This window comes from Myxocyprinus asiaticus, chromosome 1 (assembly GCF_019703515.2).
Source record: "Myxocyprinus asiaticus isolate MX2 ecotype Aquarium Trade chromosome 1, UBuf_Myxa_2, whole genome shotgun sequence".
In the NCBI taxonomy this organism is placed as follows: Eukaryota; Metazoa; Chordata; class Actinopteri; order Cypriniformes; family Catostomidae; genus Myxocyprinus; species Myxocyprinus asiaticus.
The window spans coordinates 30,616,136-30,760,314 of NC_059344.1; the positions used below are offsets into that span (position 1 = coordinate 30,616,136).

Consider the following 144,179-nt stretch of genomic DNA (forward strand, 5'->3'; position numbering starts at 1 on the left):
ATTGAACACTACATGTCTCCCCATTTACGTTCATCTTGCACAGAGTCTTTAAGACTTTTACATTTTCTCTCAATATCAAGTGCCATGCTAAGCATGCTGGGAATTATAAATCACCTGCCTACTTTCAGTTAATATTCAGTCAAATATTTATGTCCCAACACAAATAGCTTAGGTAAAGCTTGAAAGCATTGAAACAACTCTGTAAATTTAAGTTCACTTGGTTACATGAATTTGTTGAGTAATATGAACAAGAGAGGATTCAGTGGTGACACTGGTGAAAGTTATTTATTTATTTATTTTTGTGCAGTCAATGATTTATTTAATGACTTTCTAACCTAACAAAATGGTCTCTCTTCTGTATACTGCTGAAAAGTGACTTAATTATGTAAGATCAAAATTTCCAATTACATCTATACAGTCTAAAATAAATTTAGAAATGTTAATGTCAATATTACCTTGTCAATTTAGAAACAAAAACAGATTTACCTTGCTCAGTATAGTTTTGCTCAGTGCTTTAAGTGGAAAAAAAAGTGCAGGTACTTTAAAACCTTAGACAAAATAAACTTTTGCTGGTGGCTAAAGTGATTTCAGTAATTTTTTTTCCTCTTGGAAATGTTGTGGTAATTACTTTGATTGGAAGAGAGACTCTGAAATGTGGCCAAAATATCAATGACATCCAAATAATTGAAGGATCTCAAAACAAGTGAAAGACTGAACGACAATATCCCCTCAATAAAAAAAAAAGCGGAGGATGGAGTTTATCTACACACACAGGATTGTAATGTTAACAGACTGGTAGTCCTTCCAGGCTACCTTTCTTCCCTACTGGATTGCTGCTGTTTGCTACTGTTTGGCTTTGGATTATCTTGTGGATACTCCTGGGGTGAATATTGCTTCTTTTTCCCAAGATCCTGGTCACAAGCTGACGCTAGTTTTGTGCTAACATTTCTCAACTGGACCATGCGCCGCTGTACTTCACTTCAGATCTTTACAACTTCAATAATCACCCGCGTCCGGATGGCATGGATATTCTCAAAGATGTTGAAATACTCCGCAGAGGCCCTCCTCTACACAGAGGCTGTGAACGCACGTTTACATATAACGTCATGTCCCCAAACTCCATTCCATCTCTATGGTCCTGCCACACCCTACTTCCTTATTACGTCATCACAGCAAACAACACGTGAATCTGTCTAATCTCCGTCTCCTTCATCGGTCCTCACAACCAACTATAAAGCAACGCCACCTGAAACTGCCCTTGCTCAATATTCATTCACTCAACAAGAAAAGCCTTATTCTGAATTAATTTATAACTGACAGTAATTTAGATTTCCTTTGCCTCACTGAAATCTGGAATAAACCCCTGGACTATTTTTCACTAAACCAGACCACACCCACAGGATTTACATACATCGAAAAACCTCGTCTTGAGGGGCGGGGAGGTGGTGTTGCTGCTGTGTATTTAAGACATTAAAGATTTTCTGACCCAGTTATGTGCCATCTCAATTTCTGTTCTTCTCCTGGGTGACTTTAATATTCACATTGATGACACAGACTGTAAACTTGCTACAATGCTTCAACTTTGCACAACATATTAATTTCCCCACTCATAGTCGTGGTCATATCTTGGATTTGGTTTGCTGTACTAGTCTTACAATACAGCAGCTCTCCAGCCTCAACCTCAATATCTCTGATCACTTGATAATTACTATGGACATCGACATCCTTAATCCCCATTCCAAAAGATAAACATAAATGTCCTTCAGAAATCTTAAATCTATCTCTCCCTCAGCTCTTTTGGCCTCTCTTGCCAGTAAAATGTCTGCCTGCCCACCCCTGCTGTCTGTAAATCCCTCTGACTTCGTCAGCTATTATAATGACACACTCTCCTCCTGTTTTAATCAGCTGGCTCCCATCAAAACCAAAATAGTCTAATTTACACACTCGGCTCCCTGGTATACACCAGAACTTCACCAAATGAAATCCTGTAAGCGTCAGCTTGAAATACGTTGCAAGAAAACTGGTCACAGTGCATCTTCTAGTCTACTCAAATTACATTCAACAATAATAAAGACGCTCTCAACAAAGCCCGGACCACCTATTATTCTGATCTCATACATTCTGGTTCTACCAACCCCAAGGCTTTCTTCTATACAATAAACAAACTTTTCAGACCCAGTGACAACACCTCCAAATCCTTCACAGTTAACAAGTGCAACTCTTTCCTTAAATTTTTTCAAACAGAAATTGAGACCATCTACAGCAACTAGACCACCTCCGTTGCCCTTACTACCTCCCCACCTATCTCGCTCCACTTTACTACAGCGGAGCTGCGCAATATTATGGTAGGAATGAGAAACTCCACTTGTGTTATGGATCCCATCCCATCTAATCTTGTCTCCTCTCTTCAGATTCTGGTCACCTCAGCATCCTCATCCTCCTCGACCTCACTGCAGCTTGTGACACCATCAACCACAGCTTCCTTCTCTCTCGTCTTGAATCTTCTCTCAACATCACTGGTACTGTCCTCTCCTGGCTAAGGTCATACCTTGCAAACAAACAACAGTTTGTCCATCTCAACAATTGCACTTCCTCTACTGAAACTTTGTCCCAAGGTGTGTCACAGGGTTCGGTGCTTGGCCCCTTTCTATTCATTCTTTACATGCTCCACTTCCACTGTTACGCTGATGACATCCAGCTCTACATCTCTACTAAATTCATCAGCACTGCAACTCATTCCATTCTGACTGATATTAAATTATGGATGCAAGCCAACTTCCTCAAATTAAACTGTGATAAAACATACATGATCATCATCGTTCCTAAATCCCTCACCAAAACCATTCAGAACTTCTGCCTCACCATCGATAACTCCACTCTGGTTCCCTCTTCACACATTCGCAACCACGCCTGCTTACTCATTCCTGTTCCTGTGACAACATCACCCCTGTCCTCCAGAAGCTTTATTGGCTTCTTGTCCCACAATGGATTCATTTCAAAGTCCTGCACTTCACTCACAAATCCCTTCATTACAAGCAGCCCCCCCCACAACATGTATGATTTATGCTGTGTGTTATAGGTTTTACTCTATTGTTTTTTATGACAATTTTTTTAAATCATGTAAAGCCTCTGAGTACCTTGAAAAGCGCTCTATAAATAAAATGTATTATTATTATTATTATTATTATTATTACTACTCTTAGATGAAGTACTCTTTAGTTCTGCTAAAGTTTGTATATATTTGACAATATTAACCCACATTAGAAAACAATGGCAATCTAATGTAGAACTGTCTTTTTTTTTTTTAGATAAAATTATGAAAAATGCAATGCCTGTTCTTCCTTTTTCTTTATTATCCTCCCATTCAGGAGGGGGAAATGAGCCTTTCTTGTCCTGCACATATGAATTTGTGCAGGAGACAGATATTTGTGCAGATAATCATTGGTGAACGGAGAACAAACTGATTTGATGATATTCGGGATTGAAAACTCTGACACACATCTGATTATAGAACCAAACACAATCAGGATATATGCGTGTATGCAGGTTTAATGACGTTATCACTTTTAATGTGAACAGATGAGACACCCATTTAACACTTGAAGAATGGAGAATAAAAGCAAACATTTGTCTATTTTCTTTAAAGGTTCAGTTTTCATCATCGATTTATCTTTTGTTGAAAAAGGTGCATATGATCTGACATCACTTCTGTAACAGGTGTGAAGTATTTTGTAATTTCTAGTATTTAAGTCTGTAGTTTTGACTGCACCTGCTAGCTAAGCAATTTGCATTCATTTTTATTGAATAACACACGATAAAATGTGCTCACCTAAAAGTTGCTGGATCATGTGTTAAAGAGCAGTGTGACTGAACTAAGCCCAGACAAGCTTAAACATGTGCGCTCCGGTCCGGAACTGGACCACGGATTGCTTTTGATGAATGATTTTTTATAGATGAAACTATACTGTTGCACATGCCGCTGAATGTTGTTAAACTCGCCATATGTAAGTTTTGTGTATGTGCAGAAATAAATGACATATGTAGTCATTTAATCACACGTTTACTGTAATTCCAAAAGCTTTCTGTGATATTTGCAATGAAAACAATCATTTCTAACTTCTACATTAATAAATGGCCAAAATACAGAAGTAGCAGGCATTTAGAAAAAGTTTAGGACAAAATCTATTGATATTTCTCACTTCGCGCTGATAGTTTTGCATGAATACGTCACTTCCGGTCGGGTGATGGCATACTGTCTAGTCGCACGAGCTGAAATATTTTAACGCAGCCAAAACTCAAATCGGATCTGAAAATGTTGTATCCGGAGACGGTCGGAACCTCACACAGACCCCGTGTGACTCTCCATTGGAAATTTACAAGAGTGAACATTATGACCTGTTTGCATACTTCTGATCTACTCCTATTTATCCACTAACCGCTTTACAGTTTCAGGATAGCATGCATCACAACCATATGATACATTTTATTTCTCTAGTCTTTCTAGATGCGCACTACCACAGTTACATTTATAGCCATTCTCCAGACTGCTTAATATATGTACACAATGGGTGATGTATATTGAGTGAGAGTGTCTGTCCTGCATTGAAACAGGTGTTTTGTATTGAATTAGAGTTAATGGACTCCAATAACATAGCAGCTCTGATGTGTATCATCAGAACCTTCAGGCATATACAGTACCTGCTCAGGAAGAAAATGCACACATTCACTTAATCACGAAGGGACAATGTTTCCAGCTCAGGCTGCACCTTGTCCTGCAAAATGACCTCATATTATTTGGTTGTTACTCGCTCATGTAGAGGAGTCATTATAACTAATGACTCCCATGAGATGGCTGCCCTCACCATTATGGATCTCCCATGATGTTTAACAGTTTGCAACTAAGACTTGTGTGGCAACCTTTAACTTTTCATGAGCTTTAAAGGGATAGTTCATCCTAAAAATGAAAATTCTGTCATTTATTTACACCCTAATGTTATTCCAACCCCTTATGACTTTTTCTTTTTCATTGAACACTAAAAAAGATGTTAGGCAGAATGCCTCACTCACCATTCACTTTCATTGTATGGAAAAAGATGCAATCTAAATGAATGGTGACTGAGACTGACACTGCAACATCTCCTTTGTGTTCCACAGAAAGAAAGAAAAAAAAGTAATATGGGTTTGGAACATCATGAGGGTCTTTAACTTTCCACTATTGTTCCTCTGCTGATGCTGTTTATGTTTGGATGACAACAATTTGGCCTCTATGTTTTTCAGTATATATCATACTAACAAACATTGTGTATAACTTGCTGCTCCAGCTCCTACTATGCATGTTCAAGGGACCCTCTCTGTAGTTCTGTAACAGATGCGTGCCAAGATTCGTGCCACAGGCATTTTTTAAAAGCACAGTCTGTGTCTGAAATGTCATATGGGAATAAGGGGGTGGTATTGATTTTGTGTTTACACTTGTCCTATTTCAACACAGTCTGTTTGGCAAGGGACCGTTGCAATAACAACTACCCTGCGGGTTGTCTTCCTTTGTCATCTGCCCTGACGCAGCCCACTGTGTGTGGGGAAATCTCCTGGAACTTTAGACAATGATATGCCACACTTTTACTAGAATGCCTTTGTGCAGTCTCTCAAAACCACTTCTGATGTGCATCTTAAAGTATTGCTTCTTGTACTAACATGATTTATTCATCTGTATGCTGAACTAAACCTCCTACACTTCTGAAACCCCTCTCAGTGCTTCTCTCCCTCTCTGTGGGCCACCTCCATGGATGGCAGGTGGCAAGTTAGTGCTGCTACAGTACACACAAGTATATTAATAAAAGAGCTGAGTGCACTTGATCAGAGACAAGCAATTCTGAAAGCAATAATTGAAAAAGAGAGAGAAAGATATGTGGTGGGATAAGTGTGATATAAAACAACAGTGAAACTTCAAGACTGGGAGAGAGTATGTAGTAGTATTGAAGAGAGGTCTAAAAAAGAGAGATACAAAGTTTGAAATAGTAAAACAAGTATCTGATGTACTATAGGGCAAATCTCAACCAAATATTTCTGTCTAAATTATTGTTGTATCGTAGCCCAGTAATACAAGTAGTTTTTCCACATAATATGGTCTAATTGTCTGCTGTATTTATTACTTCTGGGAATGATTCAAAAGCTAAATCTACTGTAGATGGGCTGGCACACAGTGCTGTGTTCTTGAGGCTGTTACCTGAGATTTTCCCTTGAGCACTTTTCTGTACAATCCTGTTTACTTTCTGAAAATGCAAATATGCCACTTATATTGAAATATATATTAATATTGCAAATATGCAAACCCAAAGAAAATGTAGGAGTGGTTTTCTGTTGTCTGTTTGGTATTGTTCAACATGATGGATAGGCTATAATGAACATGCAACGGTAACACTTTCAATAAGGTTATATTTGTTGACATTAGTTTACTACATTAGTTAACATGAACTATGAATAATACTTTTACAGCACTTGGTTAATGTTTCAACATACATTTTTAACCCTAGATATGTTTTTGTATCCTAGAGGACACAACCATCTAAGAGGGGAGAGGAGCAATGAGTCAGCTGGAAAACATTTTTTTTTTTTTTCATTTATATGTATGTATGTGTGTGTATGTGTAAATATATATATATATATATATATATTAGAAAAAAGGAGGTCCCTACAAATATTAAGGACTTGTGATTTTGTATATAAACTTTATATTCCGTACATAAACAATGTACCACCTTACTTTTAAAAGTAACATGGCATATATACAGTATATATATATATATATATACAGCACTGTGCAAAAGTTTTAGGCACTTGTGAAAAATGTTGCATAGTGAGGATGTCTTCAAAAATAATGAAATAAATAGTTTTCATTTATCACTTAATGTCATACAAAGTCCAGTAAACATAAAAAAGCTAAATCAATATTTGGTGTGACTACCTTTGTCTTTAAAACGGCACCAATTCTCCTAGGTACACCTGGACACAGTTTTTCTTGGTTGTTGGCAGATAGGATGTTCAAGCTTCTTGGAGAATTCACCACAGTTCTTCTATTTGTTTAGGCTGTCTCAATTGCTTCTGTCTCTATATGTAATCTCAGACAGACACGATGTTCAGTGGAGGGCTTTGTGGGGGCCATGACATCTGTTGCAGGGCTCCCTGTTCTCCTATTCTAATATTTTCTATTTGCAAAAGTAAGTTTGGGAGTCTAAAATTTATATTTCCTATTGACACACTAAAGCTGAAGATATAAATAACCACCTTAAGACAAATGTTTTTGTGAAACATCTTAAGTGCCTAAAACTTTTGCACAGTACTGTACATACATATATACACAGGTGCATCTCAATAAATTAGAATGTCATGGAAAAGTTCATTTATTTCAGTAATTCAACTCAAATTGTGAAACTCGTGTATTAAATAAATTCAATGCACACAGACTGAAGTAGTTTAAGTCTTTGGTTCTTTTAATTGTGATGATTTTGGCTCACATTTAACAAAAACCCACCAATTCACTATCTCAAAAAATTAGAATACATCATAAGACCAATAAAAAACATTTTTAGTGAATTGTTGGCCTTCTGGAAAGTATGTTCATTTACTGCATATGTACTCAATACTTGGTAGGGGCTCCTTTTGCTTTAATTACTGCCTCAGTTCGGCGTGGCATGGAGGTGATCAGTTTGTGGCACTGCTGAGGTGGTATGGAAGCCCAGGTTTCTTTGACAGTGGCCTTCAGCTCATCTGCATTTTTTGGTCTCTTGTTTCTCATTTTCCTCTTGACAATACCCCATAGATTCTCTATGGGGTTCAGGTCTGGTGAGTTTGCTGGCCAGTCAAGCACACCAACACCATGGTCATTTAACCAACTTTTGGTGCTTTTGGCAGTGTGGGCAGGTGCCAAATCCTGCTGGAAAATGAAATCAGCATCTTTAAAAAGCTGGTCAGCAGAAGGAAGCATGAAGTGCTCCAAAATTTCTTGGTAAACGGGTGCAGTGACTTTGGTTTTCAAAAAACACAATGGACCAACACCAGCAGATGACATTGCACCCCAAATCATCACAGACTGTGGAAACTTAACACTAGACTTCAAGTAACTTGGGCTATGAGCTTCTCCACCCTTCCTCCAGACTCTAGGACCTTGGTTTCCAAATGAAATACAAAACTTGCTCTCATCTGAAAAGAGGACTTTGGAACACTGGGCAACAGTCCAGTTCTTCTTCTTAGCCCAGGTAAGACGCCTCTGACGTTGTCTGTGGTTCAGGAGTGGCTTAACAAGAGGAATAAGACAACTGTAGCCAAATTCCTTGACACGTCTGTGTGTGGTGGCTCTTGATGCCTTGACCCTAGCCTCAGTCCATTCCTTGTGAAGTTCACCCAAATTCTTGAATCGATTTTGCTTGACAATCCTCATAAGGCTGCGGTTCTCTCGGTTGGTTGTGCATCTTTTTCTTCAACACTTTTTCCTTCCACTCAACTTTCTGTTAACATGCTTGGATACAGCACTCTGTGAACAGCCAGCTTCTTTGGCAATGAATGTTTGTGGCTTACCCTGCTTGTGAAGGGTGTCAATGATTGTCTTCTGGACAACTATCAGATCAGCAGTCTTCCCCATGATTGTGTAGCCTAGTGAACCAAACTGAGAGACCATTTTGAAGGCTCAGGAAACCTTTGCAGGTGTTTTGAGTTGATTAGCTGATTGGCATGTCCCCATATTCTAATTTAAATGTGAGCCAAAATCATCACAATTAAAAGAACCAAAGACTTAAACTACTTCAGTCTGTGTGCACTGAATTTATTTAATACACGAGTTTCACAATTTGAGTTGAATTACTGAAATAAATGAACTTTTCCACGACATTCTAATTTATTGAGATGCACCTGTATATATATATATACACACACACACACACCCACACACCCTGGTGGCCAAAAGTTTGGAATAATGTACAGATTTTGCTGTTTCAGAAGGAAATAGGTACTTTAATTCAGCAAAGTGGCATTCAACTGTTCACAAATTATAGTCAGGATATTACTGATGTAAAAAAAACAAACGAACAAAAAAACAGCACCATCATTATTTTATTTTATTTTAATAAAATCTAGACAGGCCCAATTTCTAGCAGCCATCATTCCAACACCTTATCCTTGAGTATTCATGCTTAATTGCCAATTTGATACTAGAAAATCACTTGCCCCATTATATCAAACACAGTTGAAAACAATTTGGCTCATTAAATGAAGCTTAACATTGTCTTTGTGTTTGTTTTTGAATTGCCACAGTATGCAATAGATTGGCATGTCTTTAGATCAATATTAGGTCAAAAATGGCAAAAAAGAAACAGATTTCTCTAGAAACTCGTCAGTCAATCATTGTTTTGAGGACTGAAGATTTCATACAAAGGTGTACACTACAGTCTTCAAAGACAAAGGAAAACTGGCTCTAACAAGGACAGAAAGAGATGTGGAAGGCCAGATGTACAACTAAACAAGAGGATAAGTACATCAGAGACTCTAGTTTGAGAAATAGACGCCTCACATGTCCTCAGCTGACAGCTTCATTGAATTCTACCCGCTCAACGCCAGTTTCATGTACAACAGTAAAGAGAAGACTCAGGGGTGCAGGCCTTATGGGAAGAATTGCAAAGAAAAAGCCACTTTTGAAACAGAAAAACAACAAGAAAAGGTTGGAGTGGGCAAAGAAACACAGACATTGGACAACAGATAATTGGAAAAGAGTGTTATGGATCTTAACCCCATTGAGCTTTTGTGGGATCAGCTAGACTGTAAGGTGCGTGAGAAGTGCCCGATGAGACAGCCACATCTATGGCAAGAGCTACAGGAAGCGTAGGATGAAATGTCACCTGAGTATCTGGACAATCTGACAGCAAGAATGCCAATGATCTGCAAAGCTGTCATTGCTGCACATGGAGGATTTTTTGATGAGAACTCTTTGAAGTAGTTTAAGAAGTTCTGAACATTTTTTTCAAATTATAATAGTAATTTTTCACGTTATTAATGTCCTGACTATACATTGTGATCAGTTGAATGCCACTTTGGTGAATAAAAGTACCAATTTTTGTGTTATGTGGGCCTTAATATGTTGGAAAAAAGCAATTAATTTATCTTCAGAGGTACCTTTATATTCTTCCCCGTTTTAGAGTTAGTAAAATTAAACATTGTAGGGTACAACAGGGCTAAAGGCGCACCTTAAGGAAAAATTGCTTTTATTTTTCTTTTTTTTTTTTGCTCACAAAGTGTATCAAGATAGAAAAAATATTTTTTTAGAATATTGATGGAGTAACACAATGTGTGTAAAAGAAATAGTAACTTAAGGTTTGTTTTGATTAAAATTCTTTATATAAAAAACAATATATATATAAAAAAAAGTGGCATGGGTAAAAGGCCCCCAGGGGGATTATAGTGATATTGTGTAAATACAGTATATGGACAATAGCTAAATACTATCCTTTCATTTACTGGACCGTTATTAAAAAACATTTGATTTAATCACCTTGAATAAAAATGAAAATGACAAATAAATATTCTGTCTCAAAATAAATGTGATAATTTCAGGGATTCTCGTTAGCTATACATACATTTGCAACATTTTTAAAATGATAGATAAAATTACCTCAAAATCAACCTTTGGACATTACACGCTGTGATCTCTGGATCAGATTTTACTGTGTATGGTGACAAACAGGTGTTTAGGAAAGTGCTCTGGTAGTTTTTGTTGCTATTTAGTGTTTTGGGTGAAAATAAAATCAAATGTGAATTTTAGTCCCTTTATGATAACATTACTTAATGCATTTTAAACTAACAATGAACAATTGAATCATCATAAATCAACATGAACCAAGATTCATAAATGCTGTAAAAAATATTGTTCATTTTTAGTTCATGAGACCTACTTATGCATAGACCCTTATTGTATAGTGTTAACAGTATAACACTTAAACATTGATCTTGTTTTATAAATATAAAGGAAAGGAACATTGAAAGATAGATTGAATTAATTGATAACAAATATTTACACATGTTATCTGCTGGTTGCATTGGTGTTGCACATCTGTGATGTTGTGCTGCAGTTTGTAATCAATAAATTAGCCTATAATGATGTTTATCATCGCTATTTCTCCTGCTTCTGAGGCAGCTGATTGGTCTCTTCTCAGTTCACTGAGGCCCAAGAGGAAAGAGAGAGCATTACATTCTCACCAACCTCCACTTGTTCAATGCTGGTCCTCGCATCGTCCTTCCTCCTCCTCATCTCTCCCCCTCACCTTAACTCGAAACCAAAACAGATGGTGGAGAACCAGCAGCACATCTATCAGAGCGCTGAACCTCAATAGAAAGCATCGAGCCGGAGTCGAGCATGGTCACGTCAACCTCCGAGAGCAGCTAGAGAGATCTGGCGTGTTTTCTTGTTTCGCCTTTCACAACGGCTGCCGAGGGAGGATCTGGGCTCTCCAACGAGAGGAGAAGATGGCCGCCATTAAGATTTTAACCAGCGCGGGACTTTTCTTGGCGTTTTGTGCACTACTCTTGTTGGTCATAGCCATCTGCACCGACTACTGGTACGAGACGGATGCTCGGCGGCACCGCGAGCGCTGTAAGAACTACGCAAACAAGCGTAACGATCCAGGATACATTTACATCTCAAATCACAACTTGCCTCTCCAGATGCCTCCTCCAAAGGGCTACGAGAGGAAAGACATGGGGCCGGTTGGGGAACCGTCGCCTCGCGTCAAGCGGCACGCTATGGCTTCCGCGACGGCCATGGAGTCTCACTGCAGCCGCCAGTTTAACTCCACGATCTCCGGTCTGTGGAGAAAGTGTCTCCGCGAGGGCTTTGACCTGGAGACCGAGGATCTCATTTACAAAGGTGAGGCGATTCCCTGTTTAGGGGGCTCAACCTCACTGCGAAATCAACATTTCTCGGTGACTGGCGGGTCGTTTTGTTTAGAAGCGAATGGAACTGCATGTTCATCCAGCGGTGTGTGTGACAATATGTTTAGCTTATTTTGATGATTAATTAAACAATGGATCAGAGCACGACATGGGTTGTAGATTGGTTATTGACTTACAGCAGGGTTGCAGAAAGGTACCTGAAAACAGAGGTTAGGAGAACGTTGGGGAAACATATTCCAAACCTGGAAGGAACGTTCTAATTCCGTAAACTTTAGAACGTTAGAATGTCTGTCCTGAGAACGTTCTGAGAACCAAAAACAACGTTCCCAGAACGTTCCTGGAACCAAAAATTGTTAGCTAGGAATATCTCATGATTATTTCCCTCAGTGTTAGGCCTATCAGTGCATCTGACTTGGTCATTCCACATGGTTTCAAAGGTGCTTCCTGTTGTCCCTGTACAGTAATGTGTCATTGACCACAGTGTAGGTACACGTTTCATCATTAAGTTCCGTTGAAGATGTCTACAGAGTAAAGTGGAAAACAGCGCGAGTCAGATCACTGTTGCTATCCAAGGTGCTGAATTCAGCGTACCTGCATCATCTGTATAACAGAGTCAAGGGTCGATGCCAGAAGGGGCATAAAAGCTTGTGATGAGTGCATGTTGCATATTACCAGTAGCCATGATGGGTATATAGATACATGTTTCAAGGGAAGATAAAGAAGGAACAAAAAGTGAATTATTGCTAAACACAGTGTTAAAGCAATATTTCACCCAAAAATGAAAATTCTGTCATCATTCACATGCCGTCCCAGATGTGTATGATTTTCTTTCTCTCCAGTGGTTAAACCTTGGAGTCGTATGGATTACTGTTATTATGCCTTTATGTGCTTTTTGGAGCTTCAAAGTTCTGGCCACCATTCAATTGCATTGTGAGGACCTACAGAGCTGAAATATTCTTCTAAAAATCTTTTTTGTGTTCTACAGAAGACAGAAAGTCATATACATCAGGGATGGCATGAGGGTGAGTAAATAATGAGAGAATTTTCAAATTTGTCTGAACTATCCCTTTAATCACTGATTATTGTTTAACCTGTGGTAAGCACAGGTTAGGGCATGAATACATTCTATATTCTACAATAAACAAAATAAATAAATTATTAAATGTTAAATTTACAAGAGGAGTTCAGGTGTGAATTTATTTTTTTTTTTTCAAAGTATCAAAGTAAGACCTACCATAGTTTGGCAGATAATTAGCTCCAAAGGAGGGTTATTTACAAATGTATAAAACATATGCTTAATTTCCCCCTAAATAAGAGGCTTATAGTACCCCTCTCCGCCATTTTGGCATTTTCTGATAAAGATCCCATTTCACATTGTGTTCAGGCCTTAATTATTAAGTGTACACTTTCACAGCAGCCATTTTTCCTGAAGGGTTGCAAAGAAGAAGCACGTTGCTCACTTGACTGTATCTTCATCAATAATTTGTTTATTGATTTTCCCAGGTCACCCTAAGTGGCTGTGTAGATGTCATGAATTATGAAGTAGTGATGGTCTGCAACCACTCCAGTTAGACTGTGAGCCAACACCCTGGACAGCGTTTCTCCCAGATTTATAGCCCAGTATATTCACCTACCCTTCAACACAGTAATTTATGTGTTTAGAAAAAGCAGGTAGAACATTGTTCCTGATTGTCAGTGATGCTCTCAAAGGGCCTGAACCAAATTAGCAACTCATTAACTGTGTGCTCCTAAAATTACAGGAAACACTTCAAAACACGTTTACTTATCCTAATGGTTACAACAATAAAAATAATAACAACAAAAAGAACACTAAATCTAACCAAACATACTTGGAGTGATGCTTGGAGAAAATCTGATAAATGCAATATATGTCATGAGCCAGCTTATCAAAAGTTAAAATGCTTGAAACATGTTTGAAATGCTTCAAAAATTTGAATGAGATTAATCATCACATGCTATTGCGGTACAGAGTTACGACAACATGCAGAGTAGCATCGCTTTCTTTAAATCAACCAAGTTCTGTACTTTTAATTTCACTACAGAGTTGTACAGCAACAAACCAACACAAGATGTTGTACAATGACAACATTGTCTATTTCAGCCTCTTTCACTGAATGTGATCGATTCAAACATTGAATGATAAAAATGCCCTACTCTAAAAGCAAGCTAAGTGGAAAAAGGATCTGTTTTAATTATTTTGTTATGTAATAATTTTTCTAGGTTGACCACACTGTACCCAGCTTAACATATACAGTAAAAAAATATATATGTTTTTTAATAAGACAATACACATTTTTGATAAAAAGTATGATTTTACCCTATCATTTACGGTAAAAAATTATATTTTAACACTATTGTTAAAATTGCAGTGAAAAAAAATGTTCGAGTGTTCTCAGAAATTCCTGCGTGACCCATCAAATTGCATTATATTTTATTTAAATAGTGATATTTCTCTGTTTATTGCATAATTTTAGTGTCACATATGTTACGCTGATAGTGTTTTGTGTTTGTGTGAGTAACATGTCTATTGTTCATTGCTCCTTTAAGGGGAACTCTTGTTGAACTTTAGGTCATCATGTGGCCTTCTGTTGTTACTATGGTGTTTTGCAATGGACCTTTTTCACAGAATGTTATGACATGTTTCAGCCTTATTTAGCAGCAAAAATCTAGCATAATCTTTATATTTGCAATTTTTTTATTATTTAGTGTAAATTTATAACGTTATACTTTGTATTTTATTACCCTGGAATACGTTTTTTTAAATAGCACATGCGATAAGGTTTCTTATCCAGCTGCTGAGGGAATGACAGAAAATTTGGCCTCTTCATCTCTTGTGACTGCTCCATCTCCATCGCTCTCTTCTTTTTTTTTTTTTTCTTTTTTTTTTTCATTTGCTGTTGGAGCAATCTGGTAAGCAAAAATTGTATTTGCTGTGGTCTCCCATTCACTTCTATATAAGTTTAACCTGCTATCATTTACTTCCAAGTTCCAAACATGGATATGTGAAAAGGGCCATACATTTTAAAGTGAAAAAATAGATTTTGTAGTTCCATAAGGTTGGTATATTAAGTTATATAATTTACAGTTTTTCTTGATAAAGTTTACACGTCTCCAAACTCAGGTCACTGCTCTCAAAACAATGAACATCCATCTGAACACTTTGTAATTGTCTTAAACAGACTGGACATCCTGCTTGATTTACACCATTTTCTTTGAAACATTACACTCAAATTTCTCTGATCCAAGACCCATGCTTTAATTTTGAAAACAGTTAACACAGACAACTAAATTAGTCATATTCTCAAATGCACATGCCAGGTTGTCAATTCCATTCATATTGATATCTGCTGTGTTAGTAATGCATACAGCAAAGAAAATGCAATTTACTAAATTTTTCACTCAACATTTAATGACTTTGCTATCTATGAAAGGGGTCAAATATAAAAATTCAGAGCAAACAAACAATGAGGAAGAAGAAGGGGAAGAACAAGAAAAAGAAGAGATGCAAACTGAGAAGAGGTAGTGTTGGTAAAGGAAGAGAAATTAGAAAGAAGTGATGAGAAAAGGACAAGGAAGTTTTCTCAACTCTTTCAGGGGTGAGCATTGAAAGAGTTGAGAAAAGACCAAATGGAGATGGTGTAATGAGCAGAAAGAAAGTGGACAGCAGGGTGGAAGAGTAGAGAAAAGAAAACAGAAGAAGCACAAATAATCTGAGAGTCCCTTTAATTGATCATGTGATGAATCACAGTCTCACTGAGACACACACAGAGTTCAGCCTAATTGCAACAAAAAATGAGATGGAGGAACGGCATTGGTCTGCATGCCACAATCAATGTCCACATTTACACACTATACTGCGCTGTCTTAGGTTCATACAATATAACTGGACTGCTATATCACTGTATGCATATTTATTTTTACACATTTTTTTTTTACTGTAAACTTCCTCATCCTCTTTCAAGATGAAGAGCAAGAACAACTAGAAATTTAGAGAACTTTTACAAAAACACATGGAAAAGGGTCTTTATTGTGGATTTCTATGATAAAAGTGTCATTTTAATAATAGAGTTTTGTGTCTATAGCTGAATATGTTTTGAATTCAATAGAGAACACATCTATGGTTTTTATGTTAGTATTTAGTTTTTATAAATGCATTATTAGAAAAGAATACAGTGCTTCATTATGCAGTGAAATTGAATTGTTCTGCTAAATTAAGTGTTTCATTGGCTATGTGAATTGTTTTGAGAGCATTGACTAAAGTTTAGAGAAAAGTGTAAAAAAATTTAGGAAAAACTGTAATAAAAGAAATGGTGGTGAGCAGTTAAATATACAGTCAAGAAAATGACATCCCGTATTGACATGGGCACTGGGTCACTGTATTTCTTTACGGTGAATTACCAAAGCTGACAGATTTCAGTGTGCACCAAGCTCTGTTCACGTTCATGGATAATATGTGAACATCCAGAGATTTATTATGACAGATAGCAACCTCACATTCCCTGCTCTAAGGAAACATTTCTCAATACTCTTCAGGTAACCTAAACATGCACATGTAGTCAGATGTGTATAGTAACGAAGTACAAATACTTCGTTACTGTACTTAAGTACAGTTTTTTCATATTTGTATTTAACATGAGTATAAATATTTCTTTGGACTTTTACTTTCACTTTACTACATTTTGAAGAGATAATTGATACTTTTACTCCGATAAATGACTCCAGACCCTTTCGTTACTTTTGCGATATGGTAACACCAAAAAAATAACAGCTGTACGTGCAAAAATGCGTGCAGATCAGCAATAGTGATGTGTGATCAGTCTCCCACCTTTCGAAGAGACCTGATCGTATAAAAGTCAATCACATGCATTTACGTTTTACATTTAAACAAGGTGCGATGTGTATAAATAATTACTGTACCAGCGCTCATGAAAATGTTCAACAATATTTATTTTTATATTTTATGAAGATGGATGAATGGTCTTTGCCTAAGCAAAAGTAGTTTTCTGGTGGTTGCTAAAGTGTTATATTTGCTTTGTAGCACATTTATGCTACAGTAGGTGCTTACTAGGGTTTTCTGGATGGTTGCTAGGGCATGGCTATGCAGTTGTCAAGGTGATCTGCTGTGTGTTTTAGCGCATTGCTACAGTATGTGGTTGCCAGGTTGATACTATGCTGTTGCTAAGTTGTTTTCTGTGTTTTTAGCACATTGCTTTGCACTTGACAGGGTGTTTTAGGTGGTTGTCAGGTTGTTGCTGTTCTGTTGTTAAGTTGTTTTAACTGTGTTTCAGCACATTGCATGCAGTAGCCAGGGTGTTCTGAGTGGTTGCTTATTGGCCCAAATGAAAAGAGTCCACCCCCACAAGTCTCTGTTCTGGTCACTAATATGACTCAACTCTCTCCTTCAGTGTTCCCTTTTTTATGGACTGTGGCATTCATTTACACTCATCCCATAAATGTGATCATTCTGATGTGACTGAATGTGCCATTGAAGGGATAGTTAGTAAAATTCTCTCAGAATTGTCTCACCCTCATTCGATCCAAGATGTGTACGACTTTAATTTGTTTCTGCAGAACACAAACAAAAAAAGATTTTCAGAAGAATATTGCTGTTATGTAGGTCAATTCAATGTAAGTGAATGGTGGCCAGACCTTTAAAGCTCCAGAAAGCACATAAATGCTGCATAAGAGTAATCCATAAGACTCCAGTGGTTTCACCAATGTATTCTGAACGGATCCAATTGGTTTTGGGTGAGAATAGACCAAAATATAGCTCCTTTTTCGACTATAAATCTTGACATTAGCAGTTTCCTTGGGGATCAGGATTTCAAGTTCGATTACACTTCCTATAGTGCCACCTAGGGCTCTGCTCATGCGTCAAGCACTAGAAAGTGAAATCAAGGTTGAAATCATGATCGTGATTAGAGATTGCAATGGCATGATATGCAGTGAAAATGAGTTACAGTTTGGTTTGTTTTCACCCAAAACCAACTGAATCGCTTCAGAGGACATGGATTTAACCACTGTATTTGTATGGATAACTTTATGCTCCCTTAATGTGCTTTTTGTAGCTTGAAATGTTTGGCCACCATTCACTTGCACTGAATTGACCTATAGAGCTGAACGTTCTTCTAAAAATGTGTGTTTGTGTTCTGCAGATGAAAGAAAGTCATACACATCTGGGATGGTATGAGGGTGAGTGAATGATGAGCACCACAAATCAGATAAGTTGCCATGGGTTTAATGAACTGTTCCATAATTTATGCAATTTACTTGTACTTTTGATACTTAAGTCAATTTAAAATCAGTTACTTTAATACTTTTACTTAAGTCGTATTCTCATGAGCTACTTTAACTTTTACTTGAGTCAATTTCCATGAAGGTATGTTTACTTTTACTCAGGTATGACAAATGGATACTTTATACAACACTGCATGTAGTATCCTATGCCATACACTGTGGCTATGAAGGCATAAGAGACTTCTATGATGAGTGTAAACACTGTGGCACTTTCACATTTTTGCTCTGTTTGTTTGAGCTCTTTAATATGTCAACTTCTGGCTCAACCAATGGCATGTGTTTGGGATGTGGTGACCTGTAATAAGCTGTTAAGTGGGAAATCAGGGAGAGTCGGAATGGCATACTACCCATACTACTCTTATTACTTCTGTCATATGTGTCTATGGCAGAAATAGTATGTGAGTAGTATGGTAGTATGCCAATTTTGAACAGTGCAATATGGTTGGTGGGGCACAAGGGGGTGGTAGGAATGTTGGGGAAACCTGTATGGAAACAGTCATTGTTTTTGCAATCTGAAATTATGCACTTCATATTTAATGGCCTAGCTGTGATCAGAACTCTACCAACCTAGTAAGTTGCATTAATGCTTTAGCAGGATAAGCTAAAAAATGCTGAAAAGTTTTGCTGTTCATTTGTAATTTAGGTTTAGAAAAGAACCAGGGTGCTCCATCAGGCAGAGAAAGTACAGTATATACAAGTACATTCAAGTATAGTCCACTGTCACCTAAGCCTTAGAGAGGCAAACAATCAACCCTGCTAAAAAGATTAGCAGGAATTCCATGCTAGTTCGGTATTATGTTTATGAACTAGTGTAGTTGTGTGCTGGTTTAGCTGGGAGGTCAGTATAGCCATGCTGTTCACAAGCAAGAAATGCTGGTCAACCAGCATGATCTTTCTGGTGAAGTAGGTTGACCACGGAACTCTTGCTGGACAGTAAAGAAGCCTGTTGGTGCCAAAACTCAAGAAACGCTGGTGGTCAGCAATGCTGGTATTTTCAGACAGTCTGCTTTTGCACTGCTGAAGAATTAATGGGTAGAGAGGCCTAGAGATATACTTTACAGGCATCTAGACATAGAAAGCCACTCCATGTCCTCCATCACCACCACCATGTTTAAAAACTGGAAGTGTTTCACACCATACCACGCATGTTCCAACATTTCTGAAGAGCATATGAATGCCTGCTGTGATTACTGCAAATTAATTCCAGACCAAATCATCAGCTGGATGAATGCTAAAAATAATGTCCATGTGGGTGAGAACACAAACAGGATAACCGTACCTTGAAAAGCCCTGCTCAGCCTGTGGGGAATAAAATTCATTGGTTGATATGATATACTGTACTGTATAATGCATTATATATTGCAGTAAACAGTGAAAGTCAAAGTGTTCTCACCAACATATAATTTGATTAGCAAGGGACATGCATGCCAGCCACTTGATATATATGCAATTTCAGATGACAGATTGGAAAGGACCTCAATCCTCTAGAATCTAGGATGCACACACAAAGAAATAGTAACAGTGAGTGGCTTACAATCTGTGAAGATATGTATACGATCCAGCAAGCTTCTGTGTTATTTGAGGTGTCTCTAATAAACAACCCCAAGGTACAGCACTGAATTTCAGATGTTGTCACAGCAACTCAGTCAATTGAGAAATTAAATTTGTGGAATACCAACACGGATGTTTGACTGTTTCACTGAGCTCATCACTGGATTTAACCCTCAAATCTCCGGGTAAAGTGGCACAACCTTTTTTCTCTCAGATCTTCCCTGAGAACCCTGAATTGGTGGACATGAGGAAATCAACAGAACAGAGTAGCCTAATATATCAAATATTAAATTTTATATCAGACAAACCCCTCCATGTATGGGAAAGCAAGGTACCTTCCACCTATATACAATCACGCCTCACTTGACTACTGCAGATAAGTCAGCAGACAATGTGCATCTTCTATGATGCTTCAGAGAGACATATGGGTCATTTTCACATCTGCACACTACAGATGCTACGCTCACACGTTAGTTCCTTCGTAGTACTCAAAAGATGATTTCGGTGCACCTCAACGTGGCCATCACTATTGTACAGCTAGAAAGAACACCACAAACTTAGCTTACTCTGCCCATAAAACAGACTAATGTGTGGACTAACTCATCACCTGAGGTAAAACCATATGTGAACATTCTCAGCCTAGCTGATGAGGTCAGGGTCCCCACTTACCCACAGGAAGCTGGCCACAAATTCTCACATTCAACACAGATGAATAGGTTGTATTCCATTTTATTGTCCTTGCCGGGCCGTTTCTAGCTTTAAGCGGTATAAGCTGCCGCTTATGGCTCCCAAGCCACCAGGGGGCACTGGTTGGCAATTTATACCTTCACTGTCTAGGCACTCCACCCTCAGTTTTCTTAGGGCCTCCATAAGGCTACAAACAGTCCTTGCACCAGAACATCCTTATCGCAAAGTTCACTGTACAGGTCTATGATGACTCAACTTTGAACAGTCTTAGGGGCTGTACAGACAAAACTTCTTGCATTGAAAAAAAGAATATCAGAATGCAGGTGTCCCAAGACACATTTGTAAAAGTTTTTAAGGGGCTGTTCAAACTGAATGTGTTCTTCCGTTAAAAATGAAAAAAATTAAACAGTTCTTTTAGCTCTTTTAGACACGGCATTTTAAAAACACGGCACTACTGTGTGAGAGACTGAAAATACAGGAAGACAGACAAAGACATTCATGTAGCACGTGTTTACATAGAAAAACAATTAAAAAAACAGGGCAAATTGATGAACACTGTTTCTGGCTTCATGAAATGCAAACTAATTAGTCTAATGTTCACACTTACCTGATCAGGTAATTAATTAGATTCTCATCAGTGAGGAGGGGGGCAATCATCGCTGAACACACAGCTGGTTGCCTGACACACAACACACTATAACTTATGTCATTCAAGCTGATGCTTCTTTGTCTCTCACTAAAACATTTTCATATACATTGTGACAATATATATGTTCTTGTAAAATATACAGTAGATGTACATGTGCAGTTCTCTTTAGTGTCTTTCAAGGGGAAACAAACTTAACGTGTCCAGTTCTAATATTCATTAATACTGAGGAGTTTCAGAGATCTTTTTGAAATTAGGTATGTTTGTGATTAAAGGAATATTCCGGGTTCAGTACACGTTAAAGGGATAGTTCACCCAAAAAATGAAAATAATTTAATCATTTACTCACCCTCATGCTATTCCAGATGTGTATGACTTCCTTTCTTCTGCAGAACATAAATGTAGATTTTTAGAAGAATATTTCAGTTCTGTAGGTTCTCACAATGCAAGTTAATGATAGCCAGAACTTTGAAGAGCCAAAAAAACCCACACAATGTCAGCATAAAAATAATCCATAAAACTCCTGCGGTTTAATCAATGTCTTCTAAGGCAATCCAAGCGATTTTGGGAGAGCAGACCAAAATATAACTCCCTTTTAACTGTACATCTTGCAATTGCAGTCTCTAGACATGATGATGATGATACTTTCAAGCTCAATTATACTTCCTAGTGCTTGACGCATGGATTGCTTCAAAAGACATGGAATAAACTACTTGAGTCTTATGGATAACTTTTATGCTAACTTTATGTACTTTTGGAGCTTTAAAGTTTTGTTCACCATTAGGGATGCACCGATCCGATACCTGGATCGGTCTCAGCTCCGATACTGACGTTTTTAGACTGATCAGATATCGGTCCAACAAGCCCGATCCAAATCCGATACTGTGTGTTAGTCATTTTCGTTACTGTCAAGCTCCAATAATGACATAAAAGAACCATAAAAACACCAGTAAAATAGTCCATATGACTCTTACATTTTATTCAAAGCCACTTGAAGACATGCGATAGCTTTGTGAATCGGAAAAGCCTGCGTTTAAAAAGTAAATGTATAGTATGTTTCAGTGAATGGCACTGCTCTGTTAACAAACATAAAGCACAGGCTGATGAGGTGATTGCTGATATTTTCAGCCCCCAGAGCTTGCAGCTATTTTCATATGTGAGTTCTCTCAGTTAGAGGTTTGTGTTTATTTACATATAAAAGAGTACACCCATTAGTATCGCCCAGTGAGGTATAGATATTATAAACTGATTATGAAAAAACAACAACACTGGTATCGGGATCAGTATCGGCTGATACTGAGATTTCGGGTATCGGACAGGATCGGAAGAGAAAAAGTGGTATCGGTCCCTAGTCACCATTCACTTGCATTCTATGGACCTACAGAGCTGAGATATTCTTCTAAAAATCTTCATTTTTATTCTGCAGAAGAAAGAAAGTCATACACATGTAGGTGATTAAATGATGAGAGAATTTTCATTTTGGGGTGAACTATTCCTTTGAACTCAGTAGACAGCCTTTGTGGCATAATGTTGATTACAACAAAAAATCATTTCAACTTGTCTCTCCTTTTCTTAAAAAAAAAAACAGGTACAGTGAGGCACTTACAATGGAAGTAAATGTGGCCATTTTTTGGAGGGTAAAAAGTGTTTTCATGAAAGCACTTACATAAATGTTTCTGTTAACTTGTTTATTTGAGCTGTAAAGTTGTTTAAATCAATGTTTTTACGGTCGTTTGAGGGTTTACGGTGTTATATTATCATTGCAACGAAGTTGTGAATGTAAATGTATTGTTTTTCAAAAAATGTGTTTGAGTAAAAGTGTGTGGATATCATAAAATAGCAAGGTCTGAGTAATAGAGAGAAAAATAAGTATTTATTAAGTCATAATCAGCCATTAATGCCATGATTTCAGTGAAAAATAAAACACACCGTTGTAACACCTCTAGTGTTCATTTCACCTGGAAACTGCAGGGAATTGTACCTGGAGACACACATAACAAATTTGCAAAAATTTAAAAAGAGTCATGTTTTCACTATGAGACCAGATTGATTTTTTCTTCTTTTTTTTTTTTTTAAGAAAAGTAGGGGCAAGTCAAAATTACTTTTTGTGGTAATCAACATTATGCCACAAATGCAGTCGAATGAGCATAAGGTGATTTGATTCCAGAATATTCCTTTAAGAAGCCTTTATAAAGCCCCAGGTTCTCCAAAATGACATATGGAATGCATATCTCGAAATCATGACATTTATGACCTGTTACATTTTTATCATGCACCTAATTGCTCTCCAGGTAATAATTTAATTAAAGTGAATACAAGTATGTGCCCCTTGTGGCATTTTATGATCACAGCACACCTGCTGTTCCTCAGGAGATTGAAGCCTCAGAGCAATTAGCTTTTTTATAACCAGTCACAAATGTCATTAATGAACATTCTTTGGTACAATTCACAATTCTCTATTTTATTCGAATAGGGTTGTTTCAGAGATGCACTCCAGTAAAGTACCATTACACCTCTTCAATCCTGCCACGAAATCTTCCTGTCAACATCACCAAGACCATCCGGCAAGATGAGTGGCATGCCCTCCGTGAGTCTGACAGTCTCTCTTTAACAAGTGTCAGCTTTGTCTTTAATGCAGGAGCCTCTTTCGATTTCCACACATACATTCTGATACTGCACATTTTCACACTCCCAAGAGAGATTTACAAACTTTTATGACATTAAGTTTGAACAGTTCTTTATAGTATAAACAACAGGGTGTGTGCATATGTTTAAACAAATGCAATGTATCTGGAAGAGTATGTACAAAAAAAAATTTACATAGATAAGCATGGTTAATTCAAAAGTGTTTAACATGAAATCATCGGTCAGTGCTTACAAGCCTGAATGATAGTTAGAGGGGCTTAATGTTGGTGTTTTGTACTGCAGATCTGCGCAGGATGACAGCAGGGTTTGTGGGCATGGCTGTCTCTATCATCCTTTTTGGCTGGATCGTTGGATTTCTTGGATGCTGCCAAGAACATGATCTCATGCAATATGTAGCTGGACTACTCTTCCTCATGGGCGGTAAGAGGCACCAATTTCCATTAGTTACTATTTAATTTACTGGGAATTGCCAGTAAAATAATACTGCTACCTTATTTTCTTTTAGCCATTGCTCTAATTGAGCCAGTATTGATTTTTGCATTATTACTATTTTTTTCCTTTTCTTTTTTGTTGTCTGCTTTTGTTGTGTCCATTGATGATTATACTGTACATGTATAACATTCATGCCAATAAAAGTACTTTGAAATTGAATGGAAATTGGAGATACTGTGTTTGTGTAGAAGCTGTAGAATATAATGGTAACACTTTACAATTATTTTTCTTATAAAAGGTTATATTTGTTAACAATGTAAGTTCATGTAAACTAACAATGAAAAATACTTTTGCAGCATTTATTAATCTTGGTTAATGTAGATTTCAACATCTAATACATTTTTAAAATCAAAAGTTGTATTAGTTAACAGTGTGTTTCCATTGTATATGTGTTTCCCCATGTAGATGCACTGCTATAAAAGTATGGAACTTAGACTTTGAAAGTACCCGTGGAGAGAATAGAAATAACTCGGTGTACGTACCTGTTAGGTTAGATAGGAAAACATAACTTTATTACGTTTGTCATGTTGGGGCACTACTGCGACAGTATCAAAAGCGAAAGGAGTACTGCTGTGGCGGTATTGAGCATAGGCAGGAGCTGCTGTGGCAGTATCGAGCGTGGTCTGGCGCTGCGACACAGTATCAAATTGGGCACTACTGCGGCGGTACCAAGTGGGGCGCTGCTGCGGCAGAACCAAGTGAGGCACACATGGCTTTATTACGTTTACACACACACCTGTAAAGGAAAGCACAAGGTTATTTTGGAGGTTATATCAAGCTCTATTTATTATGTGTTGGGCTCAAACACATAACCGTGACCAAAAGAAATGCCAGTGCGAAGGCTAACAGGAAATGCTAAAGGCTCTTAAGATTACTGCACCACCACTGCACTCGAACAGGAGAGCTCACAGAGTGAATGACGTGAAATCTCACACTGCATTCGAATGGGAGAGCCCACCCTCCGATTTGAACGGGAGAGCCTGAAACCAATGCGCTGAGGTGCACACTGCATTCGAACGGGAGAGCCCACACTGCAGTTCGACAGGAAAGCCTGCATAGCGTTCAAACGGGAGGGCCCACACTGTGATTCAAAACAGGAGAACCGGTGGCCAAATTGCATAGGTTCACACTGTGTCCGAACACGAGACCCTGCACGGCGTTTGAATGGCGGGTGGCGCAGAGTAAAGAATCTTGACGAATTGCGGTGGGTATATATTTATGAGCTATGCCCCTAGGCTTTTATAAGAGGAAACAGGAAACATGGTTGCAGTGTTGTGGGAGATTTAGTGGCACGGCCTGACAGGTTCCGCAGTTGCAGCACCTGGACAGCACATTTGCGCTGCTTTGGGGTGTCGTGGGAGTTGTTGCATGACCTTAAAGATGCCGCAGTTGTGGCACGTAGACAGCACATTTGTGCTGCTTAGGGATGTTTATTTGGGGAGGGGGGGAGGGAAGCATGCGGTTGACGTTTTGGGGACATAAGTCTAGAGAGAAGAGAAAATGAATATTAATGACATTTAGAAACAATAATGTGACCAACAGCATACAATTATCTAAGAGTAAGAAGGGCTGCAAAGAGGGCTTCCTGGGAAATACAGCTTTAAAAACAATGTGAACAACAGCATAAAATTATCTGAGAAATAAAGAGCTTTAGGAGAAAATGGACTTGCAATCATTATTCACTTGTGGCCATTTGCTCCTTAGGAGTACTGCATGACCGCCACCTGCTGTACAATATACGTCTTGCATGATTGATGTATCTGCATTGCAATAGTTTGAGGAGATACTCTGTACTACCCCCAGAAAATCAGAGAGAGAGAGAGAGAGACCACTGAAGCACTGCTAAGAGGAAACACCTGTGCGCTAGAACGGGATTTAAACAATCAAGTGTGTAGGATTAAAATGTAGGCAGTTAAGATGAAAGGACCGGTGCACGGCCATATGAAGTGGTAGCACTGGTATATGGCGAAGCAGTGGCCGGTTTTGCGGAGGCAGCCTCAACGCAATAGGATCTGCTTCCTAATAAATAAGGAGTAATAATTAAAAAGGAAGAAAGGCAGGGTAGAAAACCACAGTTAAAGTGGCAGCCGCTATTATCACGATGTATGCAAATAGTGAGCTGCTGTGGCAGCTTTCGTTGAATAACATAATGATTTTAATAAAATAGCTTATCTGATAAGGAGGACGAATGCTTCAAGCGGAGTAATAAGACGTTGCATGGATCTGTTGCGGTTGGGTGGGGCCAAATGCTGGAAACAGCTGAGACCGAAGAGAGGTAAACAGCTGTTTATATACTCTGGCTGTTAATTGAAAGATTAGATGTACTTGCTCCTCCCGAACTTACGTTTAGGAACTTCATTTATTTTGTCGTAGTAATCACCACACATGGTTCACTCTAAAAGGCATTTTTAGTGTAAAAATATGTTGAACATTAGCCGACAGGCAGTCAATTTAAAAGTGTTGAGCTGTTTCCTCACAAAAGCAGTTTATTTGGCAAACTGAATCATCTCCGTAGACATCCATTAAAAAAACAAAAACGGCCTCTGTTCTGCTTGCCAGTGTAACCACTGTGTTATGCTTTGTTTTGCTAACCTTGTGGGCTTCCCCTTGGTAAAGGGGTTCAGGTTTTTTTTCTTCATAACAGATACTGAACCAATCAGCTAATAGTAAAGTGACATCTCTGACGCAATGAAGTCACTGCCCGGTGTCTCAGGCATAAAAAAAAAAAAAAAAAAAGCGCAATTTACAGAAACAAATCTTAGAAATCAACTCTTCATGATAGATTATTTATTTGATAAATTATTTATTTGATAAATCATTTATTTGAACGTTCATATCTTGTTCAGCCCTGTGAATTATTTCATAGACAATATATATTTACAAACCTGTTCTCTTTAAGTCCTAACGCTCAGTCTCATCAGGGCATAAATGTCTTACATAGTTGGTCTCTGAAGACTTTAATTAACCCATAAAAAGTTCAAAAATAAAAAATTCTTAAGCCTTGATTGACTTACTGTCAGTTTTATCCCTGTCATAATCAAAATGTTATATAACATTTATAATTCATATTGATTAAACAAGCGGTCTCACACCCCACACCTGCTCTGACCTTCACTTCACACAAACACCAACACCTCCTGCAACCCCCCCTCCTCCCCCCCTCTTGCTACTCAAACTGCACTTCAGATCTGTGAAGATGATGTGTGCCGTGTCTTTCGGAAACAAAAGATAAGGAAAGCTTCAAGCCTAGATGGCGTTTCACCTGCATGTCTTAGATCCTGTGCAAACCAACTGGCCCCCATCTTCACACTGATTTTCAATAGATCACTGGAGCAGTGTGAAGTCCCATGCTGCTTCAAACGCTCAATCATCATTCCTGTCCCAAAGAAACCCAAAATCACAGGACTTAATGACAACAGACCTGTCGCCCTAACATCTGTGGTCATGAAGTCATTTGAGAGACTGGTGTTGGCCCACCTGAAGGACATCACTGGACCCTTTCTAGATCCCCTTCAATTTGCTTAATCAAGCAAACAGGTCTGTGGATGATGCAGTCAACTTAGGATTGCATCATCCTGCAACATCTGGACAGACCAGGGACATATGCAAGGATCCTTTTTGTGGACTTCAGTTTGGCTTTCAACACCATCATCCCAGCTATTCTCCAGACTAAATTACACCAACTCTCTGTTCCCACATCTATCAGTGGATTACCAGCTTTCTGACAGACAGGCAGCAGCTTGTGAGACAGGGGAAATTCACTTCCAGCACCTGTACAATCAGCACTGGTGCCCCCCAGGGATGTGTGCTCTCCCCACTACTCTTCTCCCTCTACACCAACGACTGCATTGCCAAGGACCCCTCTGTCAAGCTCCTGAAGTTTGCAGACAACACCACTGTCATCGGCCTCATCCGAGATGACGATGAGTCTGCATACAGAAGGGAGGTTAAACAGCTGGCTGTCTGGTGCAGTCAAAACAACCTTGAGTTGAACATGCTCAAAACGGTGGAGATGATTGTGGACTTTAGGAGGAACACCCCAACACCGTCCCCCCTCACCATTCTAAACAGCACTGTGGCAGCAGTGGAGTCATTCAGGTTCCTGGGCACTACCATCTCACAGGACCTGAAGTGGGAGACTCACATTGACTCCATTGTGAAAAAGGCCCAGCAGAGGTTGTACTTCCTACGCCAGTTCAGGAAGTTCAACCTGCCACAGGCGCTGCTGATACAGTTCTACTCAGCAGTCATTGAGTCTGTCCTCTGCACTTCAATATCTGTCTGGTTTGGTTCAGCTATGAAATCGGATATCAGAAGACTACAAAGTACAGTTCAGACTGCTGAGAGGATTACTGGTTGCCCCTTGCCCTCCCTTTAAGTACTATACACTTTCAGAGTGAGGAAAAAGGCTGGCAAAATCACTCTGGACCCCACTCACCCAGCCCACTACCTTTTTGAACTGTTGCCTTCTGGCTGACGCTTCAGAGCTCTGAGCACCAGAACCGTAAGGCACAGGAACAGTTTTTTTCCCTCAGGCTATCCATCTCATGAACAGTTAAAACTGCCCCATTGAGCAATAATTAATTTGCAATACACAGCTTAGTCTTTTATATTTATCCAACATGTCCTACCTCTTCTGCCATTACATTCCCTTGCACTGTATATAACCGATTTGTATTTAGATTCGCACTACGTATGTGTATGTGTGTATGTATGTATGTATGTGTTTATGTATGTATGTATGTGTGTGTATGTATATATATGTGTATGTGTGTATATATGTATTTATATATGTGTATATATGTGTATGTGTATATGTATGTATATATGTATGTGTATGTATGTGTGTGTGTGTGTGTGTGTGTGTGTGTGTATATATATATATATATGTATATATATATATATATATATATATATATATATATATATATATATATATATATATATATATATATTGTCTATTGTGTATTCTATATATACTTTATTTTCAATATTTATTTATTTTTAATTCAATTTTTTTATTATTTTTTTAAAAGTCTTGTTGCTGTTTTGTATTGTTGTGTACTGGAAGCTCCTGTCACCATGACAAATTCCTTGTATGTGTAAGCATACTTGGCAATAAAGCTCATTCTGATTCTGATTCTGATTCTGATACCACCCATTTCGAAATTCAGATTAATAAATATTTCTGTTTGATCTGATTAGAACTAGAGTTAGTATTAATAGATCTATTTTTAACCATTTAATACACAGCTTATTAAAACAATCTTACAGTCTAGTATGAATTTATAGCTCTTGCATATCCCAGTGATAGACGCAGACAATGTTATCAAGCACTGTCAAAGTCCTTCTCAATTGTGTGGACCCTTGGAAGGCAGCCTCGTTTCGCAGCCTTCGTTCATCATATTTTGGACAATGCATCAAGTGCATCCTTCACAGCCTTCAATCACCCACAATCCCTTGCACATGTCCCAATTAAAAAAAATAATAATAATAATTGTGGAAAACACAAAAACTGCACTGTCCTCGTTTCTTCCTCCATATCAAGAAAGAATTTGTAGAGGATCTGACCAATTTCCACATCTTGTTCTCTCTTCAAAGTTTTTTATGCTGTGCCGTGACCACGGAGGTGGAAACCTTTATGACATAGCCATGCGCACTTACTAGACCATCTCATTCTAGCACTGAATGCTAAGGAGGAGCCTAGCCTACAGCCTCAGAAGGACTGGTCTAGGAAGGACACAGCCCTTTTTTAATTAGCAACTGTATGGATCTTGTGTTTTTATTTACCAAATATTATTAAAATTAATGCTGTGATTTGCAGTGCACTGTATGTCTTTGTATCAAAATGCCTTTGTAAGGGGGCCTGGGTAGCTCAGCGAGTAAAGACGCTGACTACCACCCCTGGAGTCGCGAGTTCGAATCCAGGGCATGCTGAGTGACTCCAGCCAGGTCTGCTAAGCAACCAAATTGGCCCAATTGCTAGGGAGGGTAGAGTAACATGGGTACTCTCCCCGTGGTTGCTATAATGTGGATCTCGCTCTCGGTGGGGTGTGTGGGAAGTTAGGCATGGATGCCTCGGAGAATAACGTGAAGCTTCCACACAGGCTATGTCTCCACGGTAACGCGCTCAACAAGCCACGTGATAAGATGTGCAGATTGATGGTCTCAGACATGGAGACAACTGAGATTCGTGCTCCGCCACCCGGATTGAGGCGAGACACTACGCCACCACGAGGACTTAGAACGCATTGGGAATTGGGCATTCCAAATTGGGGGAAAAAGGGAAGAAAAAAAATGCCTTTGTATACCAAAAACATGGTAGTGTCTCCTCAAAATCGTTATTTCTGTGCAATTGTTAATAGTCATTAATAGCTGTCATTGGCAAGTATTAAAGTATCTAATAATGGGTCAGACTGAAAATGGTTTTGTTGGGTGAGGTGTTGTATTTCTTATATTATATAGACTCTGAGCATTTAAATACTGTCACATTTAATTAGTAACATGTTTTGAGCAAATTTAGATACACATGCAATAAGATACAATCTGTTACAACAGTCATAATATGTGTGCATTACACATTGATTTTAAACAAATGTACTTAACACAAGTTTATAAAGAATGCCTGGCATTGGCATGTAATCAGCATTGTTCCAAACATAACATAACCATACATTTTTTACACTCAATTCTTTCTAATCACCCCTCAGACTGTGTACATATGATAATACTGCCAGTCAACTTGTCTAGCAGGTGAACTGAAATAGTTTGTGAAGAGTCTCAAAAGTTTTCTTTCTCGCTGAGCAAATCAACAACAAACTCTTCGTCACTGCTGCAGCTTATAGAGAAATCTGTTTTGCTTGTAAAGTACTTCATCCACTCATCTGTCATAAGCGGAGGGCAGACCAGCTGAAAGGTGCGTTGAGCCACCTACTGTACCGGGGTAAAAATGCTTGTCGATTAGCGGCACCTATTGTTAAGGCGTGAATGTCCTATAATGCCAGTCATTCGCGCCGCTTTCTATATGCTAGGGCCATTTGCCTCTTATAATCGTGTCGCCTTTGGTGTGAAAAGGCCTTAGGCTGAAGCATTCTGACTGAAAAGCACTGCTAGTATGTAAGCACCCTGAAGTGGCACACGCAGGCATCACGTTCATTCTGATGTAGACGTTGCATTCATTCAGACACAGATGTCATGTTCAGACATGGACATCGCATTCATTCAGACGCATACGTCAGGTTCATTCAGATGCAGATGTCATGTTTATTCAGACGCAGACATCATGTTCATTCAGACGCATTCAGACGACCAAGTGAGATCAAAGCCTGAGTTGAAAGAGAAAATTGATAAGCAGCATCATGGTACAGATAAATGGATTAGTTCACCCAAAAATGAAAGTTCTCTCATTTACTCACCCTCATGCCATCCCAGATGTGTATGACTTTCTTTCTTCAGCAGAACACAAACGAAGATTTTTAGAAGAATATAGGGCCATACAATTTCAAGTGGATGGTGATCAGCACTTTAAAGCTCCAAAAAGCACAGACAATCATAGTAAAAGCAATCCATATGACTCCAGTGACCTGGCTTGGTCTGTGGTACAGTAGCTGTTCAAAGGAATATGACCAAGTTTATTACTCAGTGGCATGTGAATTATTGACCTAATTCGTTTCAAAATGTTTGTGGAAGTTATTTCTGAACATCATCTGTCATGAAGCCTTATTGCTTTTGTAGCACCACATGATGAAATCATGAGTTATGACAGTTCAGGAGCTTAGCACCTTGATACCACAGCTGAATGTTGTTGAGTTCACCTTTTTCCTGAACACAGAAGTGTTCCACAATTCATAACAGAAGCCTGTTTTTGTTATCCGGTCTTCAGTGTTTTCACTCATATTGGCAAATGTTTTTAGTGGACAATGTGATGTTTAGCATATTAAATTTGTAAAAATTGCAAAATAAAAAATGTGGATCTATAGTGCCAATACTTTACAGAGTCGTGATGTTAAATCTATGTCTTTTTAAGCAATATGATCGCTTTGGGTGAAAAATAGATCAATATTTAAGTCCTTTTCACTATATTTGTTTACTTCCGGTTGGTCTCCAACAGTTCATGCTGCCGCTTCCGACATAAGCTTGTTGGCATGTTCATGCGAGAGCTGACGTGATACAACCGGAAGTGCAGCTCGATTTGTTTACAAGAGAATGCTGTTTATAAGCTTCATTGATTTTGCTTTCATTTGAACGTGCCAACGTGCTTATGTCAGGCGAGAGGCAGCATGGACTGGATCCCCTCATGGACGTGCACTGGAGAGCGACCTTAAGTAAAAGTTGAATGGATTACTTTTACTACGATTGTCTGTGCTTTTTGGAGCTTGGAGTGCTGATCACCATCCACTTGGCCCTACAGAGTTGAGACATTCTTCTAAAAATCTTAATTTGTGTTCTGCTGAAGAAAGAACATCATACACATCTGGGATGGCATGAGGGTGAGTACATGATGAGAGAAGTTTCATTTTTGGCTGAACTAACCCTTTAAGCCTGATTGGATTGGTTTGGTTTTGTCAGCTCGAAACCAATCGTGTAACCCTGAATTTGTTCAGCTAACTTCATTGTATAGGCCCCAGGTTGCAGCTGAGTGTGTTGAATACAATTTTGTTGCCATGTAGTGGCTGGTTATTATATCATATTTTATACAAAATAAAGGTGATATCAAAAGCATGAGCTCTTTGCATTCTCTATTTGTCATCTAAAAGGAGAGGCTTGTTTCATGAATGTTTGATGATGCATCTTGAATAATTTCTTCTCTGACAGGAACCTGCTGTATTATCTCCCTTTGTACGTGTGTGGCGGGCATCAACTTCGAGCTTTCCCGTTACCCCCGTTACCTGTACGGCCTTCCAGAGGACATCAGTCATGGGTATGGCTGGTCCATGTTCTGTGCCTGGGGTGGACTGGGTCTCACCCTGCTGGCTGGTTTCTTATGCACGCTGGCCCCTTCCTTAAGCAGCCCCTTATCCTGCACCACTGTCCACAAGTCCAGGCACGAAAATGGAACTGTGTGATCAAAGACTTCAGGAGCAACCTTGCAGCAACATCTACTCAACATGTATACAGCATCTATATAAAGACATCTGGCCAATTCATCATCATACAGTATTATGACTGGATCGTAACTCTTGCTCTTTTCATATGACTCAAGTGGTTTTCTGGCCCTTATTACAAGTGATCAGTCCATCACTTTCAACACAACTTGTGTACACCATTTAGTTAATGGTATGAACGTTTACAGACACTGCTGTCCTGTGCTGCCCAGCATGACCATAGCAAATGGAGACAAAGGAGTCACACGCGCAGTCCACGTGTACTGAATATCTTCCACCCTCTCACATGTCCCACTCTGGCCCCTTATGGCACTAAACCTAATGAGAATTTTCACTGGTCTCTCTCTCTCTCTCTCTCTCTCTCTCTCTCTCTCTCTCTCTCTCTCTCTCTCTGCTTCATGACAAAGAGGCAAGCTAAAAGCAACTGTCTTCTTTTCAAGAAGATTCCTACTAAAATGGTGCTCTCTTTTCACAATCTCACAACTGCACAGAATAATTTCAGAAGGCATCAGGAGGGCAAAAAATTCCATGACAAAAACAGTTTTTCTTACTGCTGACTGATGGTATAAAATCTTCATTGGTGGACTGCAATGAATGAATGAAGTGGGAAGCAATGAAAAAGAGAGATACAAGTATTTATGTCACTAAAGCTTTGAGAAGCAAATTTCCCAAGGCCTAAATGAGTCTGTAGGAGTAAAAAAAATATGTTGTTTTGTTTAGATTTCAGGTCTACATTCGAATGAAATTATGCGTGGTTACAAATGAAGCCTTTTCACTCTTTGTTATGATTGTAACGATTAGTGACCTGGCTTGGTCTGTGGTACAGTAGCTGTTCAAAGGAATTTGACCAAGTTTATTACTCAATGGCATGTGAATTATTGACCTAATTCATTTCAAAATGTTTGTGGAAGTTATTTCTGAACATCATCTGTCCTGAAACCTTATTGCTTTTGTAGCACCACATGATGAAATCATGAGTTATGACAGTTCAGGAGCTTAGCACCTTGATACCACAGCTGAATGTTGTTGAGTTCACCTTTTTCCTGAACACAGAAGCGTTCCACAATTCATAACAGAAGCCTGTTTTTGTTTTCCGGTCTTCAGTGTTTTCACTCGTATTGGCAAATGTTTTTAGTGGACAATGTGATGTTTAGCATATTAAATATGTAAAAATTGCAAAATAATAAACGTGGATCTATAGTGCCAATACTTTACAGAGTCACGATGACTGTCTTTTGACAGTGCCTCACCCGCCACATCATTGAAGGGTTTTGGTAGTTCACCCAAAAATTTAAATTCTCTCATAATTTACTCACCCTCATGCCATCCCAGATGTGTTTGACTTTCTTTCTTCTGCAGAACACAAACAAAGATTTTTAGAAGAATATATCAGATCTGTAGGTCCATTAGGAATGTGAAAGTGGAGATTTATAGTAAAAAAAAATAAATAAATAAATAAATAAAAAAAAGGACTTAAATATGGATCTTTTTCTCACCCACACTTATCATATTGCTTTTGAAAATATAAATTTAACCACTGGAGTCTTATGGATCACTTTTATGTTGCCTTTGTGTGCTTTTTTGAGCTCCAAAGTTCAGCTCACCATCCACTTGCATTGTATGGACCTACAGAGCTGAAATATTCTTCAAAAATATCTTTGCTTGTGTTCTGCTGAAGAAAGAAAGTCATACACATCTGGGATGGCATTTTCATTTTTGGGTGAACTACCCCTTTAACTACTTCGAACTGTTATGACCACAAACAACTTCACAAGTTGTGCCTGAACTTATTTTTACTCCAACTGAGTAAAAATTATCTTTTTGATTGTTTGTTTTGGTAGTTTTTCCATTTCTTCTTATGGAGACCGGAAACAGAAAACAGTACAGTGGCAATCAGAATCATCATGGCAGCGCCCAGTAGTTGGTCAGGAAAACTGTGGATATTCAAGATAAACTGAAAGCTCTGGCTGCACATATTAGTAAAGGATACTATGGGAATTAAGTGTTATGTTTAGTTACAAAGAGTGAAATGAGAGGTCAGTTTTAAATAATGCCTAGAGTACTGTAGGTGTAGGTGATGGTCCCAATTGCTCCTAGCCACCTTGTTGGATTGTGTTTCTTATGGGTTCAAATATGACAAAAAATATGGCACGCAACAAGCTATAATGTTTACATCATGTATTTTTGTACTTAGATGAACAAGTCATGAAACAACCAAGCAATATTTTAAACAACCCTAACAGGCCTGGAGGCTTTAATCTAGCAAAATCTAGTAAGGTCTTTTGTAAAGGTGAGTGTGTCTCTTTACATTGTTATTTATAATTCATATTGATTCTACTCTCACCAATGGATATTTATTGAGGATGTGACTCTGAAAAGCACAGTTACCGTAAATCATTTAACAATGCCTCACACGTCCTTACCAAATGAACATTTATAATCTCATTTATAGATATACATTTATCAAATATACATTTACAGACCTCCACAGAAGCCAGACCAACTTTTGGGCACAATGTGCTGATGTTCACGGTTGGGAAAGAGTAAATGCAGTATAGTTATGATGAGACATTTAGGACAACAAATACTATGGTAGTATTCTAAGTGCATATTTGGAGGAACGTACATGAGGTGTGCATTTGCTGTCACCCGAGGGTGAACTGAGTGCTACAGTGCATTAAGGAATAACAGAATAACTGTCTGACTATTTAGCTGACTGGCACATACATTGTGTCTATATGTTGTGCGTGAGCAATGTGACCACGTGGAATCATTTCAGTCATAGAAAAAGATGGGGAAGTGTTGTATGGAGTTTGATCTCAAATTAATTATTGACAGAATACCAAGCAGCACAAAAGTAATAACCAACACTTACCAAATATTTATCTTAAGAATCTAACAATGCAAATGTTTTGGAAAGAATCCAAAAGAGAGCACAAGACCAATGTGTTAAACAAAAAAAAAAAAATAAATAAAAAAAAGAAAGTAAAAGAAAAAAAAAAAACATTTTAAACAAATATAAGCCACTTCAGGTGTTTCGTCATTTTTGGAGGGGATTCGAAAGACATTTGTATAAAAGCTGCCATTTTCTATGGCAGCTGAAGTAGCAGCACTTTTTATTTGTTTATTTATTTATGTGTTGGGTATGAACTGTTTTACTGGATCGTTTCATAATTGGAGTTGGAAAAAAGCAGGTGTCATTGGCTTGCATGCTGTCATATTGATTCATTTCAGTGTATTTAAATTTGTGTCTATTTTTTACAATGACTTTTATTTTAAGAAAATAAAAGGTTAGTAGCATTTCATGATGAGATACTATTCATTTACATTTATTATTTTATTTATTTTGCTAAGGTAAAATATATTTTTGGAATGTGATGGTTAGATGTGATAGCTTGTATAATGCACACCTACAAAAAGCACTACTTGGGTTTCTCTTACAGGTCACTGAACTTGTAACTAATAAGATCAAAATATTTTGAATAGGGCCACCTGGTTTGAATGTGGCTTGCTATGTGAAGTACATGCCAGCTACACTAGATGGCCAAAAGTATGTGTACACCCACTTCCAAGTTTGACTATTGCAATAATTCCATTGAAGACACATCTTAATCCTACAACATACAATGACATTCTAGAGAATCATGAGCTTCAAACTTTGTGGCAATGGTTTGGGGAAGGCTGTTTTCTATTCAAGCATTACAATGCCCCTGTACACAAAGTGAGGTCCATAAAGCAATTATTTACTGGTGTCTTTACAAAACACTGAGAAACTGGCACATGAAGGGGAGAATATGGAGTAGGCAGGTTTTTTTAATTATATATATACACAATATATTATGTTCATAATTTGATACAGGGTGTCACCTAGAGGAGGATTGTGGAACATATTCAAACTCCATTTATAGTAGAATAGATTCTCAAAGACCTGACATTTGTGTCTCTGTAAATTCAGACAGCCAGCACCTGGCATCCACAAATCAGAGTTAAATGTTACAATAAAATAAAAAGAGATAAAAGAAATTAATCTTCCCAGTAAATTATTCGATATTAGAGATCCTGCTTTTATCATTTCACATAAGAAAAAGAGACAGAGAGGTGGAAATATTCTTAATTTTTGTAAATAAAAGGAGAGATTTTTATTAAAATATCCATAATCATTAAGAACAATCTGCTGAACATATGTCAATATTCCTTTTCCTCCCTGCTCTCTACCAAAAACACTAAAGGAAAAATGAATTAAAAGATTAAAAAGCCACCAGGGCAGCTTCACTCCCAGAAAAAAACAAAAATTGGTTCTGTCTACTCTTGATTTAACAGAAACACAGTTACTGAGTTACTCTTGCTTATCAGAACTTAAAGATTTACTTCTTAAAGTGGGAGTGAGTACCTACGACCAGATAATTGTCCCGTGACAGCTCTCTCTTGACCGGGGACTTTCCATTAGACTTGCAGCTTTTGGTTCCAGGCCGGGTGATCACAGTCATCCTGCACGGGTCATGCTTTAACAAGTACGTACCAAAGGTTTCCCATCCACCACCAACTCGCACCATGGCATGCTTATCATTTAACATCTGGAAAAGAGAGTGCGAGAGAAAAGAATGCACAAGGATTATGACTTTAACCGACAGAGACCCTGCAGATTCAACAACTGCTTATAACAATTAAATAAATAATATTAATTAAATACTAGTAAAACTACACATAACAATAGGTGACACACTGTAACACAACAGCAGTTTTGGCAGGGAACAAATCTTAATCTTGAAGTGTTAACTGTCAGAGCTTGCTAAAGTCACACAAAAAGGAAAGCAATGCTAGTTGACAAAATTGCTTTTTGTGAATTTTTTTTTGTTGTTGTTGTTGTTGTTGTTGTTTTTTTGGTTAAAAATACACTTTTGCTAATATTGTTTTCTTATTTCCCATCATGTTACTGATGTACTGATTTTTACATTTCCTAAAAATAAGTACTTTTTTTTTTTATTATTATTTGAGAAATTTTTCCTAAGCATAGCAAAAATGCAACACTGGACATTAGTGGTCAAACTTTTTTTATATTCACATAAAGGAACCTATTCAGTAAATCATATATAAACTATTCCAAATGATTTTCAGCTGTTTTCTGTGCTATTCCGTTATCCAAAAATGGTATTCATGGTAAATTAAATATACATTACATAGAGATGGGTATTTTTAAGCATTTTGATTATACTAGCATATATACAATTGTGACGGGTATCTAGATTTCTTCTGAAGGAGAAAGCGGGAGCCGGGTAAATGTCCAATGTAAGCCTTTTATTTAACAATACTTTTCAGTATAAACACCTAAATGGTCTCGCTTTTCAGCAAAACAAATGCACTCGGTCACACACACAGCTTCGTGCGTCTTTCTCTCTATCCTCCGGCGGTTTGGACTGCCCTTTTTAACCCCTTCCAGCTCTCACTACAACACAAAACAGCTGTTAGAGGTGATTTCCCACAGGTGTCAATCCTTACCACTTTTCCTCTCCTGGCCTTGCACGCCACAGACGTCACTCGGCCACACCCACATCACCATAATAATCAATATCAATAGTCCTTATAGTTTAAAAAAGTCACATTTCTGTTCAGGAGACTTTTCATGAGATCACCTTTACTGATTAAAATAAAGTATTTTTCATATACTTTAGAACTTCCACTAAATGGTTTTTGAACCCTAAATGGCCATTGTTTTTCCAAAATTCACCCCATTGCAAAATTATTTTATATATTATTTAAATATATTATATTTTTAAGCATATTTAATATTGCTTATTTTTACACAAATTACAATTTTTCCATCTTATTGTACTGTACATTTATAATTATAAACGAAACCACTGTCTGCATTGCTTGGGAATATTTGAGGAAAAAATCCTGTGTGTAGTGGGGGCAGGTTTAAGTGGTTTACGAGGACTTTTTTTTAGGTTACAAACTGGTAATTACAAGGGTATTATGCTATAAATGTGGTTTATGAGGACATTTCTAGTGTCCCCATAATTCAAATCGCTTAAAAAAAAAACATACTAAATGATGTTTTATTGAAAATGTAAAAATGCAAAAAGTTTTTTGTGAGGGTTAGGTTTAGGGGTAGGATTAGGGGATAGAATCTATAGTTTGTACAGTATAAAAATTATTATGTCTATGGAGAGTCCTCATAATGATAGCTGCACCAACATGTGTGTGTGTGTGTGTGTGTGTGTGTGTGTGTGTGTGTGTGTGTGTGTGTTTAATGATTTTCCTAAGACACCCCTCCTCCTTTATAAAATATTCAAAGTCTACATCTAATATGCAGCAGATCCAAAGAAAGAAAAATTATATCAGTCAGAGAGAGAGAGAAAAAGAAAGAGAGAGAGAGAGACTGTGCTGTTAAAATCTCATTAAGCCTAATGAAACACTACCTCATAGCACCAGCTGAGCACCAGTGCAGGACCAATATGCACACACACACACACACACACACACACACACACACACACCCCTATGATGCTTTGAACTCCAAAACCCACTAGAGTGGTGTACATCTCCCTTGCTGCCATGGCAACCGCTACCGGGCAAATACAATCCAAGAAACATAAAATAGAAATGCATTGAAACTGAGAAAGTAAGAGAGCACAGGAGGGGTCATGTCTCTTGAGAAATGTCTCTCTCCCCTGAGGCACTGCCAGTCATTTATTCCCTCCTCCCCTCCACCTTATCAGTCTTGACCCTCTCATTACAAAGCTGTTAAGCTGCTGGTAATACAACCAGATTTATATGTTTTGCCCCTCCCACCCCTCCAAACCCTTTTAGCTTGATGCATCCTGATAGAGGGATTCATACACACACCACACACACATTTGCCAGGCTGGGTAATTCTAATTACAATGCAATTTGATCAGTCTCAGCTGTTTCCAAGCAGATTAAAATATCAGGGCTGACAGTGATGGTGATACACGAGAGAACCGTGATTGAGGGGGTAGCCTGTTTAAGGATACCCCACTTGTCAGTCAATTTTCAGAGCTGCTGACCTGTGCACAAATAAAACAGTTGGCAGTCAGTGGTGACAGAATGAGAATATATGTTTTCTAAGAGAGATTCACAAAAAGACATTGACGAAATAATGGAGTGGAACTCTGACAGGGCAGTATGCTCCTATATAAACAATAGAAGGCTTGATGTCTGCGAGTGCAAATTCCAAACACATTCCATTTTATTTCCCTTCAAAATAATCCTCTCCTCACCTCTCTCCCCATTCTCTATTATAAACCTGATGATAGCAGGATTGATTTGAGTCTCCATTTCTCCTCTACTGAAATATTTATGTGGAAGAGAGTGGCCTTGCTGTTGTTTTTAAACACATTACCACTAGATGGCAGCTTCTGTATCCTTCTGAAATAGTAGGCCTACCTACCTCATTAGAACTGGGCCTGATGGAGAACACATCCTCTAGTCTAGATTGATTTTGGGCAACAAAATTTCAATTTGTGCAAAGTATAAAGCTCGGATTGGAGGTTTGCATCTTTTATCTGTCAACCCTGAGCGTGTTAAAAGCTTGTGGAGGTGCATTTGTCCCAATGCAAGATAACTGAAAAATCAAATGAAAAAACGTTTCCAGGATAAATGAGCAGACCCGATTAAACCATGTGGGGTGCCGAATCTGGCCCACCAGCCATAGTTTACCCACGCCTGCTCTAGATACTGCTGTTGCTCAAATAGGCAAGGCAAGGGGGTGGGGGTGGGGGGAGGTGTGGTCAGTGCATACATCTATTTATATTAGTGAAGTATGACATGTAAGGAAGTGGACATTGCTTTAAGACTATACAGGAAGTGCGGCTTTCTCTTAAATTTCGTAATTGCCGCAATGACGAGTTTAATTAATGTATAGTACAGGTAATCTATATAAATTGGATTTCAATCTTTGTGTGAATAGAAGTGTAAAATATCATATCATAACATCAAGGAACACAGTCTGCTTTTTCTACATAAATATGTCTATATAATCAATGGACGCATGGCCCGTTCACGGCAAGTCAGAGCCCATTGTACAAAGGTGCCTCTGTTTGTTTCTGTCAGGCAGCAGATGCCCTAACTCCGCCCCCACCCTAATCCTAACCATATGGAGCCTGTAAGGCTGAGTACCCTGCCAGGAACAACCTGAGGCACCTTTCTTCCATCACGTAAGTCAGACCACTCAGTGTCCATCTTGAGAATGCTCTCGGGTGGCTATAGAGCGCAACAGTGCCCCACCCACTTATTCAGCGCCTGGGTTACAGAAGTATTTTTCCCTTTAATTTCTTCCATAGACTTTTCAAAAAACCCTCCATTAAAGAGTTGTAAAGCATGAACCAAACCAACCAGCTCCGAGGTAAATCTTAACATTACAGACTTTAAGACAAAAAAGTGTTTGAAAATCTGACAAAAAGTCAAAGGTACAAGTCTGTGTACTTACCGTCTTTCACGACGGCACGTAAAACAATCCCATGAAGCACTGCAAATGACATGATCGAATGTAAAACTATGGAAATATATAAAACTATTAATTTTAGGTTGTTGATTATAAGTATAGAAACAATATAGTTTATGTTTATTGCATAATATTCTGATATACACAAATATACAGGTGCATCTCAATAAATTAGAATGTCGTGGAAAAGTTCATTTATTTCAGTAATTCAACTCAAATTGTGAAACTCGTGTATTAAATAAATTCAATGCACACAGACTGAAGTAGTTTAAGTCTTTGGTTCTTTTAATTGTGATGATTTTGGCTCACATTTAACAAAAACCCACCAATTCACTATCTCAACAAATTAGAATATGGTGACATGCCAATCAGCTAATCAACTCAAAACACCTTTCCTGAACATTTTTAGTGAATTGTTGGCCTTCTGGAAAGTATGTTCATTTACTGTATATGTACTCAATACTTGGTAGGGGCTCCTTTTTGCTTTAATTACTGCCTCAATTCGGCGTGGCATGGAGGTGATCAGTTTGTGGCACTGCTGAGGTGGTATGGAAGCCCAGGTTTCTTTGACAGTGGCCTTCAGCTCATCTGCATTTTTTTGGTCTCTTGTTTCTCATTTTCCTCTTGACAATACCCCATAGATTCTCTATGGGGTTCAGGTCTGGTGAGTTTCCTGGCCAGTCAAGCACACCAACACCATGGTCATTTAACCAACTTTTGGTGCTTTTGGCAGTGTGGGCAGGTGCCAAATCCTGCTGGAAAATGAAATCAGCATCTTTAAAAAGCTGGTCAGCAGAAGGAAGCATGAAGTGCTCCAAAATGTCTTGGTAAACGGGTGCAGTGACTTTGGTTTTCAAAAAACACAATGGACCAACACCAGCAGATGACATTGCACCCCAAATCATCACAGACTGTGGAAACTTAACACTGGACTTCAAGCAACTCGGGCTAAGAGCTTCTCCACCCTTCCTCCAGACTCTAGGACCTTGGTTTCCAAATGAAATACAAAACTTGCTCTCATCTGAAAAGAGGACTTTGGACCACTGGGCAACAGTCCAGTTCTTCTTCTCCTTAGCCCAGGTAAGACGCCTCTGACGTTGTCTGTGGTTCAGGAGTGGCTTAACAAGAGGAATACGACAACTGTAGCCAAATTCCTTGACACGTCTGTGTGTGGTGGCTCTTGATGCCTTGACCCCAGCCTCAGTCCATTCCTTGTGAAGTTCACCCAAATTCTTGAATCAATTTTGCTTGACAATCCTCATAAGGCTGCGGTTCTCTCGGTTGGTGGTGCATCTTTTTCTTCCACACTTTTTCCTTCCACTCAACTTTCTGTTAACATGCTTGGATACAGCACTCTGTGAACAGCCAGCTTCTTTGGCAATGAATGTTTGTGGCTTACCCTCCTTGTGAAGGGTGTCAATGATTGTCTTCTGGACAACTTTCAGATCAGCAGTCTTCCCCATGATTGTGTAGCCTAGTGAACCAAACTGAGAGACCATTTTGAAGGCTCAGGAAATCTTTGCAGGTGTTTTGAGTTGATTAGCTGATTGGCATGTCACCATATTCTAATTTGTTGAGATAGTGAATTGGTGGGTTTTTGTTAAATGTGAGCCAAAATCATCACAATTAAAAGAACCAAAGACTTAAACTACTTCAGTCTGTGTGCATTGCATTTATTTAATACACGAGTTTCACAATTTGAGTTGAATTACTGAAATAAATGAACTTTTCCACAACATTCTAATTTATTGAGATGCACCTGTATATAAAAGCAGGGAGACCAACTCCTTTGCATCATTCAGAGTGTGTCATTGAAGTGGGTGGTCGCTTCACAGGTCGTGATTTCACAGGCTTTCTTGGCCATGATTCTCTGATTGGTGGATCTTTCACTGCTGTACAGTGGGTAGTGTAGTTGTTCACCAGGAATTCCGCTATTAAACGTGATTTTTTTATACAATTGAGTTGAAATAACGCAGACGGATGGCTTCAACAGAAGCATATACCACGGACTAACAACCTCAGAGCTCACAGTAGGTCTGTCTTTAAAGGTTTATAAGTTATTGTTAAAAATCAATTAGTCTATGGAAAAAAATAATATAATTTTTACTTCCGGAACCCGATTGTTGCACTCTATTTTCTATGTATACAAGCAGCATACAAGTGCAGCTCCTGTATACTTGATTGGGGAAAGACCGAAATCTCCAAAATGGTTGGTCAAGATTATGATCAAATAATATTTTCCAAATCAGGAAAATCTGGCAATAATGGTATTATACTTTTTTTTTCTTTAGCTCAGATGAAGGGGAAAAAATTATATTTTTTAGGCTCAAATTAAATGACGTCCTTATTTAAAAGGTGATTGGCTCTTTTACCTGTAAGGCAGGACTTCCTTTTCTACATCCGCCATATGGTGTTCTGATGTCTCCTATTAATTTTAATTAAAGTGATCCGTCTCTGGCTAATTAGTCTCTGATTCGATTTCAGAGGAGAAAAGATCAATGTTCATCTTCTCTATATGATGATTGGTTAAGCTCTCAAATAGGCGAGACTTCGCAACAAACTGCCAGTAATTATGCTGGCTTGACAAAGCGCCAGCACCAGCACTTGCAGTGCAAAATGGAACAAGACATCCATCTACTGTCAGAGCGACATACCGCAGTGGGTGCTTCCAGTGTAGACAGCTTCATTGATTACAATGGGATCTATTTTCAGGCCAGGCTTTGTCAAGCCAACATCAAAATTTGTCTTGACAAACTTTACCTATATTGTTAAAATATATTGTTTTTGTGATTGACAGCTTATGAAATGTAAGCACCGCTGAGAGCCCAGAGTGTTTGGAGACTTGAAGTAATTGAAACATGCCTGTTTGTTGGCAATCGGATGTAACACATTTATTTCAGCTTTCACAATCAGATATTTGGTTAGTTTTGACCTTATTTAATTATTCTCATCAAAATGCTCTTGTCATGAAGAATCATATTTTCCTTGACATTTTGACATGTAAGAGGTCATTGTACAATAAAAACATAATGTACGTTTCAGAACTCAAAACTTACTCTCCAGTGTGCTGAACAATTATACTTTTGTTCAGCACATTTCTCAAAGGATTCTTTTGAAAACTGTTATGATTCAGGCTTTGTTAAGAAACTTATATTAAAAAGATGCAGCAGTGCCAACAATAATGAACATGACAGTAATGTGTTTGTTTGATATGTAACGAATAAGATCAAATAAACCATGCTGCAATGCTGAGCGGACCATGCTTATTACATGGTTGCTTACCAAAGAAATACATAATTGCTCAAAAAATATTAATTTGAGATTCATTATTTTATTATTTAAGAAGCACAGTGTGCAATGATAGACAAAGGTGTATTATACCCTTGGCTTGCCAGCTGTCTCAACTGTCTTATATTAGCCAAGACGTCTCGTATTTTTGCCGAAATGAACGAGTCAGGATGCCCATTGTCCCGTATTTAAGCAGCTAAACAGTCAAGGGGGATTTTCTCCCCCAGTCGACCGGCAAAACAATCTAGGGGGACTCCCCACCCAGTGAACATCCTGTATTAACTTACATGGGATGCGTACTGAAGCGGCGAAACAACAGTAGGAAACCCCCGTGCCGACTGTCGCTTATAACTCGATTTACAGCTCGATACAGATTAATCCTTTATATTGGCAGTTTGTGTTAATCTGGACTATTTTCACTGCTGTCAGCTTTATTGTATCACCAAATCGTGTATGCCTATAATATAACTATTTGCAACAGTGTGCCGACTTTGTTCCATTTCCAGTTGTTCTTTCACTTGGAACAACTGTAGAAGTTTGATTGCGTGCTTCATATAAATTGGGACATATAGCTATTAGTGACTGCCTGGACTGAGTGCCTTTTTTTGTTTGTTTGTTTTTTTTGTTTTGTTTTTTTTTTTTTGGTAAATCGCTTTCACATTTTCAAGCTTTCATTCTTGAAGAAAAAAAAGAAAAGAAAAAACAGTTTAGCATGTGTTATGGCAGGGGTGTTTGCTCTGCAAAGATGTTAGCCAATCATAACAGTGGGCGTGTACTGTATATTGAAATCTTAAAGGGAAAATAAAAACAAAGCGTTTCAGACAGAGGGCCAAAGAACACGGGGAAACAGTTCATGTAATGCTGTTTTTGTGCAATAAACGTTACTAAAATTGTAAGTGAATTTCAAGGAAAATACAAAAAGAAATGTCACTGTTTGAGTAGTAGTTTGAATACCAAAAACAGTACAGTAAGTCTGTGCTACCACACTTTTGAAAAGCACCAGCAGCCACTGATGTACGGTGGAAGAAATGGTTGAGACAGCAAAGACAGTTCTGTGTGATTTCCCACCTGAAAAAAGCCTGTATTCTTCAGACACAGGAAATGCTATTTAAAGAACACATCAAACAGCTATAGAGACATAAACAACAGGGCCTGTGTGTTTGTGTTTTGCCATCTGCTTCTGTCTCTGCAGCCAACTTTGACGTGGATATGATCCGTATCTTCCCCTTAGACAGGAGTGTAAAAAGTACTCAGAAATTATACTTAAGTGAAAGTATAGATAATGACTGAAAATTTTACTCAATTAAAAGTCCAAGTATCTAGCCAAAAACATACTTAAGTGAAAGTAAAAAAGTATTCACATTAAATTGTACTTAAGTATTAAAAAAGTAAAAGTATCTTTTTTCCTAGCTAGAATGAAATCAAGAGAGAAGATTGTGTGAGAGAGGATGTTGTGACATCTACACATTCGACTCTGTGAAGTATCAGCACTATACAGCCACATGTTTTTTACAAATCTAATATCTTAAACATTTCATTACCGCTAAGAATATACACCGATGCGAGTGAAAACACTGGAGACCGGAAATTGAAAACAGTGGAACACTTCTGCATTCAGGAAAAAGGTGGATAGCATATGACTCATTTTAATGTTTGCATTACATAACCAACTACATTTACAAGCTTGTTTAAGTGTAATCAAATTGAGCAGTAGCTCAACTGATAGAGTGTTGCATATGCGATACAAAGGACCGGGGTACAAGTCCTGAAGAGCATGCGAGTCATGAGCCGAAAGTGTCATAGAAGCACCACAAAAGGATGCAATTGTGTTTTTCACCTCACATATGCTTTTTCTGGCACTATCGGTTAGGTTTAGATTTAAGGTTTAGGGTAGGGAAGTAGGTTTTGTTTATTTAAATCTCGATAGAACATTAATCTTAAAAACCTCATCCGTTTGGGAGAACATTTCACTCGCTTTTAGCGCCACACAGTGGACATTTCAATTCGGAACTGCCCTAATACGTGTAATGAACAAAATATTTTATTTTGCTGCCAGTCAAGCAGCGTTCGTTGCATTGGAGAAGGCACTCACGAATTGCGATGTCAGAGCACCCAGCCCCTTGAGATGTAGAGAAAGATTCTAAATAATCTTTGAAGAAAGTTAGTAATGTTGTTGGTTTTGTGAACTGTTTGAGGTTAGCAACCAAACCTGGCTGTTGAGCAGATGGATGAATTCAATAAAATTCACAATTAATATTTACTCAGATTCCATTATTTTTATTATCATTAGTATCATTATTATCATTGCTGGTTTTATAGTTATTATTATAATGGATAGTTGCCTAACAACAATAAAAATTCAGCAAATAGGGAGTAGAAATTCATAGATATGATTTAAATATTAAGAGGTAAGTGTAGAAATAAATGACATGTACACATTTAATTACAAAAGCCTTTTGTTCTTATATACACTACCGTTCAAAAGTTTCGAAATACTTGACTGAAATGTTTCTCATGATCTTAAAAATCTTTTGATCTGAAGCTGTATGCTTAAATGTTTGAAATTATTTTTGTATACAGAAATATAATTGTGCCACCATATTATTTTATTTCATTATAAAACCAAAATTTAATAAAAAATAATAAAAAAAAATTTTTTTAAATTGATGACTTGGACCAAATAATAAAGAAAAGCATCCAATAAGTGCCCAACATAGATGGGAACTCTTTCAATGCTGTTTAAAAAGCATCCCAGGGTGATACCTCAAGAAGTTGGTTGAGAAAATGTCAAGAGTACATGTCTGCAAATTCTAGGCAAAGGGTGACTACTTTGAAGATGCAAAAATGTAACACAGTTTTGATTTATTTTGGATTTTGATTAGTCACAACACAATTTCCATAGTTCCATTAATGTTATTCCATAGTTGTGCTGACTTTACTATTATTCTCAAATGTGAAATATAATATTAATAAAAAATAAGTGTTTCAAAACTTTGACCGGTAGTGTATATACCGTAAATATATACCGTATATATATATATATATATATATATATATATATAAGTGAACAATCATTTTTGACTTCATAACTGTCCTAAATGTAGAAGTAACAGACATTTAGAATAAAGTTTAGGACAAAAAAACATCAGTGTTTTTCACTTCTTGCTCATAGTTTTGAATGAATTCATCACATTCAGTCAGGCGGTCAAATACGGACTAGTCGCACAAATATTTCAACGTATCTGAAGCTCAAATCATATCCGAAATTCTGCCTCTGCAGATGGTCGGAACTCAACACAACTGCTGTGGTCTGTCATCTGTCGTTTGTCCAATGCAGTGAAAAGACGGCTTCGGTCCAGTAAGACAAAAGAAAATTATCTGTAAAAATGTAGTGAGTACTTTTCAAGTTTAAATAAAATTGTAAGGAGTAAAAAGTAAAAAAAAAATTATTTGGAAATGTAATTAAGTAAAAGTACAAGTATTGCATTTAAATTGCACTCGAGTAAAGTACAAAACCCAAAAAATAATACTCAAGTATAATACTTAAGTATTTGTACTCAATTGCTTTACACCCCTGCCCTTAGACTGCCCTTTGTGTATGTGACGTTGGGTTCACGGAGAGGAAGAGAGGAGATGCAGGAGTAGATAATCAGCCTTTTAATTGAGAATGCTGGAGTGGAACAAACATTTTACAAGGAAATATGCAGAAGTGGATATTTATACAAAAAGTGCTAACGAGGGAATGGAGTACAGGTGAGGAAGATGAGGAACAGATGGAAGTGATGAGGGCAGTGAATTCTGGGAGATGTAGTCTGGGGAAACATTTTAAAATAAGAGTCCTAGCCCCCCTTATAGGGTGACTCCTGGCACCCCAACGATGGATGAGGAGGCTAGGGTGATGCAGAAGGTGAGGAAGGATCCAAGGAAGACGATCAGGAGGCCTGGGGGGTGGCTTCAGGGCTGGGAATGGGTCCGGGGGCCTGGGGGGCGGCTTCAGGGCTGGAATAGAATCAGGAGGCCTGGGAGGCAACCTCAGGGCTGGGAATGGATCCGGAGGCCTGAGAGGTGGCCACAGGGCAGGGACAGCAGGAGATCTGGTAGCAGGAGGAGATGGCTTAGGGGGTAGAGCCATAGAAGGTGGTGCCACGAGAGGCTCGAGGGGCGGATCTGTGGAAGGGGGAGCCATGAGGGTCTTGAGGGGTGGAGCCAGGGAACTTGGTGCCCAGAGAGTAGCCGATGGCTCAAAGGGCCAGGGTGGAGCTGGAGGTTCGGAGGACCGAGGTGGAGCCGGTGGGACTGAGGGCCGAGGTGGAGCTGTAAGGAAGGAGGTCCCCGGTGAAGCTGAAGGCTCGGAGTGACGAAGCGAAGCTGGAGGATTGGAGAGCCAAGGCAGAGCCAGGTGACCGACTGACCAAGGCGGAGCTGGAGGGACGAGGGACCCCGGAGAAGCCGATTGGCTGAAGGACCACGGAGGAGCCGAAGGGACATCGAGCAGAGGTGGGACAGAGGGAATGAATGACCAAGGTGGAGTCCAGGGCTCGGAGGGTCTAGGCGGAGTCGAAGGATATGAGGTTCCTCCTGTCAGAGATATCACAGATGGCAATGGTCGAGCCAGTGACCTGCAAGGAGCCAGCAAACCAGGAGGAGGAGGAGGAGGAGAAAATGTCTTGAGTGGAGCCAGCGGAGGAGAAAGGGCTAGGGTGCTGGATGGAACCAGCGAGTCCATGATGCTGGATGGAACCAGCAGAGTAGAGGGGCTGGACGGAACCAGCAGGGGAGGAAGGGCTAGGGTGCTGGATGGAACCAGTGAGTCCATGATGCTGGACAGAACCAGCAGGGGAGGAAGGGCTAGGGTGCTGGATGGAACCAGTGAGTCCATGATGCTGGACAGAACCAGCGGAGGAGGAAGGGCGCTCGGGGTGGGCACACGGGCGGGAATCCATTCAAGGGTTATAAGTTCCATGAGAGCTGGCTCTGGGACAGGCGAGGCTACTGGCACTGGCTCTGGGATGGGCGAGGCTACGGGCACTGGTTCTGGGACGGGCGAGGCTACGGGCACTGGCTCTGGGACAGGCGAGGCTACGGGCACTGGCTCTGGGATGGGCGAGGCTACAGGCGTGGCCACTGGCTCGTTAACCATGGCAGGCATGGGCGCTGGCTCATTAACCGTGGCAGGCATGGGCACTGGTTTTGGCCCGGGGTTCCCACCATAATTCACAGTGTATGGGGGAAATGTATGGAGAGTTGTTACCTTGGGGACAGGGGCCATGAAAGGCTTAGAGACAGGGGCCGTGGAAGGCTTGGAGACAGGGGCCGTGGAAGGCTTGGAGACAGGGGCCGTGGAAGGTGTGGTGACAGGGGCCTTGGAAGGCGTGGAGACAGGGGCCGTGGAAGGCATGGAGACAGGGGCCGTGGAAGGCGTGGTGCAAGGAGGTGGCAAGGGGCTCCCGCCATAACCCACAATGTGAGGGGAGAAAACTGGGAGAGGTGTCACATTCTCTGTCATACATGTCGATGCAGGTGAAGGGTAATGGAGGTTCAGCGTGTATAGGATATAGTCCGTAAAGGAAAGATTCTACACCTCCGGAAGCACTGTTGTTCTGTGATAGTTTAAACCAATACCGTAAATGGATTTGAGGACATATCCGATATAGAGGTTGTTGCAGTGAGTTGGAAGAACTTTGTAGAATATTCCAAGAAGGGAAGATCCTGCCTGAACAGTTCCATGAAATCCCCTGTTAGCTCCATGCTCAGTGATGTGCTCGTCGAGGTCTGGCTTTCCATGAGAGTGGGATCGCTGGAGTAGAGGAGGACGTTAGGTGGAACAGGAAAGTGGATAAGTATTCTTGGTAGGTCAGTTCTTCTGTGACGTTGGGTTCACGGAGAAAAAGAGAGGAGATGCAGGAATAGATAATCAGCCTTTTAATTGAGAATGCTGGAGTGGAACAAACATTTTACAAGGAACCAATGAAGGAAATACGCAGGAGTGGAACACAACATAAACAATTCATAACCAACTAGTAACACTTTAAGAACTGACCATGGATGAACAAAACTAGAGGATATTTATACAAAAAGTGCTAACGAGGGAATGGAGGACAGGTGAGGAAGATGAGGAACAGATGGAAGTGATGAGGGCAGTGAATTCTGGGAGATGTAGTCCAGGGAAACATTTTAAAATAAGAGTCCTAGGAAAACAAAATGGAGAATAACTGTGACAGTGTAACAGCAATGAATGGTGCACATGTCTTTAATGACTGAGCAGATCAAGAAGTAAGATAAACTAGTGGAACATCAATAGCAAAAATACACAAATGTATAAAAAGTGTTAAAAGGTAATAAAAATAAGAAACTCATGTTAGCCAGATTAATATAAATGTGGGGTTCATAAACGAAGATAAACACAAACCAACGAACTACACAGAGTTTTGTCAGATGAAAGCAATAGGTCTGTAACAGCTTTCATCAGCCTATATTATAATGGCAGTGCTCTTTCAGGGAAAATCTAAATAGAAGGGTATTACATGTTCTCATGATCCCATTAACAACCTTCAGTAATAATGACAGATGTGACATGAACCCTCATCACATTACTTTCAAGATGAACTACTGATTTATGTCTTCTTCACCCCTTCTGCTATACAGCTCAGCCATTGTAGAAATCTAATGCTAAATGGATCTACCCTCCCTTTCATTTTCTCTTGGGATGTCAAAACAAAAATCTCATACTGAAAAGAAGTTTGAGAAATGATATTAAAAGCTCGCCATCTCTTTCTCCTGGGTTTGAGTGCTACAGTCAGCCATTCTCTCTCTTTCACTGCTGCTTACATGCTAATTGGGTCTCTGATAGAAAGCGGCTGCTTTTCTCCTTAGTCACACATGCTGTTGCCCTGAAGGATTTGTCTAAATTGAAAAATCACAAAAGGGAGGGGTGGAGCCAACAAAAGAAAGGCTGTTACTATTTTACAAGTCTCTGTATATAACCACACTGCTAATGACTTGACTGATGCATTGAAGAATTCTGCTTTTCTCTTTCCTTCACCTTCCCCACATTTTTTTGTTTTTTGTTTATTCAGCTTTTAACTTGTCAGTATTCACTAAAATCACATACAAGACATCATACCTAATTAAAATGTTAAAGGGGTTATGAATTTTATATTACTTTTTATTATTTTATAATAAATTATATTTTTTCTTTTTTTTTTTTTTTTTTTTTTGCATTAAAACAGTCATAATTTAGTAATATATGATAATTTTCAGTTGATCAGTCTCAGGCTCTCTGTCTGAACGCTCGGTTTTGGCATCAGCTCCTCCTTTACACTTCACTGTAAATGCCCACTGTTCTGATTGGCTAACATTTTTCAGCCCCTCAAATTCAGCCATATTTGAAACTCAATCAGAAGAGAATGAACAAACTCCACAAAACCACAACAAATAATAATAAAACATTAATTAATTTATAAAACAATTAAATTTCAAGGTTTACAGATAACGCACATCCAACACATTGCATCCAAATATCTAAAACTGTTCATCTCAAGCACAACTGTTACCACTCACACCCTGTCTATACCAGACACAAGAGTCGCGCCAAAAGCAATAGAACCAATTATAATCAATGATGCTCTCTACCATGGAAGCGTCCATTGCAACACGTCACGTCAACAGTAAACAGATGTCCCATTCCATTTTGCAATGCACGCGCAGGCACTACTATTGCCAACAACACAAATAAGCAGTTTAGAAAGTTCGTGTCGACGCCGCCGGTGTAGGCAGCCTGAAGCCGTTGTGTCGCGTTAGTGGAGGTGCTCGGTGTAAACAGTGTGTCAGCACCATAAACTATCAAACAATCATGACATTTGAAATATTCATGAATGGAACTGTTACCTAACTTCCCCATCCTTCAATAAAAATTCCTTAGCAAAGCTTGAATCATTTTATGACTGCTTCACAAGCAATCACACTGATACGAGTTGATAAAACATGCAATCCATGCTGAAATAAGCTGAAGACACAACCACATGACGCACACACATATTCTAAAGAACAATGAAGATGCACACATCCAGTTCCAGTATCATCCTGCACTGAAATGCACATCGCTGGAAATGCATCAAAACTGCCGTCCATCTAGTGCGTGTTTACATACACCAACAATTAAAAATAGCGCAGATGGGCGGTGTTCATGAATAGGTAGGCCACACTAGGCCTGTTTGTCCTGCTCTCTCTCTCTCTGAGTACAAACTGAGCCCCAGTGGGCGGGGCCAAGGGTGCGATGATGTAAAGTGCTGTAGAGGCAGTCATGAATTAATGAGTACCCTTTGTGACATCACAATTTTACGGAAGTAGAGAACGAGGTGTTTTGGCAACTTGGTTTCAATAAATGCTTTTTTTTTTTTTTTTGCATTGGGGATTAAGTTTTGAGTTCTGAAATTCACAGTATGTTTTTGAAATAAAGACCCCTAATTTGTCAAAATATCAAGGAAAATTGTATTCCTCATGACATTACCCAATTAAATATACTGTACATCAATTCTAAATAGTCAATTAGTCATAGGTGTTTTCCAAATGGCATTTTTGCACCCTTGAAGGGCACGGCGGGAAGGGGACGCCACTCGAAGTGTCCTTCCAAATGAAAGAGTAGATATTTTTTTCACGAAGGGCTCTTCCACAAGACTGTTAGCGACGGGTACATTCATACAGTAATGCCAAGCTCCCTTCAGAGTGCCCACATCAAGAGCTCTGTCCTCAGGAGTGAGGGCATAGGGATAGTCACTTCCGATTGGAATTTGCACATTGAAAAAGGTGAAGGACATTACGTATTGGACTCTTTAAACTCAATCCATTGGAGTCTATAACAAACTAGATCTAACAAACTTGTCTTACAGTAAGACAAACAGCTAGCTAGCTAGATAGTCAGACAGACCGTCAAACAGATAGTCAGACAGACTGTCACATAGATAGTCAGACAGACCGTCAAACAGACAGTCAGACAGACTGTCACATAGATAGTCAGACAGACTGCCATATTAATAGTCAGACAGACCATCAAACAGATAGTCAGACAGACTGTCACATGGATAGTTATACAGATCGTCAAACAGATAGGGTTTGTTCCAAAACCTTGTGAGCTTCCTCTGAAGGCAGCATTTTAAGGCATTACAGGTACGCTCCAGATGCGAAGGCTGTTTCAAAAGGTAGGTATCCTAATTATGCTGTCATCTAAGATACCTAATTTTGGCCAAATTGTAAGTTAGCATCATATGAATCCTTCCCCGGGTAGGCGATCCCAGAATGCACCGTGATGAGCTCAATGGAAATTAAATCCGAGATGGCGGACAAAGCAAGAGAAATTTTAATTATACATTTACTTATAAATCCATTCAATACTGAAAAGTATTGGGGAAAAAATAGCTTAATATGATAGAAAAATGACTTTTTTACCAAAATGTGTGTGTGCTATGTACAGTATATTTATGCTTATTAAAGTATTGCATCACTCCTCTTGTGTCACTTGTATAGAGCGCAACAGTCTGGTTCCAGTAGTAAAAATCCCATACATTTTTCCCATAGATTCATTTATTTTTACAAGAAACTTACAAACCTTTAAAAACAGACATACCGTGAGCTCCTAGGTAGTTCATCGGTGATATATGGTTCTGTTGAAGCCATCAGTCCGCATTATTTCAACATAATTGTTTAAAAATTGTGTTTAATAGCAGAGTTCCTGGTGAACAACTACACTACCCATGGTCCAGCAGAGAACGATCCACCAGTCAGAGAACTGCGGCCAAGAAAGCCCACCAAACAAGCCCAGAAGTGAGCGCCCAGTTCCATGACGCACTGTGAAAGACGCCAACAAGTCGTTCTCCCTTTACCCTCAAACTACTTATAAGCAGTGTTTGTATATAATAAATATACTTAATCAACAATATAAAATCAATAGTTTTATATATTTCCATCATTTTATATTCGATTCCATCATTCAGAATGCTTCACGGGATTGTAGTTCATGCCCTTGTGAAAGACGGTAAGTGCACATTCTTGACCCTTTGTATTTTTGTCTGATTTTCTCATACTATTTTGCTTCCAAACAAAGTTTGTAATGTTGTGATTCATCTCAGAGTTGGTTGATTTGTTTCATGGCTAACAAAAATAAATTAATAGGAAAAATACTTCCGGAACACACGCAGCTGAAAAAGTGGGCAGGCACTGTTGCGCTCTACTGAAATCAGTTGCAAGTGATGAGTGCTTTTAAATGACGTGTGAAGTTGCGCCTATGTAGAACATTCCAAATTGCTCTCTTATAAGGCTCCATTTCAGTTAGGATGCTGGCAAGTGTCACGTATTGCCTTACTCTGTATGTTTGTTCCCCGTGTTTTGTTTCTTTATGTTCTGAGTTATCTGGTTTTCTTGTCTTTATTAAAGACGCTGCATATAGATCCTCCATTCTCTCCTGACTCGTTACAGACAGACTGACCGTCCGAAATGGATCTAGCAGCTTGCTTTGTCCAGTTGAGCCGAGCGAACTTACCAATTAGAGAATACTCTCGTCTGTTTAGCACCGTTGCCAGATACACGGAATTTACCGATTCCCACTTGAAGTCCTTGTATCAGATCGGCCTCATAGCTCACAAGTGGAGGGAATTGACGGAGACCGGTGATTACACGTGGGAGGAATATGTGGAGTTAATTTTAGAGACATTCGCTTCAGAGGAACCTCCTCTCTCAACCCCGGTTCCAGTTTCTGAGTCTTCCATGCCTCAGCCTGTTCCACACCATGTCACGGTCAAACCTCAGCCTGCTCCATGCCATGTCACCACCAAGTTTAAGTCTACTCCACGCCATTCCACAGCCCAGCCTCCCACGGCCCTTGTTTCCAAGTTAAATTATCCACGAAGTCACGAAGACCCTTCCACAAAGCTTGTCAGTACCCACGCCTGCCACGGCCAACGAGCCCACGCCTGCCACGGCCAACGGGCCCAGAGCCAGCGTTGCCAGCCTCGTCCGTCCCAGAGCCAGCGTTGCCAGCCTCGTCCGTCCCAGAGCCAGCGTTGCCAGCCTCGTCCGTCCCAGAGCCTGCGTTGCCAGCCTCGTCCGTCCCAGAGCCTGCGTTGCCAGCCTTGTCCGTCCCAGAGCCTGCGTTGCCAGCCTCGTCCGTCCCAGAGTCTGCGTTGCCAGCCTCGTCCGTCCCAGAGCCTGCGTTGCTAGCCTTGTCTGTCCCAGAGCCTGCGTTGCCAACTTCAGCCTCCCAGAGGAGGAGGAGGAGGAGGAGGAGGAAGAAGAAGAGAAGAAAAGTTTCTGTTCCCAAGTCTCTTCCCATGTACACCACCACGGAGGTCGTTCCCAAGTCCCTTCCCATGTACACGACCATGGAGGTTGTTTCCAAGTCTCTGCCCATGCCCACGACTACAGAGGTCGTTCCCAAGTCTCTTCCTGTGTACACAACCACAGAGGTCGTTTCCAAGTCTCCGCCCATGCCCACAACCACAGAGGTTGTTCCCGAGCCTCCGCCCATGCCCACGACCATGGAGTCGTTCCTGAGTCTCCACCCATGCCCACGACCACGGAGGTCTTTGTCTCGAGTCTTCCTCGGCTCCACCCGCTTCTCCAGAGACTATTCCCCCAGCGGCTCCGCCCACTTCTCCGGAGACTATTCCCCCAGCAGCTCCGCCGCCTAACCCAGTCCCTGTCCTGTGGCATTCTCCCAGGCCTCCTGACCCTGTCTCGGCCCTGCAGCCCCCTACCAAGCCTCCTGATCCAGTCCCTACCTGGAGGTGGTCCTGATCTGCTCTGGTCTTCTGAGTCTCCTGGCCATCCACCTGGTCTGCTCTGGTCTTCTGGATCTCCTGGCCGTCCACCTGGTCTGCTCTTGTCTTCTGGGTCTCCTGGCCATCCGCCTGATCTGCTCTGGTCTCCTTAGTCTTCTGGCCGCCCGCCTGATCTGCTTTGGTCTCCTTGGTCTCCTGGCCGCCCGCCTGATCTGCTCTGGTTGCCTTGTTCCTCTGCCCCCCTCGCCCCTTGTGCCCCCCTGAACTGCCTGTTTCCCCTTTTCCCCCACGCCCCATGGACAATTTTTTTTTTTTTTTTTTTTTTTTTATTTTTTTTTTTTTTTTTTTGAGCGTCTGGAATCCACTCTTAAAAGGGGGGCTCTGTCACGTATTCCCCATGTTTGCATTGACTTTTATGTTGAAATCTTGTTTAGTTCCCATGTTCCTGTTTCCTGTTAGTTTTTGTAGTCCTTTTGTAGTTTCATTTTATGATTGGTTTACCCCTGATTGTTTCCACAGGTGTTCCTTGTTCCCTTGTTTGCCCCGGTGTATTTAAGCCCTTGTTTTTCCCTTGTTTCCTCTGTCAGTCTTTGCATGTATTATGCCTTACTCTGTACATTTGTTCCCTGTGTTTTGTTTCTTTATTTTCTGAGTTATCTGGTTTTCTTTTGTTTATTAAAGATGCTGAATTTAGATCCTCCATTCTCTCCTGACTCGTTACAGCAAGGAAGGAGGCAGCTCACTAAGTTTGGAACAAACCCATAGTCAGACAGACTGACAGAGAGAGAGAGAGAGAGAGAGAGAGAATCCTTCACTGCATGAAGTGCAATGGTGTGTTTAATTAAATGCAACAGGAGAAAAAGCAGGAAAAACAGGATATTACATTTTGCTTCTTTTTTAGACAGACAGATAGATAGATAGATATCCTATTAAGTTTGACAAATGGAGGAAAAAAGTCTGATCTAACTAGTATAGCTGTATTCCAAATGAGGCACTACTGTACACCCTATGCACTTCCACAATACACTATGCACTCAGCCATGTAGTGTTTGAAGTTTCAAAGTTCGTCTCTGTCTGACTCTTCCAATGACCTTGGTGTGTCAACAACTGAGCAACAGAGAGTATCGTATCAGATAAGAGAAAGCTCTCCCCTCTACCTTATGGACACGTTTTAAATGTCTGTTTTGTTTGTTTTGTGTGTCTAGACAGTTTTTACAGCATCCAATGAGTTAGTAGAAAGTACTGGATAAATGTCAAAACCACATAAGTAAGGGAAGCCCTCATTAAACTGTTTAAGAATAAGTTTTGACCACTAAATCAGCTTGATTTATTGATGCAGATTAATTTAACAGTAAACACAACTACTGCTGTGTTACAAAAGTGAATACTGTATGTTAGTTAAGCATTTAATGAGTTTGTACAGGTCCCAAATGACACAAAGTGGCAATTCAGGTATGAATTTAACTACGGTATTCCATTTTGTGTTTAGCGGCTTTGAGTTTGTAAAGACTATGAAACAGAAAAAAATAGCCTGCATAAGCTTTTAAGCACTTTAAGTTTTATTGAATCTTAATCCTCTGTGAATTTTCAGTTTACCTGCTAGGTTTTTCATCTTTGACATCAATGCTTTATTTTGTTTGTAAGACTTGTCTGATCCTAGATATTTGTTAGTCTGAAACTCCCTTTTCCCTATTCAAAGGTGTGAACCTTTTTTCATGTTGCCAGGCAACACCAGCTCCCATGAGGCTTTGCCTTGAATGATTACTGTGCTCTCTCAGGTTCAAAACTAATATTTGTGCCTCTAACAAAAAACTAAAGGCACAGCAGGGCTTGTCAACACGTTAATGCTTAGAACAAACAAAAGAACATGATTTTACATATTGTTTTATATCCTTCCAAGGAAAGGATATTCAACTTCAATGGAATCCAAGTCAATGGAAACAAGGCAGACTGCCTTGTTTTTTGCCTTGAATTTTCATTCAGTTCTGGGAAAAAGAAGGCAGTCTGCAGTGTAGAAACAGTACATACCCTGACATAGAGGACTTTGTCTCCAACACGATAATGGCCTTTTGGCTGCTTCTCAATGCTGAATTTGACTGGACATTTGCATGGTGGGTCCTCTGATATCTGCCCCACCTGAAACAAAGGGGCACATAATGCTTGACACAAATAGGCTAAAACTAGAATGGATTTCATATGTTTTGGTGATTTTTTTTTTTTTTTTTTTCAAGCCACACTATCTGTATATAGACTATTTCAAGGACTGTTCATCGGTTTAAGGAAGTGACGTCTTTGTCCCTTGAACCTTTCCAGCTAGTTGTTAAACTCATTCAAAACAACAGCGGGAGGTGCTTCATTCATAATGACTTTAACACGATTAACATTAATAACGTTAACACCATTGTCAGAAAATATCAGAGCCTTATTGAAAGGATCCAGTAATGATGATGGAAATGCTTCAGGGTCAGTAGTGTTCTAATTCTAAAAATTTGTTACTGTTTACATCCTTGAAATGGCCAATGGACCTCTATATGTTTATAAGTTCATAGGCTATTCATACTGACCTGCTCCATCATTTCGAGTCACTTTGACCCAGAAACACATTTTGAGTTTTATGCACTACAGAAAAAAGGAAAGCAATTGAAATGGATTATATCTCCATTAGAAATATATAGTAGAAACATAACAATTAGATGGTTATAAAGCCAAAACATTTCTTTTTACTTAAGCATAAAACTCAGAATGTGATTTTGGGTCAAAGTTACTCAAAATGATGGTGCAGGTCACATATTGTATGTTTATAGTTTATACTGTAAGTTAGGACCACTAATTCACAAGAAATACTTTTAGAACGGCACATATGACTGAAAGCACTCACAATCTGATCCAACAGGCTACCAGTGCTCTTTTTCCTACTGGTCTTCGTGAGGCAGTTTGTGGGTGTGGGTGGTGGGGATTTTAAGGGTGTGCTGATGGGTGATGGTGTGGAGGGTGAAGCGGGCTGGGGTTCTGACTGGGTGTTTGAGTCAGAGAAGGTGGGAGACAGGGAAATTAACTCTGGGGGAGGAGTAGGGACCAGAGGAGGAGAGGGATAGGGGTCTAAAGAAGGGGATGGAATTGGCGAGGCAGATGGGGTGGCAGGAGAAATGGATGTAAGTGGGGGAGGAGATTGTGTTAAGATTGGAGGGGGGTCTGGATCAGGAGGAAGGAAGAGAGGCGGAGTGGAGGGAGAGGGTAAAGGTGAGGCAAAAAACAAGGATGGTGACAAAGACTCATCTTCTTCTTTCTCAATTTCTCTTTCAAGCTTGACCAGCGCTGGAGGCTCAATTCCATACCTGTGGGAGAATGTTCAGTCAGCTCAGACTGAGCAGAATGATGGTGACATGAGATAGCAAAGCACTGCAAATGATCAAGAGAACCCACCTTGAAACAATTCTACCTAGCTGCATGAGACACAAGCACACATCCCTGGGATGCTTCTGAAGAACTGGTGAAACACACATTGAGATAAACTTATTTTCAGGTACACAACACAATCCTGGTATACTATATTTCAATACATCAATGACATCATGTAACAAACACATAATCTACACTGTGCAAGATTGACCTTTGACTGTCATATGCAATCAAAGATGGTAAAAGCAAATGGATATTAAATATCTCAATTCAGCTGAAGAGCATTGAACTGCAGAGAGAATAGCCTTGGCTAAACAGAGAAAGATTGGGTTTTTATCCTCATCACTTTTAAGACCTTGCTGAATCCCCTTGGGGTTGAAAATTCTCACCCTCATGTTGTTCTCGTATGACTTTCTTTTTTCTGTAGAAAAACAAAAGCATATGTTAGGCAGAATGTATGCCTCAGTCACCATTCACTTGCATTGCATCTTTTTTTAAATACAGTGAAAGTGAATGATGACTGTGAATGTCGTTCTGCCTATAACATCTCTGTGTTCCATGGAAGAAATAGAGTCTTTTGGGTTTGGAACAACATGAGGGTGAGTAAATTATGACAGAATTGTCATTTTGTGGGGGGCATCTCTTCAAGGAAACCAACTAAAGACTGTATTTTGAGCCTTTAATCTACAAAAGTCGTACAGACAGCATCAGATAATCAAAAGATATTTGCAACACAGACACAAAATAAACTTTGTGGTGTTTGTGAAGACAACACTGATGTCATAAATGTGCTTAAGAAAAATTGGAATAAACAAAGGGACTAATTTGCTGAGAAGACTGTTAAAATTTGTCTTAAAGCATTATTAAGAAGTAAACATAAATCTGTCTCTAGCTTTGACAGAGTTTTGACAAGCTTTGAAGGTGGGAATCCTTATGAAAACAAAGAAACAAAAGGCAAATGCCAGCAAAGCCTCATTATGACAGCCAAATACTGCAGACCCACTGTATGATTAATGTTGTCTAGATTAAAAGCCCTAATAAAGGGTTATTACTGTGTACATTAGAGCTTTAAAATAAACAGACTTTTAGCTCAATAGTACCAGATTTGGAAAAATTCATGAAAACCCTTGAAACGGACAGGTATATGCAATCTAGTCTGCATACAATAGTCAGCTTTAAGGAATCACACACAAAGGCACACACACAAGTCATATAAGCCCCTTCTTCATGTAATGTGACCTGTGAAAGAGTTGAAAACCCAAGAGAAAAGGGTTTTGCTGCTTTTATAGCAGTAATCAAACACTGACCTGGTTATCTCTTAAACCCTTTATTATTTTATCTATCCTCTCAAATTCTATCCTGGCTTTCACTCCTTCTTTCTTTAACCAATCCAGTCATCTTTATTTACTGACTGCTGGTGATAGCTGACAGACACATGCATCTTTCTTTTCTCTATTCTTCTATTCAACTCTCTATCTTTGACCCTATTTTTCCATCCCCCATTTTTTCTGACCTACTGTCCTTTCATTTCTTTTTTCTTCTCTTTCTCTCCATTATTCATCATACAGTGATGGACAGTGGGTGCCAAGGGTGTGACGCAGTGAACCATAGAGTGACACGAATATTGATACTGCTGGTCTATTCAGCAGATCTTTGGGCCATAGTCCCACAGGACTACTGCCTACACTGCCCATACACAGAAAGGAAGCAAGGGATCCATTCCAACTGGATATGTCACTTAATGATTGTATTATAGCATGTGAAAAGTGAACTTGGCAAATCCAGTTCTATCTTTGGATGAACATGAGTCCACAGTTATCACAGATTTTTTAAGGATGTTTTGCACTAAGAGGAAACACTGTCACCAAGACTTGCAAGCACATGCCTATAAGGAACTTTAGGCTTTTAAGTAAGAATCAGGGTCCACATTACAGAAACTTTGTATCTTATAGTAAGACCAAACTTATCAGAACTAAGATATAAGATATAAGTTAAATAAAACATATAAAGATCCTAAATGAAAATGCCATGGTTACTAAAAGATCAGATTTCTGTAATATATCCCCACATGGAAAGTCATGGATCCAAAGTCAGCCAGAATCTAGAATCCTTATTCACAAACATATATTTAAAAAAATATATATTTTGGTGGGACAAATGAAAGGAATGTGCCTTAATCACCAAGATATACTCACCTAGGTCTTCAGATTCAAAGAGATGTGACTGTGCCACACCAATTTTACAACACCAGTATAGAAAGTTAGCTGTGTTGTCCCGGGCAAAGAATGACCCAGAGGTTGCATCAGCCCGCCAGCGAATTACACGGCGAATAAAAGGCTGTGGGGCACAAAAAGAACCAACCAAAAAACACTGATCAGCTTGCTATGTACAGAGTATGTTGTATTATGAAATAACTATTAGCTGGTCCCTCAATTTTCAGTATCTGTATAAAACAACCATGCATCACTCTCTTTGAATAAGTAATCTTTGCAAAATTAGGTTTCTCTCAGCCCGCTAATTCCCTATATGCTATTATACTATGTGCTGAGCGAGAAGATAGTGGTACACCCAACATCCAGACACAAAGGTAAAGGTCAGTACATAGGCTGACAGATTGCTAGAAGTGTGAGGGAGACTCTTGTCAGGACTTTTATGGCTTCTGTCCTTCAAAGGGGTATTTTTTGACCAAGACTAGCTCACAGTGTGAATAAAACCCAACAATAGTGACACATGTGATGATGACTGAAAGAAAGGCAAATACTGCTAGAAACAGAAACATTTCCTTCAACTACTCTTCAGCTATTCAGCCTTTCATGTTGACATCTAACTTACCAGCTTTTCACCATAAATAACCTTGCAGTTCAACAGTTTTGATTATGTGTGTGCACCTGTGCAGTGAAGCTTTTGTGTTCAATCATTATTTCTCATTTTTTATTTATAAATAGATTTACATGGTCGTCTGGCTTAATGCTTTACTGCTCTTAAATGTGTCTATCCACCCCGCTATTTTTCTTTAATACAGCTCATTAGCAACACTAACACTCCCTTAGAGGGGATTCTTCCATTCAAAACCATTTATTCAACTCATTTGATAATTTTGTCAAGGTGCCAATTCGTAGCAAATCAGTAAACAACGGCCACAGATTGACAAGAGTCAACTGATGACAATAGTCTATATGGTTCATAAAATTTTATGAGTTTATATAAGCCTTGAGCGTGATATGGGTAAAGGAATTTGGTGGGCTGTTCCTTCGAGCACAGGACACCCTGGACTACTTGATTAAAGAAAGAAATATAAGTAATATCACACAAGAAAGAGCAGTGTTGTACCTGAGTGCCACAGGTAATTACAACCGTGCTGATATTCAGACCAACAGCATGAGCGAGGGTGTGATATTGCTTTTAAACAACAAATAAATAATGTTGAACAAAAATTGGCAAGTTAGTTTCTTCTCCACCAGCAAAAACAGTTCCAAAAGAAGCCAAAGCATCAAGCACAGCTCCAGTCTCTGCAATGCACTTACACACTTTTGAATGAATATTGAATCATTCTCATTCACTTTCATTGTTTCGGTGGTGAACGACTCTTTTTAATGAATTTACTGATTCAGTGTCTCACCCATGACATAAAATAGGCTCCTTTGTCGCCACTTACTAGCGTAAAGATGTAATCTGAAATGGTCAAAGAAGGAATCAGTGAAAACAAAATGAACATTGAATCAAAATCCCCACCACTATTTAGAAAGCCATGAACACGGACAAGCAGAGTGATAAAAATAGTGAAACATCCAAGTGCTTTTATACTAAAGATCAGCACTCTTGGTACGCCACTGTTGTATAAAATGTATTGAGAATTAATAGTAATAAATTATATCTTTGTTTTAAAAATGATCGTGGAGCTGGAGAGATGTAAGTATAGGGAAGAATTGTTGCATAAGAGAGGTAAGCAGCCAAATACATACTCGGGATATGATTAAGGAGACAAAAAAGGCAAAAAAAAAAAAAAAAGCTCCTCCTGAATTTACATGCAGAACATAATTTTTTGTTTCCATAGCGGAATTTGAGCACATGCTTAGAGTCTTATCCTCAGATAAACAACTTTTAAGTGTAGTGTAAAATACCAAACATTTATGTAGCAGCTCATTCTATCAGAAGTATGGGTTCATGCTACGGGTACCTTGCCATTATCAGCCAAAATCATCTTCTCCTGAAGCTCCTCTGCAAGTTGACATAGGACCACCCCAGTGTCCAGCCTGTCCATTAAATTATCTGCTGTTATATCCAAACCTGCACAGAAAGCATTCAGAGAGAGAAGTGCACAATAAGAGAGAGAAAGACCAAGAAAGGAGAGGAAGAGAGTACAACATACTTACAATACTTCATAAGCTCAATTTGAAACAAGAATCAGGTTACACAGACCATAGTCAGGGTAGACGCCATATTTACTTTGTCACCAAGGAAACCGAGTCTTTAAGGAATAGACATACAGTCAGTTGGACTGTTAAATACTTACCTCAGTGTTGATTGTTTAGCTGAAGAAACTGTGATAATGTGATAATTGGGTGTAACTTTAGACATTTAGGTAGTACAACCCATTAAACAGACTTTATATCTATCCCTAAAAGCCTCGTTTTCAATCATAAAAAATTAAATAAACTAATGGACGGAATAGGCTTTAGTGGATGAACTGAATTGCATTAAAATACATATGTTGTTAGTGAAAAACCTTTCAGAGCAGTGTAAAACAATACAGTTGAATTTCCATGGTTGTGTTTTACCACCCGTGCAAATCCTCTCCTCCTTTTTTATTTATGATTCTCCCTGTGCCTTAGGCAACTTGAAGATACCCTAAAAAATCCTCTAAGTACACTAACTCTGAGATTCTCACAGCCGTGCAGACACATTCCTAAGGCCTGGGTGTTAAGTACATACAGATTCAGACACAGCAGTGGTACCGGAGCTTACCATCATGGGGAATGGGGGCCTCGGGAGGAGGAATTCAGGTTGTGACTAAGGAGAGAACCACAACAAACGCAAATCCTGATGTGCAGAATGACTGTGGTTGGTCATTAGCTTTGAGAGGGAGAGAAATAATGAAACAAAGAGATCTCCTGCTGTCCACAAACACAGAGTCATGCCGCTGCCATGAGTTCAACAGGAACAGGATGAGTTGAGGTGGAGAGCTGTGTGTTAATGTGAAGTGCATGTGGATGGAAGATGTTTTTTGTGTCCTAGTAGTCAGAGAAAACCGTCATCCGCTTCGGTGAGGAAGAAAATCAACACTAAATATTTGAATGCTCTCTGTCCTCCCAATTGTATCTCGTCTTATCTCAATTCTTAGGTTGTTGTGTCTCTACAGGCACAATGAGCCTGAAGGTTTAGGGGTTTTGTGTTGTTTTTACCTCTTTCCATAGTGTTGTTTTCACTGAGCTTTTTAAACCCTTAGCTGTCTTGTTGTAAGACATCTGAGGGCTTTCTTATTGACAACAGACAACAGAATGGTTATGGACATGCAGGGACATGTTTATGACACTCATATCCTGGTCTGTTTAGAGAAATACATTTCCTCCTTTGGGGTCTAATCAGGGCATACCCCATTGATCCAAGGAGCAGAGGAATTTTGAGAATTCTATTTAAAATGCCTGTCTCTAAACACCATGTTATTCTTGATCATCGGCTGTGCAGACACAGACTAAACCATCTTTGTTGGCTTTTGCTTGCCTTATTACATTTTGCGATCAGATTGTGCAAATAAGATTTGTACTGAAAATCCTTTATAAAAACACCAAGGTATGAATACAACAAAAAAGGGTCACCTTGATACAGTATACATAGGCAGTAAGTCCTTGTAAATAAGCAGAACTGACACAGAACTAACTGAAATGAATGACACTTGCAAAACAGCACTGCATGTGGGAAGCAAAAAAAACAGAAGAGAGTCTTTCTTAAAGAGATGAATGATAATAAAATAAGTAGGCCTGTTGGTACACCCATATGATAAATTTGACCAGAGATGGCTGAATTTTAAAATTCACAAATTTACTTGACACACTTGAGCTCGATACACTTGAGTTATAAGTTTCCATGCATTAATCTGCCAAAGGCAATTTATGGTTGCTGTAAAACACTTAATGTTACCCTACAGATTAAGTCATAAACACCCCTGCTCAGCCTTTGCAATCAGTCACTTGGTTAACTAGCCTACATGAAGGGATTCTATTGTCTATATTCTTGTTCCTTTAATACTGTAGCTAGTTTGAACAGATGACTTTCAAGCCAAATTCAAACAAAGCCTCAAGATACATCTGTTAAAGTTTTGTGTACCCTTGTTCCTACACGGAACTCACATTAATTACTTTTTTTAACACCAATAAGACTCACCGCTACACCTGCAATAATAATACACTGCATTTGTTGTCTTGACTTGCCTCAAAGGACTAAAAAAAAGCACTAGAGCAATAGTATCCTGGACAGTTATTCTATTAGTTTAATTTAAAAATGCTTTGTGTCCAAGGCCTAGCTTTGCATGCATCATGTATTCTCATTTACCTGTCTTGGTAATTACTATTACAGGGTTCGTCCATGCAAAACTGAAAATTCAGTCACAATGTACTCTTTCAAGGCTGTATGACAATTTTCTTACATGGAACTCATGAAATTTTGAAGAATGTTCATGCTGTTGTTTTACATATTGTATAATTAAAGTGAATGACTGAGGCTGTCAGTCCCTAACATTCTGCCAAACATCTCCTTTTCTGTTACACACAAGAAAGTCAAACGGGTTTGGAACAACATGAGTGTGAGTAAAAAATTATTTTGGGGCAAACTATCCCTTTAATGAGATTTGTGCGCTGTTTAGTAAGTTTCTTTAGTAAGACAGTGTCTGCTAAGTGTCAGTTTATCACCCATATAACTTGATTACATAAAGATAACACAGAAGTAAGATGGAAGTATAGAGGTATATAAAACTACAATTAACAACTTATAAGTTAAATACAGTAGATTGAACCTTAAAGGAATAGTTCACCCAAAAATGAAAATTTGCTGATAATTTACTCACCCTCAGGCCATCCAAGATGTATTTGAGTTTCTTTCTTCATCAAAACAGAATTTAAGATTTTTAGGATTTCATTTCAGGCCTCCTCCTCTAAACAATGCAAGTGAATGTACTCCATTTAATTTTTGATGGTCCAAAATGCATATTTAGGGTGCATCAAAATAATCCACACGACTCCAGTCGACAAATAAAGTACTTCCGAATGCAAATGATTGATTATTTTTAGAAACAAAACAATACTTATATACTTTTTAACTACGAATGTTCGCTTCCGTACATCTCTGTGACGTGCGCTCATGAGAGGGATGATGTAAGCTCGTTGGTAAGGTCATGCGTCACGTGGAGGAGGAGGCAGGAAGCGCGTCATTGTTTACAAGAGAAACTTGTGCCGTTCACAAACCAAAACAGTCCAAAACAATTTCAAAACAATATAAAATAAAATAAAAAATCATTTCCAGATAATAATAATAAAAAAACAATGTAAACAATGACGCGCTTCCTGACTCCTGACAGGCACCACAGGTGACTTTCAGATGTAGAAGTGAAAGTGGAGATTTAGAGTACAAAAAGGGCTAACATTTTTATCTATTTCTCATCCACACCTATCATATCACTTCTAAGGACATAGATTTAACCACTGGAGTCTTATGTATTACTTTTATGCTGCCTTTATGTGCTTTTTGGAGCTCTAAAGGTCTGATCACAATTCACTTGCATTGTGAGAACCTACAGATCTGAGATATTTTTCAAAAAATATTTGTTTGTGTTCTGCAGAAGAAAGAAAGAAAGTCACACATCTGGGATGGCATGAGGGTAGGTAAATTATGACAATTTTCATTTTTGGGTGAACTATCCCTTTAAGTGGGTGATCTTGTTATCATTTCACAAAAGTCTAAACCCAGCTATCTCACAAGGAAACACAACAAATTAAATTCAAAACAAGAATCAATATACAGTACTTTAAAGTATTTACAATGCAAATATTAACATGTTTTATTTTCTTACCAAGGATTCTGTTCAGCCAAATAGCTAGATCTTCTTTCATGGGCAGCAGACTGGCCTTATGCCTACTTGCCAGCCACTCGTTGTACAGCTGCAGACAGGAGAGGTCAGGTCCTGGTTCCCGCCTGGGACTTAAGGGACCATTCATACTGACACAAACAGTGGTCTGCTGGATGGAGAAAAAAGTGGGCAACTTTATTGAGTTAAGGCCTATGTTACTTCTACCATTTAAACACATCTATTTAATTTTTTGTATAACTTACAGAACATATACAACAAATTGGCTGATATCTTCTGCTTTCTTTTTTACCTTTGTGTAACCTATAGGTATGTATGGTTGAAACAAAACTGCAGTCTTTCAACGACTATTGGATAAAATCCAGCACTTCCTAAAAAAAGATGACCTTCCACTCTACAGAGTGGTTGGGCTGAATGGTCCTAGATGGACAATATAAATGTGCTTCACATATGAATTATAGTAGCATGCCAGTTCCCTCAACGCTTCTGTTTATGATCCACTGGATTTACACTGTACGTAATGATGCACATATACTCCAATCCAACCTGTTCTTTAAAGCTGACCGGGGACGGATTGATTCTCATGGCAATGAACAGAGAAATGATGATACAGGAAAAATAGAGGTATGGGAATTAATACCAAATGCAAAAATACTATTAAAACCAAGTTTCTTTCATGACTTTTTTGTTGTTGGGTTTTCTTGTAGAGTTTGAATGAGGACAACTGTGTAGCTAAAAGATCTCAGATTTGGCAGTGTAACTACCTATACAGTGCTCAAGGACATGCAAAAACACATCGACTACTTACTCAATTACTGTGCAATAAAAACCATTAAGATGTACCATGCCAGACTACATGGAAACACTCTCGGAAAAAAAAGACCAAACACAAACAGACAAATACCAGCTCAGACACACTCTCACTCAAGGGATGATTTAATGTACAGTATAAGCCTTACTTCAATCCCTAGCGACTGAAGAATGCTCTGTCCTGTAATTTCCCCCCTACTCGGGCAACCATTCATCAGAGGGACCTTTCACATGTAGAAACATGCTCCTGCTTCCCATAACTGCCACGCTCTTGTAAGGCAGAGGAAGGAGAGTAGACACCTGCGGGGCAGATGTGTGTGATTCAAACAGGCGAGGAGAGAAATAGTGGTGAATATAAGTCCACCCTCATTTATTTTCTTAAAGCTGGAAGACCAGAAGCTGTTGGTGAGTTGAGGGGGCTCCAGTGTCAAGCTTGCCAGGAGAAGGTTAATGAGGAAGAGGAGAATAAGACACACAAACTGGGACACAGTTAGGTGTTGTCTTCCATAGCGTACAGTAACAAAAAGGGGTAAACTTGTCATATTAAGAGTGGTTCCATGTAAGCACTGAGAAATTGCAAATTAAGTTTGAAGAGAAGGTCTATATCTCTGGAACTCAATATCAAGTATTTTCTCCTAGGAGAAAATAAAGTGTTGGATAGGAAGCCAGCTAAAATTTGATGCCTGTATTGTATTAATCTAAAAAACTATTTTTTGATTAGTTGGTCTCTGTAGGAATAAAAGTTGTACCTTTTTGAACCTGCCGAGTCGTACAATATCTTAATTTCAATTATTTGATTTTTCATGAGACTATGTTGGTCTTTCCCAAACCAAATGACTTACTTTCTTCCGTAGAACACGAAAGGAGATGTTTGGCAGAATGACAGCCTCAGTCACTTTTTCTCTTTCATTGTATGGAAAAAAAAGATGCTGTGAAAGTGAATGGTGACTGAGGCTAACATTCTGCCTAAACTCTTTTTGTGTTCCATGAAAGAACACACTTTGTATTTGTTTAATACAAGGGAGGACAGGGCAACAATGAAATATCACGCATAAGTAAACAGACCAGACAAAGGTGACTGGGACTATGGAGGCCAATAAAAAGGATGACATGTCTACAACAATTTCAGAGCTTTGAAGCACACCACAATTCAAAGCTTTAAATCAGTGGACAGGTACACAAACATCTATCATCTCAGATTACCGCAAAGACCTGCCCATTAATGTTATTGCAGATCTATAACAGAAATGAATGTGGATGAAAATATTTATACAGAATAATAGTGCCAAAATAAAAGTGTGAGGGATAGACAGGATGAGAAGAATTGATAGGACAGATAATTAAAGAAGAGCAAAATGGATATCAGAGAAGTGGACATGACTTGAACTCTCTCATGTGGGTCAGTGCTGAAGGCTGAGCCAGAGCCTTTTGACCGATGGGGCATGGGAAACCCACACAACAGGATTACAGCACACAGGTGCTACATTCTCACCTACACTGCAACCTGACCATACTCAGACAAGAGGGGAGGAAGAGGTCTTCAACCAAACCCATAGAGAAAAAAGAGACTTTATGTTCACACAAATACACACACGCAAACATGCACGTAACATTAAAACACACACATAGACTTATGCTCCAGTTCTCTGCTCACAGTAAGGTGTGAACATTCATTGATACACACATACTTAAGATATAGAGGATCAACTACATTCATGCCTTCCCTACATGACATTTTCGTGCAAGCTCTTCATCAACTAAATCATTTTAATTTTACAGGCTGTAATTGTGTCATCCACTCACTTTCTGTGGTTAATAACTTAATGAACGCTGTCGAAGCAAACAAGCTAAAACCGATACAAACCACAATTTTATTTAACTGCCATTCCATACCAAATATGAGCTTCAGGGTACGTCCAGCACAATAAATCTCATTTCTGTTGGCTAGGAAGTCTGACATCTCACCTCCGTAAAATTACAGCCATGAGTTACTGTAGAGAAAGGGCTTCACATTTATCAAGCATAATATGGGGTTGACAGGCAAAATGTAGACTACTTGTTCTCATACAAGGTAAAGAAAAAAGAAGGAATTCAGGTGTAAAGAAAAAAACACTGTGGTGTGGGAGCACGCAATGCAACTAATTCACTTGAGACACATCACAACTTTCTGGAGTAAATCAATGCATAAAAGCAACAGTATTCAGACTGAGTGTTTATTGAAATGGCATGCGTAACACTACACATCTGCTGTACAACATATGAGAAAGTTAGCAAACTCCAACATCTTCTCCTACTGTCTTTTAATTTCAGTGAAACTTGAGAAACTACCATCAAGAAAAAAGTGACATTACTTATAGTGAGTACATCACAACCACAAACAAATGCAGTGTAATTGAAATGGCAGGTCATTTGCATATGGGTCCATTTGGAATGGGGTAAGATGAGCCAGTGGGAATGTTGCGCTGCCCCTTGTGTAAAGTTTTTGTTATATGACCATATTTTTAGGAAGGACACATCTATGACTGAAAAGAGCTTATGGGAAAAGTTCTTCCCATTGTGTGTGTGCTGTTTTCTCCCAAAATGTACTTTTTTTTTTTTTAACTATCTGCTGAAATGTGATTATCTTAGAGGTTAATATTAAACCTTTTTATCAGGTTAGTTTATATTGTTAGGAAAACAAAAATAATATGTCCAGCAAACATTTGGAAGAGGATAATGCAATTACTCAATTATTAAATGAATTATTTGTATAATTTATTTAGAACTGTATTCATATATATATATATATATATATATATATTAAAGTTTTTATAAATTATTCAACCACTCTAAATTACTCCACCTACCCCATGGCATGAGTCAACATACACCAAACATGGGGGCAAATTAAAGCACTACATACGATACAAGACACAAGACATCCTGACATATTGTTTGGTGCATGAGTTTTACCTCTGCCTCATTTGTTTTTACCTTATGGATAACTTTAGCAAAAATATTGACCTTACCCTGTTCTTCCCTACCTTCTTGTCCTAGTCTTCATTACTGAACAAAACTTTGACAGCAAAACTCGTATTGGGCACCAATAGCCAGTGACGGCGCTAGGGTGGGGCTTACTGGGGCTATAGCCCTGTCAGAAATTTGCACAGCACCGGCACAGCATCACCCCCCCCAAAGGATTTCCTAAAGATATAAATATTTTTACTCTCACATTCACTTTCATAAAAAAAAATAATAATAATAAATTTTTTATTGATTAAAATGTAAGTGTACATATATAAAACAAACTCTATGTTCCTGATTATATTTGTTAGGGGGGAGGAGTCAATTTGGCTGTTTTACGAGTCCTGATTTTATAAGCCGATTACTATGTCCTGATGGAGGAACAGCCTGGACGCCTTTTGTCCCTATTATTAGTCTTAGCTTAAATATTTTTTGAAACTGACATAGCTGTGTTTCGTGCTTCTACTGTCATGAGAAACAAGCGATGAGTAACGAGAGAATCGTTCATTTCCACAGTCAAAATCAGCCATACTTTCTCTACGCAGCTCCCAGCCTGTTTGAAACTTTCCCTCTTGCCGCCCCATCTGCTCTGTCTGCCCAAAAGAAAAGTCTCTACACTTGTTTGAAGCCCAAAACAATGTGGAGAGATGGATGATAATAGCGCTGAACAGTACAGTTCAAGCTAATCAAATGGCAAAATAATTTATATTTCGGTTGTGCATATGTCTGAATTTATTGTGTGTGTGTGTGTGCACATTCATAAAGTATTAATTTGGGAATGTCATGCAGTAGTTTGCAGTAGATGAGCTAACAGTAGATGTTAACATAAGTAAACACTTTGTGTCCTGAACTGGGCAAAGTGGAATACCACTGAGAAAAAATAATGCACAGCATGTATTTTTTAAGAGCTGTGCTGTATCTAAACAATGCTAGATGGCTGAAGTTGATAGCTGCAGTTTATACATTCATTACACAATTGTATTATTTTATTAGCCACTGCCATTAGCAAGAGGTTAATGGAGGCCAGGTCAAGTTCTTCAAGCAAAATCTTCACAGTTCTCTCAGAGTTCAGCATCTTCGAAAGGCAGACCCCACACCAACTACAAACTGCCGGAAAAGAGTATGGCCATTCCTCCAACTAAATCATGACCGTTTTTAGACTAGAATCCCTGTGGAGATATTCTTATATGAAAATTTACATTTAATTAGGCAATGGTTTTAGTTTGTGTGCTGAATATGACTAAATATTTTCACTCTTTTTGAGTCAGAGACTATTTATTCCATTTCCTATCTTACTATAAAACAGCAATAGTATTGTCATAATAAAGACTGATTTTTATTCATCTGTCTACTATTAATCTGTTACTGGATTTTATCACACCAAGAATATTGATGTAGACATTCATTCCCCTAAAATCTATGGTTTCGGCAATAATTGTTGTTAATTGTTATTTTGCTCTACATTATCTACATCACACCCAAACTGAAAACTCACACATACCATGAATACTTGTAAACACTTTGCCACATTTATTATATAGACAGTTTTTAACAAATATATTTATTTACAGAACTGTATACTGTACATGTTTTGTGTAAATAATCTACTAAACAATTTAATTTAAATATATCTGGCTTCAGGTAGGGTGGCTTTTCTCTCTCTCTCCTTTCTTTATTCAGCACATTTTTCATTAGTTGGCTATAACTTCCCTGACAACTCTCGCACAACCATTGACCGTCAGTGATACAGACAACTTAATACATCTTCATTCCTTTCAAAACAACTTTACCGAGAGAGAGAGAGAAAAAAAAATCAAACCAAAGGATTTACAAATTAATGAATAATAGGCTACTATATTAAAGGCCAATTTTATTGATTTACTGTTAAAGCCTTGTTAAAGCCTATTGGTGTAAAACAGACTTACCTCTCAGTTCTCCTCAACTGTGCAGCAATGTCACTGTCAAACTTTCACTCTCGCCTCCAAACACACTCCAGGTGTCAAGTTACATTTACACACTGGCGTGCAAATTCACTGTGAATCAGTGACGTGTTCAACAAACACCGATATCATTTATAATGGTGTAGATGCCTCAGAGATAAACCAAAAAACTAATAATAATAATAATAATAATAATAATAATAAAAACTAACTAACTAAATAAAGAGACAATAACACGAATAAGGCCCAGTTAAATAACTGGTTGCATTGGAGTGACACCTAGACTTGTGCCAGTTATATGTTACTTCAACAAAGACAACACAGCAACAAATTAAGTTTAATTTACACGTTGTTTAACGTTGAATTAAGGTTGAATTAATATCTTCTAATATCTTCAGTTCATGTCATTATAAGGCTTAGGCTACTCATTACACGAAACAAAAACTATTTCAGAAACTGAGCATCAGTTATAGCCTACTTTGAAACATGTAGCTATTCATAACATTTCTGTGATTTAAAGAATTACATGTAAAAGTGCCCGATGTTATATCAGGCAGAAATGTAAGCTCAGTAGCTTGCGTTTGCATAGGCTATGATATATCTGTCAGATCAGAACAAATACACTTCCTCCATTGTTTGTTTGTCAGCTCATATTTGCATAGGATGCGCTATGATAAAAGTATCACGTTACTGGCCGTGCAACTGACATCAAGAATGCAGTATTTAATTTTATTTCTTAAATATCTTGGGTTTTTCACAGAAAAGCCCGACCGCCCTGAAGCTCCATTAAAAGTGTCCTTCAGTTATTATCTGTTTACACGAACACGGAATTACTTCAACCGGCAGATGGCGCTACTATCACTATCACTAATGCGCTTTGTCATTGGCCCCTTTGAAAAATGTCAATTAAATATTTTGGATGAGTATGTTTGCAAATTCTCTACAGATTATTATTATTATTATTATTATTATTATTATTATTATTATGTTATTATAAATATTATCTTTTACAGACCTAACCATAATTGTTAGTAATGTAATGTTAGTAGTAATGTTAATTTGTTGGCCTAAAAGGCATATATATATATATATATATATATATATATATATATATATATATATATATATATATATATATATATTTTTTTTTTTGTTTGTTTTTTTTACATAGGCCCATACATACCGAATTGTTTCAGAATAAATTGGAGTAACTATTAAAATGGAACGTTTTAAAGGACGTAATATTTGACGGGGGTGGGTGGGGGGTGTAGCCGTGAATCATGATGGGCCGAAAAACGTGACAAAAAGTCTGCATTGAGTCGCGAGTGGGCGGACATGTCTGGTTTCCCCGCCCCGTCGATCGTTTTAAGAAGGGTAGGATAAATCTAAGTTCGCCTTCATTAGAGAGCGGTAAATATTAAACCGTGTCTGCAGCTACACGACAGGGATCACTGCGCAGGACCGTGACAGATGGCGAAATTGAGCGTTTCCTGGGCAACTATGGAACGCGTCTGGTGTTTGGATAGACACGCGCGAACACCAGGCACGTGCTTGTCCAAATGGGTCCCTGAGGTCTGTGGGACCCGTTCAGCATCAGATGGGCCCTTCACTAATTGGAGTTCTTTGTCCCACTGCATTACTTATTTCTGCTCGATATCATTTAACGACTCGTGAAGCTCTCAAAGACATGCACGTTTTTGTTAATAAAATCATTTATGAAGTTCCTGTTCTAATATAGGCTTTGGGTCAAGGAACTTTGCCAAATCAATAGCGCACGGTAGTGTACGTACTAATATGCTCCATGCTTTACTATAATTTACTCGAAAAGACACATATCTAATTATAGTATTGCTTCATGTGAGGAGTGAATGTAGCCGTCATTGTTCATAAAGTGTCAACATCCGGGTCAGTGGCCTGAGGGTGAAACTGCAGAGTAATTACAGCAGCTGTCAGATTGAGCAGCCTGAACACTGCTGCTGCACAGAAGACGTGAGGTTAATAGAGTTGTGAAATATGGCATTAGTTGACGTCGTATTTGGTTCACACAGTTTTTGGATAGCGTTTTTTTTTTTTTTTTTTTTTTTACATGTTTGCCACCTGAATTCTGTTTTTGAGTTAGGCTATCTTGTCTTCCCAGCTGTTAAGGGTGAGAGACCGAAGGTGTAGGCTACAGTTAAATTGAGTTCATAGTTGCTTAGTCTAATGTTCTTCATAAAACCAGTTTTATTAAACAGATTTTTTTGCTGACTATTCTTCAGGTACGGAAGCCTTGAATCGTAATGTGAAAAAAAAAATACGTAGTGAATTTATTTTAGGTGTTTTAGTACTTTCCTCCACGGTTTTTTTTTTTTTTTTTTTTTTTACTGAATTTTTCTCAGGAAATACTTTTAAATAAATACACAGGAAACCTCACAAAATGATTTGAAGTCATCACTAGATGGGGCTATATACTATAGTATTCCTGTGGAATATCAGGCTGAGTGAAGCAAATACATATTCATGATTCTCTCTCTCTCTCTCACTCTATCCTTTCTCTCTCTCTCTCTATCCTTTCTCTCTCTCTCTCTCTATCCTCTCTCTCTCTCTCTCACTCTATCCTTTCTCTCTCTCTCTCTCTATCCTCTCTCTCTCTCTCTCACTCTATCCTTTCTCTCTCTCTCTCTCTCTCTCTATCCTCTCTCTCTCTCACTCTATCCTTTCTCTCTCTCTCTCTCTCTATCCTCTCTCTCTCTATCCTCTCTCACTCTATCCTTTCTCTCTCTCTCTCTCTCTATCCTCTCTCTCTCTCTCTCTCTATCCTCTCTTTCTCTCTCTCTCACTCTATCCTTTCTCTCTCTCTCTCTCTCTGTCTCTCTCTCTCTCTCTGAGCTAATTAAATTTTCTATCATTTAACCCCTAATCCTAAAAGTCACAAAAAACTTTCTACATTTTTACATTTTTATCAAGATATTATTTAGTATGTTTATTAAGCTATATAACTATTAAGCTACAGATGTAGCTGATTTCAGCTTTTACTATTCTTTTGGGAACACATTTGTCTGGTACCCGCAATGTAGGCGAAAACTGATGGAACAGTCCATAGGAAGAAAAATGTGGCCTTGAACACACTGAAGCTGAATTTCATTGGTTCAAGTGGGGGTGGTGGATGGGGAAAATGCCCCAGTGAAGACTACGTCAGAATGTGCGTCACATTCTCACATTTCAGAATAGTAACCTTAAGGGAGGGGGTAAATGGAGGAAGTATTCTTCTGCTGCATGAATATCACATTTCGCGTGCACTCAAATTGTTATTATTGGGTAGTGTGTGAACTTTTCTTGTTTTTTGTGTGTGTGCATGTAAATGCAAGCAAGCGTGTGTGAGTTTAAATAGAGCTTGCTGTGTGACCTTGATTTGTTCAAGGAGTCTGGGGAAAATCTATTGGGTGCTGTAGCTGGGGAAACAGGTATTAATGTTTCCATTCAGGATGATTCATCATACACAGACATACACCAACATTTTATTTATTTTATTTTTTAATCTATCTATCTATCTATCTATCTATCTATCTATCTATCTATCTATCTATATATGTCTGTCTGTCCATCCATCCATCCATCTCGATGTCAGTCGGTCTGTCTATCTGCATATCTATCAAATCAAACAATGCTGATCCCATCCAAACAGTGTAAAATGCTAACATGTTTTCTCTCCTCAAACTGAATATTGTACTGAGTATTGGTAGACCAACCGGGCTGCAGAAAGAAGCATGACAGCCACTTTGATCAATTTTGCAGTTCTTCTTCTGTCTGACTAGCTATCTACCTGTCTGTTTCTCTCTCATTATCTTCTTTCTGTTTATCACTCTTTCTCTCACACTACCTTACCCTCTGCTGTTGTTCTGCCCAGTAATCCCTGAGTGACAGTGAGCTGGTTGATCCAGACTGCTGCATGCTGAAATAATTGGCCAGAAAGTGCTGTTTGGTTTCAAATATTAGTCCAGTCTGTCAGTGAAAGAATGAGTGACAGACAGTACAGCAGAGTGCTGTGAGCATTTGTGCACATGTGTGTGATGATATTGTTTAAAGTGTAGAGATGCTTATCTAGTGATCAAAGCAATAGAAGCTAGAAAGTTACATTGAATGCTGGTGCGAGTGTACTGAGTGAGTCACCAGCCACATCACTTCGATCAGACCATGCTGCAGTGTGTGAGTCACCTAACACAGGTAACATGATGAATGGATAGTGGCAGAGAAGAGCAGACAGAGGAGACAGATACAGTGGATGAGTTAAACCTGTTTTAGCACTGGCATGTGCTGGCATGTACTGACATTTTTTTTTTCAGGAGTCAGTTTGGCCAGATAGAATAATCACAGACCTTTCTGTAGTATATAACTGGATTGATAAATGCCTACTTGTCCTGAGGGTGCAGACAAACACAGCCCACATCTCTTCACTTCATCATATTAATGCAGCAGATAATGGATATACTGTAAATTTATGCCATCGTAACGTAGTAATTAACAGATACGACAGTTTATATACAAACGTTTTACCGCTTTAATGCATTGTCTTTACAGTAATGCATGCATCACATGTAAGCAATGAAAATACATTCTAAGATCATGAATCAGCTCTAACAAAGTAACACACTTGACTGGTTCTTTGAAAGCAAGTTCTAACATCCGAAAATTAAATAAACAAGATTGTAGTGACAGATTTTTCTCTATTGAAACCAGTTAAAGTCATAAAAAGAAGAAAGTTCTCTCCCGAGAGCTTTCTAAGATCTGTGCTCACACTACAGGGTGTGTGATTTAACACTCTTTCACTCTTAAACACAGTACAAAAACACCAATGGACAGATGCAATCTTAAGGCATTCAATTTAAACTCTTTTGGCAGCATCTGAGGCATGCATGTATACATCATGCATGTATATAGTACATTACTTTAAGTTAATATATAAGTTAAAGGATTAGATCTAAACTGTTTATAATATTGACATATTTATTTGTCATTCTTGTTTTTACTTTAATCTTCCTCTTATTTCTCCCACTATGTTTTGACTACAAAAATGTACCTTTATTTGAAATGTCATTAAAGCACATAGAAACACTGAACCACTGAGAGAAAGACAAAGTAAGGACATTTACAGTGGCTCCATAAAGTATCTGGACACTGAAGGCACACTCAGAAATACAGCATATACATTTTAATGCATATACTGTATGAAATTTCAAGCCATGTGGTATCTGCAAATAAATGGTGCTAGATGAGTTTTTAAAACTAACTTTACTTTTCTGAGCCATTTTTGCAATTATTTTTAAACAACTGGTCTTATGATCTTAAGTCTACCCCTAAGCTTGAATACTGGAAAATGTCCATTGAATTCAACAGTATTTATTGTTTTATTTAAAGCCCTAACAAACTTCTTTTTGTGAAATGCTTTGCTTGAAATTGTGCTGTCTTTCTTTTAAATAAATTTGACTTAGTTTGATACTCTGTTATATACGGTCACATTGTGGCTTATTTGTTCAAATAAATATTGGCTCCACTGTATGTGTAGACCCAGTTATTTTATCACATTAATTATAAAATCCCCTCAGCAAAACGCTGTTTTTCAGTTTATACATGCATTAGACATCAAGCTGCCATGAAGTAATTAATGATAACATAAAACCTGGAAAACCAGCAGGTGTCAGAATGTTTCTGATCCCTTGCTTCCTGCAGAACAAATCAAAGCTACAAAAGCACTGTCTGTTTTAAAAGAAAACATTTGGTGAATAAGCACTGAAAATTAAGCTCAGACAATTATATATCTTAATTATACCCCAGAATTAGGCAGAAATATGCAGAGGGACATAGAAGTGCATCAATCAGAGGAACATTTTCACTCTTTTTCTTTATTTCAACATCTCTTTACAATATGTCTGTCTGTCTTTCTCGGACTCTCTCGTTCTCTGACTCTTTCTCCTCTCTGTCATCACTCACTCTAATCTAAGAGCTTTACTTCCCCTCTGTCACCTCAGTGTGACTAATCAAATCTGCAGAGGAGGTGTCTACACAACAGGAGTGAAATCAATAATCAGCCAGGGGAGGAGGGGAAGCCAGGGCACCATGTGTGTATCCGAGTGTTTGTGAGTGTGTGTGTGTGTGTGTGTGTTTATTCAACAGTGGGTTAAAGGTATAGTTTATTTAAAAAATACAATGCCAATTTATGGTGACCAGCTCTTCAAGCTTTAAAGGGGTGCAAAATTATTACTCAGAGGTCTAATAAACTGATGTATGCAACTCATGCCTTGTTATGAAGGCATACGATAAGGTTTGGTGAGAAACAAATTGAAATCTAATGTATTATTTAGTTAAAATGCTCGCCAACCATTGCTACCTATGCACGAGAGCAACAGAATACACAGCCCCTGCTTGCAAGACTAAAAGTTTCAAGTTAAAACTCTTTTTTTTTTTTTTTTCAACAGGACCACCACAAAACACAATGCAGCTGCACACAAACCAGGGAACAGAACTTACAAAGCATGTCTGAACAGTTTGAAGTTGAAGAATAGATGCATTTATATGCCCAGCCTTATTTGTATAATTACTCAGAACAAGGCATGAGTCACATACATTAATTTATTAGACTTCTGCATTATACTTTTGCATCCTTATGAAGTTTAAAGAGGTGGTCAACATAAACTGCCATTATATGACATCACTGAGCACAACATTCTTTCACAATTTCTCCCTTTGTGTTAAGAAAAAGAAAGAAAGTCATATGGGGTTGTAACAACACAGGGGTGAGTAAACAATGTAAATGATGTAAACAACAATATCTATCTATCTATCTATCTATCTATCTATCTATCTATCATCTCTGTATGAAACCATGTTTTTTTTCTTGCCAAAAGTCAAGCTTTTTTCCCCTGATATTTCTGCACATGCATGTTAACAGTAGTCCTCTGTGCTGTATGACTGAAGTCTGTATTCCAACATCTTAATGGGATCTGAAGCCCTCTTGAGGCCTTTCCCTCTCTCTTTTTTTTAATGAGATTTTACAGCCAGCCTGTGTCACCCTGCCATGCTGCAACAGGGGTCTGCTGGGGAACAAAGGAGGCCTCATGGCTCAGAGTATGGGGCACACACCTCCCACTCCTCTCTTCCCCTTGGTTTCCTCTCTCTCTCTCTCTCTCTCTCTCTCTCTCTCTCTCTCTCTCTCTCTCTCTGTCACTTTTCCACTTTTTTTCCCCCTCACTCTGTTGGTTCCCATCTGGTGAAGGGGTATTGTGAGAGCTGAGTAAATAAAGCCCAGTCTGGCAGCACTGACACACACACACACACATACACAAAGAATGATTCCACTAATTGATTGCTTGTTCATTATTTGATTTGTACTTGTACAGTTCTTTTATTATAAATATCACTAAAATAATTAAATACAAAAATTACTCTTGTGGGGAAAAGCAAATAAACCTTTTTTGAGCATCTGCAGTCACATAATGCTTCTAAACCTGAAAGAATTCTACAAACTGTCTGCAAATTGTCATCACAATTCATCATTTGCAAGGTATATAGTATTGCATGAAAGACAGGTAACTGATATACACAAGATAATGCCCCATTTCCTATGTGCCCGTCACCACTGGACGTGCCGTACCCCTATGTGGGACGTATGCCTGAGTGTTGACTGTTTAAAGGTCAGGCTTCTCCCCTGGGTCTCTCTCTCTATTTCCCTTTCTCTCGCCTCTGTCAGACGCACTGTGATTCAGATGGTCACTGTGTATTATGTACCATACAGAATGCGGTGTATTGAAACAGCATCATTCATGATCTTAGAATGTATTTTCATTGCTTACATGTGATGCATGCATTACTGTAAAGACAATGCATTAAAGCGGTAAAACTTTGTATATAAACTGTCGTATCTGTTAATTACTATGTTACGATGGCATAAATTTACAGTATATCCATTATCTGCTGCATTCCTCCAAGAGCTCTAATACCTTTCCTTCCCGGTATAACAAGCAAGACTTTCCCCTGCCCACAAGATGTCCTCCATACCAGCACCTGGTCATTATGTGAATCCTGAATCGAAGAAGGCGATGATATGATATCAGTATGCGGTACTGATGCAAGAACCCACCCAAGGCTATCGCACACAGACACCCAATCCTGAAAAACACACTTCTGCAGTCAGGTGGTTTGAAAAGGTGGAGCTTACTGGGATAGCCCGAGACTTCTGAACAGGGCAGCTATTCTGAATGCAAGCTCCATTCACCAACTGTAAACCACTCACAGTTACGTGGCCTTCCTCTCTTTCTCCTCTCCCTCTGCTTTATGTAATATAAATGCCTCACTGAATCTATCAGATTCACATGTTTTCAGATTTCAGGTTTCTTGTTGCATGCATTAGAATGGGTATGAATTTAAATGACAACAAATTAAACATTCCTTTCCATTCGATCTGTTTATCTTCTAAATCCTGCCTCCCTGCTAGCATAACCTAGAACATAATGATGGTGTAGAATAACTGATGAGGATTCTGAGCTGGGCCAGTGGGGGAAGGGCCTTATTCGGTTTTAATACCAACACTCATTTATTCACTGTTTTCCCCCCTCACATTTGAGATGGATTACACAGACATCTAGCCAGACCTCTGCCTCCTTCTCCCAGCGGAGCGCTCAACACTAGATACTCCAACTAGTCGCCTGCCCCTGTCTATGAGGGGATCAGGAGATATTTATGCGTTGAGGCCAGTCTTCAGGGTATTCATGCAGGTTCCTGTCATCAAAGAGTGATTCCAGTCTCACTACACCACACATTTATTGCCCAAGGGACCACTGCAACACCTGCACCCCATCAGCGGATACACCCCCCCCCCCCCACACACACACACACACACACACACACACACACACATATACACTAAAAACACATATGTATGCTCAGACACTCAGGTTTGTGTTTACCGTCATGCTGATAAATAATTATTACATATGTTATATTGAGATTGCTATTAGTGCTAATATATAGTCTGTGCATGATTTCATTATGTGGACAGACATAACGGATAAGCATGAATGAACACTAAGTGGGAGGGCATGGACGTGGGGAGGCACCCATTCCGGTTACAGCTGAGAGAACCTGAGTAAACACACGTAGCAGGGTCAAAAGTGATGGTCTTGTTGTAGCTGTCTAATTAGAAAAAGCAACAGTTAAATACAAAGCCGAATGCTACTGTAGTCTCATGTTTCTTTTGGTAACACTTTGGTAACATTTGTTAACATAATCAATGCAGAAGGTATCATGAACTAACAATGAACAATGATTTTGATTTTTTACAGCAATTATAAAATCTTGGTTAATGTTAATTAACTCATGTAACAAAAACAGCCTTAATGTAAAGTGTTACCATTCTTTCAAATTACTTTTCTGGAAGTAGCATCACGTTACATAGATTCTGTTAAACAAAAAGATGCCAAGAACAAGTCAGGTTACTTTATCCTGACCATACATATTTTCAAACAGTTATGGAGGTTAAAACTGAATAATAAGTGTAATAAAGCAGTATTTCTAAGAAAACAGTAATCTGTGTGTCTTTTTTGTGGTATTTGGACACAGTGGCTCACAGAGCAATTATGTGCCCTCACTCAATTGACAAGCTTTCAATTAAGTTCACTCATGTGCGAACTGTCTTTCTTCAGTCAATCTGATATTGTAAATCAGCTGGTGAAAGGAAGGTTATCCAATTAGTAACTGACTTGAACAACACAAAGCAAGGGCAAAGCTGGACATCGTCCAAGCAGTGATGGTCACCTCCAGCGGGACAGTAGCTTGACTTTGACTGCCCTAGTGCATGTGTGGAGCCACTTGGCTGTGTCCCAAGTTGTGGAGGAGGTTTGTGAAATCTGAGCATATATTTTTTACTATATAATACAATACCCACTTTTCTTTCCATTTCAAAGCACCATTTCCCACTGCGAAATAAATCACTTCTTATGATCAATTTCATAAATACTGTAGATAGTAGGAGAGAGAGACAGAGAGAGAGAGAGAGTGAGAGAGAGAAAGAGAGAGAGACAGACAGACAGATAGATAGATAGATAGATAGATAGATAGATAGATAGATAGATAGCTGTAACCTTGGAAGTATTTTTTTGCTTAGGTGTAGGACATTGTTTTCCTTTGTCTTCTTCATTTTTGTTCCAACCCTTTCTTGTCTGCCAGTCTCGGGTAAGGCGAGTGTCTCACGTTCACCTCCCTCACTGTGGTGTTCTGCAGTTATGCAGCAGCATCCCTGGATGCAGCTGTGTCTGAATCTGCTGCACCATTACGTGAAAGGACCATGGCCTTTCATGTACCTGAGAGGAATATCTCAGGCTTAAACAGACTTAAACCATTTACTAAATGTCTCTTTTCAATGTCTCTCTTATTTTATCCTATATAAATTGTTTGAAAAAAAAGAATCGTTTTGGCATTTCTTATGAGGTTAAAGAATTATTTATTTATTTTTTCTAACTTTTAATTTAGGCACTGGCTACTCTGAGAAAAGCAGTTATTTGAGGAATCAGTTAAGCCACACCAACTTATAAATAGCATTTAACATCTTTAAAAAAAATAAATAAATAAATAAAATAAAAGATGTTAGAAATTTTTTTTATTGGTTCACTAATGATAAAATACACAACACCAGTGCATGTGTTGTTGGCATCAATGAGGGCAGTAGGTTTTCTGCATGAGAGATGCTGATGAGAGACTAGTCTGAACACATCCTCTAAATAGCTTCTAAGTACAGCCCCTCCTTCCTGCCTCCATTAGGAGGTTTGAGGTCAATAGGTCTCACTGATCTCCAGGGACCCTCACATTGATTTTACCAAAGGAGGTAAAGGGCAGAGGGATGCTACGCTATATGGGTGATGGTGGATAACCAATGACAGAACTACAAATGTAATGCACTGAAATGATTTACCTACATGCTCAACATCTGGATAAAATAAATTTTGTGTTAGAAACCAATATAGTGGCCGTTATAGCAATCACAGCATTTGAAGTGTGGAGTCTTTGGCCAACAAAGCTTAATAGAATCATGAAAACAAACACAGGGAAGTACACTTTTGTCATTATTTTATATAAAAAAAGGCTATATAGAGCATTTCAAGTTCACGTCAAAATACTTCTCCATTTACAGTAACACAGCAAAAGAAGTCATAAAATTACACTTCACTCTTAGGCAGGGAACAAGAATAAGGTACCTCAACATCATCAGACAAATTACTGTCATTTTTGAAGATTTCTGAATACCTTTACACACAATCCTTATGTCACTGAATATTGCAACAGTTGTAGGAAAATACAAGGAAAAAGAGGGAAAAGGGAGGGGTTTTTTTTTCTTTTTTTTTTTTTTTTTTGCCACAGACAAAATACAGACCAGAAACGAAAGGGAAGTAAAAAATAAATAAATAATTAACATAAAAGATATCAGGCTAAACAGCATACTCTCAAAAAGCAACCACTAGCAACCATACAGGACAACTACAGAAGTGTGGCCACTTGCGGGACTGAGAACCTTGGTAAGTTTCACACAGGAACCAGTTGCAGGTGACACTTAAGAATCATTCTCTTCTGGTGAGTGGGCCCAGCACAAAAGCTCTTCATAGTAAAGAGAGTTGCGCTGGACTCTTGCTAAATCTAAATATATTTATATATTATTTTTTAACAGTAAGTAATTGTTTAATCTTTTCATATATTTTTTTTCAATTGTCATCACAAAAACATGTAAACCAAAAATTATTACCGTCAAATGTGCTAATGTATTACGTATTTTTAGATGAAGTGACTACTAAGTAACTGTTACCAAGGATTTATTGCTTTGTACATTGAATATGGTTATTGCCTGCTGCTAGGACTATATCAGCCCTTTTCACAGGTCTCCCTTGTCTTCTTAATGGAAATTTTTCCCCCATCCCAGCTAAAAGCCCACACTACAGGTTACCTTTGGTTAATTGCGCAAAGGAATTGACACACCAGTAACAGTTTAGGAAACTAAAATAAGTCTTTGACAAGTAAAAATGAAAACGACCAGTTTTTGTAAAAACAAAAACAGTTTTGACCCATGCATAACTAACATTCACAGCTCAAGATGGCATGGAGTGAGTATTTGAAAGAAAACAAATGAATAAACAAACGAGAAAAAAAAAGAAAGAAATTAAAGAGTTGGCTAGCCTTGACACACTGTGGTTTTGCTTTGTGTAGCTCTTGCCATAATGTTTCCAAATATTTTAAATTGTCTGACATTTCCCCTTTTTTACCCTTACCAAGCCCCATAAATAACAATTGAAATTTTGTTTGCACATCTCAGCAAACATTGCATTGAACAGCACCTTCCGAAAATATATGTGATTGAAACTGCTTGACTTGTTGAGCTTGAGGAACACTTTTGTTGCTTTTATTTCATCATCTAAAAACTGTGCTTTTCTCTCCAGTGTCTAATACTAAAGTCCTCTTTAATCTCTCAGAAACATTATTTGTACGACAAACAAGTAACACATAATGAGGTATAAACAAACTCATTTTGTTGTGCAGTTAAATGACATCACACAGCTCTTAGTGCAATCAGAAAGAAAAGACAGTGAAAACAAGTTGTTTGGTTAGAATTTCTCCATGAATGATTACAGACAGGTTCATTATTTAAGCCTTGGTTCTGGAATCCAGTTGCCTGACTAACACTACAGGCTTCTCTATGCTGCCAAGGCTCAGAATAATTGTGAAAAACTGTTTCACAATATTACACATGATTGCACTTGAAATAAAGTCACATGTTACATCTGCTTTGTATAATTTATCCTTTATGATTTACTCATTTAAATTCAAATTTATTTGAACATTTAAATTTGTGCAAACTTACAACAATTTAATATTTTTTTTATACAGTAGGTTAATAGGTCATCTTTTTTCGAACTCACAAACACAACAAAATATATAGTGTGGGCATACATTTTTATACTGTGCTGTATTTATGTTGATGTATGTGTAGAGCTGTGTGCCTTAGAGTGTGTATTTGCAAGGTCTAGGATTAATTCCCACCTTGCCTGTATCCATAACCCCCTTCCTCCACACCCTCCTGTACATACTCCTCTCGTTTATCCCATCCTTCAGCCCATCCTCCGTTCAACTGTGTGGTGGCACCATAGGTCTTGACTGGACCTCCCAGGGCACCGTAGCTCTGGGTGATGTCCCCTGTTTCCTCAGCCAGCTCATCTTCGTCAATGAAACCACACTTCTCCTCACTGGTCTGCTCCGGATCCGCCCACGGCTGCTTATCCCCCGAGGCAAAGATGCCGTAGAAGATTACACCACCATAATGCACCAGTGAAGCGATAAGAAACACGTACTGCCACTCTTCTCGGGTCTGAAGGGAAGAAAGAGTTGTCAGGTACTCACTGACATAAATGTAGAATCTCATCCTGGGAGCTGCAAGAATAATACATGACAAAAGCATGGATTTAAAGGGATAGTTTACCCAAAAATGAAAATTCTCTCATCATTTACTCACCCTCATGCCATCCCAGATGTGTATGACTTTCTTTCTTCTGCAGAACACAAATGAAAATTTTTAGAAGAATATTTCAACTCTGTTGGTCCATTCAATGCAAGTGAATGGTAGCCAGAACTTTGAAGCTCCAAAATATAGGCAGTATAAAAGTAATCCATAAGACTCCAGTGGTTAAATCCATGTGTTCAGAAGCAATTTGATTGGCGTGGGTGAGAAAAAGATCAATATTTAAGTCCTTTTTTTACTATAAATCTCCACTATCACTTTCACTTCCACTTTGTTCTTTGGTTTTCTGACGATTCACATTCTGTGTGCATATCGCCACCTACTGATCGGGGCTGGTCAAAGCTGGAAATCTATAATAAAAAAGTACTTACAGTAAATATTGATCTGTTTCTCACCCACACATATTATATCGCATCAGAAGACATGGATTTAACCACTGGAGTCTTTTATGCTGGCTTTATATGCTTTTTGAAGATTCAAAGTCCTGGCCACCATTCACTTGCATTGTCTGGACCTACAGAGCTGAAATATTTTTCTAAGAATCTTAATTTTTGTTCTGCAGCAGAAAGAAAGTCATACACATCTGGGATGGCATAAGAGTAAGTAAATTATGAGAGAATTTCAATTTTTGGGTGAACTTTGCCTTTAAGAAACCTGAGTGCTTATGGCAAAAACAGAGACATGACTCATTTTTATTCACTAGATTAATTACATTTAGGGGTATGGTGTAATAAAAGGTATGGAGAGATCTGTAAAATTGTCAAAATCCTCAAGGATCTGATGCAGTATTTCAAGAATTGTAAGGCACCTGCACACTTTCTACGAAATCGAAGAACAAACGAATGTGACATCATTTAGAGCTGGGGTACTCAATTGGCGGACTCCGGTCCGGATCCGGAATGACAATTAAATCCGGACCGAGCTCTGAAGCTTTGTGCTAGTTATCTGACACCTGGCTAAGTGATTATGTAAGCATAGTGTATTCGCCCGCGAAGCAGGAATAAAATATTTGTCTCTAGAGCGGGAATAAAGCACATTATGCCTCTCTCCCCACTATATAGACATGAGGCGCCGCATAAAGCCTAATTTACTGCACATACGAGTTGCAGGTGCGGTTATTTTAACAACAGTAGCGGAGACACCGCTACAGATACTGGCATCTTTCGCTTAAAAACACTGTAGAAAAAAATTAATTAAAGTGAAACTATCTTCATCTGTCTGATGTGTGATTCAGCCAGTTCAGCTAAGCCAGGTTTGTGTCAGGACAAGTTAACGTGCCGCCTTAAGACTATAACGTTTTTTCCATCTAAATTTAGCTTCATTAATCAGCATGTTATGAGCCTTTCATAATAAACTGATTTTTGTTCTAATTTTGTGAAAATTAAGCAGAGATTTCATCATGGCAAGGAAAGCCTATTTATCCTTAAATTAATCAAACAGATATTTAATGCTTCACTGTTATGTAAATTGTTTGTTTGTTGTTAGTAGATTCTCACTTTAAGGAAAATATAAAAATGGTCCATTCAGGCTTTTACATTTTTATATATTTTCTCTCAGGGGATACCCCTGAACCCACAGTATTTTATCTGTCAAAAGGCCTCCTATGTCCCATACATAGGTATAGATTCTGAATGTAACAATATTTAAACAAAACTGGACTGCTGTCATTCAGCTTCAAAATGAACAGTTGATCTTATCTTTTAATATTCACATCCAAGTGCCCTCGACAGATGAAGTCTTGATGAAATATTTTAATCTTTTGGTAGAAGAGATCTCTCAGACCCCACTAGCTGTCTCTGGGCCCCCAATGTCCTCATCAGGATTTTTTCCTTTTTTTTTCCTTCTTTTTTTACAAAGTACTATTGCTGTCAACATGGCAAGTTATAAAAAATATTTAAAAAAAAAAATACATAATTTCAAGCCATATAACTACTGACACCATGTAAGCTACATACTATCCAGACCTTTACTGGGAAGGAAATGTAAAGACCGGACCTCTTGGAATTTCTATTGAGTACCCCTGATTTAGAGCAAAATCTGGCCAAAAAGATGTTTTTTAGTTTGTTTTGATGGTTTATAACAGCTCGCCAGGGCGAACTTTCAGGAAAACTTTTTATCGGCTGTTAAACACCTTCATACTTCCATTGATCCACGTCAACAACAGGTGTGACCTGGAGCTCCACCTACTTTGAGGCTGACAGCTAATTCTTTTTACGTTGTTCAGTCAGTTTAGGTCAGTCAACATGAACAGTGTCTCCTCAGCGGAGAGATCGGGAATATTGGATTGCTCCTGTTGTAATCAATGAAGCCATTCAATGAAGCTGTCTGTGTGACCTGCAGACAAGGTAAGGAATTCTTTTGTTGTGTTCCTCATTTTTCATTTTGGATAATAACATCTGCTAAATGATTACATGTAATAGCAAATTAGATCTCAAATGACTCGCAACTGCAGCAACTAATAAATCGGGTAACCAATTAGACCTCATCTACAGTAAACGTGCAACTGCACCACTGAACATGTTCTTGTTACTCCACTGCACACTTCCGATCACTTCTTCCTTAGCTTTAACCTACATTTGCCTCACACACTCTCTACTCTTCAGATCTCTTTTCGGGTGTAATATTCGCTCTCTCTCACCCACCCGTTTTTCCTCTGTGGTCTCATCCTCGCTTCCTCCTTCCATGAAATTCTCCTCACTGAATGTTGACAATGCTACTAACACTTTATGCTCCACTCCAAAATCTTGTCTAGATAACATCTGTCTCATCTCATCCAGGCCAGCCCACACCTCACCCCTCAGCCCCTGGCTATCTGCTGTTCAAATCATGGCACAAATCTAAAGATCCAGTTGACCTGAGTAGGTATCAGTCACTGCTCTCTTTCTTCTCTGCTAATGTTTCCATTGCTACATTTTACTATCAGAACAAAATAAATAATTAATCGGGCACATGCACACTTTTCAAAACTTTTACTTCCCTCCTCTGCCCACCCCCTCCCACATCCTCTCTAACAGCTGATGAATTTTCTAAATTTTTCACAGACAAAATAACAACAATCAGCAGTCAATTCTTCACACCACAAACACCCACCACTAAAATATATCCCCAATATTCTTTTTCTCCCCTCTCTGAGTTTGAAGTCTCTAAATTTCTCCTCTCCAGCCATCCCACTAACTGCCCCCTCAATCCTATTCCCTCCCATCTCCTCCAAGACATCTCTCCTTCAATCCTACCTGAACTCACACACATCATTAACACATCTCTTTTCACTGGTACATTTCCCAAAACATCTAAGCAGGCTCAGGTAACTCCTCTGCTTAAGAAATCCACACTAAATCCTGCATTCCTAGAAAGCTACAGGCCAGTCTCTCTCCTGTCATTCATAGCAAAATCACTTGAACAAGTTGTGTTCAACCAAGTGTCCTCTTTTCACTCTGAGAATAACCTGCTAGACAGCAACTAGTCTGGCTTCAAAAGTGGACATTCTATGGAAACGGCTCAGCTGTTCGTTACTGATGCTCTAAGACAGGCAAGGGCTGCATTCAAATCACCAGCTCTCAGTCTGCTGGATCTGTCTGCTGCTTTCAACACAGTAAACCACCACATTCTACTGTCAACCCTCATGGCAAAGGGCATCACAGGAACCGTGCTCTGCTGGTTCGAGTCTTACCTCACATGTAGCTCTTTCAGGGTGTCTTGGAGGGGAGCGGTGTCCAAGTCTCACCAACTAGCTACAGGTTTACCCCAGGGTTCAGTGCTTGGACCCTTCCTCTTCTCCATTTACATGTCATCACTGGGACTTGTCATTCAGGCACATGGCTTCTCCTATCATTGCTATGCCGATGACACACAACTCTACCTCTCATTCCAGCCCGACGATCCTATGGTAGCTGCACGGTAGCTGCCTGGGAGACATTTCAGATTGGATGAAAGAATACCACCTCCAACTCAACCTTGCAAAAAACTGAGCTTCTTGTGGTTCTGACGAGCCCAGGGATTCATTACAATTTCAACATTCAACTGGACTTGTCAATGATTACACCATCCAAGACAGCCAGAAATCTTGGTGTTGTGTTCAATGATCAGTTGGACTTCTCGGCCCACATTGCAAGGACTGCCTGTTCACGCAGATTTGCTTTGTTCAACATTAGGAAGATGAGACCCTTCCTCTCTGAGCATGCTACACAACTCCTTGTCTAGGCTCTTGTTTTATCCAGACTGGACTACTGCAATGCTCTTCTGGCAGGTCTTCCTACATGTACAATCAAACCTCTGCAATTGATCCAGAAAGTGGCAGCACGATAGGTCTTCAACGAGCCCAAGAGAGCATGTGTCATGCCTCTCTTCATCGAACTGCACTGGCTGCCAAAGGTTGCTTGAGTTAAGTTCAAGGCATTGATGCACCCCCCTATCTTCACTCACTACTTCAGGTCTATGTGCCCTCCAGAAGCTTGCATTCTGCAGGTGAATGGCATCTCATGGTGCAATCTCATAGAAACACAAAATCACTTTCCCGGACTGTCACTTCGACTGTACCCTGCTGGTGGAACGACCTGCCGAACTCCACCCCAGTTTCTCTAGCCTCTTTCAGAAAACACCTAAAGACACAGCTCTTTTGTGAGCACTTGAACCCTTCCTAAAAATGCACTCTCTGCTTAAAAAAAAAAATCTTTCCATTTCCAACCTTTCCGTTATAGTCTCTCACCTTTCTCGCTATGTGTACTTCTAAGCAATTTTTGAAACGTATTACAGCACATTGCTACCTACTGTCTCCTTTAGGATGAATTGCTTCTATTGTTCTCCTCATTTGTTAGTCGCTTTGGATAAAAGCGTCTGCTAAATGAATAAATGTAAATGTAATGTACAGTAAATGACTTGCGCAGCTTCATTTATTATAATGGGAGCGACCTATAGTCACATTTAGAGCTCTACCTCTCAAACTCTCAATTAGTTGGCATAAATTTTGTTCAACTACCAGAGATAAGATGTGTGCTACAGTTGTTAGTTACTGCATGTTCCCAGCCATCTCGCTTAACTGAAGCAGTTCATGCATAATATTTTGTTGCTGTTTCTGAGATCTAAACACTTTAATTTCGGTTAGTTCCAAGCAACCAGGGAGCATCCAGTCACCAAACAACATGGCCCACATTTTATTAATGACATTTTATGACAATCATTTTAATGTATGTAATGTTAATCGTGTTAAAGTCACTATGAATGTACTGTCTCCCGCTGGTGTTTCAATGAATTGATGACAACTAGTAGGACATTTTCAAGAAACAAAGATGTCACTTTTTAAACCAACAAATAGTCCTTGAAATGGTCTGTAGTGTGATAGCTCATTAGCTCCATGAATTCAGAATGTAAACAAGACAAATTACACATTATCTACTGCATATATATCACTTTAAATCATCATTGAGTAGTTAAAGTTCTTTTTTCTGATTTAATGTAAATTCTACTCATAGAATGAGGCATGAAGTCATTGATAACACATTTAAATGTCATATTAGTTGATGTCTTGAGCGTCCTCATATGTAAATGTTCCTCTAAACACCACAAACAGTGGTGGGGCCGGTGTCTGAATGTTCGCAAATAGTATGTTGTTGCTCAGCTTTTTCAAACTTTTTTTTAACTTCTGAACGAAGAACAAAGAAGAACTTCTCCATAAGTGTGCTGGGGCCTTTAGTTGTCTCATTGACAGGTCATAATAATTTGTATCAGTTTCAATGACTCAACTCGTATGACAAGGTACGACTTTTATTCCCATAGAGACCAACCAATCAACAAACAGAATTTCAAATCGATAAAACACAGGCATCAAATTTTTGTTTGTCTCCTGTCCAACATTTTATTAGGTTTAGGGTTTGAGTAAGGGCTTAGACTTTATGTTTAGGTTTAGGTTTGTGGAAGGGGTCTTATAGTGAAAATCATAACAAAATTGTTTGTTGGTTCATTTATTTTTCTCTATGGGAGTAAAAGTTGTACGTTTTTGTATGAGCCAATTTGTACAATTTCAGCATCTCGGACGACTTGTCATGAGACAAGGTTGGTAAAAACTAAGGAAAGAATCAAGACAACAAATAGCTGTGCTGCTTGAACAATGTAAGTGTATCAACTCAACCTCCTAATCTACCATATACCACTATGCAATTCAAGACATTCAAAAATTAAAATCAGTCCAAGCATTCAGAACAACTGAAAAGCAAATGAAAATTTTGACAGTTCAAGGTGTTAGATCAACCATCCTGCCGAATGATCGACGATGCCAGGAATGTTAGATCCAGTCTCTTTACTAGACCTCGCTCTGCATCAGAAGATATTAAAATATCAGAGTTCTTTCTGAAATCCACAACCAGTCAACATCAACAGCTTGTTATGGTAACTCTTCTACCAGCCCAAGAGCTAGGCATAGGAAGCAGGGGAAATATAGCAGTAGGCAGAAAACAAAGTGATGGTAAAAATTAGCAGAGTTCATTGAATAATCTTAGTTGCATCTTTCTCAGTGCTCAGTCTGACTTTGTCTGACTAGCACAAGTTCAACAATTGTTATTATACCAAGCAAAGATAATGGAAAATTACTGTTTCACAATCACAACATGGTCTTGTGATGCTGAAGACCTTGAAATGTAGACAACTCCTAATCTCTAACGTCTGAAGACAATACAGCACACAATATAATATTAAACAAAAATAATAATGCATAGCAGGAGAAAGAAACAATATAAAAAGAAAAGTAATAAGTATAAATATAAATCAATATAAATAAATTAGTTAATATATGAGAAATATGAAAAACAAATGAAGTACAACACAGATGTATGTTTGCTCTCCTAAAGCCATACACACACTCAAGTTGCCTTTAAAAATTAGATCCATTAAAGGTGGTCCTACCTTGTGTTTGGTCATGGCACCCACAATTAGAGGGCACACCATTCCTGACAGAGTTCCCACTCCATTAGAGATTCCCATGAGAATACTGGCATAGCGAGGAGCGATGTCTAAATGATTGACATTAAACCCTGATGGACAACAAGATTATTTTATTCAAATCTGATAAAAGAAAATAACATATATAAACTTTTATTTTTAATGACACTGCATTTATTACAACAAATACAATGGCTTTAAGAAACACCACATTACTGTTGTATAATCACAGTGCACTTTGCTTCTGCCAGGAGATCACATAGTTTTTAGTATCTCTTACATGATGTTGGAGATTCAGACTAAAAATAGTAAGAGCAGCCATCTTGTAGAGTGGAAGAGTCACTAGCCCCTCCTTCTCTTTGTGCTATGTCTAGATGTGCTGCCTGTGAGGTTGCTCTCAGGGGACAGTATGTATGAATTATTTAAAAAGTCCAGCAGAAAGACTTATTCCTACCAAGCTACAGTGGAGGAAGAGCACATTTTACTGAATAGGGGAGGACATTGAAGGAGGCCTTATTTGCAATTTTACCTGGCTGTGTAATGCTGTGTACCTTTTTTTTTAACTTGTTCTTGTTGTCGTTGAATGAGATATATTGTTTAACCAAAGACAAAGATTATTCTGAAGACTTGCCTGATATTGCAAACCCACTGAAGCCAACAGCCAACACAAGGAATGAAATGGCTACCCCTTTACTGTGGGAGAAACCTACAACCAACAACAGAGTGGCCTCCATTCCAAAGCCTGTGAATGATACAAAAAAGGATAATCATCTCTCTGAAACCAATGGACAAATGTATGACTTTAGAAAATTATATATTCTGAGGAGATGATGCAAGTGTGAACAATTAATATTTTTCATTTGCATGAATTTAACCAAAACTCAGAAGAAGGTGTTATCATTCTGTGTGCTCATTTGTAGCAGTTCCACTCACCTCCACAGTTCATGATCTTCCGAACGGTAGTGGTGGACAGGATGTTTTTGCTACGGAGGAAATCAGCTATCTGTCCCCCAATGGGCACGATAATGGTCATCACCAAATGAGGCAGAGCTGAAAGCATGCCAACCTGAACAAGACAGCAGCCATAAGGTACAGAAAAATCTTACTGACAACACACTGCAGAATGGAAGCATTAGCCACTGACCAAGGTTAACACAAGGCCAACACTGAAAGGTCAACACAAAACTTAATCTAAAATTAGACTGAGAAAAGAAAGCCATTTTTTACAGTCATCATTGCATATTATATAGTTACATTTTAGGACAGACTAGATAAATAAGCATATATGTGTTCTAAAAACAAAACAAACAACAAAGGTGACATGCATCATCACTGTAATCTGCAAGGCACCATCATTAGTATGTTAATACTTATCTAACTATAAGATGTAAAAACATGATTGAAGGTGTAACTGTAGGAAGTGAGGAAACGAGCAAAATGAGATGCAAACACAGACTTAAATCACCAATAAGTGATTAATGAATAATTCATTATGATCTATTCACAATGAATAATTCATCAACCTATTTCAGACCTTAGGGAATGACAAAGGTCACCCATTTACTGATGCACACTGAAATTATACACAAAAATCATCTGCAACTTAGACACTGAAGTTAGCCATTCTGACCCAAATAAAATTTAATTGCTGATTGTGTAATTGTTAATTACATTTTTTAATCATGTTTTTTTTATTATTATTATTATTTAAAATATAGACAAAAGCCTATTAAAAAAAACATGCAAGATGAAAGTAAGGCTGAAATTACCTTGCTAATTTCAAAGCCAAACACTTCCTCAAAGTATGCAGGCTGGCTGATGAGCAGCAAGTAGAAGGTCCAACTCCTGCAGAAGTTGGCCACAATGATTGCATAGACAGGCATGGATGTGAAAAATTTCCTCCAAGGTGTCTTGAATTTCTGTAGGAGAAATGAGTATTGCCTTAACTAAAGTGAATTATTACCCATATTAATTATTTAACCACTGTTAAAGCCGAAGTGTTGAAGTGTGGACTCTATACTGACACCCATCGTTCTGGATACCGGAAGTTTGTTTAGTAAGCACTGCCGCTTCACACTGAATCTGTCTGTTTATTTTCCATTTTGTTACTTTTAGTCAGTGTTTTTATCCAATCTCATAATACACCGGTGGCGAAATCTCAGGGCCAGCAAAGCCTTCTCTGCTGGCCTAACATGCCAAATAAATAAAACATTTTCATTCTTTCATTCTCAATTATCTTTTTGCCTATGTATTTTTAATCGTTTTCCACTCTTAATTAATCTACAAACAAATAGAGAAAAACGAAAAGTTTATCCAGTCAGAATTTATTCGTTGATGCTTACAAGCAAAGTGTGACAACTGTTTCACAAATCACATGCCCGAAGCAGCGTGTGAGTTTGAGCTCTACCTCATCAGGCCTTCAGAATTTCTTCAGGATCCCTCAACAGTGCAAATTAATGGGCAACTAAAGTCAGATTGTCAGATTCATCAGCCAATCAGATTGATTTATTTGCTTTTGGTGGGTGTGATCTTTAGGATCACACCCACGGTCGAGGCCTCCTAGCTGGCCTTGAGTGACGCAATCTTGCTTTAAATGATGTACGTAATTCAAGAGAAAAAGAGTAAGATCAAGCTGTCTGACGAGTCGGATGTCATCACTGCTGCTGTCGCCATTGAGAAAGAGATCCTTATGGATTTAAAAACACGAGATGTTCTGCATGACCTTGTGATTGCTTAATTTATTAAACAGGAAATAAGGGCTGATTTTCACTTCAAGCAAACTGGTAAGTGCTTTTTGCATTGTTATAGCAACATCAGGAGTTTTCTAAGAGTAAATTAGGCTGCTTGAGCATTCAGTGTCGGATCAAGTTTTGAAAAGTAGTGCTGCGTTCCATTCAACTCGGAAAGTCGGATTTTACAACTTCCTACTAGGAAAAGTGCAATGGAATGCATCTTGAAGTCAGAATTACAACTTGTAGGCTCCTGCAGAAATTCTCGACGAAATGTATTGCAAGCAACATTTAAATCGCAAATATTATTAAATAGTTTGTTCCAGGTATTATAGATACCTCCTTGGTAGATTCATATGAAAAATTATGATTTTTGAATGTTCATTTCACAAAACAGTCATGCTGCATTTAAAATTATGCTTGCTTGAGCATTAAGTGTCGTTTCAAGTTCTGGCTTTCGTGCATGGACGTGTTTTTAAAATGTCAGCTGATATTACTAGTTAGCTGTGTGTATGATGTATGATGCCCAAAGGTAAAGTAATAAGTCTCATTCATTGTGAAACTGTGTTTTCTTAATGGCATGAATTACACTGAAGGCCTAGACTTTAAATGCACAGCCGCCACTGTAATACACACATCCCTATAATGGACATTCTTGTATCCAATCCAAACAAATTTTTGCACTGGACAGTGACTGTACAGCAGCGGCTCGAGAGCTCTCTGCCCCGGCTGAACACCGCCTTGTGCTCGTGATTCTAGTTGCTCAGAAATTACACATTCAGCTTTAGCCTCTCAGTCATACTTCTAATCACTGTATCTGTCACATTGATGCTGTAAGCATCATGTTGTGAATGTAGTCTGAGAGTGCATGGCATTTAGGCGAAAGTATGTGTACAGACACAATGTAGCATAAAAGCCAAATTAAATTATGCCTGCTCTAAACCACCTCAGCAGCCCCTAGCATCAAAGGTAGTTCTGATGCTGCTTTGGTTCTGTGTAAATGAAATGCAGCATGAGAGCAGCCTTAAACTTTGTTGTTGTCATGACAGAGCATATATTTCATAATTTAGTTTCATACATAGAAGTATCATTTTTGACATTTCATTAATTTTCTATTTCTATATTCATTATTTTCTATTTAATACATTAATCTCATAACATTGTTTACGCTATTGTAATTGCTGTGTAAATGCATTTATGCCACCTCTGAGCAGTATTAAACAGTCTGTGGAAATACACCTAAATGCCACCGGATGCAGCTTCTGTGCCATCTTAGCAGTGTAAAGATGGCTTTAAGATGACACCAAACAATATCTACCTCTATCACAACATAAGACCTAAAAATAAGTATTTACACTAAAAATACGATCAATAAAAATATGCCTTATAATTCCTTATAATTTGTAACACATACTGAGATAAATAGCTGCAAGCCTTCTTTAACTCTTCTTTAGCTAATAAGACCACAACATAGATAAAACCTTGTCTCAGCTCTCTCCTTCAAAGCTCCTTGTCTGATGGAAATGTAGAATTAAAATCATAAAACAAAATTGGCCTCTTGTGAAAACAAATGGACTCTCAGCACAATGACACATGCTCTGTACTCTTGCTTATAACTATATAGCATGAGAATTAATTTTGTATCAAAGAACAAATGAGTATCACACATGATTGTAAATAAATAATCATAGGGTGGTGTTTCATAATAGATTTTTTAGAGAGGTGATACTGATGTTATGTCATTATTCAAACGTTCTCTTCAAAGAGGATGTTATGCTTCACTCCATCATATTGTGCAACTTGTGATCTGTCCATCCCCACTATACTGTATCTTTAGTTATAATGCTGTCTTTTCAGCCATATATGTCACGTGCAGTAATATTTCAGGTCACTCACTTCTGCAGGACCTAGCAGCTTAGCGGACTCTCCGATACTCTCCTCGATGTAGCAGCGTTCTTCATCTGTGATGGTGGGGTGTTCAGCTGGGCTTTCATATGACACCAAGATCCAGAACATATACCATACGATCCCAAAACAGCCTTCAGAGAAACAAACAATTGTTAGATGTTGTTTTGATGCAATGTGTTGGAAGCCAACAGAGCATAATAAAAGCTTGATAAAATCAAGATAAGAGGCCGTCAAGCAGATTAACTGACTGACATCATCATATAACTAACTGAATTACAATTCTTTTTTGTTGTCCAGACAGGAGGTGATAATTCTTGGCCCAGTGACAGGCAGATTTAGTGTTCTCATAGAGGATAGACACATGGAAGCATCAGAGGAAAAATCAATATTCAGCATCAGTGAGTTAATCCATACTACACTTACTAAAATACACTTACCGAAACCGTTAAGCACACTTACACAATGACGTTTAGGCTATAACCATGGTTCATACACTATACAAACACAAACCAGTCTCACCATAGACGTAGAAAACAGATGACCAGCCAGTGTACTGCACAAGGATCCCAGCTAGCGGCATGGCAATGACAGCTCCAGCATAGGATCCTACAGGAGAGGACAAGGAAGAGAGGGGAGGATGGGAGCAAAAGAAAATGTGAGAAGTCAAAATCAATAAAAAATAAAAATAAAAACAAGAACACAAACAATGAGAGGAATAACTCAAAATATCTACTGATTTAATCTGAAAATACCTTAAATAAACTGTATATTAAACAAAAAAAGTACAATGTTTTCTAGTATTCCTGAGGATGAACAACAAATGTACCTTTGATTTTTTTTACCATGCACACAATACCTAAGCATGAAGGAATATGAGCTACTAAACAAATAAGGAAGAAAACCAAACCTTGCTAGGATCCACTATTTCCCTTCAAGAGAATAAAGGTGGAAATTACCACAGAAGGAGGTTGTGGCCAGGCGACTTCTTTCCAGTGGAGGGGCCCACTTACTCCAGATCCCATGGCAAGCTGGGTAGGTCACTCCCTAGAAAAGCAATAATAGTACATAATCAGCTCCATATCACAAAGAAAACATACATCGAAAAAATTCTTAAGCAAATCTTTGAGTTATGTGACATGGATTTATGTTAAGATCATTTTTTTAAAAAACTTTGGTATTGGAATGTGATGCTGGAAAGACTTTTCCAATATAATATGGGGTTAAACTGAAACAAATGTTAAAATCCTGTTGATGGGAATTTAGTTTTAGGTGTGCGTCTCCTTTGTATTTACCATGGGTTTTGTGGAGTCTGCACCCTAACACCTGGTAATTTGGATGTGTGCCTTTGTATTTTTGGGTCTTAAACTGAAACAAGTAAATATAAAATAGAATAATATTCCACACTGCAGACATAGTGGAACTATGTAAGTAATCTTAGATGTCTCTCTCATACACACATAGGCAATGCCCTCTACAGATCAATAAAGCTGTATATAGACAAAGCCCCAGTTATTATTCTCTCAGAAATACCCTCAGGTCATAACAGAGTGTTATAGGACTTTTGGTGTTACCAGTAAAAATTCACACAATAGGCTTTTTGAGAAATTCTACCAAAGGCAACTGTCCAAATGTAAGATATGACTATACCTATATGGATGATTATAGTATGTTAATTGTCAAACAAAAAGCAACTTGCAATTTAAAATGAGAAACAATCACATTTCCTACCTCTACAAGCCCTTGTAATATCCTGACGAATATGACGCAACCATAATGTACACGTGCAGCTGAGGGGATGAACATATTCAGTATCGACGTGAGGATGATAGCTGCGCCAAAGACCCTGAATAATACATAGAAACATGTTTAATGTACTGGAGATTATTTGATTAATTTCCCAGTATATATTACCGAGCTCTGCTGTCGGAAGAGGATCTGTAGCACACGGGTGGCGAAAGCGGGGGAATGTGTGCGCTTCCATTTTTCCCAATTTTCTACAAGTCTTGTAGAGCTCGAGACCCTGTCACCTCAGCCTCCCACCGGCACTTGCAGAAAGCAGCACTAATCGGATTGAGGGAGTTCTCCAGCACGAGACTCGCTGATTCTATTAGAACTCAATCACGTCAGCCAAGGGCCGAAATATTAAACGAAAACTGTTGTTTCATTTCGGCAACGAAAGGACAATTAAGTCACAGATTTGACGTACGGAGTTATAGTTAAAAGCCTAGCGTAGCATTTTATTGTTTACGATTTCATAATCTTCTCGGATAGCCTATTTGTTATTATTATTATTATTATGGCTAATAGTGTGATAAATGAGGTACGGGCAACCCCTCTGGCAACATGTCTGTGAATGGTTGCCATGCCCCCCGCAATGAGCAGATTAGACACGGTTCCCCCCGGGATCTCATTAACAGGTGGAGAATGCCCCACAGACCCGCTACCACAGACTAATCCTACAACCCACACGACGGGTCAGCGTAGACAATGCTGGAAAATATTTCCGCACAGGCAACCATAGCAATGAACTCTCTCTCTCTCTCTCTCTCTCTCTCTCTCTCTCTCTCTCTCTCTCTCTCTCTTGATTTCCTTCTTCCGTAAAAAACTTGAATATAATGAACTAGGTTTATATATATATATATATTAATTACACTATTTTATATTATATATATTAGGCCTATATTTGCCAATACTGTAGCAATATTATCGAACATAAATCTAATCTAAGTAGACGTAAAAACGTAAATTAACATGAGCGTCGGACCATGTTGAATCCATGACACTCCTTATGGGCAAAACATAGAGATAAACGATATGAATGCATAGGCCTATAGTAAAGCTGTGTAGGTCTATGAAACGCTTAAATGAATTTGCATAACAGACAAGTAAATTAAAGACCTACTTTGATAAGAGTAATTAACTAATTAAAGTAAAGAACGATGTATTATTACAAATAATTCAATTAATTAAAAAGAAATGTGTGACCGTAATCGTAATAAATAAATAAATAGGGGTTAGCAAAAGAGATTTGAATGAACATGTGCTAAGTAATGTATGTCCATCATTAAATGTATAAATTACGATTATTTTAAGAGTGGGATTTGCAACGTGGGAAACCTGGCCTATCTGTAATCCAGGCTCACACGACAACGGCATGCAGAATATAATCGATGTGTGATCCGTTTAAATTAAAATAAATTAGGCCTATTTTACGATCAATAATTGTTATAGCATGTATGCATACAATTTTTTATCAAATTAGGTCTGTTGGTGATTCATTGTTAATATTTTCCTATTCGCTTTAAGGGCAAAGAATTAATTGTGCATTCTTATTCTGAAACATAATCTCAATGAATGAATAAAGAGTGTGCTTCTGTGGCTTTACCTGTTTGCCGCCAGTCTCGAGGAAATGTATCCTCCGGGAATTTGTGTCACAATATAACCCCAGAAAAACGATCCATGAATCATTCCCACTGTTTCCGGGTCCCAGTTGAACTTTGCCTTCTGATTGAGAAAAATAACACGAGATATTGGGTCGCAATAGGCCTATCTGTAAAAATCTAGAGAGATAAAGGTTGAAGATATCCTAAATGAATAGCCAAATACGCATATAACAGGTTAAACTCTATTCCATGTATTTGGCTCATTTCGTCGATAGAACATTTATTCGATAATTTGCTGAAATTGTATCTTTCATTTTCAAATGCCACGACGAACAAAACAAACATATTGATTATTGTGCACAATAAATAAATAAAATAAAATGACCTGAGCGCTGAAATAGTTTCAGCACAAGAGTTGATCAATTTGATGGCAAGGACATTCAAGTCACCAAGGTCAATTTTTATTTTTTGCATCAGTGGGCTACTTGTTTTCATTATTTTCTAGCTATCGATGGACTGACTAGTAAACCTCTACATAACAAGCCAAAAACATTGTGCTCATCAGCTGCAGAATAGCATTTCCTTTATTCTGTATATTCCCTAAATTGTTACAGTTTCAGACGGAAGCTGACGTATAAAAATGTAAGCGTGCACGCGCACAAACCTCTTTGATGATGATCTTTCCGTTCAGGTGTATGGTGCTGTTGTTAACCATGCTCACTATGGCCACGCCTAAATTGCACCGAATACCGAAAGAGATGCAGAACCCGAGGCCGCTCATGATGGCGATGATGTATCGGCGCGGAAGTCCAAAGCACGTGCAGTCGCACAAAGGTGGCTTTTTCTCTTTGGTCTGAGCAGGTCGTCCATCCTCGGTCAGTTCAATGGTCTCGCCAGTCTTTTGACGCCTTTCCATCACCCTGCATCAGCCAGAAGAGATTTGTCAAAGTCCATGCAGGACACTGCGGGCATAATGAATACTAGGCCTAAATGAAGGATAAATTAATACAAATTTCAACCACTTTTATTATTGAAGCAAGAACCTTCGTTGGGTATAAAGCAAATGCCATTTTGTCATTTGTCATTCAGATTCTGAGTAGCCTACTATAGCTATATTACAATGCGCTGCAAACAATAGTTTGAGTATTTTTTGTCTTTTTTAATCTCGTTTTGTTTTGTTTTTCAAAGTCGCCAAGCACCACAGAGAGAAGCTTTTTTACTATGGAGAGAGGCTTCGTGCGCTGCTGTAAAGCTGTACCGCATTGCAGCATTCCCTTCACCTTCACCCTTATTTACATTCACATACTGTATATAGTCTTAACGTCCAATGATATTCACTAACTTCACCTAAACAATACTACTACTATTATTCCAGCCCCATTGGTATCCACATGCCAATTATTACGATTATTTCCGATTATATGATGAAATAATGTAGGCCTTTTTGTCATTCGATGATTGATTCGTCACCTTAATGTATATAAAAATCAAAAAGAATCTTATATTTCGATTCAGACACATTACACAGATTCGACGGGCATAAAATGCATTTCATTCTTTGTATCTTTTGGATACATTTGAACTGCAATATGGTTGTTAATTCAATTTTTCTCAGAAGATATTTAGGAAACAATGTCCTAAATGTTTTGAACAACATCTGTTAGGAAAATAGTAAACGAAAAAATTAATTAGACACATTTGTCAAAAGGTAGTGTGCGCGGGTAATGTATTTTTAATTGCGAAAGAACAATTCGTTCAGATTATGGAGGGAGGTCGTTGCTTTTTTTATTTTTTTATTTATTTATTTTTTTCTCTCTCACAGGTCTGAATGAGGGTGTTTTACAAGACAGAAAAATGACTCAATATCGAGGATCATAATTCATAGCATTACCAGATAAAATAATCATAATACAGCAAAAAGAATAATATAACCGACTTTCTCATATGATTTCAATGTTTGCAAATTTTGCGGGCATGTTATTTCATTTATGTAGTTATTTATTTTTAATGCGTCGACATTTAAAGGGGCTACTCTAATAAATATCTGAACTATAAAATGCATTTTAGTGACAACCTTTAAAGATAGGAAACGCTCATGATTCATCCCCTCCTCCTCCCCAGATTAAGCAGAATTACATAATTTTCTTCACGTCTCCTTGAGGCGTGACGCCAAGACCGACTGGGAAACTCGTTATGGAATAGATAACATTGGCGGAAAAGTCTTGATTTCTGTTCTGCATTGGCTGAAGCCACAGTGTCTATTATTATTTAATATCATAACACATATATGACATATTATTTTCAAGTGATTCAATTAATTTTATAATATATTAGATGTCTTACTTGTGCATGTGCCCCAGTGTCTTCCCCGCTAGTTGTTTCAGCCCCTCTTTGCTGGGCTTGAAACCAGGCTCCTTTGGAGTATCCATGTCCAAAAGTGATAATCCCTCTTTTTTTCGTTAATGTTAAAGTACCATGTCACAGTGTGAAAAGACCGGACCGATACTCAGCGGATCAATGAATCAGTAAGACGGATAAGGAAATTCACGACGGTGTTCAGAGCGAACTGCGGGCGATTTAGAAAAAAACAAAACACCTACACTAGAGAGATATCAGGAGTGGTCTGGCCCTGTCTGCTCATACTTATAAACTCATAAACCGCTCCGCGCGCGATAAGGGCATTCGATGCCATCTCAGATTTGAATAAATGAATAAACGCACACAAAAGGTCGGAGTAAACAAAATATCGAGCGAATAAAAAAACGAGCGAATGTACGATCAAATAAGTGTTTTATTATTATTATTATTTATTTATTTTATAAAATACAAAAGTGTTGCTCCCGATCCTTGTTTTCGGTGGAAAGTGACAGTTCAGTGGCTTTCAGCACCAAGGTCAGCGACAGTCCCGCACTTCGCGTTCAGAGGTTCCCGCCGCCACTCCTTTGCCTGTGCGCGAGGCGGATCACTCCCGTCAGTGTGCCAGCTGCTGTTCACTGCTTTGGGAGGGGTTAGAGAGGGCGGAAAATATTCACATTCCATTCACATACACTTTGATTTTGTCCTCATGTTTTCTGAATTACGTGCAACATGCGACAAATAATAGTTTTTCGATACATTTGCAGGGCACGTCAAATTAGAAGTCCCTGCATTTGTGCTTTAATGTTTTTTGCTTGTTTTCCATCAAAGGCCGTGCAAGCCTCTTGGGGGCGGTACTATGGAAACCGAATAAGGGGTGTTTCCCCCTCCAAGTCCGTGTGCTTGTGTGAAGGAAAAGGTGTATTAATAATTCATGCACCCTCTATATATGTCTCACTGTCCTCCAAGAAAAAATAAATTGCTATTTTATGCATGCCGCATCTTATGCAATCATACAGTCTATCGATGCAAGCGGTTATGCGCTCACGCCTGATTTTCAGATATCTAAGAATAACAAGGGATGTCGGAGCGTGATTGTGAACAGCGATAATATTTTATTATTATTTTAGGATTATAGGAAACAACAGTCCTTTCCCTAGAATATAAGTCTGTGCAGCTGTGACAAGGATTTTTATTTTTATTTTTTAGCTGCATCGATGTAATTTACTATGGCAGTACCGGCGCTGTGTTGAAAGCGTCACACAACAGGTAGTAGAGAGCGTCCTTAATAAAGCGCTGGTGCCATCTAGTGCTCATTTACCATACTGCAGTGCAGACACAAGCGTTTTAAATTTCTTTTTAATGCTTTATTTTGGCACATTCTCCTCGTTGGGAGTACAAACGACCATTCATGAACCTTCCTTTTCACAACAATTCATGCGACTCATTCTGCACACATTTGTATCCAGACAAGGCTACCTGACAACCATAGGCGTATGTATACACATACATGAGCATCATAATGTTGTAAGGCAAATGCATGGGTGTCATGGTCCCATCTGTACACAGGAACATCCAAAACCAATCCTAGCCTGAGAAACACATTTTAATAATGGTAGGCTAAAAATATTATATCTTTTTTTTTTTTTTTTTTTTTTTTGTTAAAACTCTATATTTACAAGTAAATCAATACAATATTCATAATAATTCTATAAACTGTATTTTGAATTGTCCATAAGATCAACTACTCACAACATAAATCATTTGACAGTATAATTTCCATTACACATCTAATAGGTAAAGAATGCAAAAATATAGAATTAAATGAACTGATATGGCATATGAAAGTAATGTACAATATGGTTCAGGTGATAAATTAGACGCATTTAAAACAGACAAACCCTGCGTTCACACCACTTTGAGGACATAATAGCATTCTTTCTTGTTTTAAACCTGTATAGTCCCTGTAGAGTATGGCTGACACAGAGTGGATAGTGTTCCTCAACATATACAAACCAAGAATTTTTGAACCAAATCACTGCATCAGTCCAGAAATATAACAGATGTGCTTTCTTTGATTCATCTGTTTCAAAACAGTAGTGCTATTATTATTATTATTATTATTTTGCATGTTAAAAACACCAACCAAAACAACCCAAGTAACCTTGTAAGAATTCATCATTATTTGTTTCATTCTGTGCTATGTAAACATTACCCTGGTGTATAAACCAATTCCAGACTGTTGACTTCAGTATTCTTACAAGATCTTCATTACACACCTCAAAACTAATTTCCTGTGGTAACATGGAAAATGTAACCTGACATTTATAGGAATCTCTGAAAGTCTCTTCCACTAGAATACTTTGTCCCAGCACAGCAACACATGGTTTATGATTACACAAAGTAAAGTTATCAGGTGAGAAAAATATATCACTGATGCGTTAGATCTGATTAACATTTTTTAAAGACTACAGCAGGCCTCGTCATGAAATTCAGCTTTCAGTTCTTCTGTAGTTATTCAATATACACAAACCTTGACAGATTGAGGTGGTGCATGATAGCTTCACTTTCAGAATTTGTATCAGAAAATAATAAAGTCCTTATAGAGCTTAATCTTTGTAAAAAAAAAAAAAAAAAAAAAAAAAACACATTCCCTCACTGCAAAAATTACTACAAACTTTCATTAATATTACACTGAACAAAATGTGGGTTTGGCAAACTTTACACAAAGAATAGCATTGCTTCTGCACTTCCTCATAAAAAAAAAAGAAAAAAAAAAGGGATAGTTCACCCAAAAATGCAAATTCTCTCATCATTTACTCACCCTCATGCCATCCCAGATGTGTATGACTTTCTTTCTTCTGCTGAATACAAGATTTTTAGAAGATTATTTCAGCTCTGTAGGTTCATACAATGCAAGTGGATGGGTACCAACATTTTTAATCTTAAAATAGCATATAAAAGGCAGCATAAAAGTAATCCATAAGACTCCAGTGGTTGAATCCATGTCTTCAGAAGTGATATGAGAAGTGTAGGTGAGAAACAAAACAATATTTAAGTTCTTTATTACTTTAAATTCTCCTCAATGCCCAGCAGGTGGCAGGCAAAATGCATAAAGAATGCAAATTGCCAAAAACAAAAGAAGAATGTGAAAGTGCTGATTGATGGTAAAAAATGACTTTGTTATTTGTTTCTCCCCGACACTATTTATCATATCGCTCCTGAAGATATGGATTTAACCACTGGTGTCATATGGATTACTTTTATGATGCCTTTATGTGCTTTTGGAGCTTCAGAATTTTGGTACCCATTCACTTGCATTGTGAGGACCTACAGAGCTGAGATATTTTTTTAAAAATCTTAATTTGTGTTCTGCAGAAGAAAGTCATACACATCTGACATGAGGGTGAGTAAATGATGAGAGAATTTTCATTTTTGGGAGAACCCTTTAAATATTTTCAACAGAGTCATGATAATGCAAGTACTACAGGAAATATGCTTACTGTATAATCGATATTACAATAGTTAGATAAGCAAGCAGATGCGTCTCTCGTCTCAGCTTCTGTAGAACAAAGATTTATCGTTAAACATCACACACCCTAAAAAAAAACAACAAAAAAAACAACCAAAACAAAGGGAAAAATAAATAAGACAACATACACACATGTACCTCTGTCACAGTCAGACATACAGGGCAAAAACATGCAAATTACTTCTTTAATACAAAAATAATATCAAGGCAGTAAGCAGCTGGACAGATGTAAAAAATCATTATTGCCTCCTAAAGTTTACAAAGTCTTTTAATTATCATATCTAAATATTCACAAGCTGCCTTCATAGTACAACTGCCTACCGGGACAAACTGAAGAGCACCAGGTTAAAGGCTGCATTCCAGAAGGTTTGCTGCTGAAATGACAATGTAGGTCTGTCTCCAAGCCTTTCTCCATTATGATACTTAGTGACTCACCAGAGCAGTTACACAAGTGCACTCTGGATTCATGTAAAGCATAGATATACATAGAGAGAAACACAGAAGGAGCTGTATTGTTCTCTCAAACATAAAAAAGCAGGTTGAAGATATGTTTCATTTTATTTGAGGGGAGTGCAGCTCTTAGTCAAAAACAAAGGCAGTTGTCAGAATGAGGGCAGAGAGTTTTTGCAATAAAATGTATGAAGGGGTTCAACGGATTCGATTCCTCCATGCTATCAATTTGCAGAGTACAGTATCTTCAGTAGTGCTGAAGGCTCTGGGACATATAAATACATTAAGAAAGCAACTGATGTTTATTGGGACTGGAAGGCGGCAGTGAGGCCCTTTCTGTGGATAGGCAGAAACTCTGACTGAGCTGCAGTTTGAGTTTCTCCACTTCATAGTTGTGCAGGTACTCCTGGACAAGATAGCGTTCACGTTTTATCCGGGCCTTTACTTCTGATGGCACGTCAGGAATCAGCCATGCCACAAAAAACTTCACCACAAACACAACATGCTGAGAAAGGAGAGGAAAGAAAGGAAAAGCCATCACAATCACATCCTAAAACTCAATTCAAACAAACATTGTTCTATAATTTCTTCTAAGCTTGTGTGTCAATGTTTGTTAGATAAATGGATAAAGAACTGTGAACATAGTAATGTGTGCTGAGAATTTATTTCTATAGCTCCTGTTTAGATCTCACTTCATTTTGTTTATAAAATGACACTACAAACACTATTTTTGCTAAAGCTTCATGAAGGTCTCAATACCCACTGTGCTCATTTCATGGTTATATTTCTCCTCCAGACATGATGATATTCTGCTCTGACTAATTTTACAGTTCCTTCACGTTTCAAGCAACATGATCACACAGGAAATCGGCATGTTAACTCTGAATATTTTCCACTTAAAGTCAGAACCCAATGTTATGAATTTTGGACAAGCGGCACCATGTGATGAATGTTCATGCCCTGCAAATCACCTGTTGCTTTTGTCATCACATCACTTTTGATCGCTGATTAGCGAGATACTACATTTGCACAGAAGTAAGTGAAATAACACTGTTTAGGTCTCTTTTCTTTTAGGGTTAGGACTACATTAATAATAAAATGTTTCTGAAAAATCAGGTCACATCCAAAGTAGTATGTTAAAGAACACATGCCGAGTTCAGAATGGCATACTACCCATACTACTTTCTACGTCTATGGCAGAAATAGTAAGAGTAGTATGTTAGTAAGCCATTCCGAACTCAGCCACTGTTTTGGTCTCAGTGCTGTTGCGCATGCACACAAGTTCCAGCTTTGTCCACAAAAATTCCAGCCTAGTCTTATAGAATGAACGCTACCATTACTACATTTTTGCAAACTGACTTTTACGTGCCACAATCTACGTTTAGCTGCAGCTTCCTGGTGAAATTAGTACAAAAGTTACTACAACAAGTGTGGATTTCATTTACTTGCACACAAATCACGAGTACAATGGCTGATTATGACTTTATAAACACTTATTTTTCACACTATTACTCACACATTGCTATGTTTTGATATCTAAATTCTTTCTATAACACATCATTTGAAAAAAACATACATTTAACCCCATACATTTTGTATTATAGACTCACATTTATACACTTATACCAATGTGATTAGTATAGTGTTAGACTGTGAAGTATACGGCTCGAGACGTATAAAGTTTTAGGTAAGGGAGGTACGTTTTACTCATTATACTCTCATTAAAATATAATATTCACCTTAACAAACTCGTCTGATTACGACACCATTTCACTCACTTTTGACGCCCCCCACTGGACATTTCACTGGGAAACTATGGGAAAGCTAAATGTGTAATAAGGCACGTAATTTCGTTTTGCAAAATTCTGCCACAGACATGTAATGTTCATGAGACCAGGCTGGGAAATTCAGTAAGCACAGACTGATTTTAGCAGACAAAACATTCAACCACCTTTTGCAATCTTGCTTCAAATCCAAGCCATCAAGCTGGGTGTTTAATTTAAAGATGTTCTGACATAGATAGCCCATGACCCTTACAAGAATTGAGAGTTCATGGCAAATATTCTGCAAACTTGTCGCAAATTCGCCACTGATCATTTTCACATGCAAATGAGCTTTGCAGAAAACTTATGGCAAATTGTTCATTGTTGCCAAAGGTTTGCTGCAGGTTCTCCACTACCAGTGAAGAGCTGCAAACTTTTGGCAAACATTTGTGGCAAATCACAAGCTTATTTGTATGTGAAAATAATGAGTGGCTAATTTGTGGCAAGTTTGCAGCAAATTTGCATGAACTCTCGATTTTTGTAAGGGGCGTCACAGTCATGCAAAAATAAAGTTTATTTTTTATCATCAAAGTGTCTTTACTATGTTAGAAATTAGTTTTTAATTTGTTTAAAATTAACAAGAGTCCTTTGGATTATGCAATTTCTTACTTCCATAATGATGATGAAGGCCAGTTTAGCAGCCAAGATGTGCCAGAACTGCATTGTGTGAGTGTATTGCTTTTCATGGCCAGGTGGGTATCTGTAGTCCCGATAACTAAAGGAAAAAAATATGATTACTGTTAGAAGATAGCTGTAGGTCTACATAGAATATAGACACACACAAGGTCAAATACCTGCACATTGTGATGGTAGTGCTATTAAACCAGGAGGGGTTTTCTCCGGGCTCAGGGAGATTATCCTCTGGGATCTGAGAGATGTTGTACATGGACAGGCTGTTGGTGATGTAACCTCTCATAGTGGCCTCACTGCCGGGGTGGTAGGTGTACAGATACACCAGGCGAGGAATCATATCTGACGTGAATGACATGATGAAGGCCTGAGGAACAAAGAATAGAGAGAAACAAAGGAACAACAATGGATAACATGCACAGTGGAAACTGCTTGTTTGCAATAAACAGTGTGGGCCTTTTGTTAAAAGGGAATGTGAGAAATGTCATTTTCTTGGTCAACTATGTTTTTGACTATATTTAAAATGAACAAATTGTGTACATAGCCACATCCAAAGCTACCTAAGACAGTGAAAATGTTTTACAAATCAATAAAACTAGAAGTGCAACAAACTGGTTTACTGTACTTACATTTGTGACCACAGACAAGATAGCAACCACATTAAGGATCTCTTCCCAGGCTCCAATGTTGCGTGCTTTTGCTGCTACTGGCCTTTGGAACTGTGTGGTAAACTTCCAAGCATCAACTCTCACCTCCAGAATGTTGTTAAAGAGGGCAAGAAGAGGGGCCAGTGGAAAAGAGGCCACAAAAAGTGTTATGAATCCAAACTGGATCACTGTTAAAAAGACACAGGAAACTGGTTCAGATAAAGGACTGACAGATACTTATATGTATAATGAGAAAATCTCTACTATGAAAAACATAATTTGTAGCATTTAAATTGCACAATGAGAAAAACATTTTTATTTAATTACTTATTTCTTTTATTTATATTTATAGATTAAATATAACCTTAAAAGGATAGTTTACCCTCAGGTTATTCCAAACTCATATGACTATCTTTTTCCATGGAAAACAAAAGGAGAGTTTAGGCAAAATGACGGCCTCAGTCACCATTCCCTTGTATTGCATCATTTTTAACAATCAATGACAGGTTTGGAACAACATGAGGGTGAATACAGTAAGAAGTTTACATACAACTTAGACAAATACATTTAAACTCAGTTTTTCACAGTTCCTGACATTTAATAGCAGAAAACATTCCCTGTCTTAGGTCAGTTAGGATCACTACTTTATTTTAAGAATGTGAAATTTCAGAATAATAGTACAGAGAATTATTTATTTCAGCTTTTATTTCTTTCATCACATTCCCTGTGGGTCACAAGTTTACGTACACTTTGTTAGTATTTGGTATCATTGCCTTTAAATTGTTTAACTTGGGTCAAACATTTTGGGTAGCCTTCCACAAGCGTCTCACAATAAGTTGCTGGACTTTTGTCCCATTCCTCCAGACAAAACTGGTGTAACTGATTCAGGTTTGTAGGCCTCATCGCTCAAATACGCTTTTTCAGTTCAGCCCACAAATTTTCTATCAGATTGAGGTCAGGGCTTTGTGATGGCCACTCCTATACCTTGACTTTGTTGTCCTTAAGCCACTTTGCCACAACTTTGGAGGTATGCTTGGGGTCATTGTCCATTTGGAAGACCCATTTGCGACTGAGCTTTAACTTCATGGCTGATGTCTTGAGATGTTGCTTCAATATATCCACATAATTTTCCTTCCTCATGATGCTATCCATTTTGTGAAGTGCACCAGTCCCTCCTGCAGCAAAGCACCCCCACAACATGATGCTGCAATCCCCATGCTTCACAGTAGGGATGGTGTTCTTCGGCTTGCAAGCCTCACCCCTTTTCCACCAAACATAACAAAGGGTCATTATGGCCAAACCGTTAAATTTCTGTTTCATTAGACCAGAGGAGATTTCTCCAAAAAGTAAGATCTTTGTCCCCATGTGAACTTGCAAACTGTAGTCTGGCTTTTTTATTGAGGTTTTGGAGCAGTGGCTTCTTCCTTGCTGTGCAGCCTTTCAGGTTATGTCAATATAGGACTCGTTTTACTGTGGATATAGATACTTGTCTACCTGTTTCCTCCAGCATCTTCACAAGGTCCTCTGCTGTTGTTCTGGGATTGATTTGCAGTTTTCGCACCAAACTACGTTCATCCCTAGGAGACAGAATGCGTCCCCTTCATGAGCGGTACGATGGTTGAGTGGTCCCATGGTGTTTATACTTGTGTACTATTGTTTGTACAGATGAACGTGGTAACTGGAAATTGCTCCCAAAGATGAACCAGACTTGTGGAGGTCCACAATTTTTTTCTGAGGTCTTGACTGATTTCTTTTGATTTTCCCATGATGTCAAGCAAAGAGGCACTGAGTTTGAAGGTAGGCCTTAAAATACATCCACAGGTACACCTACAGTTCAGTACACCTCCTATCAGAAGCTAATTGGCTAATTGTCTAAAGGCTTGATATAATTTTCTGGAATTTTCCAAGCTACTTACAGGCACAGTTAACTTTGTGTATGTAAACCTCTGACCCACTGGAATTGTGATATAGTCAATTAAAAGTGAAACAATCTGTCTGTAAACAATTGTTGCAAAAATTACTCATGTCATGCACAAAGTAGATTCTAAATTACTTTCCAAAACTATAGTTTGCTAATATTAACTCTGTGGAGTGGTTAAAAATGAGTTTAATGAGTATATAAACTTCTGACTTCAACTATACATGTTGACATAATTCTCATCTTTGGGTGTACTATCCCTTTAAGGAGTTCTGGTACATCAACATCCAGTAACATCAAAATATGTATTTGAGTAAACCGTACCCATCTCAAGGTACTCATAGAAGAGTCCAAACTGGCTGAAGTTCTGCAGATCGTGGTCCTGCTCCCATCTACTGTATGTGCTTTCCGGATGACTCCGCCCTTTTCTGCTGCCCCACCAGTTTCTGAGAAGTCTGCGACACAGGCAAAAGGGACCATTATGTGTTTTTGCTTTTTTGTATTTGGAGAGCGCATAGAAAATGTTTCCTACATAAAAAATGTCCAGGTAAAATAAATAAAAAAAAATTAAAAAAATATATTTATAAATACATTTTTCTCTATCTAAAAATGTATATACATGCATAATGGAAACTGTATATTTTAGGTCTTGTAACTGGTAACCATTTCAACTTTTTCACCATTTTCAATCACCTTTTTGCCTCAACATTTTAAATAGTTCTGCGTTGTGACAAAAACAGTTTTAATAAGAACAGACATTCCATGTAGTCTATAAATTAATATGAATGATAAAGCAGCTTGTATAATAATTATAAATTATCTCCCAAAATGTCATATAAAATAGTTCTGATGGAGTACAACATGTCAACTTTCCAAAGTATTTCATGTCAACAACCCATATGCGAAATATAAAAAAAAAAAAAATAAAAAAAACTTTAGAAGAATATATAATTGAGCTGGACCTTTAAAATGTATCAATGATAAAGTCCAAATAGTTTTTCAATTATAAGCCAAACACACAAAATCATTTTCATAGGTTCACTGTATTCCTTACGGCAGCAGAGCCTCCTGGACATTCCCAACCATCTGTTTTCCGGCCATGACGATAAGGAGCTGTGTAGTGAGCTCAATCAGACAACCCCCAGGGGCACACTAAAAAATAAAATGCATTGACCAAGACACTTTATAACTATTCATGCTCACATTTCAGTGAATAATTCAACAATATTAGGTCTTCTTGAGTACTGATATTTTAAGTCTCACCTCTTCATTTCTCAGAGTGCTCCACTTTCCAAACATGTAACTGTAGTTCCCTGGATAACCCACAAACTTCCCTTTAAAAAAGGCCACATAGAAACAGGAAGAGTAGTAGTTCACGAACTGGAACATAAACATCTTCATTGTCAGCTTGTTCTCATACTCCAGATGGGTCTTGGGGATCTCTGGGAGATAAAAATAGAATAAGTTAGGCCAAAAAAATTAAACATAGAAAATATTTTCCACACAGCTGAACAAACAGAGGAGATAACATTCAAATTTAATCAGCTCCACTTTACAGTATGTGCACATCAGTGCAGAATTAATTGTAATCAAACTACATAAAATCTTGCTATTTTCCATTGCTTTAAGATTCCAGTGCTTTGGATGCATACTTAATTCAGTGTGACAAACAAACTCAATGAAACACATCTTGACTCTCGTTTCTTGTCTGAAACAAGGATGACATTGTTGCTCACCCATATCAGTGATCCAAATGGCCACATGCTCATAGAGGAAGTTGAGGATGAGAATAATAACAAAGTTGATGCATGAAGCTGTTACAGAGGTGGCCAGCTGAGGGGTGATTAGAGAGCCCACCAGCTGGATCTTACTGGTGGGGCTCTCTTTCATGACGCTGGCAAACGCTGCATAGACTGCTAATCTGTATGCTATTACTCCCATTATACAGGCCACGATCAGACAAGTCTAACAAACACAAGGACAGGGAAAGACTTTAAAAGGATTTAAAACATTATCTTTATTTATTTAAGTGTTTAAATGAACGGTCAAAATTTCATAATCCTAAAATATTTCTGCATGAAAATAAATCCTACTGACTGACAACTTGTGAATCTACAATATACACAGTAGTTTCTCAGTGTAGCTTACTAACTCACCCAGAACAGCACAGTTGCCCCAGAAAGGCAGAATCGGGCACACTTGCTGGGGAAAGGAAGATAAGGCTCCATTTCCTGTGACCATAAAGAGTGTGTCAGTGAGTCAAGAACCACAATTTTCATAAATAGATGTGTTCAGTCACAATTACAGATTTGATCAATTTTGATCAACTTTGAGTCGCTATCACATTTTATCCTTTTGGTTTCAGAGTCAGTGAATGATTAACATTTTCAGAGTGACTATTTGCATTAGGTGTAAATAGCATCTGCCACACAGCGTGTCTATTTGCACTCCAGTAGTCTGGTGGAAATGCATAAATTGAAGACAAACTGTACCCCTAGTGTTGCTGTAGTGGCCTGGGGTTAATGACGGTGTGGATGAATTTTTCTTGGTCAGACGACCCAGAATGGATTTGATTCCCCCTTTTGTCCCACTTTTACCCATCCTGTTTCCTGTCTCTACTCCTATTTTCTTTAATACTACTTACAATAATAAATAAAAATGACTACAAAGGTTTATTTTCTCGCAGTGGTCATGGTGAAGATCAGGGAGTTGGGAGAAAGGTTCAGGTCAAATTTACCATGCCTGCAGAAGCCATAGATTTAATGCAATTACCCCTGGTGTTACTACAGTAATATGGTGTTAATATTGTAATGTATCTATGATTTTACTACAAAATACCACAGTGATACTATGGTTTCTGTTGTAAAACCACAGTTATATTTTGTAAAGGAAGGTTAGGGTTACAGTTGAAGTCAGAAGTTTACATACACCTTAGACAAATACATTTTAACTCAGTTTTTCACAGTTCCTGACATTTAATCATAGAAAACATTCCCTGTCTTAGGTCAGTTAGGATCACTACTTTATTGTAAGAATGTGAAATGTCAGAATAATAGAACAGAGAATTATTTATTTCAGCTTCTATTTCTTTCATCACATTCCCAGTGGGTCAGAAGTTTACATACACTTTGTTAGTATTTGGTATCATTGCCTTTAAATTGTTTAACTTGGGTCAAACGTTTTGGGTAACCTTCCACAAGCTTCTCACAATAAGTAGCTGGAATTTTGGCCCATTCCTCCAGACAGAACTGGTGTAACCGAGTCAGGTTTGTAGGCCTCCTTAATCGCACACGCTTTTTCAGTTCTGCCCACAAATTTTCTATCGGATTGAGGTCAGGGCTTTGTGACGGCCACTCCAATACCTTGACTTTGTTGTCCTTAAGCCATTTTGCCACAACTTTGGAGGTATGTTTGGGGTCATTGTCCATTTGGAAGACCCATTTGCAACCGAGCTTTAACTTCCTGTCTTGAGATGTTGTTGCAATATATCCACATAATATTCCTTCCTCTTGATGCCATCTATTTTGTGAAGTGCACCAGTCCCTCCTGCAGCAAAGCAACCCCACAACATGATGCTGCCACCCCCATGCTTCACGGTTGGGATGGTGTTCTTCGGCTTGCAAGCCTCACCCTTTTTCCTCCAAAATTAACTCTGGTCATTATGGCCAAACTGTTCAATTTTTGTGACATTAGACCAGAGGACATTTCTCCAAAAGTAAGATCGTAAGATCGTAAGATCCCCATGTGTACTTTTTATGGTGGATTTGGCGCAGTGGCTTCTTCCTTTCTGAGCAGCCTTTCAGGTTATGTCAATATTGGACTTGTTTTACTGTGGATATAGATACTTATCTACCTGTTTTCTCAATTGATTTGCACTTTTCGCACCAAACTATGTTCATCTCTAGGAGACAGAATGCGTCTCCTTCCTGAGTGGTATGATGGCTGTGTGGCCCATGGTGTTTATAATTGCGTACTATTGTTTGTACAGATGAACGTGGTAACTTCAGTTGTTTGAAAATTGCTCCCAAGGATGAACCAGACTTGTGGAGGTCCACAATTGTTTTTCTGAGGTCTTGACTGATTTCTTTTGATTTTACCATAATGTCAAGCAAAGAGGCACTGAGTTTGAAGGTAGGCCTTAAAAATACATCCATAGGTACACTTCCAATTCACAACACCTCCTATCAGAAGCTAATTGTCTAAAGGCTTGACATAATTTTCTGGAATTTTCCAAGTTGCTTAAAGGCACAGTTAACTTTCTAAATTTCTGACACACTGGAATTGTGATATAGTCAATTAAAAGTGAAACAATCTGTCTGTAAACAATTGTTGGAAAAATTACTCGTGTCATGCACAAAGTAGATGTCCTAAACAACTTGCCAAAACTATAGTTTGCTAATATTAAATCTGTGGAGTGGTTAAAAAATTAGTTTTAATGACTTCAACCTAATTGTATGTAAACATCTGATTTCAACTGTAGGTTTAGAGGTAGGGGTTGGAGTAGTGTATTTGTGGGACTCACAATAAACACACTGCAGTGATTTCCCTATACTGCATGTTAGTATTTAACATACACTGTATTTACTCAGCTCATCCATATTATGTACAACAACTAAGGCAGATTTTCAGTCAGCCAGATGCCGACTCAGACAACCAGAGTACTTCTAAGACACTAAAATATTAATTCATACAGAATTGCAACATACTGTAACTACGCACATGAAACGCACATATACAGTAATCTAACCGTTTACATGCATATACTGATGATATACTCTTTTACGTAATTTGTATTGTGTTAGGTTGCAAGTTTAGCAATTTGCTATAATTATGTCATTCATTTCAAGCATACCCTCCTCTCCCCTAATGATAGGACTGATTTAATGTCAGTGGTGTACCAAATCTATCCAGTGCATATAAAACTTAAATGTCACATATATTTGACTGCAGGACTGTTTCTGTTTTGTGTCTCTGTGTACAGTGCATCCGGAAAGTATTCACAGCGCTTCACTTTTTCCACATTTTGTTATGTTACAGCCTTATTCCAAAATGGATTAAATTCATTATTTTCCTCAAAATTCTACAAACAATACCCCATAATGACAACGTGAAAGAATTTTGTTTGAAATCTATGCAAATTTATAAAAAAAATAAATAAAATAAAAAATCACATGAACATAAGTATTCACAGCCTTTGCCATGACACTCAAAATTGAGCTCAGGTGCATCCTGTTTCCACTGATCATCCTTGAGATGTTTCTACAACTTGATTGGAGTCCACCTGTGGTAAATTCAGTTGATTGGACATGATTTGGAAAGGCACACACCTGTCTCTATAAGGTCCCACAGTTAACAGTGCATGTCAGAGCACAAACCAAGCCATGAAGTCCAAGGAATTGTCTGTAGACCTCCGAGACAGGATTGTATCGAGGCACAGATCTGGGGAAGGGTACAGAAAAATTTCTGCAGCATTGAAGGTCCCAATGAGCACAGTGGCCTCCATCATCCATAAATGGAAGAAGTTTGGAACCACCAGGACTCTTCATAGAGCTGGCCGCCCGGCCAAACTGAGCGATCGGGGTAGAAGGGCCTTAGTCAGGGAGGTGACCAAGAACCCGATGGTCACTCTGACAGAGCTCCAGCGTTTCTCTGTGGAGAGAGGAGAACCTTCCAGAAGAACAACCATCTCTACAGCACTCCACCAATCAGGCCTGTATGGTAGAGTGGCCAGACGGAAGCCACTCCTCAGTAAAAGGCACATGACAGCCTGCCTGGAGTTTGCCAAAAGGCACCTGAAGGACTCTCAGACCATGAGAAACAAAGATTGAACTCTTTGGCCTGAATGGGAAGCGTCATGTCTGGAGGAAACCAGGCACCGCTCATCGCCTGGCCAATACCATCCCTACAGTGAAGCATGGTGGTGGCAGCATCATGCTGTGGGGATGTTTTTCAGCGGCAGGAACTGGGAGACTAGTCAGGATTGAGGGAAAGATGAATGCAGCAATGTACAGAGACATCCTTGATGAAAACCTGCTCCAGAGCGCTCTGGACTTCAGACTGGGGTGAAGGTTCATCTTACAACAGGACAACGACCCTAAGCACACAGACAAAATAACAAAGGAGTGGCTACGGGACAACTCTGTGAATGTCTTTGAGTGGCCCAGCCAGAGCCCAGACTTGAACCCGATTGAACATCTCTGGAGAGATCTGAAAATGGCTGTGCACCGACGCTCCCCATCCAACCTGATGGAGCTTGAGAGGTCCTGCAAAGAAGAATGGGAGAAACTGCCCAAAAATAGGTGTGCCAAGCTTGTAGCATCATACTCAAAAAGACTTGAGGCTGTAATTGGTGCCAAAGGTGTTTCTACAAAGCATTGAGCAAAGGCTGTGAATACTTATGTACATGTGATTTCTTTCGTTTTTTTATTTTTAATAAATTTGCAAAGATTTCAAACAAACTTCTTTCACATTGTCATTATGGGGTATTGTTTGTAGAATTTTGAGGAAAATAATGAATTTAATCCATTTTGGAATAAGGCTGTAACATAACAAAATGTGGAAAAAGTGAAGCGCTGTGAATACTTTCCGGATGCACTGTATGTGTGACAAGCGGAGTCTGTGTGCACAAGTTGTTAGTTACCCACATGTGGGATTGTGTGCATGGGACTTAACATTATTTATCCAGGTAGGACATATTCCAGGACCAACGTCCTTCCTATCAACCAATCAGATTTCAGGATTAGGTTTTGGGTTAGGACTAGATTCAAATCTGGGGTTAGGGGCTTTTGATCAACCACTTTGCAGTCTAGGTTATGGTAAGGGACATGTTTTGGTTTATACAAATGTTGTTCCAGGGCTAACATAGAAAGCTGATCCAAGAGCATGTCCTACATTACTTGGCTACATAAACACCGTGTTGTGTACCTGCGTGATACGGTTCAGTCTGTGGTCTGTGCACTTCAACTCAAACTCTGGCCTGATCTGGAGCTGCTGCTGTTCCTCCTCGAAGTCCACAAGATCCCACTCATACTCAAGACGGGCCTGCCTCCGCTTCCAGAACTCCAGGAACAGCGTCACTGCAAATCAATTACATACAGGCAACCTTGCTTATTAGATTCACCCAGAAAATAAATTACTTCAGAATAGCAGATTCAAAGTCACAATGCTCACACCTAAAATCAATGCTATTTTAATCTAACTAATCAAGCTTTATGGTAACACAGTGCTCTTTTATCAACATAACAAGGTCTTTTAACAAGATCTAACAAAGTACATAAGCTAAATATACATTTAATAATATATGAGTACACAGTTCACTGAGTGCAGGAATATTCATACAGTACTGATTAATCAAATCACTACATAAGCATGACTTATTTTCAGCTTAATGTGAAATGAATTCAGTGTTCAGTAATGGATAATCAGTTTGCATCACTACTCTCTAGTGATTCTACACACATTAATACATTTTCAAACAGCATGTATAAAAAAGCTCCATTACGGAGTCAATTCTGTGACCGATTCTTTGATGATATGAACACACTGAAATGCTTTGTGCACCATTCCTAATCTCACATTAGATGTTGAGGTTAGCTAGAGATATCCTGCAAACCACTAGAGGGAGTTATTGAGCAAGTATTATAAAAAGTTCTCTAGGCATTCACTCACCCCAAATGCCCATGAACATGGCAAAGAACACAGTCCCCTCATTATCAAACAAATGAGATTGCTGAGAAAAGAGGATTACAAATGAGGAAAGGAGAAATAGAGAGGCAAGAAAGTATTATTTTTGCAGCTGTCTATCTTACAAAGGAAATCAGTTTTCAGTATTTAAACATTGGCTATGTTTACATGCACTAATTTTCATCAATCCGAATAAATTCAATGCGATTGCAGATTCCGAATGTACTGTTTATATGTCCCCTAAACTTTGCAGTCCGATACAAATATTAATTTACATGTGCATTACATGTATTCCAAACCAAAATTCTGCAAATGTGAATAGCATCAGTCGTTGCGTTCTGAAGAAGTGGACAAAGGCTGAGAAAGTGAGACTGGCACCAAAGTCCGTAACTGGTGTTTTTGCTTTGTTGAGATATCTAAAAAAATACGCTTCTTATGTTACTCACTCTACTTGGCAAACGAAGAATTAGAAGCAGCGTCTAATACCCTGTCTGACTTTACCACGTATTTGCCTCATGCACATTCCTCCTCCAATCTAACTGCAGGCAGGACCGTAGTAAGGTGCTCCAGGGGCCCGGGGCTTAATGTTTCACTGGGCCTCTGTCAGCCGTCAGAGCGCCTTCCTGAGAATGTAGACGGGGAGAATACAGTGGAGTATCGACAACTTTTGGGCCAGCGTATATACCCTCAATAATGTGTTTTGTCATTGCTTTGTAGGTTCCCGTGAAGAGTATCGTGTATAAACATACATACGCACCACATCTCTGCACATGAGCACAAGGTATTTTGAATACGATTGAGAAAGTAGTCGGATTCAAACATTTACATGGCTAATATTTTTATTTTAATCTGATTATTTTAGGTCTAAAATTCAGATCAAGCTCAATCGGATCATTTTTGTGTTTACATGAAGGCTTTTCAATCCGATTGAGCTGTCAGTCGGATTCTAAACGGATTATTTGGTTGCATGTAAACGTGGCCACTAAGTGTATCCAGAACTTCCTTTCTCACCCAAGAGGACAGACAAGTTGAATTGAGCTTCCAGTAGCTGCACTTTTTATCACAGAGTGGACACATGACAATCTTCCCCCCAATTTCTGGGTCACAGATCTCCTTACTGTAAACACACACACACACACACACACACACACACACACACAAGCATGCATGCACACAGGAAGGGAGGGGGGAGTGACAAAGGAGGAATATTACATGAAATACAGAACTGAATATGCCAAAAATCTCACTTCCTCTGTGGGCAATGTGACTGCATTTTAACAGTATTCATGGAAAACTCAACAAATCCATTTTGTTATCCACTAGTTCACCCAAAAATTTAAATTCAGTCATCATTTACTGACCCTAATGTTGTTCCAAATCTGTATGACGTTCTTCCTTAAAACAAAGAAAAGTTAGGCAGAATGTTAATATTAGCTTCAGCCAGCATTCACTTTCATTGTATGGAAAAAAAGATGTAATGAAAATAAATGGTGACTGAGGCTAAAAACATCTCCACGGAAGTAAGAAATCATATGGGTTTGGAACAACATGAGTGCGAGTAAAACGGAATTTTCTTTTTTGTGTGAACTATCCCTTTAAACCTGCAACACAGGCCATATTCAAAGAGCATTTTCCACAAACATCTTTCCTTCGGAACTCTTAAAGGTGTATTCCGGGTTCAATACAAGTTAAGCTCAACCGACAGCATTTGTGACATAATGTTGATTAACACAAAAATTAATTTAGACTCTTCTTTAAAAAAAGCAAAAACTGAAGTTACAGTGAGGCACTTACAATAGAAGTGAATGGGGACAGTGAAAGTGAATGTAGCCAGTTTTTAGAGGGTTTAAACACAGAAATGTGAAGCTTATAATTTTATAAAAGCACCTGCATTAAATCTTATTTTAAAACTTATGTATTATTTGAGCCGTAAATTTGTTTAAATTGTCATTTTTACTGTTGTTTTAGGGTTTGTTGATATTACATCATCATGGCAAAGAAGTTGTAAAATTACTGGCTATAACTTTTCACAGAAAAGGTTAGTAAGTGATTTTATCTCACTAAAATCATGTTTACACACATATTGTTTATGTCTTGTGGCTATACTTTTGAAAAAATGAGTATTTTAATGTTCAAAAATATAAGTGCCTCACTGGAACCTCGATTTTTACTTTTAAAGAAAGGACGAGTCAAAATAAATTTTTGTGGTACTCAACATTATGCCACAAATGCTGTCGATTGAGCTTCACTTGTATTGAACCTGGAACATTCCTTTAAAGAAATATAAATAAACTACATTGAGGGTAAAGATGTGTATTCATCCTGAAGCCATATACCCATCAGTGCCACTGACCTTGTGATGTTGTCGTCGTAACTGAGCACACCGTAAACAAAGCAGATCACTCCCATGACTGCAGCAAAAAATAGCATTTCTGTGTAAAAGCCCAGCCAGGCAAAGTAGATACCAATCTTCTCACCATAGTACTTCCTGTGACAATGATACAAACAGAAATTGCAATTCAGTGGTTTCATATTCTGCTCTAGTAGAAACACATCTACTACGATTGTAATCAGCAGTCTAATTATTTATAAACATCTGCTCCTGACATTACTTTTTTTATTTATTATCATAATTATTATTTTTTTGATCCCCTTTTCTCCCAATTTGGAATGCCCAATTCCCACTACTTAGTAGGTCCTCATGGTGGCGTGGTTACTCACCTCAATCCGGGTGGCGGAGGACAAGTCTCAGTTGCCTCTGCTTCTGAGACCGTCAATCCGCGCATCTTATCACGTGGCTCGTTGTGCACGACACTGCGGAGATTCACAGCATGGGAGGCTTGTGCTATTCTTCGCGATCCACGCACAACTTACCACGCGCCCCATTGAGAGCGAGAACCACTCATCACAACCACGAGGAGGTTACCCCATGTGACTCTACCCTCCCTAGCAACCGGGCCAATTTGGTTGCTTAGGAGACCTGGCTGGAGTCACTCAGCACGCCCTGGATTCGAACTCGCGACTCCAGGGGTGGTAGTCAGCGTCAATGCTCGCTGAGCTGCCCAGGCTCCCCTGCTCCTGATATTACTAACACTTAAAGCTAAATGACCAGACAATCATTTACTGTACTCTCAGTCAGGTGTCATGTTATGTACACACAGCAATGTGTCTGCAGTGTCCTCACTTGATAAGATTGAGTGGCTGCTCCTTGTAGAAGCAGAGGAATCGAGCCCAGTTTTTATACAGGTGGAACCGCTCACTCTCACACTGCATGTCCTGCGCCTTCTTCCAATACTGACACTGGGGAGCGAACAGCAACCAGATTACAGCACTGCTAGTACTAGATATTACTGGAGCTATAACCCTGCACAATAAAAAAAAACAGCTTACACCAGCATGAATTTCCATGCTGGTTCAGACTGGTGTGGTGTATGCTGGTTAGTGCTGGTCTAGCTCATGGACCTTGTTGTTCACCAGAACAAAAATGCTGGCCAACCACCATGGCCCTACTTGTAAAGCTGATTGACCAAAGAAAGCTTGCTGGTTAAAAGGAATATTCCGGGTTCAATACAAGTTAAGCTCAATCCACAGCATTTGTGGCATAATATTGATTACCACAAAAAAACCTCTCGACTCGTCCCTCCTTTTCTTTAAAAAAAAAAAGCAAAAAATCAAGGTTACAGTGAGATACTTACAATGGAAGTGAATATGGCCAGTATTTCGAGGGTTTAAAGGTAGAATGTGAAGCTTATAATTTCCTAAAAGCACTTACATGAACTTCTGTTAAATGTTGTGTGTTATTTGAGCTGTAATGTTTTTTAATCGTTTTAGGGTTTTTGAGTTTGCAGCGAAATGTCATCATGGCAACAAAATTGTAAACTTGGATACAACTTTACACAGATAAGGTTAGCTTTTATCACATAAAAATCATGTTAACATGCATATACTTTTGAAACAGTGAGCACATAAAACATAATGCCAAAAATACAGTCAATTGAGCTTAATTTATACTGAACCCCAAATATTCTTTTAATCTACACTGAAAAAATGAGTCGTTGGCTCAACAACCATTATTTAAGAAAATAAATAGCATCTACTCAGAAATGAAAATGTATTACATTTTTAGCTTTACTTAATTTGCATTACTGTGTACAACACAAAATCTCAATTATAGGTGAACTATAAGAAAGTATATATGAAAGTGATACATATAGTCAACTCAAATATCAATATTCCTCTAACTTCTTTGGCTTAAAAAGCCATAAAATAAGATTTTAAGTACTGCTAACTAAAACGATCAAGTACAAATCCAAGGTTGTGGGGAATTCCAATAAACCATTGCGCTTGAATAATTTAATCATGTTTGGCATTTAATTAGTTGTCATTAAGATTCAAATAGGTTTTAGATCTTTTTGTATTATTGGTGTTATTTTACTGTACTGTAGTTATATTGTATGAAGTCACGTTAGGGTTAGGGTTGATTAGTGTTCAATTTGGTGAAGTTGGACCCTGTTCAATCCATGTAATTACTTCTTGTGGGTGCGAATGTGCATAGCTGAAGTGCGATTTCACTCATACTTCTTGTAATCACATTTACTTAATGACTGACCTACAATCAGTCATTATTTTCTTTTTAGCCATTTATATTTAGAACAAGCAATAATGTAAAATGTTAATTTACAACTTTCTTTAGTTGTAAAATTATATTTGTGTGACATATCTTTTTTAAGTAAATTAAGTCAAATGAACTCATACTTTTGAGTATAACTAACAAAGATTTTCTAGTTATGTTGACATAAAATTACCACAAGTTGAATATACTTAATAAGTGTGATGCAAAAATACTACATATGCATTTTAAGAAAATCCAACACATCTTTTTTTTTTTTTTCAGTGTAATTAAAAAGCCTGGGACACCATCAGACCAGCATCTAAAACACAACATATGCTGGTGACTCACGTCATGGAGCGGATAGGCTGAGGTGTAAGTGCCGTTGCTTAGCAATCGTTTAATTCCCGTCTTATCTTTCTCCTTATGGTCTTCCTTGTAGTAAGGGCAGCGGGTGAGGATGTAGTACACAATCCTGTTGCGGGTGGAGGGAGGGAAAAATGTATCCTTATCATCAATGAGGAAGAAGTCAGCCTTGCTCTTATCGAAGGGTGCGGTGAAGTAATCCGGCTCTGGCCTCATGATGTGTTCCGGTAGTTGGAAAGGATGTGTAAGCCACTCCAACGGAACGTCTCGTGCTTTGGGAATGTCACTTTCTTTAAAGGGCACTTTGATCTTTAGCACATCAGCATAGGTGGCCAACACTTCCCATGGAGCGTGGATCTTCAGATAATATGTCTTACGATCATCAGACTCCTGCAGTAGGAGATATTGTGGAGTGGAGAACTGTTATTCATGATTATTGAATATACAGTGGCATGCAAAAGTTTGGGCACCCCTGATCAAAATTTCTGTTGCTGTGAATAGCTAAGTGAGCAAAAGATCGCCTGATTTCCAAAAGGCTTAAAGTTAAAGATGACACATTTCTTTAATATTTTAAGCAATTGTACTTTTTTATATTCATCTTTTACAGTTTCAAAATAACAAAAAAGGAAAAGGGCCCAAAGCAAAAGTTTGGGCACCCTGCATGGTCAGTACTTAGTAACACCCCCTGGCGTGTTATCACAGCTTATAAAAGCTTTTTGTAGACAGCTAAGTGTCTTTCAATTTTTGTATGGGGGATTTTTGCCCATTCTTCCTTGCAAAAGGCTTCTAGTTCTGTGAGATTCTTGGGCCGTCTTGCATGCTTTGCTCTTTTGAGGTCTATCCACAGATTTTCGATGATGTTTAGGTCGGGGGACTGTGAGGGCCATGGCAAAACCTTCAGCTTGCGCCTCTTGAGGTCGTCCATTGTGGATTTTGAGGTGCGTTTAGGATTGTTATACTGTAGTAGAAGCCATCCTCTTTTCATCTTCAGCTTTTTTACAGATGGTGTGATGTTTGCTTCCAGAATTTGCTGGTATTTAATTTAATCCATTCTTTCCTCTACCAGTGAAATGTTCCCCATAGCTGCAACACAAACCCAAAGCATGATCGATCCACCCCTGTGCTTAACAGGTGGAGAGGTGCTCTTTTCATGAAATTCTGCACCCTTTTTTCTCCAAACATACCTTTGCTTATTGCGGCCAAAAAGTTATATTTTAACTTCATCAGTCCGCAGGACTTGTTTCCAAAATGCATCAGGCTTGTTTAGATGTTCATTTGCAAATTTCTGATGCTGAAATTTGTGGTGAGAATGCAGGAAAGGTTTTCTCCTCATGACACTTCCATGAAGGCCATATTTGTGCAGGTGTCGCTGCACATTAGAACAGTGCACTATTACTCCAAAGTCTGCTAAATCTTCCTTAAAGGGGTTTTGATTTGCCTTTCTAGCAATCCTACGAGCAGTTCTCTCTGAAATTTTCTTGGTCTTCCAGACCTCAACTTGAACTCCACCGTTCCTGTTAACTGCCATTTCTTAATTACATTATGAACTGAGGAAATGGCTACCTGAAAATGCTTTGCTATCTTCTTATATCCTTCTCCTGCATTGTGGGCATCAATTATTTTAATTTTCAGAGTGCTAGGCAGCTGCTTAGAGGAGCCCATGGCAGCTGATTGTTGGGACAAGATTTGAGGAGTCAGAGTATGTATAAAGCTTTGAAATTTGCATCACCTGGCCTTTCCAAACGATGACTGTGAACAAGCCATAGCCCTAACAAGCTAATTAAGGTCTCTGAGACCTTGGTAAAAGTTATCTGAGAGCTCAAATCTCTTGGGGTGTCCAAACTTTTGCATGGTGCTCCTTTCCCTTTTTCAATCTAAAATTGTACAAAATAAAAATAATACACTAATATTGCTTAAAATGTTGAAAAGAACGTTTCATCTTTAACTTTATGCCTTTTGGAGATTAGTTCATCTTCTACTCACTTAACTATTCACAGCAACAGAAATTATGACCAGGGGTGCCCAAACTTTTGCATGCCACTGTAGAACAAGATTATTGTATGCATAAATCATAATAAAGACATCTTGAAGCAATGCAAGTGTTTACTGTGGTTTTGTTATTTTATGTAATGCATTACTAATAACAAAGAGAAAGGTATCGGCACTGATATCTGACATGAGAGGAGTATACAGTAAAAGATGCATAATAGCAGTGCAACCATGAGGGGGCATCTGTGGCTCTTAGTTCAGCAACTCACTGATTTATCTTCAGTCTCCAGCTCAAGACCAGCCTTCTCCAGGTTGGCTTCGAATTCTTTTCTTCTCTCCTGGAAGACAGACAACATCAGTGTCAGATATCAATTTTTGTAGGGGCTTTTAAATTACTTGCCATCTGGAATTAATTCTCAGGGGCATTTTTTAACTTCAAAAGCATCCATTATTTCTAAATATACAAAATACATTGTGTCATCCATTTCTGTCAAATACTTCAGTTGAATCAACTAATTAAAATGTACAACTGAACAATTACATATTTCACAGATAACAAAACAAAGATCTCAACAATTACAGCTTTTACTAATAAAATAAAATCAACATCAAATACTAAAGTAGCAGAAAATAACCTACAAGAAATAAAATAAACACTTTGCTAAAATGCATAACTGACCCTTTGCTCCACCCCCCTTTGTTACAGTTGCTTGCTCTGACAAGCTCTGCAGAACTCCCCATAGGAATGAATGGGAGATATTCATAAACAACGCTGTTTTTGGCAAAATAGTCTCATAAACGGAATGGGTCATATTTTAACATGGGCTGGTATGAAGAGTGACATTGTAATGCATATTTATCTGAGGTTTTTTGTAAAAGAAATGGTTAAATTACACAGTAATTTGATTAAAAATTGTGGAGATTTTGAATCAGAATCAAGGCAAACGATTATTACAGTCACTTGAAAAGAGAATAACTTAATTTAATAGCGATTACACATCTAATAACATTAGCAAAAGTGAAAAGAGCTGTTTATAACGTCTCATAACACACTCATTTTGATGCTGTGAACTGTTTATTTCCTATGACTTGATTCAATATATGAATTAATGTTCAGTTTACCTTAGAGCAAATGTAGGTGTCGTTGCAAATGTTATATGTTCATTTGGGAATGAGGGCTGACACAGTTTAAGCCATAACATGCTCTTCTCCAGATTTATTTAAAGATTATTTGAAAAAAAAAAAAAGAAAGAAACACTGCATATATCAACTTGTGTCTCTTTAACAAATTACCCGGCAACAACGTGTTTGAAATTTTTGGGATTATTTTGATAAAATTCCACTTAAAATTACTCAAACACACATTACTTCCATAGGCTCTCATTGGAAAATAGCAAACGCATGTCAGAGTAATGGCGGCAGGGCAACAGTTGCTAAGACAGGATTGGTCAGAAGCGCTTTTAAGGCAGGGTTTAGCGAAGGGTCAAATGGTTGGTCTCTATGTTAGATTACACAGTTCTCTACAGTCTACCAAGATTCATTGTTTCAAGTTTTGGAGTTGTTGGGAGTATTTCCTTGGCATTCAGTGTTTTCGGAACTGATAAACTTTTGGGTGCCATCAAAAACCACTTCATATTAACTACACTTCCATCAAACTGTCCTCTGAGACAGTGAATACAGGTCACAACCATGTCTGCAGAGGTACTAAACCCATAACTAGATAGGCCTAAATTGAATCAAAATGAAATACATCAAACGCATGAAAGTACATATGTAATGTACAATTCAATGTATACATTTATTACACAGCTCTCTGGAATACTTTATTCTTATTTGTCAATCGCACCATACAGCAGTGAGGATAAAGTTATATTTCATCAGTCATCTGCGTATTACAAGTCATCTTTCCTACTTGTATCACTCTGCGATCTCCTTATAAAAGCTTATAAAATAATTTCAATTCAAATCAATATTTCATGTCCATTTAATTCTGCATTTTGTACAGTTAGCCAGTCATATATAATCAAATAAATCAACCTCTTCAGAGTCACACCGTCGGGGTTTATTTTGCGATAATGACCAGCTGATGGTACATTATCCATTACATGCAACATACAGTATAAAAACACAATGTATAAATCAAATATGTGTATACAGATACAAAAAAAAAAAAAAAATTCACTACAGGGCATTACATTTTTTAATATCTGGGGCATTTTTGTCACTTTTGGTGTGATGTTTGCCCTAAGCCCTAGTTAATTTCTGACCCTGGACCACACACATAAACAAACTTAATCACAGTACAGTATCATTCATGGCTTTTGCATCCACCCAATTCTTTTTTTTAAGTCTCTGTTCATTTTTTAAGTTACTGTTTCATTCAGCTTTGGATCTGGGAATAGCTTGACATTTAAGGTTCTTAAGGTTGTAAACAAGTCTTTAGAGAAAACTTGTATTTCCCACAAGCATTGGTGACCTATGGCTACCTCGTCTTATGGAAAACCACCTCAAGCAGGTGTCTCAAGGGATATGACCTTCATTAAGCAGAGAGCCTGACCATGCATCACCTCACCACCATCAGTAGAAAACAGATGCTACACCATAAAGTATCAAACAGATTCACCACCAAACCCTTTAGTGTTCTCAATCACTGAGCAGAACGAAGGGTCTGACGGTAGAAATGTGGTTGACCTCTGATCTCCTTTTATGCAATCTCTTTTCTGTATTCAGAATGTATTGTGCAACTGCATCAATCTGACTGAGTCACAGTCAGCCACTTCCCCTGCTTCTCACTGTGCCATACGACCCAGTAGACATCTCACCCCTAACCACAATCTAGTCCTAATAACACCTACGTACTGAACCTCACCCAACTATTTTTATAAACAGCGTGCAATATTAAGCAAAACATTGTGTTTAAAGGTGAAGTGCACAATTTCTGCACCATTAGCGGCACCAAATAGAACTGCAAAAATGAACATTGTTTTAAAACAGTTTTCCCAAATACTCCCAATTTGTGCAATTTATGCATGCATGTATATGTGTGTTTGTGTTATTAGTGGCATACCGCTTTCTTGTCCCCATCCTTGTCGTCACCATAAGACAGGACGAAATCGATGCGACGTACACCATCCCTGAAGTACACAGAGTCCCGGTTTTGCCCAAACTTGTCAATCTACAGGAAAAATGGAGATTAAATCAAGAACATACTCTCCCATACACAACTATGAAACCACAGAGCCTTTGAAAGTTGCCTTAATTCACAATGAACAAAAAGGGGACATGACGTATGTGATTTCTATCAACCGTGATGGTATATATTTTTTCCAGATGACAACACCCCAACAGACCCAGATGGTCATGAAATATACTGCATGATAATGCACTGTAGTGCACAGGGTAGTGAGTGTAGTGAGAGAAAGCTGAGTAAAACATCATCCCACTAGCACTGCAGAAATAGCACAATGACAGCATGAAAGGCTATAGGAGGAGCTGCTGTGAGATGTGCAGATTAAACCATAGGAAAGAAGAGAGAGGTTACATCTGCAAACATCCAATCTAACTGTGTACGGAGAATGGTGATTGTAGAGCCGAGGAGGGCGGGGCCGGGCTGGAATGAGACACACCCGGTCCCCAATCAGCCTGATGGGGCGCGCGAGGGATAAAGGCGGCCGGGGACGACAGTTCGAGAGAGAGAGAATTACAGGCAGCTGTACTGTGTGTTTTTGGTTGTGTGTTTTGTTTAAATTGTTTATTAAATTATTATTTAAGTTGTCAAGCCGCTTCTCGCCGCCTCCTTTCCACTAAACCCCCTTACACTGGTGCCGAAACCTAGGAAGGAGGAGGGATTCCCGTCGCAGGATCCTCGACACTGCCGTCCACCCAGGGGAGCGCCGCTGCCGTCCGACGGGGGACGGAGTAGCCCGACCACCCGGACGTGGGGAACGGCCGCCGTCCGCGAGGCGAGTAGGGACGGGACTCCCCGACCGCCTGGAGCGAGGGAGCCGCTGCCGGGGGCGGAGGAGTGCCCTGCCGTCCCCCGGAAACGTGGAGGGGTCGAGAGAAGACTGCCGTCCCTGGGGGGAGGAGGGAAGTGACTCCCCGACCGCCTGGAGTGGTAGGGCCGCTGCCAGGGGCGGAGGAGAGTCCCCACGGGACGCCGGGAACGCGGAGGGGCGTTCTGTCCGCTTGGGGTCGGAGGTCTGACTCCGGTCCGCCCGGGGAGGAGCAGCTGCAGTCCGCCTGAGAGGGTGGAGTAGTGATCGAGGACCACGCGACGGTGCATCAGAGAACCGGTGAGTTTCTTTTTCTCTCTCTTCTCTGTCGCTCCGTGTTAGCCTTTCCCTCGCCATTTTGTGTTGTTGTTTTTTCCCCTCCTGTCTCCTCCCAGGTCGAGGAAGGCGGGGAGGACCCGCTGGCAGTCGGGGCATAAGGCACGCCCCCCCCCAACCCCCCCCACCCCACCCGGAGAGGAAGGGTGGGGGGGATGTACGTCATGCCGGGGGCTCCCCGGCCTGAGGCAACGCCGGGAGGAGTGTAGAGCCGAGGAGGGCGGGGCCGGGCTGGAATGAGACACACCCGGTCCCCAATCAGCCTGATGGGGCGCGCGAGGGATAAAGGCGGCCGGGGATGACAGTTCGAGAGAGAGAGAATTACAGGCAGCTGTACTGTGTGTTTTTGGTTGTGTGTTTCGTTTAAATTGTTTATTAAATTATTATTTAAGTTGTCAAGCCGGTTCTCGCCTCCTCCTTTCCACTAAACCCCCTTACAGTGATGTATAAATATGAATGAAAAACACAAACATTTGCTGTCCACCTTCCTTTACAAAAACACACTGTGGCAGTAAGAATAAGTCAGTTTAAAAGTGCAGTATGTAAGATTCAGAAACCCTTGTTATTAATGACACTTGTGGGCCATGGCTGTATCCACCATTGAGGTCACCATATCCACCATTTTTTAAACCCTGCATACGGCCATGCCTCTGGCCGTTAAGTGAACTGCAGCCAGCTAACTCTTGCTCGTGCTCATGCACACACTCCATAGGGATGCGAGCGAGTGAGCATCCAAAACTATGACGTAACGTACAAAGAGACTGAACATGATCCACCGGCGTCATGCTGACAGATGAGGTAGCATAATTAAAAGTACACAGTTATGATTATTTTACTACAAACTTTGAGACTAAAATAAAACTACTTATCAGCTAACATAGCATACTGATACACACACACAGCTACATACTACCGAACTATACCAGACAGTTTACTGTTGCACTGCACTGTTATGTTGCACTATTGTATGTTTTGTATGTCACAAGTTGTACTACGATCAAGAAACCAGCGTATTTTCTTAAATTTATCGTGTATACCTGACTTTTAGTGTAAAGAGAAGATCGTTGAAATTATTTGAAAGTTATGAAGCAAGGTAGCTTGCAATTCGTCAGCGTTAGCAGGCAAGATCAAGTTAACTAAAATTACACAGATCAGTCCCTATGGCACTATATTTCACATGCTTAGCAGTTATATAAGTTTACCTGTCCAATAAGAAGAACACCAATTCAGGGTCGGTTTTGATCCCCAAAACCGAACGAAGGTCCCTCCAGGAATCAAATGCCCTGACGAAGTTCACTCTAGTTTTCGCTCGACCACTATCACGTTCCCACTTAGCCAGACAGGATTCAGTAGATAAATGTTTTTTTGTTTTTGTTTTTTTTTTTGCTTACTCTGAGTTTGTGTAGGAGTCGGTTGGGAGCTGGACGTTTGCTGGACTCCATCTCTAAGATAATGTTACCTAGTGTTGCAGACTGTCTGTTGACGCTGTTGAATAGTGGAAGAGAAGCTATTACTGAGGCAAGGCTCTCGGGAGCGCGCATAAACTTCAAATCCTTTGGATTTTCCCAGCAAAACCAACCCGCTCCCTTCGCATGAAAATCAGTCTACAGGCTTTAATAGGCAACCTAGGAAGTCCGAGAAGGGCCCATTTTTTAAGTTGCGTTACAAGACATTCACACATTGGCAAAACATTTTTTTTTTTTTTTTTTACATATTGCACCTTTAATTATAACCATGTATAATGATAACATATAATGATGGCAATACCAAGGTACTTTGATATACAGTACGCCATGATATTGAATGGCTCCCTTACAAATAAAATTGTATTTACTTGGTACTCCAAGGCATTTCTAAGACTACCATTGTATTACAATTTTACATTGTTAAAAACATTGGAAATACCATTGGAACATTTTTGTAAGTATTTTCAGCTGAAAAAAATTATTTGTGACACTCTCAGAGCCAACAAAAAATCTATTTACATTTCTTATATGACATAAAAAATTAAAAAAACGACTTTTTAAAAAGATATCCCTGCCATCCCAGGTATACATCTGCCATTTATAAAAATCATTGCCATTAATAAAATCAAGCATGAGACAAAACAAAACCTTAGAAAATGGAAGGAACTTCAGGAAACTCATACTAGTAATACATCAAACATCATAGGCAAGTACAGACATGTCTTTGAGGTAAACCAGATAAGACACAAAAATGCTTGTGTGCTTGGCATTCTTGCCTAAATAAGGCCTTTCAGAGAAAGGAATAGTGAAACCTATTAAACTAATAAAGTAGGGGCCGTTGTGCATTAAGAAGTCAAAGACCACTAATAAATGGAGAGAGCTGACAGAAGCACTCAGTTCAGACAGGTAGTTTGTTAATCAGCATTACTGGTCAAGAGGCACCTATTCTCCCAATGCTGCTCCCTTAGGAAAAAAAAAACACAGATCACTATTGATCTCAAAATGACCATCACAACCTTCAGTATCAAAAAGGTTGTGGCTTTTGAGCAATCTGTGAAAGCATTTCTGGTCCAATAAATTTTAGCTTCTTTATCTCTTGCAATTTATAACTTTGAGAATATTTATGTCATGATGGTTCTTTTCCATAACATTGAATCTGGTAATAAAGACTTAGTTAATCATTTAAACTTTTTCTGTATAATGGGAAAAACCCAGTCCGAAAATGTTTATAATGGATTTACAACTTTTATCTTCTCTTTAGAAAATATAATAAACTACAAAAACTATGATGAAACCCAACATTATTGACTTGACTATTGAATTGATTTTGGATAAATTGTTGTGATGAGGAGGAGGGCGTGGCCGGGCCGTGAGGAAGCATGCCCGGCCCTGAATTGTTCTAATCAGCCGGGAGGGGGATAAAGATGAGCTGGAGGCACCAGTTCGAGAGAGAGAGAGAGAGAGAGAGACACATGGCTGCTGTGTGTGTGTGTCTGTGTGTGTAAGTTTATTTATGTCATTAAAAGTTTTGTTGACTGCTCAGCTGGCTCCCACCTCCTCCTTACCCATCCTTACCTGTTACACTGGAGCCAAAACCCGGGAAGCATGAGGGACGCACTGTCGTGGAGTCCTCGCCGCTTCCATCCGCCAGGGGGAGGAGCTGCAGCCGTCCACCAGGGGACTGAGGAGTCGTTGCCGGCCACCGGGAGTCAGAGGAACCGCTGCCATCTGCCAGGAAGGGGAAGAGCCATTCCGTCCGCCAGGGGTCAGAGGACTCACTGTCATCCGCAAGAGGGCGGAGGAGTGGCTGAGGACCAGGCGACGACATGTCCCGGGACTGGCGAGCAAGTTTTTCTCTCTCCTCTCTCTCTCCGTCTCTCCCCCTCGTTCTTTCCCTCTCCCTCCCCTCATCTCTCCCAGGGCTCCAGAGAGGCGGGGAAGCCCTGCTGGCAGAAGGATGGCTGGAAGGGCAACACCTCCCCTCCAGGAAGGGAGGGGAGTACGTCATGCCAGAGGTTTCTCCGGCCTGAGTCGGGCGGCGGAAGAGTGTGACGAGGAGGAGGGCATGGCTGGGCTGTGAGGAGGCACGCCCAGCCCTGAATTGTTCTAATCAGCCGGGAGGGGGATAAAGATGAGCCAGAGACGCCAGTTCGAGAGAGAGAGAGAGAGAGAGAGAGCACACACACTGCTGTGTGTGTCTGTGTATTTAAGTTGATTTAAGTTGATTTATGTCATGAAAAGTTTTGTTGTCTGCTCAGCCAGCTCTTGGCGGCTCCTCCTTGCCCATCCTTACCCGTTACAATTATAATTAATTTTTTCTTTATTATGAATCCCCTTGTTTTATGATTTATGTCCATCCATCCATCCATCTACTTTAATTTTATACTTCGCAGAGAATATCTTGTAAACACTTCCTGCATTTATTACATGAACATAATTTATCATGTCAATCTGTATGATTTTAAAATGTTATTTATTGTCACACTGACATGTATTGATCACAATAAAAGTAACAACTGCAATATATTGAACTGTAAGCTGTAAAGAGAAAAATTAACAAAAATGGTCTCTCGTGAACAAATCGTTTGTCTTCTATGCTGAGCCAAGTAGCGTTACAGCAAGTAGCACTGAGTATCGGGAGATGAACTTATAATTTCTGTTTCCTGTAGAGCCTATGCGGCTGTCACATGAATAAAATCACTTGAATCAAGAATTGCTCATTTTGCTGAACAAGATTCAAAGATCCAAGTCAGGAAAATGATCAGATATTTCCATCACGTCTATGGCAGATACCAGTAACATAAGATTTCAGGGAAGTAAAGATCAATTTTTATTGGATGGGAGGCTCTAAACGTGCCATTTTGGGTCCCGTCTGGACGACATGCTTCTCTGGGAGTCTTTGGGAGCTTTGGGAGCACTATTAGCATTGGATCTGCATTGACTGTCTATTGGACATTGGACTCTCAATCAATGTTTTTCTGTCCTGCCTGGAAGTCTGGTTTTTCTACATGATGATTGGTCGAGCTCTCAAATGGGCTGGACTTCGCCACAAACGCTCAATAATTGTATGTGATTGACAGTATATGAAATGTAAAACCTCCATTTTCGAGCGCAGTGTTCGGCGGCTACACGCACAGTTATTTGCAGTCTGACTTAACACATTTATTTCAGCTTTCATATTTGGATATTTTGCCAGTTTGGTTGCAAAAACAGTTTCAAGCTTAGTTAATTATTTTTGTTTAGAAATTTCACTGTTTGAGTGGTAGTTTGAGCACCTTGAAAAGTACCAGCCCCCACTGTTACACTCATACAAATGAATTTCTTTTAAGCTACTGTATATAAGCACTAGCATCTTCATATCAGTGTTATTTCTGAAGAGGGGTAAAACAGAGTGAGAAATGTATTGCTTGTGTTTAAGGCAGTTATTGAAGGCCCACCCTTCCTGTTAAGGCTCATATCTCTATCATAAACACACACACACACACACACACACACACACACACACTTCCTTATAAACACACACTGAAAGAGAGTAAAAATGAAGGTATGTGGGAGGCCTGGGTAGCTCAGTGGTAAAAGATGCTGGCTACCACCCCTGGAGTTCGCTAGTTCAAATCCAGGGTGTGCTGAGTGACTCCAGCCAGGTCTCCTAAGCAACCAAATTGGCCCGGTTGCTTGGGAGGGTAGAGTCACATGGGGTAACCTCATCGTGGTCGCTATAATGTGGTTCGTTCTCGGTGGGGCACGTGGTAAGTTGAGCACAGATGCTGCGGTGGATGGCGTGAAGCCTCCACACGCGCTGTCTCCGTGGCAACGCGCTCAACAAGCCATGTGATAAGATGCGCGGGCTGATGGTCTCAGACGCAGAGGCAACTGGGATTCATCCTCCGCCACCCGGATTGAGGCAAATCACTACACGACCACAAGGACTTAAAAGCGCACTGGGAATTGGGCATTCCAAATTGGGTGAAAAAATAAATAAATAAATAAATAAATTAAGGTATGTGTTTTCATGACTTTTCATCAAGAAAAAAGGACCCTAAATTTAAACTATACACCATGTTAATCCAAGCAACTCTGAGGATTGAACTGTAGTGTTAAGGGTTATTTTCTGGATGTTTTTTAATACAAGTGATTTTAAGCTATGTAATGAATATTAACAAAACATTTTGCATGCAACAGTTAGTGTGCACGATTTGTAAATCACAGCAAATTTAATGTTCAGCCCTTTAAATTGTAATTTAAAACAAGCTCTTAAAAAGTAGGCAACAATCTCACGAGGGCCTGAACATGAACAATGTATCCATACCTCAGTTTAAGCCATCATATTTTGCATAAAGTGCTCCAATTTTAGTGGTAACAGGCAGAATATACTGTATAGCGTGTGTCACGTGCAGTTCTAGCAGAACTCTAACAGCTAGAGACCTCTGATAAGAGCAGTTCACTCCCCCTAACTACAGTGGGTTCTGTCTGGACACCGTACCTTTCTGGGAGTCTATGGGAGCACTATTTGCATTGGATCTACATCTGATTGCCTAGTGGACATTGGGCTTTCAATCAATATTTTTTATGGAATCCTGGCTTCTCTACATGATGATTGATCAAGCTCTCAAATGGGCTTGACTTCATCACAAACGGCCAATAATTGCAAAGGTAATATAGACCTCTGATAAGAGTGGTTCACTCCTCCTAATTACAGACAACTAGAAGAACTCCTTGTTAACGCATGACTCTCTTCTCTCTGAGTTAAAGGGATAGTCCACCCAAAACGAAAAATTCTGTCATCATTTACACCCTGCCTACACTGGATAAGAGTATCGTGTTTCCTAAAAAGCAAATAGAACTCATTATAATCAATGATGCTGTCTACACTGGATGACAGTAGGCAGATGTCCCATTACATTTTGTGCTGCATGCGCTGGCGCTATTCCTGCCAACAAGACTAATAAACTGTTTAGAATGGACACTTCTAAGCAAACAGTGTAGACAGCCTCAAGCCGTTGCGGCGCATCGTGTCAGCGGAGGCGCCTAGTGTAGACAGCATGTAACCCCTCATGCTGTTCTAAATCCTTATGACTTTATTCCATGGAACACAGGAGATGTTAGGCAGTATTTTAGTCTCAGTCACTATTCACTTTCATTGCATTGTTTTCCATACAATGAGAGTGAATGGTGATTGAGACTAAAATACTGCCTAACATCTCCTATTGTGTGCCATGGATGACAGAAAGTTACATATGTTTGGAACAACATGAGGGTGAGTAAATAATGACAGAATAACTTTTTTGGGGTGAACTATCCCATTAGGCCCTGTAAGAGAGTGTATGCGTGCTCAGCAGAGCCGTCCTTCCATTTGTGACAGTGTATAAGCAGTTATTTAAAGATGGCCTTTTAAGAGTACTGTTAGTAGACACACATTTCTTCTGGTCTATACAATAATGTACTTTCCAGAAAGAGCCTTTTCTGTTTAAAATGGATGACAAATATCCTATTTCGGTGAAGATAATTCTAGTTACGAAGCCATTTTGAAAAAAAAGATAAGTCTACTGGAATCTGATGCTTTGGCCTGGAGCCTCTCTTGTGAAAATCTTGCATTGCTGTTGTGGGCCTGAGATCATAATGGTACTCATTGTAACACTTCATAATTTAGAAGATTTTCTACAGAGTGGTGCTACAGCTTCACCTCTGAATGCCCCTCACAAAAGTGATTTCACAGGGGTGAGTAATTCCACAACCATGCAGTTATTTTTTATCTCCATGCAGTTTGTCAGAAATTCTGAGTTAAAAATGCACCATGTGGTTCTGCTAAAAAAACAGTGACTGCACAATGATGAGGAACATATCATTAACCTGCTGAAAAATAGAAAAAGAACAGCAAAACTGTCACCAGCATACAGTGTCCTGTATCTTGAATGCTGGTCCACAACATGGGATGCTGGAGTGCTGGTGTTCCAACAAGGTTTTTTGACCAGCAAAGACAGACTTCCTTGATTAACCAGCACTACCAGAAAAATCCACTGGCTAGACCAGCACCAAACCTGCACCAATCAGCAAAAAAACAGCCTAGACCAGCATGGAATTGAAGCTGGTTAAGATGGTCTTTCCAGCAGGGTAGCAAAGTGTACATTCAAGACAAATATAATAAGGGCATAACTTACTGATGCTTATAATAGTGATGGGAAGTCCGATTCATTTCCGCGAACAGGTTCTTTCAAACAGTTTGTTTCCATGAACCGGCTCATGAAAACGATTCAGCGGTACTATTACGTCATCACACAATGACATCACTAGTACGTATTTCTAACATTCCAATGTCATGATATTCACACTCAAACATTTAAAAAAAGCCATATGTAAATGCTTTATGCTGATTATTACCTTTTATTCAATTAAGTTATAATAATAAGGGCGTTTATTGTCATCAGTGTTTCATTCTGTGATCCTGCAAGTCGAATACGACTGACAAATATTGATTACATCTTTGATAAGTTTCCTACATTAATGTTTTGCTCTTAAAGCACCCAATACAGACCCTGATGCATAAACGTGGATATGTTCTACATGTCTAAAGCATATAAAGAGAATAAACTAGTCTTAGTCAACTCACTAGGAACCATGATTCAGCTTATAACAACTTAAAATATAATCTGCAGCATGCACAATAATCAATAGTAAATTGATTTACATCTCTCAACTTAAAAGTTGTTTGCATGTTTTAATAAAAATATTATGAAATAAAACTAAACATAAGCATATTTCTAGTACATTTTGTTTGTCATTAAAGAAATTTACATTTCTCCCCAGGCTCGTTTAAGTCCTCGGTACACGCATGCTCAGAGTATCAGAAGCTCACTCATCAGACTCCTTGGTAATTCTCTGCAAACTTCGACAGTTATTCGGACCGGCTCATTTGGCTCATGACCGAAAACGCTGATGTCCGATTCAGCGTGTAGGTTTGTGTCATTCATTTCAAATGGGTTCTTTGTTTCAATAACAGTGTAGAACCGAGGAGGGCGGGGCCAGGCTGGAATGACGCACGCCCGGTCCCCAATCAGCTTGATGGGGCACGCGAGGGATAAAGGCGGCCGGGGACGACAGTTCGAGAGAGAGAGAATTACAGGTAGCTGCCCTGTGTGTGTGTTTATAGTTGTGTGTTTTTGGTTAAGTTGTTCATTAACTTATTATTTAAGTTGTCAAGCCGGTTCTCGCCTCCTCCTTTCCCTCTTTCTAAGGCTGTTTTATTATGTTGTTGCTGATACGTAAGTTACTGAAATTTAGATTTCTTGAAAATGTCCATCATATACAAACAAGTAGAAAACTAATATATTATTAATAATTTGTATTAACATCAAGTAAAAAATTAAGTCTCGAGACCTTCATCTGCACATATTTTATCAATAATTCAGAAATAACAGTGAACAGATCTGTAGGTTAATAAACATTTTCTTCGGCTACTGCCATTACATCTCAACACATAGCAAGTCCTCGGAAATCCTCTGTAAACTTCGACACTTAGTGGGACCGGCTCATTTGGTTCTTTTTGAATCGGACAGTTCGACGTGCACCGTGGCAAGAACAAGTACTTTGCGTCATCAACCGGAACAAAAGTTTGATTCAGTTCGATTTTGTGAACCACCTCGACCGGTTACTTGCCAAGAATCGGCTCAAAAGAACGATTCGTTCAAGACTCGGACATCACTAGGAGAATCAGATGCCTTAAAGGAGTAATTCACCCAAAAATGAAAATTCTCTCATCATTTACTCACCCTCATATATGACTTACTTTTTTCAGCAGAACACAAACGAAGATTTTTGGAAGAATATCTTAGCTCTGTAGGTCCATACAATGCAAGTGAATGGGTGCCAAAATCTTGAAGCTCCAAAAAGCACTTATAGCCATCATAAAAGTAATCCATATGACTCCAGTGGATTACTTAATGTCTTCTGAAGCTATACACTAGGTGTGTGAAAGAAACAGATCAATAGTTAAAACTTTTTTTACTAAAAATGTTTGCTTCTGGCCAGCTCGTAGAGGAGGGTGGAGTTAAAACTGCCTCTCGCGTGACGCAAGCATGTAAGCCTCCTCTGCATAGATATTCATATGTAGATCCCTTATTAGTAGGGATGCACCGATATGGAATTTCTGAGCCGATACTGATAATTCACAGCTCATTGTGGCCGAAACCGACACTTAAAAAAAGTTTTAATTTTCAATAATTCAACCTGGAACTGCTAGAAAAGTCATTAAAAGCTTATTTTAAAATAGGTGTAGTTTAAACGTTTGGAATTTGGACCGCTTATTAAGGTTTGACGGATGTAACATGAACCATAAATGTGCCTATTTTACAGATGTATGCTGATTTAAATGAGAAATAAATTACAATGCACTTGCATAAATTATGGTGCCCATTTACATCGCTCACAGAAAGAGAATAACGAACTTCAAATAGCTGTAATGCATTAAACCAAAATAAGGCGATAAACTGCCTGAAACGAATATTAAACAAGAAAACACACAAAACAAACACTAATCTCTGTATACATGGTGTATTATTAGCCGGACTGCGAGTTCAGCAGTGGTTTCTGTGTGCTTTGAATGTGCGTGCTTGTGCTTATGCGCGTCTCATTCAATGACGCTTGTTACAGTGCTCATCTGTGACAGTTCCACTGTATAACTTATTAAATGTGCCGTTTTAGGTTGTGCTTGGACTTGTTTTAATCACAATGCTGTGATGTAAGTAACAATGTGATATTTCCTACATTCTGTTTGTTTCATGAAGTAATATGCAAAAACGATAGCCCCCAAGTAACATACAAACATGTTTTTGACGCATTCTCCTTTCTTGCCTCATGAAACAAACAGAATATGGGAAATGGAATGTCGTTACTTACAGCAGATGAATAAAACCAGCCCCAAAACAATGTAACAAGGTGCAGAGATGTTGAAATAATCCTCATAGAGCAACACAAGCTTGGCTATCACTCACACAGACATGCTGTGTATGCGCACGCACACTGTTGCTTGAAGCCCCTTACACACATGCAAGCGACTTTAATCGCTTGATGTCACTAGTCTCTGTACTGTGAAGTCGCTAGTGGGCGTTCTTACTGCTGTCGCTCTAACGTTATTGGTGGACTGCACGTCTGGCCATGTCTATTGAAACTATGATCACAGATGAGGCATTTTGCTAGTAAAACTACGATTTCATTCTAATTTAACAAGGAATCTATTTTCTTGTCCCTAAAAATGCACATTCTGCAGGGGAGAGTGTTTTTATATGAACTGCAGCAGTGCTCACTGCATCATAACATTAATAAGATTAATAAGATATCAATGTATGAACCAATCTCACTCAGAATGCCGACAATTTATTTTCCATGCACCATTTTTTATTACATCCATGTATGTGGTTAAAGATGAATCATACAGAAGATGAATCATATAGAACAGTGAAATCGCTCACAGGAACTTCTCTTCCTTTTCTGCACTTATCTCAAAGGAGGCGGATGACGTGAGCTCCACTGACACGGTCTTCACTCCTATTGGTTGTCGCTCCCAAAAGTCGCTCCTCATTTGCATCAAGTTAAACTTTTCTCAACTTTGTTGTGTTGCTCACCACACCCACATCTATTCACCAGAGGTCGCTCTCACTCGTTTCGCCGGAAGTCCCCCCCCCCCACCCACATTTGCGCCCCCTCAATGTTCATACCAAATCTACACCATTGTGTAAATGTATTCACCTTATGCACCAGAGAAACTTGTCTCGGAACTTCC

General features: G+C 38.8%; 4 protein-coding genes across 5 annotated transcripts in view; 1 reads left to right on the top strand and 3 right to left on the bottom strand.

The window, feature by feature from the left end:
* The first annotated feature begins 11,263 nt into the window (after nt 1-11,263).
* Nucleotides 11,264-36,680, top strand: LOC127443894 (transmembrane protein 178B-like). Its single transcript, XM_051702932.1, has 4 exons — nt 11,264-11,905; nt 23,607-23,720; nt 24,062-24,199; nt 33,086-36,680. Exons 1-4 carry the CDS (start codon nt 11,506-11,508, stop codon nt 33,334-33,336), a joined length of 903 nt encoding a protein of 300 aa, XP_051558892.1. The 5' UTR covers nt 11,264-11,505; the 3' UTR covers nt 33,337-36,680.
* A 123-nt stretch (nt 36,681-36,803) lies between these two features.
* gas2b (growth arrest-specific 2b) lies at nt 36,804-74,166 on the bottom strand. 2 transcript variants are annotated; one of them, XM_051702775.1, is made up of 8 exons: nt 74,113-74,166; nt 68,360-68,525; nt 64,475-64,584; nt 62,493-62,634; nt 60,322-60,385; nt 59,777-60,233; nt 58,927-59,034; nt 36,804-37,949 (listed from the first exon to the last, which is right to left on the bottom strand). In XM_051702775.1, the coding sequence occupies exons 2-8, from the start codon at nt 68,502-68,504 to the stop codon at nt 37,740-37,742; spliced, it is 1,236 nt and encodes a 411-aa protein (XP_051558735.1). In that variant the 5' UTR covers nt 68,505-68,525; nt 74,113-74,166; the 3' UTR covers nt 36,804-37,739. The 2 variants fall into 2 exon arrangements, with proteins under 2 accessions (XP_051558735.1, XP_051558728.1); XM_051702768.1 differs by lacking the exon at nt 74,113-74,166 and adding an exon at nt 69,334-69,480.
* Nucleotides 74,167-85,204: 11,038 nt separating this feature from the next.
* Nucleotides 85,205-105,568, bottom strand: LOC127443791 (vesicular glutamate transporter 2.1-like). The gene is made up of 12 exons (XM_051702696.1): nt 104,949-105,568; nt 103,270-103,525; nt 102,608-102,726; nt 100,951-101,065; nt 100,179-100,266; nt 99,742-99,828; nt 99,211-99,353; nt 96,355-96,504; nt 95,519-95,651; nt 95,217-95,327; nt 94,550-94,677; nt 85,205-87,505 (listed from the first exon to the last, which is right to left on the bottom strand). Exons 1-12 carry the CDS (start codon nt 105,032-105,034, stop codon nt 87,170-87,172), a joined length of 1,752 nt encoding a protein of 583 aa, XP_051558656.1. The 5' UTR covers nt 105,035-105,568; the 3' UTR covers nt 85,205-87,169.
* Nucleotides 105,569-106,589: 1,021 nt separating this feature from the next.
* The window catches only part of ano5b (anoctamin 5b), a 55,856-nt gene continuing 18,266 nt past the window's right edge, over nt 106,590-144,179 (bottom strand). The window contains exons 3-19 of the mRNA XM_051702530.1: nt 131,675-131,782; nt 128,877-128,945; nt 126,604-127,008; nt 124,828-124,943; nt 123,997-124,131; nt 122,655-122,760; nt 121,629-121,689; nt 120,885-121,036; nt 116,117-116,191; nt 115,697-115,925; nt 115,224-115,402; nt 115,015-115,112; nt 114,285-114,415; nt 112,025-112,230; nt 111,560-111,762; nt 111,375-111,480; nt 106,590-109,447 (exon numbers count right to left, since the gene is read on the bottom strand). Of these exons, the coding sequence (XP_051558490.1) occupies nt 109,226-109,447; nt 111,375-111,480; nt 111,560-111,762; nt 112,025-112,230; nt 114,285-114,415; nt 115,015-115,112; nt 115,224-115,402; nt 115,697-115,925; nt 116,117-116,191; nt 120,885-121,036; nt 121,629-121,689; nt 122,655-122,760; nt 123,997-124,131; nt 124,828-124,943; nt 126,604-127,008; nt 128,877-128,945; nt 131,675-131,782 (2,601 nt within the window). The 3' untranslated portion in view covers nt 106,590-109,225. The remainder of the gene's footprint in view (nt 109,448-111,374; nt 111,481-111,559; nt 111,763-112,024; nt 112,231-114,284; nt 114,416-115,014; nt 115,113-115,223; nt 115,403-115,696; nt 115,926-116,116; nt 116,192-120,884; nt 121,037-121,628; nt 121,690-122,654; nt 122,761-123,996; nt 124,132-124,827; nt 124,944-126,603; nt 127,009-128,876; nt 128,946-131,674; nt 131,783-144,179) is intronic.

What these genes read in the sequence shown, in the direction of transcription:
- LOC127443791 (XM_051702696.1), bottom strand. Translation starts at nt 105,034, where the DNA reads ATGGATACTCCAAAGGAGCCTGGTTTCAAGCCCAGCAAAGAGGGGCTG. An exon ending in ACACTGGGGCACATGCACAA is followed by an intron (nt 103,526 to 104,948) that starts GTAAGACATCTA and finishes TGGCTGATGCAG; the next exon opens with GGTGATGGAAAGGCGTCAAA. An exon ending in GGCCACAACCTCCTTCTGTG is followed by an intron (nt 99,829 to 100,178) that starts GTAATTTCCACC and finishes CCTCTCCTGTAG; the next exon opens with GATCCTATGCTGGAGCTGTC.
- LOC127443894 (XM_051702932.1), top strand. Translation starts at nt 11,506, where the DNA reads ATGGCCGCCATTAAGATTTTAACCAGCGCGGGACTTTTCTTGGCGTTT. An exon ending in CGAGGATCTCATTTACAAAG is followed by an intron (nt 11,906 to 23,606) that starts GTGAGGCGATTC and finishes TTATTCGAATAG; the next exon opens with GGTTGTTTCAGAGATGCACT. An exon ending in AGATGAGTGGCATGCCCTCC is followed by an intron (nt 23,721 to 24,061) that starts GTGAGTCTGACA and finishes TTTGTACTGCAG; the next exon opens with ATCTGCGCAGGATGACAGCA.
- gas2b (XM_051702768.1), bottom strand. Translation starts at nt 69,399, where the DNA reads ATGAATGGTTGCCCGAGTAGGGGGGAAATTACAGGACAGAGCATTCTT. An exon ending in TTCAGTCGCTAGGGATTGAA is followed by an intron (nt 68,526 to 69,333) that starts GTAAGGCTTATA and finishes TTCTCCATCCAG; the next exon opens with CAGACCACTGTTTGTGTCAG. An exon ending in CTAGGTAGAATTGTTTCAAG is followed by an intron (nt 60,234 to 60,321) that starts GTGGGTTCTCTT and finishes ATTCTCCCACAG; the next exon opens with GTATGGAATTGAGCCTCCAG.